Genomic DNA, 144179 nt, shown 5'->3' on the forward strand with positions numbered 1-144179 from the left:
TTTAGTGAGATATTCAAAGTGCTCTGATAAAAGAAGTACAATGTTATGGGAATCCACAGAAAGAACATCTAATTCTAATTTTGAAATTAAAAGAATCTTTGCAAATTTCCTAGAAATAGTGAATTTTCTTCAGGAGGTATCAATGGCCTGAAAAAACGAAGCTGAGGCTGCAAAATTGGACACTAAATATCCTCTATATGTATACAACCAATAAAATATTATTTATTGCCTTCTGTAAATAATACATTATTACTTCAGGTGATTTTTATAGACAATTTTTTAAAGGTGCTGAAGATGTAGTTTTTATTTTAGCTTAAGATCTAGTTGTATAGAAATATCTAAGCACATAGAATGTGTGAGATGCAGAGGATAGTGACAAAGAGGAGGAGTATGATCATGATGTCAGTTTTTTTTTTTTAATGGGCCCTTTTATTTTATTTTATTTATTTATTTTCTTTAACATCTTTATTGGAATATAATTGCTTTACAGTGGTGTGTTAGTTTCTGCTTTATAACAAAGTGAATCAGTTATACATATGTTCCCATATCTCTTCCCTCTTGCATCTCCCTGCCTCCCACCCTCCCTATCCCACCCCTCTAGGTGGTCACAAAGCACAGAGCTGATCTCCCTGTGCTATGTGGTTGCTTCCCACTAGCTATCTATTTTACGTTTGGTAGTTTATATATGTCCATGCCACTCTCTCACTTTGTCACATCTTACCCTTCCCCATCCCCATATCCTCAAGTCCATTCTCTAGTAGGTCTGTGTCTTTATTCCCGTCTTGCCACTAGGTTCTTCATGACCCTTTTTTTTTTTTCCTTATATTCCATACATATGTGTTAGCATACTGTATTTGTTTTTCTCTTTCTGACTTACCTCACTCTGTATGACACATTCTAACTCCATCCACCTCACTACAAATAACTCAATTTCGTTTCTTTTTATGGCTGAGTAATATTCCATTGTATATATGTACCACATCTTCTTTATCCATTCATCTGATGATGGACACTTAGGTTGCTTCCATGTCCTGGCTATTGTAAATAGAGCTGCAATGAACATTTTGGTACATGGATGTCAGTTTTTAAAATGATATTGTTCAAGCATAAGTGATTATAAAATGCTTTCACACACATTTAAAACATTTATGTTAGATACTAATATGAACTTTTATTTTAGCTTTAACTTTAAAATACTTTTAAATTAAAATTTGCATTATATATCAATTTACTTTGCTTCACTCAAATATCAGGCAGAGAAAATATTTTGATCAAAATTTGACAATTGATAGATAACATGACTTGTTCAAGATCATATGACTGGTAGGTTGATGCTTCTACATGTAAACTCAGATCTTCTGACTTAAAGGCTATTTTCATTCTCATAAAATGAAAATATAATGGTAAAATTCAGGAGTACATAAATAACTAGAAGGTTCATGTGCAATAAGATCTAGCAGGTTCATATGGAATAAGTAAATATTAACACTGGTCTTAGAAAAGAGGAAGATACTATCAAGTTAGGGTAGGAAATGTTTTATCTATTTTGTGTTCATTTACAAGGGTGCTCATAATTAATGTACTTTATGTAAAGGAGCTGCTAACTCATAAAACATTAGATTAGAAGTAGTCCTTATACATCTTCAAGTACAGTTGTACCCAATTCAGGAATGATTTGCAACTGCCTGCTTATTCCTAACTCATTTGTAAAGTGAAGACTCTGAAAAACTAATGTGTCCACTATGAGCCTAAAATGTGTCATTCTATATAATAACAAATTTATTATCTTATACCATTGTCAAAAATATTATTAGTTTGATCATTTTTGCTTAAATTGACATTTTCTTTCCTTTACTCTCCTTATGAAAAAAGTTAATTTTCAATGTAATAGTAAATGAACAGAACTTTTCACCAAGAGACACAGTCTAGCCCAAAAGAGTTTTGTGGAATTAAGTGTGTCCATTTAAAGAAAAATTGAAATAAAAGTATAACCTTGATTCCAAGGCGTAGCCAAAGGCTAAGAAAAGAAAAGTTCAGTGAATGACTCTTATTAATGTAGCTTTAAAATGGATGAATAATATGTTACAACCTCTCTGACATATGGCGAGTTTTGCAGCAAGTTTGGCATAATGATTTCACTTAATAAACACCTGATTAGCATTGTTTAACAGGTTTGGAGTGCATGAAAACAGTCAAATAGCAACATTCTGTCTAGTTAATTTCTCATTAGCAGACTCACAGTCACTGCATTTGACAGATTGTATAACAGTCTTGACACAAGGTGACCTCTTGCTTGGACCTGTTCATCACCTTCAGTCTGTCATAAATGAAGTCAGTATAAATGTCAGAGTGAATGTGACATCACAAGAGACTTCATCTGATGCCTGGAAGGTTATTATTTTCCCAATATTATTATTATAGACACAGTGAAACTACACAAACAAAATGAGAGTGATAAACCAGAAGAAATTTCATGTATATGAGAGCTCTTGATTAATATATTATTGTAATAAGGCATGTGACCCATAAATAAATTTCAGCAATGTTATTATTTCAATTTCCTGACAGCAAGTATTCTTTTTCTCAAGAATGTGTAAGCTACAACCCAAATGGGCAATCTGTATAGGTTTTGAAGGATTAATAGTGAAGCTTAACTAATTTATTAGCAATGTTCTCTTTATTTAATATATCCATATCAATGTCCTTCCTTCATGGTTCATTTTTTTAAAAATGAAAGAAAACCAAATATTAAGATAAAGCTGAAGAATTAAATTGAATTAAAAATTGTAAATATGAGGAAAGCTTTGAGGAACATATTTTGTGAGAAAAATCTTTGATCATTTTACCATTGAACATTTGTAAATTAAATATTTCAAGGAGAAAAATCTCCAAATTCCTTGGAAATATTCATTTACCAGTTTCATCAGCCTTGATAGATTATCTCTACCAAAGAGCCCCTTTTGAATCACAAAATCAATTATACAATTGTACAACATTTATATTCTTCTCTATGACAAGGGGAAATTGAACCAGTTTCAATTTATCTGAACGAAGCCTTGATTAATGCAGTATGTTATTACAAACAAAACAAAATAGATATAATGTATTGTTGCTTTTTGCCATTCCTTTGTAAATTTTTCACAAAGACTTTTTTAAATATTATTTCTAAAACTTATGACCTAAAACAAATAAACAAATACAATTTTGAAATCAGCAGGTAGATATTACGAAGGAAAAATAATAATCATTTGAAAAAGACCAACTTTTGTGCATGGAAAGTATTAAAAGAAAACTGTTATCCATTGAATTGGAAGTTTTTTTAGTATCAAGAAAAATAATTAAAAATACATCTTAATTTTATTGTAAGAAATACCTTTAAGGTATGGGTATAAATAAGACAAATTTTAAAGTATTCTAAAGAGATTATTTTTAATTACATTTACATAAAGTACCTTCTCTAGCCTTTCTTATTTAAGTTTTACAATTTTAAATAATATTTTAAATGGTTATAACAGTTATAATTAATTAACCATAATAATTAGATAGTTATTGGACTATCTCTCATGTTCCCCTTTTAATATGTATGCATTGTTTAAACCAATATGTTTTCAGACTTTCCTGCATCTATTAAATAACAAATGGGATTCTAAACTCAGCTCTATGTTACTCTAAAGGTCATGGGTAAAGCACATCTGGTCATTGACACTATGCTTGTGCAACTCCATGATGCACTGCTTTCACATGTCCTTCATAGCTCATTCTATGTTATACATTTTTTCTCTTTGTTCAATGTATTTTTTTCTTTCAATAGTAGTCTTTCTATAATTGCTTCCTTGCTGGGTTTAAACATCTATGATAAATGTAAAATTATTTTCTTAGTTTTATATGTTTTTATCTCATTTATAATTTATAAAGATCTTCCATTGAAGCAACATCTTTCATTGTCATCATTAATTAGGTATAGTCCATTTTCCTTTTGCCCCCAAACTAATTGCAAGTGATTCAATATACTGGTGCACAATTTTCTTAATAATCTATGATATATCACAACAGGGGCAGCCAATCTATAAATGCTTATTTTTTTCAAGGACAATATTCCTTTATCTGCCTTTATCAAATGTCATTCTCTAACATTTTTCATTATTTTCTAATTGTCCAAATGTACTTTATTCATTTTTATTGTCAAATGTTTACCTGACGCAAGGAGTTGTAAGGATACGAGGCAATTTAGATTCATCAATAATTTTATGCACCAGTTTCATTAATTATTTTTGTGTCATTTTAGTAATTATTTCCTAAAGATGAAGAGAAATTTATAAATAAAAATCTTTTTCAACTAATCTTTTAAATATTTCTCCAAATCCTTGTGAAATTGAATAAAAATAAGCAAATTGCCCTTATCTATTCCTCATAAGAAATGAACATATTAAAAATAGGACTTCATGAATCCTCATTGCTCCAATGGTAGCTAGAAGTTTAAGGGAAAAGGTAGAAAGCAAATTGTCTTACTTGTACTAAACAAATTTTCTTAGTTATAATCTGCTCTTTTCTTATTTTTCAACATCACAGTCATTGCCATTTAGCTTCATTTACTTTGGAACTTGGGTGGGAATATTTAAGAAATAAACCCAAACATTTGTGGTAAAATGGCTCTTTACTTTCCCTTATTCTGTAGGACAAACTTGAGAGGCTACAGCCAGACATAGAGAAAACATCTAGTCCTGTTCTCTATCTTTATATATGCTCAGAGATTACTATTTTTATTTCACAATTTTAAAGGTATTCACTCCCTGCTCCAGAATGATAATAAAATATCAATCTTGCTTTAGACTGTAGGTTTGTTCCTTATTTATTCCACTCATCATTTGACTCTGGTGCACTTGGTGTACCTGATCGATGCCTCTCATGCTGATCAAATCAGGGTAGAATTAATCAAACATCTCAGCACATGCTTAGTCTCCCTCTCCACTCTCTGTCTACCTTCCCTCCCTTATTTTATCTTTCTCTCACTCCTTCCTCTCTCCTCTCTTCTCTCTCTCCTTGCTTTTGTTTTATTTCTTATAAAATCAGGAACCACAATGTGTAATTATTTGATTCTGCTCTTGGCTCAGTGATAGGGTCTGAGTATAAACTAAAATACATATGGTTGCTTTTTTCACTAAACAAAATTCTATTTAAAATGCACACTTTGCTGTATTAGCTTATTTGTAGTGGTATTATCTAGCTAAAATAGAGCCATAAAACATTTAAATGTGGTCTGTATCTCCTAAACTGATGGATTAAATACCTATCATTGGATTTCTATTTGCTAAGAACTTGTGTAGGACTTCAGTAGTTGTTTCAGGAAAGTTCTACAAAACATTTGTAAAATTTGGATGAGTCAAGTGTTTTAAAAATGCTAAGTTGTTCAAAACTTTTTGGCAGAGAGATATGTGGAAATGTCTTTGAAAAGAGTTGAACCATTTCTGAATCTTATAATTGTCAGTACAGACAGAGTCATTTATGGCAGGATATGTATAATACATCGTGAATATTATGAAATATTACTTATTTCTAATTCATTACAAAAATACTTTCTAAACTTGCACGTGTGATGGATGGCAAGAAACCAGGTATTCACATCTAATTATAAGGGTTTTTCTTTGTGCTAAAATGGACTCTATTTATCTATCAGTGCAATCAATTCATGCATTTTTCTTTGTGTCTGTTGCCGTACTACCTAAGCACTTAGCAAAGATATTAAATTAGCCAAAAAGTGTGGAGTGGGATGTTTTCCTTGTCTTCACTACATTTATCTAAGCCAACGTAAAGCCAAGCAGACTGTGACTAATATTGGAAGCCTTATTCTTATCGCAGACAGAGATGTTTTCATTCTTGTTATTATTAATTGGTTGAATGCCAACAATATATTCAGCACAGGACATATTGCACAATATCTTCTTTCTCCTGCAACCTAGAAAGGGATCAACTGTTTTCATCTACTAACATTGGTGCCAGAGTGATGAATGCCTCTTCATAACCCCCAGTTTCCTCTCCTTCCTCCTTTCCTTTATATACTTCCCTCACCAGCTTTATTTAAAAAAAGAGACCCATTAACCATTATTTCTTAACTTTAGAAAAGGATTTTAGAAAGAAAAGCATAGCTATTGCCTTATAATTGTCAAATGTTGAGCTATAAAAAGGCAAATATATTTATTTATATTTATTTCTCTGAGAATCACAATGAATATATGCTTACAGTTTCTACTGATAATTATGAAAGACATTAATGTAGAAATATATGCTTAACTCATAATATATATAATATAAAATTACATATTACAGACATAAATTATGTTTGTGATACCCCCATACATACCATGTGATCCTCAGAGACAGATTTTCATACAGTCCCATTCCTCAAAAAAGTTATTTTCCTTTTGTACATCCCGCCTATCTGACTCTAAGTGCATCCTCTTAGAAAAAACAAGGGCTAATTCAATTTATCTTGTTTAGTTTTATGGTTCTTTTCTGAAAAGACTCATGGTTTTTTGTTTGCTTGTTTGTTTTTAAAGCTATTAACTCCTTGAGAACTGAACTTATTACATCTAAAATCAAAGCAATATCAGATTTGTTAGATGCAGGGAAAATAAACATATTAAATTATTTTTTGCTAATTCTTTACATACACAAATATTATTTTAAACAGTTTTATGTTGTTATAAATGGCTCTCATGCTTAGTAAATTGAAATATACTTCCATTTTGCATATTGCATTTAGCCAAGTGGGAATTTAGACCGGACAGACCACAGGGAGCTGGTGGCTGCCAAACCTAGGAAATGGGAACCCATGAGTAGTAACAGACATGCAAACTTTACATTAGATAGAAAACTCAGGCCAAGGTAAGCCATGTTAATAGCTGTGGTGCAACCAATCATTACACAGAAGTTATCCTTTGTGATTGTTCTGCAATGATATTCTCAAAGTTTTAGCTCTAATCATATTCTGGTAGAGGGACCTGAAAGAGGCCTCATAAAGGAATAAATGTGTTCATTAGCATATATTATTTTATTGAGCAAAGCAAAATTTCTAATTTTAATACGTTGTAGAGGTTTGAAGATAAAGGATGAACAAAGAGTGAAAACATTCAAAAAGTTTCTATAATATTAATAAAGAGATCTATACAAATAACTATGATATACAGCAGAAAGTATAAAGTGATATAAAATTACAAATTGCCATCAAAGTTCAGGAGGACGTAACTAGCTTAGCTGGCATAATCATGGAACTAATCTATTCAAACTGGACTGAAAATAAGAAATGCATTTTAGCAAGCAATAATATTTGTAACTTCTTATAAATGCAATAAAATAGATTCCTAGGTGGAATTTCCATGAAATTGCAAAAGGTATTATATAACAACAAAAAATGAGAAATAACAAACTAATAGAAAAAAATTTAATTTAAAATTTGGGGAAGAAAATCTACTCAGTGTGTTATAGAGGTTAAAAAAATGAAATTCAAATCTAAAGGAAATCAAATTGTACATCTTTCCATACATCACATTTCCTATTTATTTCAGCATTTCCCCCAAATTCTGAATTACAGGTATATCTAAAGACAAAAATATTTGGCACTTTTAGACTGCTTCAGTACTTGTATCAGTTTTTCTTTATAACTTCTTTCTTAATTGAAGTAGAAGGTTAATCATGAGATAAAGGCATTATACTTGAGCCCTATTATTTTTATTAAAAAAAATTTTATCTATCATATTTTTATAGTATTTTTCAACAGAGGAAAAACAAGGAACATGGGTATGAGATTAATGCTGAGTGCTTAAAAATTCTGGTTCATGAGTCTTTATTGTTTATAAACATTAGAAGTTCCTCTTGCTCATGGAACATCCTGGGCAGATATAGAAGTCAGAAGAGAGGCTCTTTTCCACAAAACTATACAGAAACCCAGGATAAGAGATATTCTTTCAACTCTAACTGTGACTTCTAAAACCTAATGCTGATCTACCAGTGGTCAGGCTATCAGACAGAAAAAAATACTATAGGAGAGTATGTCAGGGAGGTTTATGGGCCAGGCCAAGAAGTGGTACACATCATTTTTGTGCATATTCTTTAAGGTAGAAGTCAGTCATATGTCTATACCTAATTGCAGGTGTGGCTGAGGAATAAGTCTAGTTGGGTGCCCAAGCTGAAGAGGGGAATGCCGATTTTCATTCCCTTTTTAGCCATTTCTTTCTTGTAATATGTTGAAGAAAGCACAAAGTATAAACAATGCATAGTACCATTCGGGCTCTTTCCAACACATTCCTCTAGAGCCACAGACATGGCAAGCACTTGTCTTTCTTTCAAATTGTTGATAGCATCAATTTTGGCAAATATTTTGCAAGAGTATAGCAAACCACTCAAGCTTTCCACTCTACTATATCTGTTTCCTTGTTATCTGCTGCCTGACTTTCAAGGCATAACACACGTCAACATTCATAAATTTGCATTGTTTTTATAGCAATATCCTATTTAAGGTGGAACATTCTGTATTAGTAAAGATAGTGCTAGCTATTCTTACAAATAATAGGTCAGATATAAATAGCTCAAACATAATGAGTTTATTTCTTGCTGTTATAATTGTTCTGAATGAGCAGAAAAGATAACAGGGCAGGGAAGTTCTTCATGTCATCAATCAGGAATTTAGGAAGGTAAATGTTATGCCATCTTCAACATTTGTCTTTCACTTTTACCTTGGCCATCTTCATTGCAGCCAACTGAAAAGGGAACAGAGCACGGGTAAGTACATAGGGAAATATTTGGTGGCCCAGCCCAGAAATTGGCATATTTTCTCACATTCTATTAGCTAGATCTCAGCCACATTGCCAATGAGTCTGCACAGTGTAGTGTAACTGTGTCCCCTGGCAGAATTTGAGATAATTTTCAGAGATAACCACATATTTGGTGAATTCAGTGAAACTAAGTTGCTAATCTAGCTACTAACAACTTATAATAAATCTGTGAATTATAAAACAAATAAATAAGAGCAAAATATTTACATTCTAGTGACCATATTGAGTATTCTTATACTCAGTAGTTTATAGAACTACACAAAAATTATTAATCTTATTTCAAAAATATTGTATAAAAGTGGTAGTAAGCTCAGCCACCTCCATCAGCACATTATAAAACATCAATAAACAGTGATTCAGTGGTGGTTTGCAGTAACTTCTAAACCTACAGCTTAGGGTTTATTACTCACTGAAATAATTACAACTGACTGAAATAATGTGTATTGGCTTTCTGTTCAAGTATCATAATCAACTTTTGAACATATCCATATTTGCTTAGGAAGAAATCTCTTCCCCCTCAAACTCCTTAGGTGGTGTAAGCTAATAATAAATATACATTATTTTTTAGTATAATGTCCTTTTATTACAGTGAGAACATTGCCTACAATTTAAACTTAGTTGAATAGATTGCAATTTCAATTTAGATGTTAGAGGAAAACCTTCATTATAGCAATGAACTCCCATTCTGTTGGTATAAAGGATGTTCCTGACAAATTATACATTTTGATCCAAAAAAATAATTCTGAAAAATTCTAGTCTGGCAGAAAGGACAATTCAGTTGCAGTTGATCTAAAATGGGTATTTTAAAGTGCCATTTTTCTGCTTAACAAAATCAATAGTCTTTATTATATACAATAAGCATAACCTGGTGCCATTTCCCAGATCAATAAAATCTCCTCTTCCTTTTTGATATTCAAGTGCCTTGGAGACAATGTAGCCATTTGAATATTAATTCTGCTGGTGAATCCTAAGTGTATTAACTCTTAAGTCAACCACATATGTCTTAATTTTACACAATTTTACTTTCCGTGGAAGTTATGTAGAAAAAGTGTTACCTTATAAAAGTGAAATATTTACCACATTCACTCTATTCAAACAAAGATTTGTTTTCTCTGAGGCCATCATAGAGGTTCTACCTGTTGGTAATCAGAAGTGGTATACCTACTTACCTGATTTTGACATGATAATCAACTGCCTCCTCATTTAGACTGACTAAATAAAATGCATCCTGGATACAATAGATTTTCCTCTTAAAGATCATTTCTTAGTTACAACTTATATGTCACTGTCTCAAAGTAGGGTACACTGTGGACAGTAAAACATAAACTCAAGACATTCAGTAATACATAAATTCAAGCTAAATTTAGGCCAGAGAGAAATTCCATCTTTTGGGTTTTTTTTCTTTTTTCTTTTTCTTATTTACTTAGCTCATTAGTTTATTTATATTATCTGGATTTTTGAAAGTAGAAAGTATCTTAGAGGAACTAGTTAAATACATTCTGTTAAAATATTAATATATACTTCACCACTTACATGCAGTCTCAATTATAGAAAAATTGATTATTACAGCATTTATATGTTCTTGCATTCTTGTATGCTGGAATACTTCTTTATTAGTGGTATAGTGAGATTCCATATTATTTATTCACCCATTTTGAAATGTATCAGATGAGTACATATGTAACATTTAAAATTAAGTGTGTCATTTGAGAGGTCTATTGAATTGTATAGAATGAATCTAGTAAATTCAATGTGTAGTTGAAAAAAGTGAGGTCCAGAGAGATTAGGTGAAATATTTAAGATCACACAGTTACTTTAGAAGAGAATGGACTAGAAAACAATTCCTCTACATCTCAAGCAGATGCTCTTTTTAAGCCATCAGGTCTATTTTTAATGAAAATACATTAATCCTGTAGAAAATAACCCTGCTCTAGAAATGTATTGTTGAGCTTTCCTGCCCAAGTTTGGACAGGAAACAGTGATAATTTTTGAAGTACTCAGCGTTTCAGGCCAGCGAGAGGAAGCCCTCCACTAGGCTTCCCCACTTAGGGGCACAGTTCAAAGGAGGATGCTGCCAGTTCTCTGCCGGGTAGACCTAAAAAAAATGGAACAGGCAAGAATGGAACTGAATGTATCTGCCTGTGCCCTCCAAATTCACCAACCAGGTAACTCATGAATATATATTGACTGCAAGCTGTATTCTTTCTTCTCTGGAGAACTGGGAGTTGGCTGTCCCTGTCTATTTTTTTCTTCATTTTTCATTCACTTCTTCCTCTTTTACTCTTACTTCCTCTTTCTCTTGCCTTTCTTCTCTCTGTGTATCAGTGATGACAAGAGAGCTGTTCTTATGAAGACTTGCAAAATAAGTAAGCAACCCTAGATTTCTTAATGTTAATTTCAACTATGATTGACACTGCTTTAGCAAGGACTGCTGTCTAGCTAATCAGTATTTATCAGTGATCTAACTAATAGGTAGTTAGGATGCCATAGCATTGGAAAATCAAGATTTAAACTATATCATTAAAAAACATAAAAAGAAATTGACAACACTAGAAGGGAAAGAGAAAACTTATTGAATACCTTTAAATGGCTTAACATTAACTTTGTTATGTGAAAATAAGGGTCATTTTTAAGTTGCATAATGCATTTAGGTGTGTCACAAAAATGTCTTAATGGCAAATGTGAGTATCAAATAAATGTTAATTGAATATAGGTGATCATTGCCATGAAATAAGGGATAGTATTGATATCTGCTTAGCAGTAAGATTTGGATAACCTAAATTGTACTAGATTTTGTATTATTGTAATAAGTTAGATTATGAACAATGGATGTCTCTAGTAAAAATAAATATTCTATATTTGGTATTACAATTCTGTTTATTTACCATTTTAAAAACTCACCAGAGCAAAGGTTGTCAAGCATATGATCAGAAAGTTCCCTTCAATATTACTCCCTGGACAGAAGCCACTAGGATTTCACCTAACCATATATTATCACCCTCTTAATCATGTTAAGAAGAGTAAGAAAAATCAACACTGAACTTCCCCATAGCTATTCCATTATCCTCCAATTGTGGAAATCTAAGAAATAAAAGTAACTCTTTCTTCTATAAACTCTAATAAATCCTCCTCTAGAGAATCAGTAGAAGAGAACATAGTAAAATAAATTGTTTAGAGCATTGCAAAAATTTGAATCTTCTTAATATTGTTATACGTTATAAATATATTAATATTAAGTGATGTATACATATGACCTCATTTAATCTATGGCATATTTGGAGGCAGAGTTATCATCTACATTTACAGAGAAGAATCTGAGAATCATAGAGCTTAAATTAGTTTCCCAATGTCATGAAACTAATCAGTGTTGGAGCCAGGAATAAAATCCAGATTTATTGGATTCCAAAGCTGGAATTTTTAGCTGTTTTCTACTGAAAAATCCTCTATAACCTAAAACTAAAGTGGCTTTGGTTAATGTTTATTGGGCAGATATGGAAGTGGAAAAGTAAAGCTAATTTTCATAACCATGTTTATGATCTGATGGGAAACAAGACAAAGCACCCAGCAGTACATAACTTGAAACAACTACTCATATCGGTCTGATGTGTAAATCTCCTTCCTACCCCCACTCAACCCTCCTGCAGGTAAAACGACATTTCTTTTAAATTATAATCTATAAAGTTTCATAAGAAATTAGAGTGAAGACAATATATTTGTTTTTAACTTTATTAATTTCAGTGTCTACATTTATTCATTATTAAAGCTAAATATCATTTGGTGTTAATTTATAATAGTAGTAAGCTATACTAATTCATCTGCATTGAAATTAATATCATTGGTATTTTGTTTTTTGGTTTTGGGGTTTATTTTGTTCTTGCTTTGGGTTTGATAAATTAAAATTCTTCTCCTTTTATCCTCTCCACAACCACTCTATTTATTTTGGCAATCAGAAGACCTACTCAAGTTTGCAACATTGTTTTGTCAAGCTAACAGGTGTTGAGGTGATTGTGAAAAGATAAGAAAGAAGCATACCAATATAAGTTTAATAAACAGATATGTTTAACCTTGTGTACATTGACTTGCCAGCAATATATATACTATACTGTTAAAAATGACATAGCAATTTGCTAATGTTTGCTCTTGAGCAGTGGGGAGATGGAAAAGGAACCAACATGTGTTCCTCCTCGGATCTAGGAAATATAAGTATGTGATTTTGTTTAACTCTTGCAATAATTCTATAGAAATAATTGTTCACTTTCTTCAGATGTGGAAACTGAATTAATAGTTGTTACCTAAATGGCAAAGGTAGAAAGCATTGGACAAGAATTTGAGTGGAATAAGTCTAAGACATTCAGGCTTTTTCACTATACAACATCAATTCTACCCTTGCTCCCCATCTTCCCCTCCTCCCCAACCTCCATAATTGGGTGTCCCCTGAAATCTGTGTATCTTATTGGTAAAAAATGTGTCCTTTGGGATTAGACAGACTTGAGGGTGAATTATACATATCCACTTACTAACTGGGTGAATTTTGGAGACATTACTTAATCATTCTTAGTCTCAGTTTCCAAATCAGTAAAATGATGGCAATAATAACTGCAAATGAGGATCATTATGTGTCTCAAGGATTATAAATATAAATCACTTGGCAGAGTTTTCTCTACATTTTTTTTTTTTTTTTTTTGGGCTGTGTTGGGTCTTCGTTTCTGTGCAAGGACTTCCTCTAGTTGCGGCAAGCGGGGGCCACTCTTCATCGCGGTGCGCGGGCCTCTCACTATCGCGGCCTCTCTTGTTGCGGAGCACAGGCTCCAGACGCGCAGGCTCAGTAGTTGTGGCTCACTGGCCTAGTTGCTCTGCGGCATGTGGGATCTTCCCAGACCAGGGCTCGAACCCGTGTCCCCTGCATTGGCAGGCAGATTCTCAACCACTGCGCCACCAGGGAAGCCCTCTACATGGTTTTTATTTAGCAGATTTTGTTGAATACACACTGGCTATCCTTTTAAGTTGATTCTCATTTTCTTCATCTATGTCATATACTCCAGGCAGTTGCTTCTGTTACCACCAGCACTGATGTTACAATGCTGCTAAATCCATTCTTGACACAACTGCCTTTTTCATGAAGAGTCTGTTACTCATAATTGGAACAGTCTGGCCACTCCTCACCCACCCCTCCATGATGTCATTTTCTAGAACAAATAGCTACAGAAAGACGGGCTCAGCTTTACCACCGTCTTCAAATCTAGCTCTAGTACTCTTGTTTAGAGAAATCTAAATGCAGTAGAAGATAAGAAAAAGAAGACACGTTAGTGAAGTAGCAGTGACCAAAAAGATAGGTGGCAGGCAGGAGGAAACTATGATTTTCAAGTTATTTTGTTGTTTTATCCAAACCAATCTTAAAAGAAAGCTATTGGCAGTAGTCTATCATTTTTTATTCTTAATTGTCATTTCTCCAAACTGCTATTATATTTTAGTATATTGACTACAATGAAAATCTTTAGCAAGATATTTGATAAATGTATCACGTTCATAGTTTCTAGAAGTTATCATCAAGAGCCTAATTTTCAATGGCTCAGACCTCTGTATATTATTTTCAGTAATTCATATATTATCATATATTGCCAAACTGCAAATCAGATTTGAGGGAATCAAGACTATTTTAGAAATGTTGTACTTTCTATATAGTTTAATCTGCTTTTTTTCCTAGATCAATCAGAAGTAACTACTTTCTGTTTTACATTATGTGATTCATTTTTTTGTTTGTTTTATTTTTACGGCAGGTTTTTGATAGGGACAGGTTCTTAATTGTATATCATATAGTTTAAGCTTCTGTCTCCCTTTTTCTAGAAGCTCTGATGATATTCATTTCATATGTGATTATATTTTTAAGTCAGGAGTCTTAGAAACTTACAGCAAAACCAAACATTTTGTATTTGCACTTTAGTTGAAGATGATATGACTACGCAGTAATCATATCACTTGACTTTTTCAGTTTTTGGTTTTTTGTTCTTTTATTATTAATGAATTCAGAGGCATGTTCTGTCTAGATTTTGATTTCTGAGACCTAAGAGGCATACAATCAATGGAGATATTTTTCTTCTATCTAACAAAATGCATTTTATTAAGGTTATAAAATAGATGCTTATACTTTGATGCTATAGATGTGGAACAGGAAGCGAGATACCAATATAAAGCACATATTTTGAGGAACATAATCCTGAAAGAATTTTTAGATTATTTGACTAATTTTCACAATTTGTCTTTTTAATTATCTGGTTTCTTTTCGGTTTTTATTTGTTTGTTTGTTTCGGTTGATTGTCTATGTTTACTCTTTCTGGAATCCTAACACACAGGATTCTTTTTTTTTTTTTTTCCTCTTTATTTTCAACATCTTTATTGGAGTATAATTGCTTTACAATGGTGTGTTAGTTTCTGCTTTATAACAAAGTGAATCAGCTATACATATACATATATCCCCACATCTCCTCCCTCTTGCGTCCCCCTCCTACCCTCCCTACCCCACCCCTCTAGGTTGTCACAAAGCACCAAACTGATCTCCCTGTGCTATGTGGCAGCTTCCCACTAGCTATCTATTTTACATTTGGTAGTATATATCAGTCCATGCCACTCTCTCACTTCATCCCAGCTTACCCTTCCCCCTCCCTGTGTCCTCAAGTCCATTCTCTATGTCACACAGGATTCTTTTAAGTATCTTTGCAGGCACTTGACATAACTTAAGTCAATTACACCTAATGATTTAGTTTTACTAAAGAGAGGCCTAAGCCTTAAATATTTTAATAATAATGAGACAAAAGTGCTCAACATTGCCAATCTCCCTTGTTTCCCTAGCACATGGATTTCCCACATTGTGAGATGATAGTTCAGCATTCTCCTCTCTTTTCACATCTCAAACACCTTGTTCCCTCATTCAATAGGGTCTTTGAATCTGAAAATTATGTTTTCATAAAAACAGATACAAGTAAGTGAGCACTAACTCAAATTTACATGATCAAATTCATGATATTTTTACTCATATTTGCCTTCCCTTCTCTTCAGACTAAAATGTGTAGTGACACTAAATCGTACTCTCACTTTTATCCAAGGATTTGTGATGGTAATTTCTTCCTTTTTCCTCCTCAGATATTCCTTCTCCTCCTTCTTTATCATCATCGTCCTCATTGTCATCATCAACTTCATAGCTACTGATTATTTACTATAAGCCAGGTAATGCACATGCACATGCACACATTTTACTCAATTCTCACAACAAATCATGATTTTTATTTTCTCCATTTTAATAGTAAAGAAACTGAGTTATGCCTTTCCTTCACTAGGCTTTTTTTCTTTTTTTCACCCATCTTCATTTAAACGTACCTTAAAATAAATCATCCTTAACAAAAGAAAAACTCCCTCAATCCATGTTTTCCTCTATTTCCTCTGCTTTGTAGCACAATTTACCTCATAAGAGATAACTTTAAAGGATATCCCTTAAAGACATTGCTTTTTCTCATCTCAATTTGAATATAAACTAAAAGTCTTACCTTAGAGATAAAGCCCAACCAACAAAATCAGCATGTTAAACATGAAAATCAAGTCTGGCACTTACCAAATGTTCCATGCAAGTTAGAAGAGCGATTACTGTTATCATCACTGCTGTTTGAGCCCTGCTTGCCTCTTACCTCATCTTCTTTCTCCTGTTCTCTTCGGGCCACGCTGGTCTTCCCTCTGTGCCTCTCCCATACCCAGCTCCTTGCTCTCAGAACATCTATATCCCAGGGCCCTGTGCCTGGGTTGCCAGTCAGCAATTTTTACCTGGGTTTGTCTTTGACCACTTTCAGCCTTGGCTTAATGGTAACCTCCACATAAGCCTTTTCTGCCTACCCTTGACATCCATCCTCTACCTTCTTATAAGGTTTGATTTTCACAGTAGCACTTCCTACTACTGAAGTTATCTCACTTACTGATTATTTTATGTGTCAGCTGCCTCTCCCTCTGATTATGAATTCCATGAAAGCAGAGACTCTACAAAATGGGTGTGGGATTGGACAAGACTGAGGCAGTCCCTGTTCCCATAATAATCATAAGGAATTAAAAAGTTATAATTAACACATTTTATTTATCATTTTTTTCATTTCCTCTTTCAAAGAGTTCCCTCTAGCAAGTACCTTCATGATCTCCCTTTGAATTTATCTAAGAACTCTTTCTAATATTGAGGCAATATTGATTTCTCTTGATGGTGAGGTTGTGGATTATGAGCTATTTGATGGCATCCTCTCATATTTATATTGAAAAGAAAGTACTTGAATTTATTTCAAACTCTAGGATCCAGAAATTTTTATTTAAGAAGTCTAATGGAATATTTCACACTTAAGTAAATAATTATCTACTATATAGAAAGTCTTCCTTTTTATTATATGTGATATAATTCAGAAGAAAGTATTATGTTTGAAATAATATATAAAAAAAAATACAATGCCCTTTTGGTATTACATGTTATACTCAAATATATTTTTTTCAAATGCAAGAAACAATGACACCAAGATAATTTATCTTCAAATTTTACCTTAATCCTCTATTGCAACATTCACCACAGGCCACCTTTTGTTTTCAGAAATGTGATGTTCATATTCTACTAAAGATTTTCCCTAAATAACTTTTATGTATTAAGCTGATGCATGTGACTATCTACATTGGTTACAGTATAAAATTAGTAAATGATAAGATTAACAAAACAAAAAAACCCTGTAAACTAATATTTAAACATGGAATTACTACAATTGCACTCTCTGTAAATTATATTAACATTAATATATATTAATATTATTACTTTGAAATATAAATTATAACACAATATTTATTTTTTCATTAATTTCAAACAGAAACTTAAAATGCAACTGGGGTTTAATAGATTTTAATGCATTACTTGTTAGAGCAGGGACTTTGGGATTCTTTTCTAACTATTTCACTTGAATTTAGAAAAGGAATTACTATCAACATAATAATCCTAATCCAATCAAAATGCCTATTGAGAAATAATTGTTCTTACCCTATTTTCTAAAAAGAATGATAAAACTTTATATACATACTGTTCTATATACCCTTTTGTTATCCCCATAGAGAAAACAAAGTCTTTTATTTTTATTTCCTTTGAATCTTCCATTGAACCTTTCAAAGTATTGTGTTGTAACATGCTAAAATTTCTTACAAAATTTTACTGGTGTTATAGAACTGAACGTTTCATAAATATGCAGTATGCAACATTATCTTGTAACTACTTATATAAGAGATGAATAGCAGCTATTGTATAAAATCAAATTTTGCAGCCACCATTTTTATTGTCAAAGTGGGGAACAAGATTTTCCTATAATGCTGTTCTACATTCTAACCTTGAAGATGCTATTAAGCATAAAAACCAAGACACTGATGAGGCCTTGCAAAAGGAAGTAATGCTTTCCCCTTCAAGCCAACCAGCATAGCTATTTTTAACTGTTTGCCAAGGTACAACTGTTCCACAGCAGAAGTAAAGTTCTTAGCTATAATCACAAGAATGGGCTCTGCAAATAGCCTGTTAATCAATGGATATAACTTTCTTTAGAGGACAGTCATAATCATGTATTGGGGGTTCCTTTGGAAACCATTCAGTGTATGAATCTTCTACCAACAGTCTAAGCAAATTGCATTTTTCATGGGCTTCATAATCTCTAAATTGATATCTATATTATAAGGTCACTGTAATTGTCCAACTGTTGGGACATTAATTTATAAAATTCCTTAGGTTAATTGATTTTAAACAAACAACCATAAAACAAGTGATTGCATTTCTATAATATCACAGACAGTAATATTAATTCAAATCTAGGTCATAAAAGTATCTGAATGATTCAAGAAAAAAATTACTATATAATGTTTCTTGCCTTGGATTATCTCAATAATTGCTAGTATATGAACTTGCCCTTATAGGAGGGGGACAAGGACTAAAAAGTTGTTTTATCCTCTCAAATGGAAATAAATCAACGTTATTTTAGTAAATGTTATTTTAATTTTAGCCTCAATATGAATGGTTTTGGCATTATATTAAAATTAAATTTAAGTTTTAAGCTAGAAACTTTTTCTGAAAGTCTATGGCCATCCATCTTGAACTCCAAGCATGTAGGAAGACATAGGTAGAAGTATATTAAATCTGACAAATGACCTCCCATGTGCAAAGGAGGAAATAAAGATTCATTCTCCGTGTTTGTGAGATCATTTTGATGAAGGAAAGGCTAATTGAGGATGACATACATTCTAAATTTAATTCAAATCAGCATTTTTACATGAAGACTCATCACATTTCCAATGGTACATGCTACCATAAAACAGCTTAGTAAAGACATTTTGAATTTGATTCTTGCAATCTTTTAAAATGCTTCATCAGAACTGACATTTTTAGGGGTAATGAGTTTCCAATCTGAGTATTAGTTCAAACTGGATACCTGTGGTATTTTACACCTTTTATTTAAAAAGAAGCATTTTTCTTTAGCATAATTAAGTCTTATGTTGCTGAGAAAATTGCAACTAATATGAGATTATGCCGAGGAAATATGTGGGGAAAGTGCCAACACAGGGTTTCTCACAGTAAAAGCAAATCACCTTGAAATGATTAAAATGTTAAATTACGAATGACTCATCCTCTGGTATTCAAAAATTATCATATTCCAAGACCAAGTAACACTACTATTGTTTTTAAAATGAAAAGGTGATTGCTAACTCTTTCTTCTTGAAATGATCCAAAATTAGCATTAATATTATCCTATTAACACACAGTTAACAGCTCAACTCTGTAAAAAGACCACCTCATCTTCTATCTAATAGGTAGTTTTGTTAATTCTGCAAATTTTGCATAATGGATGCCATTTGTTAAAAGTCAGGGTCATTTATATTTTATACTAAGATAAAATTGTATCTTGACTATATTTACACAATGACAATTCAAAACATAGAGGGCAGATTTACTAAGAGGTTAGATGGAAACAATATTCTGGAGTTCCTACCTTTAAGACTTTATATTATATGCCAGTCATTCTAATTAAATTTAGAAACAAACATTAGTATGCAAGTCAGTGGTTGTAAACATGTCACATACAAAGATTATCAGCATGTCCTGTTTATGGTACTATATTCCCAGCTACAGCATGGCCATTTGGCTTTCTTCTAAGTATAAAACAAAGCAGAATGTCTACATATCTAAATTTGGACTTGAGAAAATAGTACTTTCTTCATAGGATAATTTATTTGTAAAAAATCATATGTCAACTACATTTTCAAGGATGAGACTTTGGAAAGATTTTACCTTACCTAAGGAATGAACAGTGGGCCTCTTCCTATTCTGTGTATCTGAAATATCTCAGGTATTTCAATGGTCAAGTATAATATAAAGTTAAGCATATGCCTCACCTTAGTTTCCAAAGTTATATTTACCTTTCAAAACAACTGAGTGTATAACTCATTGCTTATTTCCTAAAGAAATCCCTGGGCAATTGTACTATATATTTCTAAAGATTAATTTGGAGACTATTATGATCATCACCTATGATCATTTACATTGATGGAACACATACAATTAAATCATTTGCTTGTTTAAAGGCTCAAAAATTCAAGAACTATGACTATGAATCTGGAGTATTTTTCTGTAGGCTCACTGTACTTCATATGTAGGTATAACAATCTGCCCATAAAAGTACTAGAAATTTTCAGATAAAGTTTTAATTAAATTTATTGAAAACATTCTCATTGAGTTTTTTTCAGGCATGTTGTCACTTGAAGAAATTGGGAGACATGAAACATGGAGTCTCTTTCATGAGAGAAAATTCTTAGACTGGAATTCTATAGCACTTGATATATTTTCAAGATATTCTTATTTATTATGGAGTTTTGAATGATACCACACAAATATGGGCAATAGCTGTATGTAAACATGTAAGTCCTTTATTCTGTAGATAAGAATTTATCAAATTACTAGATCTATTTATTTTGCATTTGGGTGAAAGGAAAGATTTTGAGGACAGCATCACTTTTAGCATCTTCTTTGTTAGCAGCAGTATTGAAGATAGTAATGATAATAATAAATACTGAACACTGAATGTTCTAGATCCTTCCCAAAAAATATTACAGAAAATTTACAAAACACATTCATGAGCTTATTATTCAGTCTATATATAAGGAAACTGAGGCACAGAAATGCTGCATAACTTGACAAGGGTCACACATACATTCAATGACAGAGCGGTGGTTTGCTTCCAGTTATTCTGGTTTCAGGGCCCATACACTCAAATGGTAAAAATAAAGCAAGGAAATGAAGAAATGTTCTAACAACATGAGAAAATACAAACAACACAGAAATGATATGGTATTTTTTTTTTGTAAACATCTTTATTGAAGTATAATTGCCTTACAATGTTGTGATAGTTTCTGCCGTACAACAAAGTGAATCAGCCACATGTATACATATATGCCCATATCACCTCCTTCTTGAGTCTCCCTCCCACTCTCTCTATCCCACCCCTCCAGGTGGTAAAAAAACACCAAGCTGATCTCCCTGTGCCATGCAGCTGCTTCCCACTAGCTATCTATTTAACATTTGGTAGTGTATATATGTCAATGTTACTCTCTCACTTCGCCCCAGCTTACCCTTCCCCCACCCCGTGTCCTCAAGTCCATTCTCTACCTCTGCATCATTACTCCTGTCCTGCCCCTAGGCTCATCAGAATCAATTTTTTTTTTTTTTTAGATTCCATATATATGTGTTAGCATAAGGAATTTGTTTTTCTTTTTCTGACTTACTTCACTCTGTATGACAGACTCTAGGTCCATCCACCTCATTACACGTAACTCAGTTTCATTTCTTTTTATGGCTGAGTATTATTCCATTGTAAATATCGGCCACATCTTCTTTATCCATTCATCCGTCAATGGACACTTAGGTTGTTTCCATGTCCTGGCTATTGTAAATAGTGTGGCAATGAACACTGTGGTACATGACTCTTTTTGAATTATGGTTTTCTCAGGGTATATGCCCAGTAGTGGGGTTGCTAGGTCATATGGTAGTTCTAGTTTTAGTTTTTTAAGGAACCTCCATACTGTTCTCCATAGCGACTGTGTCAATTTACATTCCCACCAGCAGTGCAAGAGGGTTCCCTTTTCTTCACACCTTCTCCAGCGTTTATTGTTTGTAGATTTTTTGATGATGCCCATTCTGAACTGTGTGAGGTGATACCTCATTGTAGTTTTGATTTGCATTTCTCTAATAATTAGTGATGTTGAGCATCCTTTCATGTGTTTGCTGGCAATCTGTATATCTTCTTTGGAGAAGTGTCTATTTAGGTCTTCTGCCCATTTTTGGATTGGGTTGTTTGCTTTTTGATATTGAGCTGCATGAGCTGCTTTTATATTTCAGAGATTTATCCTTTAGCAGATTCTATATTTGCAAATATTTTCTCCCATTCTGACGGTGGTCTTTTCATCTTCTTTCTGGTTTCTTTTGCTGTGCAAAAGCTTTTAAGTTTCGTTAGGTCTAATTTGTTTATTTTTGTTTTTATTTCCATTTCTCTAGGAGGTGGGTCAAAAAGGATCTTGCTGTGATTTATGTCATAGAGTGTTCTCCCTATGTTTTCTTTGAAGAGTTTTATAGTGTCTGGTCTTACATTTAGATCTTTAATTCATTTCAAGTTTGTTTTTGTGTATGGTGTTAGGAGTGTTCTAATTTCATTCTTTTACATGGATCTGTCCAGTTTTCCCAGCACCACTTACTGAAGAGGCTCTCTTTTCTCCATTGTATACTCTTGCCTCCTTTATCAAACATAAGGTGACCATATGTGTGTGGGTTTATCTCTGTGCTTTCTATCCTGTTCCATTGATCTATATTTCTGTTCTTGTGGCAGTACCATACTGTCTTGATTACTGTAGCTTTGCAGTATAGTCTGAAGTCAAGGAGCCTGATTCCTCCAGCTCTGTTTATCTTTCTCAAGATTGTTTTGGCTATTCGGGGCCTTTTGTGTTTCCATACAAATTGTGAAATTTTTTTTCTAGTTCTGTGATAAATGCAATTGGTAGTTTCACAGGGATTGCATTGAATCTGTAGATTGTTTTGGGTAGTATAGTCATTTTCACAATTTTGATTCTTCCAATACAAGAACATGGTATATCTTTCCATCTGTTTGTATCATCTTTAATTTCTTTCATCAGTGTCTTACAGTTTTCTGCATACAGATCTTTTTCTCCTTAGGTAGGTTTATTCCTAGGTATTTTATTCTTTTTGTTGCAATGGTAAAAGGGATTGTTTCCTTAATTTCTCTTTCAGATATTTCATCATTAGTGTATAGGAATACAAGAGATTTCTGTGCATTAATTTTGTAAACTGCTGCTTTACCCAATTCATTGATTAGCTCTAGAAGTTTTCTGGTAGGATGTTTAGGATTCTCTATGTATAGTATCATGTCATCCGCAAAAAGTGACAGTTTTACTTTTTCTTTCTGATTTGGATTCTTTTCATTTCTTTTTTACTTTGATTGCTGTGGCTAAAAGTTCCAAAACTATGTTGAGTAATAGCGGTGAGAGTGGGCAACCTTGTCTTGTTCCTGATCTTAGTGGAAATGCTTTCAGGTTTTCACCATTGAGAACAATGTTGGCTGTGGGTTTGTCATATATGGCTTTTATTATGTTGAGGTCGGTTCCCTCTATGACTACTTTCTGGAGAGTTTTTATTATAAATGGGTGTTGAATTTTGTCCAAAGCTTTTTCTGCATCTATTGAAATGATCATATGGTTTTTATCCTTCAATTTGTTAGTATGGTGCATCACATTGATTGATTTGCGTATCTTGAAGAATCCTTGCATTTCTGAGATAAACCCCACTTGATCATGGTGTATGATCCTTTTAATGTGCTGTTGGATTTTATTTGCTAGTATTTTGTTGAGGATTTTTGCATCTATGTTCATCTGTAATATTGGCCTGTAGTTTTCTTTTTTTGATATCTCTGTCTGGTTTTGGTATCAGGCTGATGCTGGTCTTGTAGAATGAGTTTGGGAGTGTTCCTCCCTCTGCTATATTTTGGAAGAGTTTGAGAAGGATAGGTGTTAGCTCTTCTCTAAATGTTTGATAGAATTCACCTGCGAAGCCATCTGGTCCTGGGCTTTTGTTTGTTGAAAGATTTTCAATCACAGTTTCAATTTCAGTGCTTGTGAAAGAAATATTTCTATTTCTTCCTGGTTCAGTCTCAGAAGGTTGTGCTTTTCTAATTATTTGTCCATTTCTTCCAGGTTGTCCATTTTATTGGCATACAGTTGCTTGTAGTAATCTCTCATGATCCTTTGTATTTCTGCAGTGTCAGTTGTTACTTCTCCTTTTTCATTTCTAATTCTATTGATTTGGGTCATCTTTTTTTTCTTGATGAGTCTGGCTAATGGTTTATCAATTTTGTATATCTTCTTAAAGAACCAGCTTTTAGTTTTATTGATCTTTGCTATTGTTTCCTCCATTTCTTTTTCAATTATTTCTGATCTGATTTTCATGATTTCTTTCCTTCTGCTAACTTTGGATTTTTTTTTGTTCTTCTTTCTCTAATTGCTTTAGGTATATGGTTAGGTTGCTTATCTGAGAGGTTTCTTGTTTCTTGAGGTAGGATTGTATTGCTATAAACTTCCCTCTTTGAACTGCTTTTGCTGCATCCCATAGATTTTGGGTCGTCGTGTTTACATTGTCATTTGTTTCTAGGTATTTTTTGATTTCCTCTTTGATTTCTTCAGTGATCTCTTGGTTATTTAGTAACGTATAGTTTAACCTCCATGTGTTTGGTTTTTTTCCAGATTTTTTTCATGTATTGATATCTAGTCTCATAGCTTTGTGGTCAGAAATGATACTTGATATGATTTCAATTTTCTTAAATTTACCAAGGCTTGATTTGTGACCCAAGATATGATCTATCCTGGAGAATGTCCATGAGCAGTTGAGAAGAAAGTTTATTCTGTTGGTTTTGGATGGAATGTCCTATAAGTATTAATTAAGTTTGTCTTGTCTAATGTGACATTTAAACCTTGTGTTTCCTTATTCATTTGGGATGATCTGTCCATTGGTGGAAGTGAGGTGTTAAAGTCCCCTACTAGTATTGTGTTACTGTCATTTTCCCCTTAATGGCTCTTAGCACTTGGCTTATGTACTGAGGTGCTCCTAGGTTGGATACATAAATTTTTACAATTGTTATATCTTCTTCTTCAACTGATAACTTGATCATTATGTAGCGTCCTTCTTTGTCTCTGGTAATAGTCTTTATTTTAAAGTCTATTTTGTCTGATATGAAAATTGCTAATCCAGCTTTCTTTTGATTTCCATTTGCATGGAATATTATTTTCAATCCCCTCACTTTCAGTCTGCATGTTTCCCTAGGTCTGAAGTGGGTCTCTTATAGACAACATATATACGAGTCTTGTTTTTGCATCCCTTCAGCCAATCTATCTTTTGGTTGGTGCATTTAATCCATTTACATTTAAAATAATTATCAATATATATGTTCCTATTACCGTTTTCTTAATTGTTTTGCTTTTGGTATTGTAGGTCTTTTCCTTTTCTTGTGTTTCCTGCCTAGAGCAGTTCCTTTAGCATTTGTTGTAAAGCTGGTTTGGTGGTGCTTAATTCTCTTAGCTTTTGCTTGTCTGTAAATGTTTTAATTTCTCTGTCAAGTCTGAATGAGATCCTTGTTTGGTAGAGTAATCCTGGTTGTAGGTTTCCCCCTTTCATTGCTTTAAATATATCCTGCCACTCCCTTCTGGCTTGCCGAGCTTCTGCCAAGTGGTCAGCTTTTAAGCTTATGGAGATTCCCTTGTATGTTATTTGTTGCTTTTTCCTTGCTGCTTTTAACATTTTTCTTTGTATTTATTTCTTGATAGTTTGATTAATATGTGTCTTGGCGTGTTTCCTCTTGGATTTTTCTTGTATGGGACTCCCTGCACTTCTTGGACTTTACTGACTCTTTCCTTTCAGATATTAAGGAAGTTTTCAACTATAATCTCTTCAAATATTTTCTCAGACCCTTTCTTTTTCTCTTCTTCTGTGACCCTTGTAATTCGAATGTTGGTGGATTTTATGTTGTCCCAGAAGTCTCTGAGACTGTCCTCAATTCTTTTCATTCTTTTTTCTTTATTCTGCTCTGTGGTAGTTATTTCCACTATTTTATTTTCCAGGTCACTTATCCGTTCTTCTGCCTCAGTTATTCTGCTATTGATTACTTCTAGAGAAGTTTTATTTCATTTATTATGTTGTTCATCATTGTTTCTTTGCTCTTTAGTTCTTCTAGGTCCTTGTTAAACCTTTCTTGTATTTTTTGCATTCTATTTCCAAGATTTTGGATCATCTTTACTATCATTACTCTGAAAATCTTTTTCAGGTGGACTGCCAATATCCTCTTCGTTTGTTTCGTCTGGTGGGTTTTTACCTTGCTCCTTCATCTTCTGCATATTTCTTTGTCTTCTCATTTTGTTTAACTACTGCATTTGGGATCTCCTTTTGCAGGCTGCATTTTCATAGTTCCTGCTGTTTTTGGTGTCTGCCCCCAGTGGGTAAGGTTAGTTCAGTGGCTTTTGTAGGCTTTTTGGTAGAGGTGATTAGTGTCTTTGTTTTGGTGGGTGGGGCTGGATATTGTCTTTCTCGTGGACTGCTTCACATCCGGTGGTGTGTTTTGGGGTGTCTGTGAATTTAGTATGTTTTTAGTTATCCTCTCTGCTATTGGGTGGGGTTGCATTCCTGTCTTGCTAGTTGTTTGGCATGGGACATCTAGCACTGGAGCTTGCTGGCCGTTGGGTGGAACTGGGTCTTAGCTCTGAGATGGAGATCTCTGGGAGAGCTCTGGCTGATTGGTTTTACATGGGGCTGGGAGGTCTCTGGTGGTCCAATGTCCTGAACTCGGCTCTCCTACCTCAGAGGCTCAGGCCTGACACCAGACCGGAGCACCAAACCCTGTCAGTCACATAGCTCAGAATAAAAGGGCAAAAAAAAAGAAAGAAAATAATAGTATAAAAAATAAATTTATTAAAATAAAAAAAGTAATAATAATTTTTTTTAAAAGCCACGAAGCAAGAAACAAATTCACCAATGATAACAAGCACTAAAAACTATACTAAGATAAACATAAAAATCAGAAACAAGTCAGTCACAGACAGCAAACCCCAAGTCTACAGTTGCTCCAAAACTCCACTGCCTCAATTTTGGGATGATTCATTGTCTATTCAGGTGTTCCACAGATGCAGGGTATATCAAGTTGACTGTGGGGATTTAATCCACTGGTCTTGAGGCTTCACAGAGAAATTTCCCTTTCTCTTTTTTGTTTGCACAGCTCCTGGGGTTCAGCTTTGCTTTTGGCCCCACCTCTCTGTGTAGGTCACCCTCAGGCATCTTTTCCCCACCCAGACAGGAGGGGGGTTAAAGCAGCTGCTGATTAGAGGGCTCTGGCTCACTCAGGCCGGGGCGAGGGAGGGGTACCATAGTTATAATTGGAATGTGAGATGAGCCTGTGGCAGCAGAGGCCAGCATGACGTTGCAACAGTCTTAGGCATGCCGTGTGTTCTCCCTGGGAAGTTGTCACTGGATCACAGGACCCTGGCAGTGGTGGACTGCACAGGCTCCCGGGTGGTGTGGATAGTGACCTGTGCTTGCATATAGGATTTTTGGGGGCTGCAGCAGCAGCGTTAGTGTTTCATGCCCGTCTCTGGTGTCTGAGGTGATAGCTGCAGCTCGCACCCATCTCTGGAGCTCATTTAAGCAGTGCTCTTTCTTCTGTGGGAAGACAGGGAAGGAATCCCCTCTCCTTGTGCACCCTGAAACAATGGTCCCTTGCTTCTTAGGCAGGTCCAGATTTTTTTCCCAGGCTCCCTCCTGGCTAGCTGTGGCACACTAACCCCCTTTAGGCTGTGTTCACACAGCCAACCCCCGTCCTCTCCCTGGGATCTGACCTCTGAAGCCCAAGCCTCAGCTCCCAGCTCCCACCTGTCTTGGTGGATGAGCAGACAGGCCTCTCAGGCTAGTGAGTGCTGGTTGGCACTGATCCTCTGTGTGGGAATCTCTCTGCTTTGCCCTCTGCACCCATGTTGCTGCGCTCTCCTCCATGGCTCCAAAGCTTCCCTGCCGCCCACTCCCCGTTCCCGCCAGTGAAGGGCCTTCCTAGTGTGTGGAAACTTTTCCTCCTTCACAGCTCTGTCCCAGAGGTGTAGATCCCATCCCTATTCTTTTGCCTCTGTTTTTTCTTTTTTCGTTTGCCTTACCCAGGTACGTGGCTATTTTCTTACATTTTGGGAAGTCTGAGGTCCTCTGCCAGTGTTCAGCAGGTGTTCTATAGGAGTTTTTTCATGTGTAGATGTATTTTTGACGTACTTGTGGGGAGGAAGGTGATCTCCATGTCTTACTTCTCCGCCATCTTGATGCTTACCCACACTGTACGTTTTTTTAGAAAAAATTGGCACATTTATTGTTTATTCATTAGTTAATTCGTTAAAACACATTTTTTATAACTAGTATGTTCCTAGAACGGGAAAACTAACTCAAGATCTAGACATTAAAGATAACATAAGCAAGTAAAGGGAAAAAAGAACCTTCTAAGTAAATATTGGCAGTGTTGAACAATATAACTCTTAAAGAAACACAGTGATTTGCATCTTAACCAAAATGAAGATGAATCAGGGAAGGTGACATTTGATTTGAGTTATAAATTGGTGGGAGTAGAGTGAGTGTGAGAGTATAAATATTCTAGTCAGAAAAACAGAGGCTTAAGAGTCTACACTGTGATCTGGAAACTGCACATATTTCAGTATGGCTAGAGATAACATTAAGGTTTAGAGGAATGAAGTTTTAAAGTTAGGCAAAAAGTAAGATTTCAAAAGGCCTGGTTTAGAATGTTAAGAAGCAGCACTAGTTTTAGCAAAGTAATGTGTATCCAATCTAGTGTTCTAGAAATATGATTCTGGCAGCATGAAGTAAAGTAGATAGTTGAAGAATACTGCTGGAAGAAGCAAATCAACCAGGAGTCTGATTAGGATAGCCTAATTTATGAGGGGTTTGAAGGTACAATAAGCAACAAGACAATGACATTGGATTGGAAATACATATGAGCATTGGCTTTGTAGGATAAGATGACTGATTAGACTTGAGTTTAATCAGTTAAATAAATTTAAGATATGTTTCAGGTTTCTGGTTTGGGCAACTTCAGGGGAAATGGGAAATAAGTGTGCAATTAGGTGAGACCTATATCCAGAAAGGTGAGTCAGTTTGAGGAAATCTGTGAGTTATGATTTGTCTATCTACTCAGATGAAAATGTCAAAAATGCAACTGGATATACACACCTGGAATCCATAAGGATTCTGGGTTAAGGGTGGGCTGGATTTAGTAGTAAGACAAATCCATCCTTGAATGCCCACTAGGTGCCATTTTAGGTTCTAAGAAAATCCATACAAGGATTTTACTATATTCATATACTATAATGTGATATATATTTTATTAATGAGAAAATTGATACTTAGAGATATGAAAAAAACTTTTAGGAAGTAGTAGTACTGGAATTTATACCATAAGATAATGCCAAACTTGAGTGCCTTTCATTATACCACTGTCCCCTCATCTATATGTTGTCATTCGTATACAGGAAACTCTTGAACCTACTGGAATGAATGAGATCATCAATGGAGAGAGTTAAGGGAGGAGAGGGTCACAGACAAATCACTGAACATTTATAATTTTTAGGAAGCCAGAGGAAGAGCATCCAGGGAAGGAGAACTTAAGAAACAGAGGAAAGAGAAAACAGCGGTACAAAAACACAAGTAGAATAGAATTTTTTTAAAGAGGAAAAGATCAACAGAATCAAGTAATGAAAAGAGGTTAGAAAAATATGCTTTTTTCATTTAGAAAGCATTTATCTACTACCTTACACTGATATTTCCTAGGCATTAAAAATCCACACTTTAGGCATCATTTGTGACTATAAATCCTGAGAGGATAAATAAAAACTATAGGCGATGCAGACATTTTTAGGTGCTTGTGTTTGTATGAGTATGAGGAAAGGTGTGCATCAGGTCTGAGATAAAGCTATTCAGCTTGGATTCCTTTTGTGGGGCTGGGGTGTGAGGAGAAGATAATGATGAAATTTTGAATCTAGTATGAGATTTTTCTGGAGGAGAGATGGGAATTTTTCACAGAAGTTGCCACGAGATTATTGGAATAGTTGGCTGTGAGACATAGGGACTTCAAGGTGTTATCTGTCTAGCTCTCTGACTTGATATAAATTACAGTCATCAATTATTAAATTTTCAAGCAAACATTTACTCAAGGCTGATCTTTGAAATTTTAAGAAGCTACTTTTACTTTCCCATCTCTTGTTTCCTAAGAAATCAAGTAGTTTCAGCAAGCCCCGCCCAACCCTTGTTATGCAACATTCAGAGCACCCTCTATTTTATTCCATAACACATAATTAAATTTTACACATATATTTCTCAATACTTATTTTATATAATAGAGTGAAAACTTCATGAGGTCAGGGTTCCCAGTAGTTTTTTTTTAATTGAATAAGGTAAGGAATTAATGAGAGATAATCCACAGATTTTTCTGAAATATATAATTTATATATATATACATATATGTATATATAATATATGTTTATAATTAATGACATAGAAATGTATTGGAGACCTAGAATTTTTTTTTTATTGAGGTATAATTGCTTTACAATGTAGTGTTAGTTTATGCTGTACAACGAAGTGAATCAGCTATATGTATACATATATCCCATCTCATGGATCTTCCCCCCAACGTCCCACCCATCAAGGTCACCACAGAGCACTAAGCTGAGCTCCCTGCGTTATACAGCAGGTTCCCACTACCTATCTGTTTTCCACATGGTAGTGTATATATATCAGTCCCTATCTCCCAATAAATCCCATCCCCCCTTCCCCCACCCCCCATGTCCACACGTCCTTTCTCTATGCAGGAATAGAGATGCAGACGTAGAGACCCAGAAATTTTTAAGTTTGGTCTCTTTCCTGTTTTAGAGTAAATAGAGTTGTAAAATGCCTTCAAGAGTGATAAATTTTGATGATCTCTGAATCTCACCCCTGCAGGAGCAGTGCCATGTGTTACTGGGTTAATTAATTAAACGTCTCAGGTTTATACTTGCATGTAAGCTATATTATGCATTTTTCTATTCAACACATTTAAATCTAAGAGGAGGATATATAAGTGCACTTTGCAAACCAGATATTCTAAGGTAAACCTCAATTATGGGAAGAAACCACTTATTTTATCAGTGCAAAATACACATTACTTGGTATTAAAAATATGGATGTTGCCTCCACATTCTATTCTACCCCTGCACCGTCAACATGTTTTCACTCGGGCTGAACAAATTAACTGCAAACAAATATTGCTTTTACTAGGTTTTCACTGAGCAACAAGAGTGTTTTTAAAATTACCCATGAATAGCTCAGGCACTCAGATATCTGTTTCTGGTGCCTGAAGATGCATGCTTTAAGAATCTTTAGTCATTACTATCAAGCCAGAAAACACTAAGGGTAAAAGGCCCAGTGTAATATATATCTTAAGATGTTCTACTTATAACGATTGCATTGCTCTTTTAAGGCTTCATTTATTCTTGACAGAAACAATTATGTGAAGTAATTATATCTAAAGTCAGGCAGTGTACAGCGTTCAATTTGGAAGGTAAAGAGCATTGTTTGACTGTTGTTACCAGGCACATTCCTGATAGGGAACAAATGCTTACATCAATAGGTATCATGCACTTCATAATTTACTCTTTTATTCACATATGCTGATATCATAATAAGTGCCAGGTTAACCATCTTAAACACAGAGACAAAATTACTCGTATAACATCAGTGGGAGAAAGCAATATAGAAGCAGCTCATCAGTATTTCCTTTGCATGGCTTGTTATTTTATAGGGCTCTTTTTCCTTGCATGACCAAATGTTGCATAATTGACTGGACAGAATTATTTCACAAGACATCCAAAGATTGAAAGGCCAACATCCTTAGTGAATAAACTGGATGATACATAGAATTTAAAACAGTTAATTTGACCAGATACTGTAAATTGAGTTACTCCTTCTTATGAGTATTTTCTCAGAAACAAATTATCCTTTTTTTAAAAATATATATAATTGGACACAAATTATCTACATTAATACATACTTCCTTTGTAGTTTGAAAGAGTTCATAAATTCTCCCAAGTTTTCTAAATTGCAACTAGCCAAACTGACATATTGACCCCTTGAATACATCTGGATAACTCTGCATTCAATGTAAATTTATTAAACGATTTATGGTAAGGGAGAAAATATGAATATTGAAGCATCACCCTGAATCTATAAGTTGTGTTTCTTTTCCTTCTGTTTTATTTACACTATTAATCTGTTAAAGCATTAAGTAATTTATTTTTATTTCAAGGGGAAACCCATTTTACTTTAAAATATTGAAAGGTATGTATATATTTCAAGGTGCCCCATATTTATCTAAAGCATTATTCTGTTAGAAAAAAACATTTCTGCATAATTATGATCTCAAGACTAACAGGCATTTCCAGGCATTGTCTTAAATATACCACTTTATCTTGGCAAAAAAGATAATTGTTTTATTTCCATCAGATACATTAAAAATAACTATGTGCCACATATATCTTATTCCATAAAAGTATAATCATACGTAATAAGGCCACTTACCAAGAGAACTGGCTAAAATAGCCAGGTTGAAATGATTGTATCCTTGAGTATGCATTTCATCTTTACTCTAAGAGAAAGTTAAGAAATGTTTGTGTGTTTACTTTCTTTTCACTCCCTCCACCATGTTTGAAGAGTGATAGTGGAAATGAATTGATTCCTATAAAATCTGATATTTTTGCATATACAACTCAGTTTCCCTTAGTTTGAGAGTTGCTGAAATATTTTCTTCTGTATCTATCTTGTTGTATCCCTTTTTTGAAAAAAATAGAGGGTTCATTTTGTGATTTTATATCTACATCACCAATCCTTCTTCAAGAATATTGGCTTAAATGATATTTAATAGTAGGTCAGTTATTGTTCTGATGATTCCAAGTAAATAAACACAATTTCAGAGAAGAAATTGATGGGTTTTATGTAATTTGACGTCAGGTATTCTATAGGAACTCATAAAACTTGATCCATTGTTTCAAATATCATTAAGACTCTATTTTTTCTTTTCCGATGTTCTTGTATATGCCCTTCAATTTTTGTCTCTCGACAAGCCCACTTCCTCTGTTTTTCCACACTACATTAAATAAATCTGGTTTCTTGTAGCTTCAAAATTTATAATTCAGCTAGAGAGACTGTTGTATGTCACAATTTTGTCTGTACACTTCCCGGTAGGAACTAGCTAAGCCTGGGTCATGTGCACACCACTATACTCTTAATATATCAGTGGATGGTATCTGGGTGAAGAACGTTAGTTCCAGATGGGTAGATGGATGAAAATTCTACACAATTAAAGTAATAATTAAGCACTATAGTTAATGGAATCATAGACTCATTGCCTATATATATGCATATATATATATTTATATTTATATATATATATTCACCTACATATATATGAATGACTTATGTGTGAGACACAGCCAACTACTGTGGCAACAACAGCCCTGCAAGCAGCAAGCATCACAGTTATGGAACATAAGCATAACCTGTTCAGTCATGTCCATTCTCAAGTCTCTGCCATGTGTTCTACCATGGACAAAAAATGGAAATGCACAATAATTGAATATCTATCACATTAAATGCCAGACCCTAGAAAATACTGAATTCTTTCCATTACCTTATACCAGTGGGTTTTTCATTTTTCTCCTAATCTAACTATCGATAGATAAATTGTCTGTGACTTTCAAACTAACAAATACCTATTTCAGAATCTGAGGACAAAAGATGAAATATCATAACAAATGATGCTCCCATAGCTCTTATCATTTAGGAAATTAGAAGCTCTGTGCCAGGAATGGGAAGAGGATCAAATATATATTTCTTATTATAAATCACAATATCACACATAAAAACTGACAAAGATTCAACAAAATTAGAAAAGCACAGAAAATTAAATGTAAAGTTCTTAAGTAAAATAATAAGAAATAAAATTCAGCAATACCGTAATAAATAATATGCCACAACTTTATTCCAGAATAGATTCCAGAGTAGACTCTGGAAGTTTATGAATGATGCAAAGTTGCCAAATACATGTTCATTTTTAAAAATTATAATACTAATAACTACAAAAAGTGACAAATTTCAAAATATATGCTTAATTCAAAAACACTCAGGAAAATAGGAATAATTGGGATTTTTCTTGACATAATATAAAATAAAATGTCATTAACATTTACCATGGTAAAACTCAGAACATGTTCTGAATAGCAGATTATTATCAGATTTATTATTTGCAAATATATCTAGAATTATATCAAAAGAAGTCATGTGTTATATAATTGACTTTTTCTTTCACTAAGCACAATTGTTTTGAGATTCATCCATTATGTAGCATGTATCATTAGTTCATTCCATTTTCTTGTCAAGTAATATTTCATTGTGTGGATAGATCACAATTTGTTCATTTTCACCTATTGGTGGACTTTTGGGTTGTTTTCAGTTTTTGTCTGTATTTAGCTTCTTAACATGGTAAATTACATTGATGGGTTTTTATACAGATTTTTTTAAAAGTTCAGACAAAATGAGTATACACTGTGTGACACCATTTTTATGAAACTCTGGAAAATGCAAATTAATTTACAGTACCGAAAGTAGTTCAAGGGTTATAAAGAACTGTTGGTGGGAAGAGGATGGAGGAAGGATTATTAAGGGACACAAAGAAATTTTTGGGAACAATGGGTATGTTCATTATCTTTATCCTGGCAATGGTTCCACAGATGTGTACCTTTGTCAAAATGTAAAATTGTACAGTTTCAATACATGCAGTTTATTGTACAAGCTTATCTCTCAATAATGTTATTTGAAAAGAAAAGATAAAAGCTATTTTTCAACCCAGGATTGACGATGTCATCTGAAATTCTTCTAAAACACATTTACATTGATGAGAATGTCTAGGATCATCCTCATTTTATGTCTTCCCCATCAATAAGTACACCAAGTCCTTGGTGACATCTGCCAAAATCTCTGAGTTCTGTAATCTGTCAGAGCTAATGCCTGAGTCCTCTGAATCCTGAAGGTAACAGTTAAATTATAGTCCATGGTTTGGCAATAAATTGATTTTAACTTAATTCATTTTAAGAGGAAGGCAATTTTATCTCATTGATTTTCAAATCTTTTTGCACTCACCTGTTTATTAAATATCGCTTTGTCTCCCTTTGGTTCATTTTTTTCTGCAGTTAATATTAATTGTTGATAACAAAGATTTGATGTATATCATGTTTTCTATTCAGGAGGATAGAATTTTTAATGCAGATTTTCACTTAATAAATATTATCTCCAATGTGTAAACGCTGAACGTTCATTTTACAGATAAAGAAAAGTATTGATAGCTACTGTTTTTTTAAAAATCATAGTAACTGTAAAACTGGGATTCATGATAAACTATATGGATTTGGAAACATCTGTGTTCTATCACACCTCCTTCTGCATAAGAAACCTATCATCAGTATTCTTCAGTAGTGCCAAGATGGTTTTTTATATATATATATATATATATATATATATATATATATGTATATATTTATATGTATATATATATATATGTTTAATTATATACATAATTAAACCAATGATCATTTCTCAGTTATATCATAGCTGTCTAAAAATTTACACCATTTTAAATAATTTTTGTGATATAAATGCGTTTTCAGTCAATCCAGTGAAAAAGTAGGAGCTTTTCTTGTTGAAAAAGTTTGAATATATGTAGTTAAATGAAATAAACTATGTATAAAATGATTATAAAATACAAAGGAGGGGAGGTGACTGATATAGTAAAGAGAGGTCGAGGTCACAGGCAGAGCTAATATCTAGAAATCCCTGGCATCTGGCTGATATTCTACACAAGTCCTGCTGTCATTCAGAGTGAAGTCAGGGACCAATGGATGGATAACCTTTCTACACCTGCTCTTACATTTATTTGATTTTATTATCCACTCGACTCTTTCCTTCTACTCATGACCATACAGGAACCTAGTCATCAACCAGATTTCTTTAATCTCAAAAACGCTATATTCAGACATTTCAGTACTTAACCATATCCTATTATCCTTCTAGCTTTTTCATTTAACTACTCTTTGACCTCAATAAGATCTTGATTCCATCTTCAGCTTATATTCAAATCTTCTCTAAATGTCAACAATTTGTTCCATTGCTTTTTCAGCCTTACTTTCTCACATCTCCTCAACTTTGAAGAGATCCAAATTTCTGCCTTGTGTTGGCCTATACTCAGGGGTTGAAGCCTTGCTAGAGAAAATTGAAGATCCCCACACATCAGCATCTTCTCCAGTGCATGCTCGACCATCCCACAGAACCAACTATTATAGTCTTTAGTCTGCTCTCTCTCTCATCTGCTACAGCTGTTTCAGACACTTTCTCTATTTCTTAGATTCCTCTGCCTTACCTTCCCACCTTACTCTTGCTCTCAGTGGATGGTTTCAACACCCACAGCACTGAAAAAATACGACATACAGAGAAGCACACCTTAAAAATCCTAGAACTAATTCCACAGATTCAGTCATCTGCATTTGCATTCTGCCTTCCCTCATTTATTTCCAGATGAAGTAGAAAAATCTGTGCTCTCCTCAGCCTGATCTTGTTATCTGTACTCCAGCTGCTTTAGAACATGGATCTATTGTCTCTCTCTCTCCCCCATGCCTTCAACCTCTCCTTTTCTTCTGACAAAGTTTTAATACCCGTATTACTTAAGACACTTTTCTTCATTACAGACAGATCCCTTCCTATTCTATCCTCATTCTGCATATACTTATCGTCACTTTTTTTTTTTTTTTTACTTTAGCCTACTATAATATCTCTTCTGTTCCCACTACTCCACAGAAACTCTTTTCACCTAGATTCTCACTGAGGACCACGTCTTAACCAAATTTTAATATTTCAGTCCTGATCATACTTGAGCTCTAACAACACTAAACATTGTTCACCTGTTTCTCTTTTTGAAATTCTCTTTCTTTCACATCCAAGACATTAGACTTGTCTAAATTTTTCCTGCTACTCTAGCTGCCTCTTCTTGGTCACCCTTTTGCAGAGTTCTCTGCCTCTTCTTTCATACTTGTTGGTGTTCCTCTGGATTATAACCTCTCCTTCTGTCTACACAATCTCCCAGATGGATGTCATCCAAGCCCTTGTATCTATTACCATCTATAAGCTGACAACTAACCTCTAACTCAGAGGACTTACCTCTCTCCTGAACCACATATATAGCTATTGAACTGCTCCATAATCACAAAACTAAAATTATTATCTTAATTAACGATTCACCATTCCCCTCACTGTCATTTTCAATAATAATAAAAGATAAAGGATAATATCACCATATACCCTGTTACCCCAGCCTGAAACCAATTCAGTTATGAATTTTCCTATTCCCTCACCCTCATATTCATTTTTCAAGTGCTATCAATTGCATGTTCTGATTTTTCTCTTAAATCCATCTGATTCTCTATCCCTCCTCATTCCCTGGATTCATATTCCCAATACCTCTCAGTCTGCCCCAGCCCTAGACTGTTACACAGAATTACTATCTCATCTTGCCCGTCTCATTCTTTCTCAGGTTCAGTTCTTTAGTGGTAAGAGCACTAAATATGGAATCAGAGTAGTCTTGGGATTGAATCGTGCCTACCCTCAAAGCTTGTGTGATCCTGAAGAAATAGGTTCAACTATTTTTTTTTTTTTTTAAATCTGTAAATGTGAATAGTTATATTCACTTTGCCATGGAGTTATTGGAAGGTTATATGATATACATGCTTTTTCAAAATACCCAAATTCTGAATCTTGAAATATAATCAATAACTGTTATTTCTTAGAAACATTATTGTTATATCAAAACAGAAATTTCTTTATGCTATCCCCCTGCTTACACTTGATCCCTGGTTTCCATTATCCTTACGTAAAAATCCCAACTCTTTATCATACCTAATAATGTCCTGAATTAACGCTCTAGACTCACACCTGAGCCCTGGCCCATTCATGCTATTTGTGTAGGCACCACAGTGCACTTCTCTCCATCTGAAATGGGACAGGAGAAACTGTTCTAGGCAGCAATAATGACCAAAGCCCAGCAGGTAGGAAAAAGCATAACAATATAAAGAACCAGAAAGGAGGCTGGTGTGGCTCAAGTGGACTGAGTGAGTGAGCAGAACAGTAAAGACTCTGATTGATAGGAAGGCTCCAAATCACTGCAGACTTTTTAGGCCTGAGGATCTCAACCTTACCACTATAGTCATGTTGGACCAGATAATGATTTGTTGTGAGTTATGGCCATGTGTATTTTAGGATGTTTAGCAGCATCCCTGGGCTCTACCCATTGGCTAGATAGTGGCACTCTTCCAGTTGTGACAGTCAAAAATGTCTCCAGGTCTTGCTAAATATTCCCTGGGGGCAAAATTACCCAGTTGAGAATGACTGTTACAGATTACAGAGTATACAGTTTTTAATGTAGGAGGGGAAAAATAAGACTGTGAAAGATTCTAAGGAGTAGCGTAATATGTTCTGATTTACATTTGATAAAGATCACTTTGATTATGAGGTTGGAGAAGCTGTTCACATAAACATTGGACCCCTCCAGATTGGTAATAAGATTTGATGATTTACTATGAAATATGTATCATATCCTCAATTAATAAGGATACCAACTGGAAAAAAAAAAGTACAACATGAGAGTTGTGAGTTAAGTTTTATTTGGGGCAAAATGAGGACTATAGCCCGGGAGACAGCATTTCAGATAGCTCTGAGAAACTGCTCCAGAGAGGTGGGGGGAAGGTCAATGTTATACATGACTTTAGTGAAGGGGGGACGTGCAGTCAAGCACACATTTTGGCAGAGGCTTGCTGCTAGTCATGAGGAGCAGATGTCACCGTTAATGATTTTAGTGCTTTTCTAGATATGAAGAGATGCAAGAATTGGACTCATAAAATTTTCTCTTGAAAATAGATAGCTATCTAAAGGCCTGTTCTGCCAGTTTTTCCCAGAGCACAGAGTTCCTCATTCCTGATCTCCACCCTGAAGTCCTTTCAGGAGGTGTCGAAAGTTAGCAGCTTCAGCGGCTCATGATTTAATCCTTGTAGAGGTAGGTGGCAAGTGCCAATTTTTAGTTGGCAAGGAAGATATCAAGAATGTTGCTCTGAAATTAATAGACAACAGCATGAAGATAAAGGGAAGAACACTGTGGAAGGCTGCAGGATGCTCACAGGAAAAGAGAAGAGGGTTTTTAGCAGAGGGAAGAGGAGAAACAGCAGTGGGGAGGTTGGAGAATATCATCCCTGCTCCCTACAGTGATACCGAGGGAAGGAAAAGCCTGCACTAGAGAAGGCTAATAAGGAAACCTTGTCTAAGGGAACGAGCTGGTGTCTAAACCCAGAGTTATGATGTGAAGGTTGCTGTTTGCATTTTTGTTTACAATAAAATGGAATTGCTGTGAGTACAGCGAAAAAACAGGGAGTTCAAAAGTTGGACAAATGTCAGTAGTTTAGAGTGATACAAACACAGATCTGATCATGCTGTTCTTCAAAAAGAACCCTTCTCTGGCTTCTATTATCCTTAAGAAAAGCTGTAACTCCCTCACAGGGTCTGGAAGGCCTGCATATGCTTCAGCCTCCTTACTTCTCCAGCTTCTGGTCATTTCATGGGGGCCCTAGAACCACTGCACTTTTTCCAATTTCCCCAGGGATTCCTTCCCGCCCTCCCTTCCTTCCTTCCTTCCTTCCTTTCTTCCTACATTCCTTCCTTCCTTCTTTCCTTCCTTCTTTTTTCTTTCTTTCTTTCTTTCTTTCTTTCTTTCTTTCTTTCTTTCTTTCTTTCTTTCTTTCTTTCTCATTCTCTTTGTTTCCAATCATCATCCACTTCTTACTGAATATGTAGCAGAGAAGGGGTAAACATCAGAGGAAGAAAGTCAACAGGAATAAAGAGGAAAGGAAATTGATAAAAAGAGAAGAGTGAAAATATATGCAAGTTATAAAATTTTTTTTTCTTTTATTTTTCTTAGTCTTGTTACCATCTTTGGTTTTGGTTTACATTCATATCTAGTCTTTATGCATTGATTACAAAATATGTATTAAACACTTAGTAGGCTCTAGTATGGTCCTGGTATGTGTCAGTACTTGGGATAGAACAGCAAAATAAATAAATTAGAGAGAGAAAATCCTTGTGGAGCTTTCATTTTAGTTGGGGGGAGGATATTAAAGAGTAAATTATGTTAAATGATAAAAAGGCAAAAAAGGAAGGACAGTGAGTTGGTGAATACCACGTTTTTCAAATGTCAAAAGTTTCAATATCAAGTGATACTTGAGAATGGGGACATGGGCCTTCTACCCTCAAGACACCAGTGTCCCAGCCTTGTGGAGAAAAAACGTTGTGTGGGATATTGAGGAGGTGGCTATCATAAAAATGGATTATCTTATAAAGATCAAAGAGCCAGAACCTGTAAGAAAGCAGGTGATAGGAAAAGAAAGAGCATGACTTTAAAAATGAAACTCATATAAAGATTTTTCAGAGTCAACAGAAGCTCAAATTTTATTTATTTGAGTTGTTTGTTTATTTAATTGAGTTGTTGTTATCCTTGTTGCTGTAATTTTAAGTTTGACTCCACCACTAAGCCAAATTCCTATTAGCTTAAATCTTGATCTCTTTACCTAACTATTGCATTCCCAGTGCCCAGCAGAGTACTTGGAACTAAGCAGTTTCTTCACTAAAATTCATTACTGAACAGCAGTTCTTAAGGTTATAGGAAGGTCTACGATTAATTTAAATGATTTATTTTTTACAAAACTACCAATGATATAGTACTTATTATAATTTAGACAGTTTACATACAATACAGTAAGTCGCTTACATATGAACCTTCAAGGTGCAGACTTTCAAAGGTGGGAATGTGCTACTGTCCAGACAGCACCGGCTAGTTTTTTCAAGAGAGTAGATAGAATTGAATCTAGCAAGGAACCAGAACCTGTGCCATCAATGTCAGGAGTGAGCGAAATTGCAGCTTGCCCTCCATCTCCTATTGCTGATGATCCTTCAGCTCTACCATCTTCCACCTCCTCTCCCTCCTCCAGTCAGTAACTCTTCTTGCCTGTTCACGCAACGTCAGCCCCTGTATGCTAGCTGTTGTACTGTATTACTGTACTTTTCAAGGTACTATACTGTAAGATTAAAAATGTTTTCTTTATTTTTTGTGTATTTTTAATGTATTATTTGTGTGAAAAGTATTATAAACCTATTATAGTACAGTGTTTCATAGCCAATTGTGTTAGTTGGGTACCTAGGCTAACTTTGTTGGACTTACAAACAAATTGGACTTACCAAAGCTCTCTAGGAATGGAACTCATTCATATGTAGGGGACTTACTGTAATCACAAAAATTGAGGAGAATGTATTACAACCCCTTTTATATGGATGATACACTGAAGTTATAAAAATTAAGCAGATTGCTTATGGTTATGTATCTAGAATATCAGAAGGGCCAAAATTTAACCAAGGTTTCATGGGTCTAATATCTATGAGCATAACTATATATCCCAGTTCCCCTCAACAGAAATGGAGATGGTGAAATTTAATATTATATGACACATACTGTTTCCATATATTTTCTCTCAAGAGCTCTCTACTCTGCTTAGAATCTTTAAAGTTCATTGGGACACATAAGAATTAAAGCTAAAAGTATAACCAAAAAGTACTGGTTATAGTAAGACAGGAATACAGCACCACACATCAAAAAAAAAAAAGAAAAATGAAATGACCAAAAAATATGTTACAGACGAAGTAGCAAGGTAAAAACCTACAAGACCAAATAAATGAAGACAAAATAGGCAGCCTGCCTGAAAAAGAATTCAGTGTAATGATAGTAAAGGTGATCCCAAATCTCAGAAACAGAATGGAGAAAATATAAGAAACGTTTAACAAAGATCTAGAAGAACTGAAGCACAAACAAACAGTGATGAAAAACACAGTTACTGAAATAAAAAATACTAAAGAAGGAATCAATAGCAGAATAACTGAGGCAGAAGAATGGATAAGTTAGCTGGAAGATAAAATTGTGGAAATAATTTCCAGGCAGCAGAACAAAGAAAAAAGAATGAAAAGAAATGAGAAGAGTCTCTGAGACTTCTGGGAAAACATTAAACACACAGGCATTTGAATTATAGGAGTCCAGGAAGAAGAAGAAAAAAAAGAAAGAATCTGAGAAAATATGTGAAGAGATTATGGTCAAAAACTTCCCTAATATGGGAAAGGAAATAGTCAATCAAGTCCAGGAAGCTCAGAGAGTACCATACAGGAAAAAACCCAAAGAGAAACAGGTTGAGACACATAGGAATGGAACTATCAAAAATTAAATACAAAGAAAAATATTAAAACCAGCAAGGGAAAAGCAACAAATAACATACAAGGGAATCCCCATAAGGTTAACAGCTGATCTTTCAGCAGAAACTCTGCAAGCCAGAAGGGACTGGCAGGACATATTCAAAGTGATGAAAGGGAAAAAACTACAACCAAGATTACTCTACCCAGCAAGGATCTCATTCAGATTTGACAGAGAAATTAAAAACTTTACAGAGAAGCAAAAGCCAAGAGAATTCAGCACCACCAAACCAGCTTTACAACAAATGTTAAAGGAACTTCTCTAGGCAGGAAACACAAGAGAAGGAAAAGACCTACAATAACAAAGCCCCCAAAATTAAGAAAATGGTAATAGGAACATACCTATCGATAATTACCTTAGATGTAAATGGATTAAATGCTCCAACCACAAGACATATACTGGATGAATAGACACAAAAACAAGACTGGTGTATATGCTGTCTACAAGAGACACACTTCACCCTTAGAGACACATACAGACTGAAAGTGAGGGGATGGAAAAAGATATTACATGCAAATAGAAAACAAAAGAAACCAGGAGTAGCAATTCTCATATCAGACAAAATAGACTTTAAAATAAATACTATTACAAGAGACAAAGAAGGACACTACGTAATGATCAAGGGATCAATCCAAGGAGAAGATATAACAATTGTAAATATTTATGCACCCAACAAAGGAGAACCTCAATACATAAGGCAAATACTAACAGCCATAAAAGGGGAAATCAACAGTAACACAATCATATTAGGGGACTTTAACACCCCACTTTCACCAATGGACAGATCCACAATGAAAATAAATAAGGAAACACAAGCTTTAAATGACATATTAAATAAGATGGACTTAACTGATATTTATAAGACATTGAATCCAAAAACAACAGAATACATTTTCTTCTCAAGTGCTCATGGAACATTCTCCAGGACAGACCATATTTTGGGTCACAAATCAAGCCTTGGTAAATTTAAGAAAATTGAAATCGTATCAAGTGTCTTTCCTGACCACAACACTATGAGACTAGGTATCATTTACAGGAAAAAAACTGTAAAAAATACAGACACATGAAGGCTAAACAATACACTACTAAATAACCAAGAGATAACTGAAGAAATCAAAGAGGTAATCAGAAAATACCAAGAAACAAATGACAATGAAAACACGATGACCCAAAACCTATGGGATGCAGCAAGAGCAGTTCTAAGAGGGAAGTTTATAGCAATACAATCCTACCTCAAGAAACAAGAAACATCTCAAATAAACAACCTAACATTACACCTAAAGCAACTAGAGAAAGAAGAGCAAAAAAACCCAAAGTTAGCAGAAGGAAAGAAATCATAAATATCAGATCAGAAATAAATGAAAAAAGAAATGAAGGAAACAATAGTGAAGATCAATAAAAGTAAAAGCTGGTTCTTTGAGAAGGTAAACAAAATTGATAAACCTTTAGCCAGACTCATCAAGAAAAAAAGGGAGAAGACTCAAATCAATAGAATTAGAAATGAAAAAGAAGTAACAACTGACACTGCAGAAATACAGAGGAGCATGAGAGATTACTAAAAGCAACTATATGCCAATAAAATGACAACCTGGAATAAACACACAAATTCTTAGAAAAGCACAACCTTCTGAGACTAAACCAGGAAGAAAGAGATATAAAAAAGACCAATCAAAAGCATTAAAACTGAAACTGTGATTTAAAATTTTCCAAGAAATGAAAGGCCAGGACCAGGTGGCTTAGGCAAATTCTACCAAACATTTAGAGACAAGCTAACACCTATCCTTCTCAAATTCTTCTAAAATATAGCAGAGGGAGGAACACTCCCAAACTCATTCTATGACGCCACCATCACACTGACAGCAAAACCAGAAAAAGATGCCAGAAAAAAAGAAAACTACAGGCCAATATCTCTGATGAACATAGATGCAAAAATCCTCAGCAAAATACTAGTAAACAGAATCCAACAGCACATTAAAAGGATCATACACCATGATCAAGTGAGGTTTATCCCAGGAATGCAAGGTTTCTTCAGTATATGTAAATCAATGAATGGATACTCCATATTAACATACTGAAGAATAAAACCAATATGATCATCTCAATAGTTACAGAAGAAACTTTCAACAAAATTCAACACCAATTTATGATAAAAACTCTCCAGAAAGTAGTCATAGAGGGAACCTACCTCAACATAATAAAGACCATATATGACAAAGCCACAGCCAACATCATTCTCAATGGTGAAAAACTGAAACCATTTCCTCTAAGATCAGGAACAAGACAAGGTTGCCCACGCTTACCGCTATTATTCAACATAATTTTGGAGGTTTTAGCCAAAGCAATCAGAGAAGAAAAAGAAATAAAAGGAATCCAAATCAGAAAAGTACAATATCACTGTTTGCAGATGACATGATGCTATACATAGAGAATCCTAAAGATCCTACCAGAAAACTACTAGAGCTAATCAATGAGTTGGGTAAAGTATCAGGATACAAAATTAATGCACAGAGATCTCTTGCATTCCTATACACTAACGATGAAAAATCTGAAAGAGAAATTAAGGAAACACTCCCATTTACCATTGCAACAAAAAGAATAAAATATGTAGGAATAAACCTACCTAAGGAGAAAAAGACCTGTATGCAGAAAACTATAAGACACTGATGAAAGAAATGAAAGATGATACAAACAGATGGAAAGATATACCATGTTCTTGGGTTGGAAGAATGAACCTTGTGAAAATGACTCTATTACCCAAAGCAATCTACAGATTCAATGCAATCCCTATGAAACTACCAATTGCATTTTTCACAGAAGTAGAACAAAAAATTTTACAATTTGTATGGAAACACAAAAGACCCCGAATAGCCACAGCAATCTTGAGAAAGAAAAACGGAGCTGGAGGAATCAGGTTCCCAGACTTCAGACTATACTACAAAGCTACAGTAATCAAGACAGTATGGTACTGGCACAAAAACGGGAATATAGATCAATGGAAAAGGATAGAAAGCCCAGAGATAAACCCATGCAACTATGGTCACCTTATGCTTGATAAAGGAGACAAGAGTATACAATGGAGAAGAAACAGCCTCTTCAGTAAGTGCTGCTGAGAAAACTGGACAGCTCCATGTAAAAGAATGAAATTAGAACACTCCCTAACACCATACACAAAAACAAACTCAAAATGAACCAAAGACCTAAATGTAAGGCCAGATACTATAAAACTCTTCAAAGAAAACATAGGTAGAACACGCTATGACATAAATCACAGCAAGATCCTTTTTGACCCACCCCCTAGAGAAATGGAAATAAAAACAAAAATAAACTCATGGGACCTAATGAAACTTAAAAGCTTTTGCACAGCAAAGGAAACCAGGAACAAAATGAAAAGACCACCGTCAGAATGGGAGAAAATATTTGCAAACGAAGAATCTGCCAAAGATTAATCTCCAAAATATACAAGCAACTCATTCAGCTCAATATCAAAAAAAACAAATAACCCAATCCAAAAATGGGCAGAAAACCTAAATAGACATTTCTCCAAAGAAGATATACAGATTGTCAGCATACACAGGAAATGATGCTCAACGTCACTAATCATTAGAGAAATGCAAATCAGAACTACAATGTGGTATCACCTCACACTAGTCAGAATGGACATCATTAGAAAATCTACAAACAATAAATACTGAAGAGGGTGTGGAGAAAAGGGAACCCTCTTGCATTGTTGGTTGGAATGTGAATTGTTACAGCCTGTATGGAGAACAGTATGGAGCTTCCTTAAACAACTAAAAATAGAGCTACCATATGACCCAGCAATCCCACTACTGGGCATATATCCTGAGAAAACCATAATTCAGAAAGAGTCATGTACCACAATGTTCATTGCAGCATTATTTACAATAGCCAGGACATGGAAACAACCTAAGTGTCCATCGCCAGATGAATGGATATAGAAGATGGGGCACATATATACAATGGAATAATACTCAGCCATAAAAAGAAATGAAATTGAGTTATTTGTAGTGAGGTAGATGGACCTAGAGTCTGTCATACAGTGTGAAGTAAGGCAGAAAGAGAAAAAAAATTCCGTATGCTAACACATATATATGGAATCAAAAATAAAAGGTTCTGATGAACCTAGGGGCAGGACAGGAATAAAGACACACATGTAGATAATGGACTTGAGGACACCAGGATGAGGAAGCGTAAGCTGTGATGAAGTGAGAGAGTAACATTGACATATATACACTACCAAACGTAAAATAGATAGCTAGTCAGAAGCAGCTGCATAGCACAGGGAGATCAACTCGGTGCTTTGCAACCACCTACAAGGGTGGGATAGGGAAGGTGAGAGGGAGATGTAAGAGGGAGCGTGTATGTTGATATATGTATGCTTATAGCTGATTCACTTTGTTATACAGTAGAAACTAACACAATATTGCCATGCAATTATACTCCAATAAAGATGTTAAAAAACAAAAAGAAAAACAAAAAAACAGGTCTTTCCCAGTGGTCCAGTGATTAAAATTCATGCTTCCACTGGAGGGGGGGTGGTCAGGATTGATATCTGGCTGGGGAAGATCCTGAATGCCCCGTGGTGTGACCAAAGAAAAAAAGAAAAAAAACAAAACCAACCAAAACCCAAGAAACAAAAACCTGATGTTGCACACACACTACTTTCCTTACAGGGAAGTACAGGTTTCACAAACTCTTGGAGATGAAAAAAAGAATGATGCTGCAAAATGGTTAACTTGATGAAACAAAGATTTTACATGAGCATGTTTAAAAAACTGTGACTGGGCTTCCCTGGTGGCAAGTGGTTAAGAATCCACCTGCCAATGCAGGGGACATGGGTTTGAGCCCTGTTCCGGGAAGATCCCACGTGCCGCGGAGCAACTAACCCCGTGCGCCACAACTACAGAGCCTGTGAGCCACAGCAACTGAGCCCACCTGCCACAACTACTGAAGCCTGTGCACCTAGAGCCCGTGCTCTGCAAAAAGAGTAGCCACCGCAATGAGAAGCCTGTGCACCGCAACTAAGAGTAGCCCCTGCTCGCCACAACTAGAGAAAGCCCACGCACAGCAATGAAGACCCAACACAGCCAAAAAAATTTTTTTTTAATTCAAAAAAACAAAACAAAAAACTGATTATGGGGAATTCCCTGGCAGTCCAGTGGTTAAGATTCCACACTATCCCTGCTGAGGGTGCGGGTTCAATTCTTGGTGTGGGAACTAAATTCTGCAAGCCATGTGGTGTGGCATTGCACGGCCAAAATACCCCCCAAAATCAAAAATACCCTGTGATTATGATCCAGCCAGTCCACTTCTGGGTATGCACCAAAAGAATTGAAAGCAGGGACTCAAACAGGTATTTGTACACCTCTGTTTATAGCAGCATTATCCACGACAGCCAAGAGGTGGAAACAACCCAAATGTCCACGGACAAATGGAGAGAGAAACAAAATGTGGTCCATAGGTAAAATGGAATATTATTCAGCCTTAAAAGGAAGGAACTACTGACAACATACTACAGCATGGTTGAACCCTGAAGACACTATGCTAAGTGAAATAAGCCAGACACAAAAGAACAAATCATATGCTTCGACTTGTATGAGGTACCCAGAATAGGCACATTTATAGATGCAGAAGGTTAAATAGTGGTTACCAGAGGCTGTGGGAAGAGGATGATGGAAAGTTATTGTTTAACGGGTACAGAGTTTCAGTTTGGGATGATGAAAGATTCTGGAGATGGACCGTGGTGAGGGTTACACAACACTGTGGGTGTACTCAGTGCCCCTGAATTGTACATTAAAAATGTTTAAAATGGCAAATTTTATGTTAGTGAATATTTTCCCACAATAAATTTTTTCTTAATAAAAAAAAAGTACTGGTTAGTATAAGTGTACTTGAATATGACTTTGAGAATACTTAATAAAATCATCAGTCTTTTTAGACCTCATTTATTAACAGAATTGTATGCACACACACAATGTGTTTTCTTTCTTCTACTTGCTAGTTTTTTCCAATTCTATTGGGAATTAATATTGATAACCTATCATAATTTTCACCTGAAGAGTCATCTTTTTTATTGTTCTTGATTTTATTGCCTCTGGACTTAACATTTCCTCTCTGAATGTCTGCTCCATTTTTTTTATTAAGTATTGATGTCATTCTTTCAAGTTATTTGAGATCAGTCTTTCTAACTTTTAAAAATAATCAATATAGTATTTGTTTCCCTCCAATGTTCTTTGTCTCCCCAGATCCCAAGATTTTTAAAAAATATTTTTAAGTGATTTAGTAAGAGGTTAGCTAATACTTTTAAAAACCTAGTACATCATCCATCCATCATTTATATTTGCTACGCATGACACCCTTCATGCAAACATCTCAGAATGCTTTCCTGTTATTACTATATAACAGAAATACAATTAAATGTGAAGTGGCAATCAATAAGTCTAGACCTGATTTAAAGTTAGCCAACTTTTTGTATCAATAAATATGAAAGGGGAAAGATAACAAAAAGTAAAAGCAAAGGTAAGCACATGACTATCATCCAAATCCAGAGAAGCCCAAGATTTGGATCCAGCAAAAAGTTTGCTTTGTGTGTCTTTTTTTCCCTTCAACCATAGTTGGAAAAACCATGTGAGAGAAGTGATTATTTTCTTTCTTGCAGGATCCATTAGGAAAAATGAAAGTTGTGTTATTCCATTGTTTTAATCAGACTACTGAAAATCTGAAACACCTAAATTAATGTAGCTTCCACGTCTTCTATCTTATCCAAAGACTTAAAGGGCTTGCCTCTGTTGGATAGGGAAAGATAATCCCTAGACATTCTTTTAGGAATGGATTGGAAGTTTTCGGTGACCCTTCTGTGCACATTCATACAATTATATTATTCTCAAAGATCTTACAGATGAAAGGTTTCAGAGAAGCATGTAGGCATCTCAAAGACAGTCACCACCTTCATGCTAGTGAACTTTTATCCAAATGATTTATAAGGTAGAAAATGTATAACTCTAGAATAGGCAGACTGTTTTGTTTTTGTTTTTCCTCTTTTTCTCCCTTCAAATTGATTAATCATTCTTTCTTACCTGTCAATAGTGAACAGGTCCAACATAAAGCATTACTTGCTAAAAGATCCATAAAACATATTTAACTTTTCATATGTTTTTCTTTCTTGAAAACTAATAGTGCTGACTTAATTTGATCCCCTAAAGTATACTTTTAAAATAGGATTCATTATTTGTAGTAACACAGGCATCAACAAGGACAACAACTTTAAAGCAATTTGTTTTTGACCATAAATGCAAGTGGATTAGGGGACTGAAAAATTGGACTTTGACATGGTATCCAGCTTAGGGCACCACAAATATTGAATATCTTATTATTTAATCTAACAGTAGTCAATGATAACACAACAAGATACACTGACAAGAAAGAATGACATAAGTTCTTTACTATTTGTTCTAAAATCCTCTCTTCTCAAGTCTCTCTGTTCTCTTAATCCCTCATATTTCTTTTTCTTTATAGATCCTTATTGTGAATTCATCTTTGTCCTTAGAGATGTTGATCCTATTGCTATACTGTTTCTCAGTTCCCAAATTTGGCCAGTTTTCCCTCTAATATGATCTCATGACACTTACCACAAGTGTGAAATTAATCAATATATGTTTTATTTAGAATTACATTTCCATCATAGGGAGGAGAAAGACCACATCTGTTTTACTCACCTCTGCAAATCCAGGGCCTAGAACAATCACCTGTATATAATAGTTCCTCAATAAACATTGGTGGCATGGATAGCATTCAGTTTAGCCATCTGAAATACTCTCCAGATTCTTCTCATGAATAGACCACAGAAAATAGAATTTACTGGGGTTTTGTTCAACGTTCTGGTCCAGTTATTTCTCCTGTTGTAATTAGGCCCTGATTGGGACTTCTCTGGTGGTGCAGTGGTTAAGAATCCACCTGCCAATGCAGGGGACACGGGTTCAATCCCTGGTCTGGGAAGATCCTACATGCTGCAGAGCAGCTAAGCCCGTGCACCACAACTACTGAGCCTGCACTCTAGAGCCCACGAGCCACAACTACTGAGCCCACGTGCAACAACTACTGAAGCCTGCGTGCCTAGAGCCCATGCTCTGCAACAAGAGAAGCCACCACAATAAGAAGCTCACGCACCTCAAAGAAGAGTAGCCCCCGCTCACAACAACTAGAGAAAAGCCCATGCACAACAACGAAGACCCAACGCAGCCTAAATAAAATAAATACATTTTTTTAAAAAGAAATAAGGCCCCGATTGTTTTGTTTTGGTTAGTTAAATCAGATGCTTTTCCAGCTCTTTCTTTATGTAAAAAATATATCAGGCCAATAATTTGAAGTTGTAGAGAAAGTTAGAAAATGAGGGGTTGTTGCTATTATCTCCATCTCGAGTAGAACACCTCTTTTCTTCAATGTGTGTAGAGAAGTTGTAGACTAGAGAAGAATATACAACATTACCGTAGGAGAGATCACTGATGAAAATGAGATTTGGGCTGATATTCCAACCATCTGGACATTGATAACAGACTTTAAGAGTGGGGAAATGTATCAACTATCTAACTCACAAAGATGTTTTCCCTTGAAAGCACACTGAGATTTTAAAGTATTTAGTTGTGTACATATTGTATTTAAAAATCATTGTTTCAGTTGGAAGTATAATTATACATTTCTCTTTTGTACACACTCTATACATCCTGCTTTATTCTTCTACCCTTTCATATTAATTTTCTGTCATTTTCTCACTACCAAATTTTATTCTCATTTCTAATTACTTTTCCTTCTCTTTCCTTTAAATGTTATTTCTGCATGTGAAACTTTCATATAGAGATATCCTAATTAAATGAACCTAATGTCAATAATATTCATAGGGTATAAAACAAAACTAGCTTCAAAATTTACAGGTGAAAATTTATTGTTTTCATATTATAATCATGGTTTAGGCATTATTTAATTATAGCAAAAGAGAACAACAAAAGGGAATTGAATGAATTGCCAATGAAAAATAAATGATCTTTTCTCTTGAATGATATTGGCTTAGTAATTTGATAATATGATAAAGAATATGAGTTATTAGATCTAGTTCCTATGGCACTATGACTTATTTTCTTTTTGGGGGGTATATTTTTCCCATTTTAAAATGACACAATTGGCTGATAATATTACTTAAGTCACATCCACAAGTAAAGGTCTATGAGCTTTCTATTTGCTCTCCTTTTTTATTATGACACAATCTGTTTTTATCATTATTTGTTTCAGGTCATTTGGATAATATTTTGTCTGCATAATTTCAAAGATATATAACTTGCATTTCAGAAATAAAAATATGGTTTACACATATAATATGGTAATGCCATTAAACATTATGGATTTCATCTTACCACCATTTTATTTCCAGAACTCAATTACTTGGTGTCAGATTTTGCTTTATTACTTGATTATATGCTTTCTATCACAAAGCTGGACTAATTATCTTTGAAATAGTACTATTGAAAGGATAAAACCATAATCAAAGCCTATTTTATCTTTTATTCAAAAATGGTGTATTACTTATTATTCAGAAAAAACTATATATATATTTTTATTAGTAATTCCCTTATTCCATTTTTCTATGTCTCTGAAATTCATAACAATGGCAATAAGGAATCACTGAAGTTGAAAGCTAACTAAAGGGTAAGAGTATATGTACATTATGTTTTGAATTAATTTTATATAATAGGGCATTGTAACATTTGTATAAAAGTTCAAAGAGAAATGTGAGCTATGACTTCATTGAGAATTTATTTTTAAGACTCTTAGATAGTTCAGAAGAGAATTCACACATGGAATTCAAAGGGCAGAACAAGATCTATTAAGTAATTCAGTCCATTCTATAAAGCTGAAGAGAAAGGGTATGAAGATGTAATCACTCATTTTCTGAAAGCTGAGATGTAAGAATGAACTTAAGGATGGCTAAGATATTAGTGGCAGATAGAAAGATTCAATGGCTGCTTTAAGTTGACAGCTATTGTCTGGCTTCTGCTATGAACCAAGTTTACTTAACAACATTATGCTTACTCGGAGAAATCATAGCCAACATCATTGAAACTGAAAACTACAATGCAATTTATTTTTTGCATTAAGGTAATAACACACAAAGAACTCTGTGATATATTATTTTTCTGTCATTAACTTCCATCTATAAGTTGATTTAGGCTGATGATGAACTCCATTATATCATCATTTTTTCAACATTACAAAAGGGACAAGACAAAGAGAAGATGATACTTAAGCTAATGGATACCCAAGGCTTGGTTTTATTTCAGCATACGAAGGCATACCATCCTGTGAACATGGTTTCATTTTAAAAGTAGTTAATCATCCAAGAAATAAAGTTTCATAGATAGGAGACAAAAATGGGAAAATATCCTAGATCATGGTCTCTAAAATGCAGAAATTAATTACATATTTATGAAATTCTTCTGAAAGAGAAAATTTGAAAACAGTGATTTATATTTCCCCAACTGTTCATATTGTAAGTAAGTATGATATACCTTGAGGAGTATGACCTTGTCTTACATGTAAATTTATTAGCTGTTCTTTGATTATTATTAAACTATGGAAATATGATGAGCTATTAAAGAAGATTCTAATTTTCTTAAAAGGATTATTGGTTAATATTCATTTTTATATCCCATTATGTGCCCCCTCTGTGTGTGTATATATGTATAAATCAAAAAGTGTTTATAAATTGAATGAATGAAAAAACACATGAGTTAAAACCTTGATAATGTGCTAAATTATAATTTGGAAGATTAATGAACAACTTCAATGGTCAGCCTGTATTTATACTTCTCTGGGAACTTTTAAATGGCATGTATTTGATGAATATTTCTTTAGATTTGGTATATATTAATAAATGTTAATATACATTAATTTCACAAATATATATCTTTGAGAACAGGAATTAATATTATACTCTATTGGCCTGTTAAAGTAACTAACCTTATTTGGTTGAATTTAAAACCTTCTCTCAAAATGAATTTCATTCATTTTGTATTTTACAGTAAAACTTATGATCTGATTCTATAACTTTCAATTTTCCCACACAAATAATTTTTACCATGCTTATCTTACTTAAGCTTACTTAAACTCAATTTGTTTAACCATATTCAGACATTAAGGAACAATCATAGAATTTATCTACAGCCAAAATAAGAAACCGAGACTCACATAACATGATTTTCAAAAGTTTTGCTACATATCAATTTGGGTCAAGTGAAGCTGGTTAAAAAATATTTCTAATATCCTATAGTCTAAATTTTTCATCAATATATTCTGAAGCCATTTGGAAAATATAAATTAAGTTTGATTCCTACCCAGAACCATGAAAAAATAAATTTCAGATATATTAAAGTTTATAACTTTAAAATATAAGAGAAATTATAAAGACTATTTTCATAATCTTGGATCATTAAAGGCTTTTCTTAGCATGATACTATATAGAAAAAAATTTTTCTAATGATAAAACATAAATTTATAAAAACTTAGCAAAATTTGGAATACATAGAACCCTTACCCATGAATTTTTCTGATCATTTTTCATCTAGAAAAATCATCACACAACATGACAAATACATTTCTGTAAGAATATTAAATGCAGTATTATTTGTAATAACAAAATCCTAAAAATGACTTAAGTTGCCATTAGAGATTTAAAAATTTAAAAAATAGCCCTGTATATATTTTGGGTGAAATAACAGCAGATTTTTGTTTGTCATGATTTGTACATGAAATTATGTCCACTTTCAAAGACCTTAGTGGCAAGTTGGCCAGGCAGGATGCGGGAAAACAATATGATTGAACATTTAAATACTCAATTTGTTTTTCTATAAACAATAAACATAATTTAATTCTAAAACTCTGTACATTATTTTCATTCAATTAACTTACTGATAATATATCCTAACCATTAAAGTAAAAATATGATGACACAACTATATTTAAAAATATATTTTAAAGAATTTGAAAAAAATAGATACATGTATATGTATAACTGAATCACTTTGCTGTACATCTGAAACTAACACAACATTGTTAATCAACTATACTCCAATATAAAATAAAAAATTAAAGATATACATATATTTAAAAAGTGTAGCTTTTCCTCAGAAAGTTAGACACAGAATTCTCATATAACTCAGCAATTCCACTTCTAGATATGTATCAAAAATAATTGAAATCTGGGAATTAAATGGATGCTTGTACACCAATATTTAGAGCAGCCAATCCCATTACTCAAAAGGTACAAACAGCCTAAATGCCCAGCAACAGGCTAATAGATAAACAAAATGCTGTATATAGATATAAGAAATATTATTCAACTTTTAAAATGGAATAAAATTCTGATACATGCTACAACATGGATGACCTTTGAAACTGTTATGCTAAATGAAAAAGACCAGACACAAAAGTTAAAAATTATATGATTCTACTTATAAGACACACATAGAATATGCAAATTCATAGAGACAGAAAGTAAAACAATAGTTCCCAGGGACTGAGGGACAGAGATAACGTGTAGTTATCATTCAATGGGCAGAGAGTTTCAGTTAGGAATGATGAAAAAGTTTTGGAGATGGATGATGATGGTTACACAACACAATGAATGCACTTAATCCCTCTGAACTGTATACTTAAAAATGGTTAAAATGGTAATTGCATGTTATGTGTATTTTATACAATAAAAACTTTAAAAATATGTTATTTTACTTTTAATATTTCATTTTTAATACAAAAGTGATTGTTAAAATTACACACAATTTGAAGTTTAAAAGACATTATAGTATTTTTAGTTAAAATTATTTTAGCTCAGGTTCATTTACAGAATTATGCTAAATATATGTATGTATGTATATGTGTATATATATATACACATATACATATATTTTTTTCTTTACAAATGCTAGCTTGATTTATTATCAGTTGACTGAATGACTCTGGCAATTTTTTACCTGAGGCAACTGTATGGACTGTACAACTTTAACATTTGTTTAGCCTATAATAAACGGTGTGCAAATCAATCTTCTTGATATGGTATTATGAACAGTAATGCTCTTTTTTTTTTAAACATCTTTATTGGACTATAATTGCTTTACAATGTTGTGTTAGTTACTGCTGTATAACAAAGTGAATCAACTATACGTATACATATATCCCCATATATCCCCTCCCTCTTGTGGCTCCCTCCAAACTTCCCTATCCCACCGCTCTAGGTGGTCCCAAAGCACCGAGCTGATCTCCCTGTGCTATCTTCCCACTAATTATCTATTTTACATTTGGTAGTGTATATATGTCCCACTAGTTATCTATTTTATATTTGGCAGTGTATATATGTCCAGGCCACTCTCTCACTTCGTCCCAGCTTACCCTTCCCCCTCCTCTTGTCCTCAAGTCCATTCTCTACGTCTGTGTCTTTTTTCCTGTCCTGCCCCTAGGTTCATCAAAATCATTTTTTTCTTTTTTAAGATTCCATATATATGTTAGCATACGGTACTTGCTTTTCTCTTTCTGACTTACTTCACTCTGTATGACAGACTCTAGATCCATCAACCTCACTACAAATAACTCAATTTCATTTCTTTTTATGGCTGAGCAATATTCCATTATACATATGTGCCACATCTTCTTTATCTATTCATCTGTCGATGGACACTTAGATTGTTTCCATGTCCTGGTTATTGTAAATAGTGCTGCAATGAACATTGTGGTACATGACTCTTTGAATTATGGTTTCCTCGGTATATGCCCAGTAGTGGGATTGTTGTGTCATATGGTAGTTCTATTTTTAGATTTTTAAGGAACCTTCATACAGTTCTCATAGTGGCTATATCAGTTTACATTCCCAACAACAGTGAAAAAGGGTTCCCTTTTCTCCACACGTTCTCCAACGTTTATTGTTTGTAGATTTTTGATGATGCCCATTCTGACTGGTGTGAAGTGATACCTCATTGTAGTGTTGATTTGCATTTCTCTAATGATTAGTGATGTTGATCATCCTTTCATGAGTTTGTTGGCAATCTGTATATCTTCTTTGGAGAAATGTCTATCTAGGTTTTCTGCCCATATTTGGATTGGGTTGTTTGTTTTTTTGTTATTGATCTGCATGAGCTGCTTGTATATTTTGGAGATTAATCCTTTGTCAGTTGTTTCATTTACAAATATTTTCTCCCATTCTCAGGGTGGCCTTTTGGTCTTGTTTATGGTTCCCTTTGCTGTGCAAGACTTTTAAGTTTCGCTAGGTCCCATTTTTTTATTTTTGTTTTTATTTCCATTTCTCTAGGAGGTGGGTCAAAAAGGATCTTGCTGTGATTTATGTCATAGAGTGTTCTGCCTATGTTTTCCTTGAAGAGTTTTATAGTGTCTGGCCTTACATTTAGGTCTCTAATCAATTTTGAATTTGTTTTTGTTTATGGTGTTAGGGAGTGTTCTAATTTCATTCTTTTACATGGAGCTGTCCAGTTTTCCCAGCATCACTTATTGAAGAGGCTCTCTTTTCTCCATTGTATACTCTTGCCTCCTTTATCAAAGTTAAAGTGACCATATGTGCATGGGTTTATCTCTGGGCTTTCTATCCTGTTCCATTGATCTGTATTTCTGTTTTTGTGGCAGTACCATACTGTCTTGATTACTGTAGCTTTGTAGTATAGTCTGAAGTCAGGGAGCCTGATTCCTCCAGCTCTGTTTTTCTTTCTCAAGGTTGCTTTGGCTATTCGGGGCCTTTTGTGTTTCCATACAAATTGTGAAATTTTTTGTTCTATTTCTATGAAAAATGCAATTGGTAGTTTAATACAGATTGCATTGAATCTGTAGATTGCTTTGGGTAGTACAGTCATTTTCACAAATTTGATTCTTTCAACCCAAGAACATGGTATATCTCTCCATCTGTTTGTATCATCTTTCATTTCTTTCATCAGTGTCTTATAGTTTTCTGCATAACGGTCTTTTGTGTCCTTAGGTAGGTTTATTCCTAAGTATCTTATTCTTTTTTTTTGCAATGGTAAAAGGGGTTGTTTCCTTAATTTCTCTTTCAGATTTTTCATCATTATTGTATAGGAATGTAAGAGATATCTGTGCATTAATTTGGTATCCTGCTACTCTACCAAATTCATTGATTAACTCTAGTAGTTATCTCATAGAATCTTTAGGATTCTCTATGTATTGTATCATGTCATCTGCAAACAGTGACAGTTTAATTTCTTTTCCGACTTGGATTCCTTTATTTCTTTTTCTTCTCTGAATGCTATGGCTAAAAGTTCTAAAACTATGTTGAATAATACTGGTAAGAGTGAGCAACCTTGTCTTGTTTCTGATCTTAGAGGAAATGGTTTCAGTTTTTCACCATTGAGAATGATGTTGGCTGTTGGTTTGTCATATATGGCCTTTACTATGTTGAGGTAGGTTCCCTCTATGCCTACTTTCTAGAGAGTTTTTATCATAAATGGGTGTTGAATTTTGTTGAAAGCTTTTTCTAAATCTATTGAGATGATCATATGGTTTTATCCTTCCATTTGTTACTATGGTGTATCACATTTATTGATTTGCGTATATTGAAGAATCCATGCATTCCTGGGATAAACCCCACTTGATCATGGTGTATGATCCTTTTAATGTTCTTTTGGATTCTGTTTGTTAGTATTTTGTTGAGGAATTTTGCATCTATGTTTATCAGTGATATTGCCCTGTCGTTTTCTGTTTTTGTGACATCTTTGTCTGGTTTTGGTTTCAGGGTGATGGTGGCCTCATAGAATGAGTTTGGGTGTGTTCCTCCCTCTGATGTATTTTGGAAGAGTTTGAGAAGGACGGGTGTTAGCTCGTCTCTAAATGTTTGATAGAATTCACCTGTGAAGCCATCTGGTGTTGGGCTTTTGTTTGTTGGAAGATTTTTTATCACAGTTTTAATTTTGGTGTTTGTGATTGGTCTGTTTGTATTTTCTATTTCTTCCTGGTTCAGTCTCGGAAGGTTGTGCTTTTCTAAGAATTTGTCCACTTCTTCCAGGCTGTCCATTTTATTGGTATAAAGTTGCTTGTAGTAATCTCTCATCATCCTTTGTTTTTCTGCAGTGTCAGTTGTTACTTCTCCTTTTTCATTTTTAATTTTGCTCATTTGAGTCTTCTCCCTTTTTTCTGTTTCTTTTTTAACACCTTTATTGGAGTATAATTGTTTTATAATGGTGTATTAATTTCCGCTTTATAACAAAGTGAATCAGCTATACATATACATGTATCCCCATACCTCCTCCCTCTTGCATCTCCCTCCCACCTTCCCTATGCCACCCCTCTGGGTAATTACAAAGCACCGAGCTGATCTCCCTGTGCAATGCGGCTGCTTCCCACTAACTATCGATTTTACATTTTGTAGTGTATGTATGCAGTGTATGTATGTCCATGTCACTCTCTCACTTCTTCCCAACTTACCCTTCCCCCTCCCCGTGTTTTTTCTTGATAAGTCTGGCTAATGGTTTATCAATTTTGTTAATCTTCTCAAAGAACCAGCTTTTAATTTTATTGATCTTTGCTATTGTTTCCTTTGTTTCTTTCTCATTTATTTCTGATCTGATTTTTATGATTTCTTTCCTTCTGCTAACTTGGTTTTTTTTTTTTTTCTTCTTTCTCTAATTGCTCTAGGTATAATGTTAGGTTGTTTATTTGAGACGTTTCTTGTTTCTTGAGGTAGCATTTTGTTGCTATAAACATCCCTCTTAGAACTTCTTTTGCTGCACCCCATAGGTTTTGGGCTGTCGTGTTTCATTGTCATTTGTTTCTAGGTATTTTTTAATTTCCTCTTTGATTTCTTCAGTGTTCTCTTCGTGATTAAGTAGTGTATTGTTTAGCCCCTATGTGTTTGTATTTTTTACAGATTTTTTACTGTAATTGATATCTCTTCTCATAGTGTTGTGGTAGGAAATGATACTTGATACGATTTCAATTTTCTTAAATTTACCAAGGCTTGATTTGTGACCCAAGATATGATCTATCCTGCAGAATCTTCCATGAACACTTGAGAAGAAAGTGTATTCTGTTGTTTTTGGATGGAATGTCCTATAAACATCAATTAAGTCCATCTTGTTATGTATCATTTAAAGTTTGTGTTTCCTTATTTATTTTCATTTGGGATGATCTGTCTATTGGTGAAAGTCAGGTGTTAAAGCCCCCTACTATTATTTTGTTGCTGTCGATTTCCCCATTTATGGCTGTTAGCATTTTCCTTATGTATTGAGGTGCTCCTATGTTGGGTGCCTAAATATTTACAATTGTTATGTTTCTTTTTGGATTGATCCCTTGACCTTTATGTAGTGTTCTTCTTTGTCCCTTGTAAGAGTATTTATTTTAAAGTCTATTTTGCCTGATATGAGAATTGCTACTCCAGCTTTCTTTTGATTTCCATTTGCATGGAATATCTTTTTCCATCCCTTCACTTTCAGTCTGTATGTGTCCCTAGGTCTGAAGTGGGTGTCTTGTACACAGCATATATACAGGTCTTGTTTTTGTACCCATTCAGTCAGTCTATGTGTTTTGGTTAGAGCATTTAATCCATTTACATTTAAGGTAATTATCAATATGTATGTTCCTATTACCATTTTCTTAATTGTTTTGGGTTTGTTATTGTAGGTCTTTTCCTTCTCTTGTGTTTCCTGCCTAGAGAAGTTCCTTTGGCATTTTTTGTGGAGATGTTTTGGTGGTGCTGAATAATCTTATCTTTTGCTTGTCTGTAAAGTTTTTAATTTCTCTGTCATATCTGAATGAGACCCTTGCTGGGTAGAGTAATCTTGGTTGTAGTTTTTTCACTTTCATCACTTTAAATATGTCCTGTCATTCCCTTCTGGCTTGCAGAGTTTCTGCTGAAAGATCAGCTGTTAACCTTATGTGGATTCCCTTCTTTGTTATATGTTGCTTTTCCCTTGCTGCTTTTAATATTTTTTCTTTGTATTCAATTTTTGATAGTTTGATTAATATGTGTCTTAGCGTTTTTCTCCTTGGATTTATCCTGTATGGGACTCTCTGTGCTTCCTGTACTTCATTGACCCTTTCCTTTCCCATATTAAGGAAGTTTTCAAATATAATCTCTTGAAATATTTTCTTAGCCCCTTTCTTTTTCTCTTCTTCTTCTGGGACCCCTATACATCCAAGGTTGGTATGTTTAAAGTTTCCCAAAGGTCTCTGAGACTGTCCTCAATTCTTTTAATTTTTTTTTTCATTATTCTGCTTTGTGGTATTTATTTCCACTATTTTATCTTCCAGGTCACTTATCCATTCTTCTGCTTCAGTTATTCTGCTATTGATTCCTTCTAGATAATTTTAGTTTCATTTATTGTGTTGTTCATCATTGTTTGTTTGCTCTTTAGTTCTTCTAGGTCCTTGGTAAATGTTTCTTGTGTTTTCTCCATTCTATTTCCAAAATTTTGGATCATCTTTACTATCATTACTCAATTCTTTTTCAAGTAGACTGTCTATTTACTCTTCATTTGTTTGATCTGGTGGGTTTTTACCTTGCTCCTTCATCTGCTGTGTATTTCTCTGTCTTTTCTTTTTGCTTAACTTACTCTATTTGGGATCTTCTTTTCTCAGTCTGCAGGTTCATAGTTCCTGTTGTTTTTGGTGTCTGCCAACAGTGTATAAGGTTTGTTCAATGGGTTGTGTAGGCTTCCTGGTGGAGGGGAATGGTGCCTGTGTTCTGGTGGATGAGGCTGGATCTTGTCTTCCTGGTATGCAGTACCACCTATGGTGGTGTGTTTTGGGGTGTCTATGAACTTATTATGATTTTAGTCAGCCTCTCTGTTAATGGGTGGGGTTTTATTCCTGTCTTGCTAGTTTTTGGCATGGAGTGTCCAGCACAGGAGATTGCTGGTTGTTCAGTGGAGCTGGGTCTTAGCATTGAAACAGAGATCTTAGGGAGAGCTCTTGGTGATTGATAATACTTGGGGCCGGGAGGCCTCTGGTGGTCAATGTCTTGAACTCAGCTCTCCCTCCTGAGGCTCAGGCCTAATACCTGGCCAGAGCACCAAGACTCTGTCAGCCACATGGCTCAGAAGAAAAGCAAGAAAAAAAAAAAAGAAATAAAATAAAATAAAGTTATTAATATAAAAAATAAATAAATATTATTAAAATTAAAAAAGTAATAAAAAGAAAGAGTGCAACAAAACCAATAAACAAGTCCACCAATTATATCAAGCACTAAAAACTAAACAAAGATAAAGATAAAAATCAGAAACTAGTCCATCGCATACAGCATACCCCAAGTCTACAGTTGCTCCCAAAGTCCACTCCCTCAATTTTGGGATGATTCATTGTCTATTCAGGGATTCCATAGATGCAGGGTACATCAAGTTGAATGCAGAGATTTAATCCGCTGCTCTTGTGGTTGCATGGGTAAATTTCCCTTTCTCTTCTTTGTTCACACAGCTCTTGGGGTTCAGCTTTGGGATTGGCCCCGCCTCTGCATGTAGTTCACCCTCTGACGTCTATTCTTCACCCAGACAGGAGGAGGTTAAAGCAGCGGCTGATTAGGGAGCTCTGGCTCATCAGTCCCGGGGGGAGGGAGGGGTACATAATGCAGGGCTAGCCTGTGGCGGCAGACGCTGACGTGATGTTGCAACAGACTGAGGCGTGCCGTGTGTTCTCCTTAGGAAGTTGTTCCTTCATCACAGGATCCTGGCAGTGGCAGGCTGCACAGGCTCCCAGCAGGGGCGGTGTGGGTAGTGACCTGTGGTTGCACACAGGATTCTTGGTGGCTGCAGCAGCAACGTTAGCATTTCATGCCCGTCTCTGGTGTCTTTGCTGATAGCCACAGCTCACGCCCATTTCTGAAGCTTGTTTAGGCGGTGCTCTGAATCTCCTCTCCTCGAGCACCCTAAAACAATGGTCTCTTGACTCTTAGGCAGTTCCAGACTTTTTCCTGGACTCCTTCCTGGCTGGCTGTGGTGCACTAACCCCCTTCAGGCTGTGTTCATGCAGCCAACCCCAGTCCTCTCCCTGTGATATGAACTCTGAAACTCAGCTCCCAGCCGCCACCTTCCCTGGCAGGTGAGAAGACAAGCGTCTCAGGCTGGTGAGTGCTAGTAGGCACAGAACCTCTGTTCGGGAATCTCTCCACTTGGCCATCTGCACCCCTGTGGCTGTGCTGTCCTCCATGGCTCCAAAGTTCCCCCCTGCTGATCCCCTGTCCCTGCCAGTGAAGGGGCGTCCTAGTGTGTGGAAACTTTTCCTCTTTAACAGCTGCCTCCCAGGGGTGCAGATCCCATCCCTATTCTTTTGACTCTGTTTTTTCTTTTTTCTTTTTCCCTACCCTGGTATGTGGGGAGCTTCTTGCCTTTTGGGAAGTCTGAGGTCTTCTGCCAGTGTTCAGTAGGTGTTCTGTAGGAGTTGTTCCACATGTAGATGTATTTCTGATGTATTTGTGTGAAGGAAGGTGATCTCCACATCTTGTTCCTCCACAATCTTGAAGGTCCCCCCAGTGCTCTTTTTTTTAAATGAATTTTCTTGCCAATTTGGCCAGAATTCAAGGGAAAATTAGTTCTAAGTTACCCATCTGGGGAAACAAAAAAATGACAACAAAAACTATAGTCTAAAATAATCTTAACTCATGTGGGGATATAATTTTTTATTACGCTACTTTGTTAATTATTTACTAAATATAAACTTTCTAGGTTTTGAATTATCTATTTTTTTCAATGCAAGAATCTTTCTTCTTCCATTCTATTTCACATTATGAATGTATAACATGTTGGAAATTAAAACTGAGGAATTATGTGCTACCTTTTTTTTCCTTTAGTTAAGTGCTTACTATACGTCCTTAAAATTTGGCTTTTGTTAGAAATATATGTGTGTGTATTTGTATTAAAATACTTTATATATTAAAATAAGCATAATTTATTGATCTCTTTTGAGATATTTATACTCTTAATATTTAAAACATTATGCATAGATAATTGCCTTAACTATATAATTGCTGTTTGCAACAATGAATAAATTATCTTACAACAACTTACTAACAAAAGTTGAGAAGGGAGGACATTATTATAGTCTACTTAGGTGTGCTGTTAGATGAGCTGAAGCCAAAAGTGTATATACCAGCACATATGTATGGTAGTTAATCCTGAGAGTGATTTCTGAGAACATCCTGCTAACAACCCCTTAAAAATAATTCTTCATACTACTATCACAGACCTGGATGAAAACACAGAATACATATTTACCTAAATCTATCCTGATGAAGATTGCAGGCTAAATCATAGAAATATACATCCTCATAAGGGTAAAAAACAAAAACATGTAATTGCTACATTAAAAGTTACAAAGTTTGCAAAATCTTGTTTATTCTGCCATAGAATAATATTCACATTCTTGTTCTCACAAAATTAGGAAATAAAAAAACTACCTCTTACAATTCCAAAGTATCATAATTGGCCAATTGTGAGCAAGTAGAACAGATCATAGGTACCCACAAAGAAGCCATAGGAAGATGAGGCCTGAGACATTGAGGGCTACTGTAATTCCCATTCAGGAGGAGAGAGAGTACACTTAAGTAAAAATTGCTGAGCATAGTATGCAAATGAGGCAAAGCAGCAACATTGGACCTAAAGTATAGAGATATTCAGATAATGAAGAAGGTGCGTCCACTGAAGTCAGATCTTAGAATCTTATTTTCCAAATTGTAAACAATAAGCAGCAAATTGCATAAGAGTGGGCACTTGAAGAGTTAAATTGGGAAGATTACAGGGGCCCAACCCAAAGGTATGTAGAAATGTTTACCTAAAAGTACAGAAAAACCAATCTCATTTCAAGATGGGCACCTAAAAATACTATGACAAAACTTCATGCAAGGATATGTTAAGGAAATACATGTAAATGAACTGAGTCCTAAATCAATAAATACATGAGAGAAAAATATAAATATAAAGCAGATGAGTTCAAAATAAGCTAAAAGAAATTAAGAAAATTATTGAAGCTACAAGAGAATTTTGATCAATCAAAAAGACAAAAGCTCAAAAAATAAGATGGATAAACAAAGATAGGATATGTAAAAGACAGATTAATAACAAAATGAAAGTAAAATGATTTCACAAGGATTAAACTAGATAGAATACAAAACTGAATAGACATTATGGCAAATATAAAGGAAACAAAACAGAGAACAAGAATAAAAAAATCAACAGATTAATAAATGAAGAAATTAAGAGGAACAATTTGAAAGAAAAAGCATAGAATTCATGTAAAGAAGGAAAATGTAAAGCAACTAAGAAGAAAAAAAATTAAAATGTGTGTGTGTGTGTCTGTGTATGTTAGTATATTTTTCTGGAAGGAGAGGAGGAGAGGGAGGAGAAGGGGGGGGGGGATAGACCATTCATATTGATAGGGCATACTGTGTACAGGAAAATTGTCCTAGAACAGAACTTAAACTGCTTAGATTTTATATATCAACTAAGGCAAACATCTACATCTCTTATAAAGAAAGAAAATCCTATAGCAACACTTCATTTCAAAACATAATGGAGTAACATATTTAAAGTAGTCAAGAAATGGAAATAGGAGCTAAGATTTTTATTTCAGCCAAACTGACTTTAAGTATAAAGGCCAGAGACCAATAGTTAGTAAGTTATGAACATGTCAAAACTAAGGATTTTTCTCTTGAGTGCTTCTTGAGCAATCCCCTAGGAATGAACTTCAGACAACCAAGAAAAAACCTAGAGCAAACTTCAACAAAATATCTGGAAGGATTGTTGAATTGTATGTAAACTAAATTACAGGGATAAAAGTAGCAGAATTTTGGAATTTTTAAACACACATTTTTTATTTGTCAATTATACTTCAATAAAGCTGAAGAAAGACTGCCGATTGTCTCATAGGAATTAGCTTGGGAGTAAAATATTACTTTAAAATAAATGAAGAAAAAGAGAAAGTGAATGGGGAATAAATTGATAACAGATTTAATTATTGTACATAGTGTGGATATATGAAATATTAAAAGCACTATCTATAATGCTAATTAGTAGAATTATAATTTTGAAAAAAAATACTATATATACAAATAGATACAATGACAACCAAAAAGAGGGACAGTTGACTGAAGCCAACAAATTGGTCTTATTAATGAATATAAATGGTCTTTTCTTACCAATAAAGAAAAAATATTTATAGGTTGCTAACAAAGCAAAATCCAACTCCATCTTATACTGCATATTACATAATAAGACATACATAAAATGAAAAATAATCACAAAATCCGTAAGAGTAAAGAAATAAAAGAATGTGCAAGGATATTCAGGAAATGAAAATTAAAATAAAATAGGGTAATGATCTTGACATAGGATAAAATGGAACTCTCTCAAAAAATAAATAAGACAAGAAAGATACTTTATAGTGGTAAAAGCTACAATTCACGATGAAAACATACAAATACATTTCATGTAACAGAAAGTACCAGATAGGCAAGGAGAAATACACAAACACAATAATTATATGAGGTGTTAACTCACCTCTCTCAGAACAAAATGGATTGAGTTGTCAACATATTAATAAGGATGTAAAAGACCCAACAGCATAATCAATATGGTAGATATCAATAGTGATACTTATCTAACTCTGAACCCAAGCTCTATTAAACATGACTTTTCAATTGCACATAGAATATTCACAAAAACTGAAAGTATATTAAGTAAAAGAGAAACTATAATCCCCTAGATATAAATTTTACAACCAGCACTATTTAATCACAATGTAATAAAAATTAAAATTCATTTCTAAAACTACTGATTAACAATCTTAACAACAAAAAAAAATCACCTTTGAATTGGAAATTTAAAATATACTAGTAAACAACTATTGTTACAAAAATGAAATTTGAAAATATCTAGAAAAAAGTAATAAAAACGCCATATGTGGGAGAATCTATGGGACATTGCTAAATCAATGCTTAGAAATTATTCACAGTAATCTATACTTCTACAATTCAAAAGGAGAAAAAATGGTTAAACAAAAAACAATTTATAAAAGATCAGTAGAGGAAAATAAAAGAAAGAAGAAATTATAAATTAATAAAAAATCAAAACTAATGATTTGAAAACAATGCTAACTAAAACAGTTATAAAACACTTTTGGAAAACTATTGAATAAAGAGTCAAAATCCTAGCCAACTTCATGGAAAACTTCAAGGGAGAATGTGAAAACAGCAAAACAAAAATTTTAAATAACAAAGGAAAAATTGTCATCAAAAGATAAACATTTTAAGAATGACAATATTAAACAACTTTATGCATATAAATTTGAAAGCCTTGAAAACGTCCAAGAAAATATATTTTACCATAATATTACCTCAATAATGTTAAATGTCTCAACAGAAAACTTCCAGAGAAGAACTGGAAATACATAAAAGATTACCAGGCAGAAACAAAAACAAAAGCAGAAAAACCATAAGACAGGAAGTTTCCCAGGGTATTTTAATGATCTATAATAGATCAAGTAATTCCACTGCTACTTAAACTATTCCAGAGTATAAAAAAATAAGGAAAATTTACACATTTTATGAAACAACAATAGCAATGATAACAAATCCTGAAAATTATGACACAGCAAAAGAAAACTTGAGATATATATTCTAAAGGAAAAGCAAATTTAGTGAGAAGAATGACACTGTTTTACTTTTTGTTTCCCTCTCTCCCTTCCTTCCTTCCTTCCTTCCTTCTTTCCTTCCTTCCTTCCTTTCTTCTTCCTTTTCTTCCTTTCTCCTCTCTTTTCTTTTATTCAATCTGGTTAACTGTTTACCTATTAATGAACATTGAGATTCTTTTCATTTATTGGATTTTACAGTCATTCTAGCAATGAAGATCATTGCATATGTCTTTGGGCACATGTTCAACTTCTTGTGAGAAATATACACCAAGAAATAATGAATCAATAAATTATGTGTATTTTAGATTCCATATATATGTGTTAGCATACTGTATTTGTTTTTCTCATTCTGACTTACTTCACTCTGTATGACAGACTCTAACTCCATCCACCTCACTAAAAATAACTCAAAAGAAAAAAAAAAAAAAAGTCATGAAGAACCTAGTGGCAAGACGGGAATAAAGACACAGAACTACTAGAGAATGGACTTGAGGATATGGAGAGGGGGAAGGGTAAGATGTGACAAAGTGAGAGAGTGGCATGGACATATATATACTACCAAACGTAAAATAGATAGCTAGTGGGAAGCAACCGCATAGCACAGGGAGATCAGCTCTGTGCTTTGTGACCACCTAGAGGGGTGGGATAGGGAGGGTGGGAGGGAGGGAGATGCAAGAAGGAAGAGATATGGGAACATATGTATATGTATAACTGATTCACCTTGTTATAAAGCAGAAACTAACACACCAAATAAAAAAATAAATAAATAAATTATGTGCATTTTAAAACTTGATGGAAACTGAAGATTTGATCTTTAAAGAAACTGCAAAAAATATTTTACAACCACTAAGATGTGTTAATGACAATATGTGTCCATTTTTTCCACACTCTTTTCAATACTGTTATGTCTCCATTTTCTTTCACTTTGTGAATTAGTCAGGTAAAAGATGCATTTTTTAATGCATTGATGCATACATCTCTAATTTCTAGAAATAATGAGCATCATCTCATGTATTTATTGGGTCAAGTCTCAGCATGTTCTACTAAGAAAAGGAAGAATGTTCATGGAGGAGCTACAGAAATCTGGATAATGTGTACTGGCAGGAACTCAGAGAGTATGCTTTCAAATAGATCTTGAGATTGCTAGTCTGGAGGGCCAAAATTTAAACCTGGATAAAGGACAGTTTTTTGATATGAGAGCATGCTCCCATGGCTCAGGATTTAACGCCCTGTCAAGGGCACCTGGAGCTAGTCCTAATATATTCTTGGGTTTCCTCCTGAAAGTTTGGGAAAAATTGTTGGCCCACATTAAATGAAATGGAGATGTCATGTCTCCCTTGGTACAGGGTTGAGGAAGGGACCAAAAAGCAGTGTTAAGTATGCATGCTAGAATGAATCTATTAAGACCCAGGAAAATAGCAGATGTCTGTTTCCTTTGGTTGATCACAGGGCTTACTCCCCTCACTAAAGTGTTAAGAAATGTACTAGTGAGAGGACTCTAGCATTATCGTTGAGCTCAGTAGTAGTTGTGCTCTATAGGATGAGGCTGAGAGCAGAGTATACTGTCTTGGAACTGGGTTTCCTACTGTTAACATAGAATTCTGGAATAGCAAAGGCTGGGTGGCAGCACACTATCTTCAGAGTGAATTGGGTATAATTATCATAACGGCCTTAATGAGCAAGGGCAAGGATGGAAAGGAGGGAGGTTGACTTGTAAGAATCTATAATGATGGCTAATAGTAAATGGAGTTCTTAAGGTTAAGATAGATGCCTAGGTTAAGATAGTTAGCTGGAAAGGACTTTATATTTATAATAAAAGATGTGAAGAGTGAGTAGGCAAATGACATGACTTCTGATCTTCAAGTACCAAAACTCAACCTCTCTTGTTTTGGGTCCTATTATTCCCATTGTTACTAATGAACCCAGTTCTACGTCAGCATCTCTTCTTGTCAACCATAGCCTAGAGTAGGAAGCCTTTACTGAGCTTCCTAGTGATATTATTGCCCTTCTCATCAATATGTTGCTTTTGCTTCAGTAAGCAGTATGCCCTCTAAGCACTCTCATGGAACAAAGGCATTTCATGAGTTTCGCAGCCTTACATGAAATCCACTTTAACATAATCACTTCTCTCAGCCTTTTAATACCTTCTTCCACCATATTACAAAGTACAATGTCAACCTAGATGTCCTCATCCTATTACTTAGCCCCATTCTTCCTAAGCAGGACCTGATCTTGGCATAACCAATCTGCCTAGATTGAGATTTTAACTTTCTTTGGAGTTCTTCTACATCAATGATTAAGTCTCGGGCTTGGCCCTCAGCTTCCTCTTCCCTTGACTGAAGACAATGAGCATCTTTTTATTTACTACTAATGAGGCTCTCTGGCTATCATACTTGGCTTTTAATTGCCAATTAATCACTTACAGCCTTTCTTAAAGTCTTTTTCCAAAGCATCAATGGCCAACACTATCCTATCCCATTGTCCTTATAATTACAATTCTTCCTCTGTTTAATGAAGACCTGATACATTGCCCTCATTAGCACAGTTCTTTACTCTGCTATACTACTCTACTTCACCATCAGTGAAGGTTCTACGGTACATTTTGAAATTGTTCTAGGGGATATCCATCTCCCTCCTATAATAAAGAATGAAGTCCTCATTAACAGGTGGCTGGGAGCCAATCAGTTGCAATATCCCATCTCAGCATCTTCTCTCTCAGACTACTTTTGTCTCCAAACTTAGAGAATGCCTGTTCTGGAAAGGAGGCCCTGGGTGGACATTGATATGCAGGAAATTTTAAAGAAAGAGTAATATTATCATCCTTTAGATTTTTCCTGACTTGAGGGTAAGGGAATGAGTCTTCAATGTCTGTATTTTCTACTATTGGATACAGTTGCCACAAAGAAGGGATTAACATTGAGAGAAGCACCTATCTTTATCCAAGGACAAATTCTCCAGATGGCTGACAGCTGAGGATTTCCAGCTGACAAATGTCCAAGCAACTGGAGGAATAAGTCGTGTGTTCTTGAAGGGGACTCTTAGCTTTGAATACTGTGCATTATCAAGATGTTTATTATTGTAGCTAGCTAAAAAATAATCATACTGATGGACTCTGGGAGTCACTGTAGAATATATCTTTGAGAGTTATCCCACTTGAGGTGCAAGAAAGCTGTGTATTTATAGAGCAAATCCCATTAGTCATTGTATGAGGGCTGTTCTGGGGAAAGCCAAGAAGAGGAGTGGTGCTGATGATTCTCTGGCCGTTCACAGAGTGAAATCCAGATGCCAGAGAACACTTACAGGCATGGAAGTCTACTGTGTATTGTATAAATCTATAGATTTGTAGTAAGGTATTGAAATTGGCAACTTGTACAAATTATGTATAGGGAATAGAAGAAAAGCCATTAAAATTTATGATGGTATGTAGATTTTACCTTACATAATATTGCAAAACAAGAAATAACATTTCTCTTTCTCCTTAGGGAATGATATCCTCTTGAGAATGGACGGAAAATGAATTTATATAGTAACATAAACATATCAAAACCACATTCTAACTATACATATATTCCAACTATATAAATATATATATAAGTATATACATATGTATATGCTAATATATTCCAATCTAACATTGGAAAAAATCTAAAATTGATTATATACATAGTTATTTACTTATTATTTATTTGATTCTTGGTCATGATTGTCCATGAGAATATAAAGTATTCTAGCTGTGATTTTGTGTCAATAAAGGAGGAGCTGTGAGACCTTCAAGATGGCAGAGGAGTAAGACGTGGAGATCACCTTCCTCCCCACAAATACATCAGAAATACAACTACATGTGGAACAACTCCTACAGAACTCGTACTGAATGCTGGCAGAAGACCTCAGACTTCCCAAAAGGCAAAAAACTCTGCACATACCTGGGTAGGGCAAAAGAAAAAAGAAAAATCAGAGACAAAAGAGTAGGGATTAAAAAAAAAAAAAGAGTAAGATTGGGGCCTGCACCTCTGGGAGAGAGCTGTAAAGGAGGACGTTTCCACACAAGAGGAAGCTCCTTCAATGGTGAAGACTGGGGGTGTCAGGGGGGAAGCTTCAGAGCCACGGAGGAGAGCACAGCAACAGGGGTGCAGAGGGCAAAGCAGAGAGATTCCTGCACAGAGGATTGGTGCCGAGCAGCACTCACCAGCCCGAGAAGCTTCTCTGCTCACCCACAAGGGCGGCTGGGGACTGGGAGCTGAGGATCAGGCTTAGGAGGTCAGATCCCAAGGACAGGACTGGGGTTGGCTGCATGAACATAGCCTGAAGGGGGCTAGTGCACCACAGCTAGCCGGGAGGGAGTCTGGGAAAAAGTCGACCTGCCTAAGAGGCAAGAGACCATTGTTTTGGGGTGTGTGAGGACAGGGCATTCAGAGCACCATCTAAACAAGATCCAGAGATGGGCCACAGCTTTCAGTGCAGACCCGAGACGGGCATGAAATGTTAAGGCTGCTACAGCAGCCGCCAGGAAGCCTGTGTACAAGCACAGGTCATTATCCACACTTCCTCTCTCAGGAGCCTGTGCAGACCACCATTGCCAGGGTCCCAAGATCCAGGGGCAACTTCCACAGGAGAACACATGGCATGCCTCAGGCTGTTGCAACGTCACAAAGGCCTCTGCTGCTGCAGGCTCACCCCTCATTCTGTACCCCTCACTCCCCTCACTGGAGTGAGTCAGAGCCCCCTAATCAGCTGCTACTTTAACCATGTCCTGTCTGGACAGGGAACAGATGCCCTCAGGGGACCTACACACAGAGGCGGGGCCAAATCCAAAGCTGAACCTCAGGAGCTGTGTGAACAAAGAAGAGAAAAGGAAGTCTCTCCCAGCAGACTCAGGCACAGCAGATTAAATATCCACAATAAACTTGATGTATCCTGTGTCTCTGGAATACCTAAATAGACAATGAATCATCCCAAAATTGAGGTGGTGGACTTTGGGAGCAACTGTAGACTTGGGGTTTGCTTTCTGCCTCTAATTTGTTTCTGGTTTTATTTTTATCTTAATTTAGTATTTAGAGTTTATTATCATTGGTAGATTTGTTTATTGATTTGGTTGCTCTCTTCCTTTTTTTTTTAATATATATATAGATATATGTATATTTTTCCATTTCTCATTTTGTGAGTGTGTATGTGTATGCTTCTTTGTGTGATTTTGTCTGTATAGCTTTGCTTTTATCATTTGTCCCAGGTTTCTCTATGTCATTTTTTTCTTCTTTTCTTTTTTAATTTAAATTTAATTTTTTTTTATTTTTGTAAATGTTTTTAATCTTTTATTTTGATAACGTTATTTTATTTTATTATTTTTTTTCTTTCTTTCTTTGTTTTTTTTTTTCTCCCTTTGCATCTGAGCTGTGTGGGTGACAGGGTCTTGGTGCTCCGTCTGGGTTTCAGGCCTGTGCCTCTGAGGTGAGAGAGCCAAGTTAAGGACATTGGTCCACCAGAGACCTCCTGGCTCTACATAATACCAAACGGCAAAAGCTCTCCCAGATATCTCCTTCTTAATGCTAAGACTCAGCTCCACTCAACGACAAGCAAGCTACAGTGCTGGACACCCTATGCCAAACCTAGCAAGACAGGAGCACAAACCCACCCATTAGCAAAGAGGCTGCTAAAATAATAATAAGGTCACAGACACACCAAAACACACCACTGGACGCAGTCCTGCCTACCAGAAACACAAGATCCAGCCTTATCCACCAGAACACAGGCACCAGTCCCCTCCATCAGGAAGTCTACACAACACACTGAACCAACCTTAGCCACTGGAGGCAGACACCAAAAACAACGGTAACTATGAACTTGCAGCCTGTGAAAAGGAGACCCCAAAAACAGTAAGTTAAGCAAAATGAAAAGACAGAGAAATGCACAGCAGATGAAGGGGTAAGGTAAAAACCCACCAGACCAAACAAAAGAAGAGGAATTAGGCAGTCTACCTGAAAATGAATTCAGAATAATGATAGTAAAGGTGATCCAAAATCTTGGAAATAGAATGGAGAAAATACAAGAAACATTTAACAAGGAATTAGAAGAGCTAAAGAGCAAACAAACAAAGATGAACAACCAAATAAATGAAATTTAAAATTCTCTAGAAGGAATCAATAGCAGAATAACTGAGGCAGAAGAACCGATAAGTGACCTGGAAGATCAAATAGTGGAAATAACTACCGCAGAGCAGATTATAGATAAAAGAATAAAAAGAATTGATGACAGTCTCAGAGATTTCTGGGACAACATTAAACACACAACATTCAAATTATAGGGGTCCCAGAAAAAGAAGAGAAAAAGAAAGGGACTGAGAAAATATTTGAAGAGATTATAGTTGAAAACTTTCCTAATATGGGTAAGGAAATCGTCAGTCAAGTCCAGGAAGCACAGAGAGTCCCATACAGGATAAATTTAAGGAGAAACATGCCAAGACACATATAAATCAAACTATCAAAAATTAAACACAAAGAAAAAATATTAAAAGCAGCAAGGGAAAAGCAACAAACAACATACAAGCGAATTCCCATAAAGTTAACAGCTGATCTTTCAGCAGAAACTCTACAAGGCAGAAGGGAGTGCAAGACATAAAGTGATGAAAGGGAAAAACCTACAACCAAGATTACTCTACCAAGCAAGGATCTCACTCAGATATGCCAGAGAAATTAATACCTTTACAGACAAGCAAAAGCTAAGATTATTCAGCTCCATCAAACCAGCTTTACGAAAAATGCTAAAGGATCTTCTCCAGGCAGGAAACACAAGAGAAGGAAAACACCTACAATAACAAACCCAAAATAATTAAGAAAATGTTAATAGGAACATAACTATTGATAATTACTTTAAATGTAAATGGATTAAATGCTCCAAATAAAAGATGTAAACTGGCTGAATGGATAAAAAACAAGACCTGTATATATGCTGTCTACAAGAGACCCACTTCTGACCTAGGGACACATACAGACTGAAAGTGAGAGGATGGAAAAAAGATATTCCATGCAAATGGAAATCAAAAGAAAGCTGGAGTAGCAATTCTTATATCAGAAAAAATAGACTTTAAAATAAACACTATTACAAGAGACAAAAAGGACACTACATAATGATAAAGGGATCCATACAAGAACATGATATAACAAAGGTAAAAAATTATGTACCCAACATAGGAGCACCTCAATACATAAGGAAAATACTAACAGCCATAAAAGGGGAAATCAACAGCAAACAATCATAGTAGGGACTTTAATACCCAACTTTTAACAATGGACACATCATCCAAAATGTAAAGAAGTAAGGAAACACAAGTTTTAAATGATACATTAAATAAAATGGGCTTAATTGATATTTATAGGACAGTTCATCCAAAAAAACCAGAATACAATTTCTTCTCAAGTGCTCATGGAACATTCTCCAGGATAGATCATATCTTGGGTCACAAAACAAGCACTGGTAAATTTAGGAAAATTGAAATTGTATCAAGTATCTTTTCCGACTACAACAATATGAGATTAGATATCAATACAGGAAAGAATCTGGAAAAAATACAAACACATGGAGGCTAAACAATACACTACTAAGTAACCAAGAGATCACTGAAGAAATCAAAGAGGAAATTTAAAAAATACCTAGAAACAAATGACAATGGAAACACGATGACCCAAAACCTACGGGATGCAGCAAAAGCAGTTCTAAGAAGGAAGTATATAGCAATACAATCCTACCTCAAGAAATAAGAAACATCTCAAATAACAAGCTAACTTTACACCTAAAGTAATTAGAGAAAGAAGAACAAAAAACCCCAAAGTTAGCAGAAGGAAAGAAATCATAAAGATTAGATCAGAAATAAATGAAAAAGAAATGAAGGAAATAATAGCAAAGATCAATAAAACTAAAAGCTGTTCTTTGAGAAGATAAAGAAAATTGATAAACCATTAGCCAGACTCATCAAGAAAAAAAAGGAAGAAGACACAAATCAATAGAATTAGAAATGAAAAAGGAGAAGTAACAACTGACACTGCAGAAATACAAAGTATCATGAGAGAGTACTACAAGCAACTCTATGCCATAAAATGGGCAACCTGGAAGAAATGGACAAATTCTTAGAAAAGCACAACCTTCTGAGACTGAACAAGCAGGAAATAGAAAATATGAACAGACCAATCACAAGCACTGAAATTGAAACTGTGATTAAAAATCTTCCAACAAACAAAAGCCCAGGACCAGATGGCTTCACAGGCAAATTCTATCAATCATTTAGAGAAGAGCCAACACCTATCCTTCTCAAACTCTTCCAAAATATAGCAGAGGGAGGAACACTCCCAAACTCATTCTACGAGGCCACCATCACCCTGTTACCAAAACCAGACAAAGATGTCACAAAGAAAGAAAACTACAGGCCAATATCACTGGTGAACATAGATGCAAAAATCCTCAACAAAATACTAGCAAACAGAATCCAACAGCACAGTAAAAGGATCATACACCATGATCAAGTGGGGTTTATTCCAGGAATGCAAGGATTCTTCAGTATACGCAAATCAATCAACGTGATACACTATATTAACAAATTGAAGGAGAAAAACCATATGATCATCTCAAGAGATGCAGAAAAAGCTTTTGACAAAATTCAACACCCATTTATGATAAAAGCCCTGCAGAAAGTAAACATAGAGAGAACCTACCTCAACATAATAAAGGCCATATATGACAACCCGACAGCCAACATCGTTCTCAATGGTGAAAAACTGAAACCATTTCCACTAAGATCAGGAACAAGACAAGGTTGCCCACTCTCACCACTATTATTCAACATAGTTTTGGAAGTTTTAGCCACAGCAATCAAAGTAAAAATGAAATAAAAAGAATCCAAATTGGAAAGAAAAAGTAAAACTGTCACTGAAGATGGCATGATAATATACATAGAGAATACTAAAGATGCTTCCAGGAAACTACTAGAGCTAAACAGTGAATTTGGTAAGGTAGCAGGACACAAAATTAATGCACAGAAATCGATTGCATTCCTATACATTAATGATGAAAAATCTGAAAGAGAAATTAAGGAGACACTCCCATTTACCATTGCAACAACAACAACAAAATACCTAGGAATAAATCTACCTAAGGAGACAAAAGACCTGTATGCAGAAAACGATAAGACACTGATGAAAGAAATTAAAGATGATACAAACAGATGGAGAGATATACCATATTCTTGGATTGGAAGAATTTCAACATTGTGAAAATTACTATACTACAGATAGCAGTCTACAGATTCAGTGCAATCCCTATCAAACTACCAATGGCATTTTTCACAGAACTAGAACAAAAAATTTCACAATTTGTATGGAACACAAAACACCCCGAACAGCTAAAGCAATCCTGATAAAGAAAAATGGAGCTGGAGGAATCAGGTTCCCAGGCTTCAGACTACATTTTAAGTTACAGTAATCAAGACAGTATGGTACTGGCACAAAAAGAGAAATATATATCAATGGAACAGAATAGAAAGCCCAGAGATAAACCCACGAACATATGGTCACCTTATCTTTGATAATGGGGGCAAGAATTTACAATAGAGAAAAGACAGTCTCTTCAATAAGTGGTGCTGGGAAAACTGGACAGCTCCATGTAAAAGAATGAAATTAGAACACTCCCTAACACCACACACAAAAATAAACTCAAAATGGATTAAAGACCTAAATGTAAGATCAGACACTATAAAACTCTTCAAGGAAAACATAGGCAGAACACTCTATGACATAAATCACCACAAGGTCTTTTATTGACCCACCTCCTAGAGAAATGGAAATAAAACAAAAATAAACAAATGGGACCAATGAAACTTAATAGATTTTGCACAGCAAAAGAAACCATAAACAAGATGAAAAGCCAACCCTCAGAATGGGAGAAAATATTTGCAAACAGAGCACCTGACAAGAGATTAATCTCCAAAATACACAAGCAGTTCATGCAGCTGAATATCAAAAAAACAAACAACCGAATCCAAAAATGTGCGGAACACCATTGTTAAGCAATTATATTCCAATAAAGATGTTAAAAAAAAAAAGGGTGGAAGACGTAAATAGACATTTCTCCAAAGAAGATATATAGATTGCCAACAAACACATGAAAGGATGCTCAACATCACTAATCATTAGAGAAATGCAAATGAAAACTACAATGAGGTATCACCTCACACCAGTCAGAATGGCCACCATCAAAAAATCTACAAGCAATAAATGATGGAGAGGGTCTGGAGAAAAGGGAACCCTCTTGCACTGTTGGTGGGTATGTAAATTGATACAGCCACTATGGAGCACAGTATGGAGTTTCCTTAGAAAAAGAAAAATAAAACTACAATTTGACCCAACAATCCCACTACTGGGCATATACCCTGAGAAAACCATAATTCAAAAAAGTCATGTACCACAATGTTCATTGCAGCACTATTTACAATAGTTAGGACATGGAAACAACCTAAGTGTCCATCGACAGATGAATGGATAAAGAAGATGTGGCACATTTAGACAATGGAATATTGCTCAGCCATACAAAGAAACGAAATTGAGTTATTTGTAGTGAGGTGGATGGACTTAGAGTCTGTCATACAGTGTGAAGTATGTCAGAAAGAGAAAAACAAATACCGTATGCTGACACATACATATGGAATAAAAAAAAAAAAAAAAAAAGGTTCTGAAAAACCTAGGGGCAGGACAGGAATAATGACGCAGATGTAGAGAATGGACTGAGGACACGGGCAGTGGGAAGGGTAAGCTGGGATGAAGTGAGAGAGTGCCATGTACATATATACACTACCAAATGTAAAATAGATAACTAGTGGGAAGCAGCTTCATAGCACAGGGAGATCAGCTCAGTGCTTTGTGACCACCTAGAGCGGTGGGATAGGGAGGCTGGGAGGGAGACACAAGAGGGAGGGGATATGGGGATATATGTTAATGTATAGCTGATTCACTTTGTTATAAAGCAGAAACTAACACACCATTGTAAAGCAATTATACTCCAATAAAGATGTTAAAAAAAAAAAAGAGGAACTATGCTTGATCCATGAAAATCAAAGGAACACATTTCAAGATATTCCTGAAGAAATTAATTGATATTCAGAAAAAATCAAGGATGATCCAAAATTTTCCCTTTGCAACTTATTTATGACATTTCCTCCATTGGGAATCCACTGCTTATCTCAAAATAGGTATTTGATAAGCACTGAATTATTATAGCAAACACAGTTCTTTTTCTAGATTACTGTTTTCATTTTTGTAGTCTTAGCATTATTATATTTTATTCTAATTTTAATGTAGTCTAAAATTTCCTTTTAGCAATCTCCATTATCCTCTATATTTTACATCTATTTGGGGAGAAATGATACATTACAATCTGTTGCTGTATCAACTTATGGGCCTAAAAGGAAAGATGAATTTCCTTTTGAAACAAAACTGTATTTTGTTACAGGGAGAAAAAATTGATAGATTGCAAAGTTGTAAAAGATAAGTATAACATAAATCAGGGATATTTTAGGCATAGATTTAAATTACTACATAATAAAGTGATAAGTATGTGAGATATTGATGGCATTAGCAGGGACATTGTTTTGTTTTGTAGGGTTGGTTTGCTTTTTTATTTTAGGCTTTGTTTTGTTTTGTAAGGTTGGTTTGCTTTTTTATTTTAGGCTTTGTTTTGTTTTGTGGGATTTGTGTGTGTGTGTTTTTTTAATGGATTTCAAAAGAAGCAGACATGCAGGTAGGAGGCTTAGAACTTCAAGTGGAAATGGTGAGGGATTCCATATGGAGAAGAAGGCTTGTATATTTTTAAGAACATGATGTGTGAGATTAGATTGAAAATTGTTTATTTGACTATTAAATCCTCTCTTTTACACATAAAAAGATTGGTAAATGTCTACTACACGTTAACTTTATGTACGTTGTCCTTCAACAAATGAAGGAAAAAGGAAGAGCATCCTGGCAATGGCCAGGGATAAAGGGAGCAGAGGCCTGTGGCAGAGCTGAGACATGGTTCTGAGATCAGCAGTCATGGGTAAGTGAGCTGCAGAGAGATGTGAGTCAGAAGTAAGCATTAAACCAACCCCACCGGTATCACAGCTGGCCACTGACACTGGTAGTGGCGGGATTGGTGGGGGAGGGTCATGACCCTCTTATGTATAGAATGAGTACTTGAGCAGTTTAATTTGACTAGTAAAGGGAAGAATGATGCCAGAAAGCAGGAGAAAATTTTGTGATATTCAAGTAACATACACTCTGATTCCATATCCATATGTGTAAGTTGTATAAAACATTTTGACACATTTTATTGATTTGGGCTTATTAGAGTTGTCTTTGTCAACAAACAAACAAAACAAGAAAACTCATATTGTTCATCATTGTCTCTTAGAGAATCCATCATCTTTGGAATAAAGCAGGTTATTTTTCTCCTGGGGCCGTTGAGTGAGGTGAGGTGCGTGGATATACATACCCACAAACACACATAATCATATATTCTAAGATAATGTATTTTTTTCCCCCACTGCTCATGTGAGTGTTCAACATACTCACAATTCAATAGACTCACTTATGCAAGGGGTTCAAAATATTTTGGTTTTCCTTTTTCGTCTCTGACCACATTTACTGATACCCCTTGTCTCCAGTAGATCAGTCATGTGCTGTACAGCTGGAACAGTTTGCAAGCATCAAAGGAAAACTGTCACTGCTTGTTATGTCAATCATGTGTGACAAATTTTATTGCTCTCCCAAATCTGAAATTCGTCTCTATTTAACAAGGAAACGCTTTTCTGTAAACTGGCTTCCCTTTTCCATTCCTGTTCACGGCCGCAATGATGTCCATCTCTGAGAGACAGGCAGATGCGCCCCTGCAGGGAATAATATCATCAACCTCTCACTTGGTAATATCTTCTTCAACTTCCTTAGCTAATTAATTCTTTCATTTACTATTTGTTTTCTTTTTCAAAATATGCATGACTTGTAAATTTGAGATAATCTTATTTTGTGGAGGAGTTCAAAGTTGGCCATATATCTTAATTATCCTCAACACTGAAGAAATTCTAAACAACTGCGGTTTTGTTTAATTCAGCTTCTTAGTCAAGGTATTCTATTATTCAGTGATCACCTTTCTCCCTGCCCAATCTATAATATATTCTCTTTTGAATAGAAGAGTCCTTTTCTTTCAAATGAATGGTTGAAATCTCTTACAGATATGATTTTCTCTTGGACTATTTGTATTATCTGAGTCAATTCTGGACTATTTGTATTACATGACTCAATTAAATTTATGTGAATCGCTTCTCTCCTGTGATTCAATTTCCCTATATAGCTGTAGTATCTGACAATGATTTTTTTTTTTTTTTGTAACTAAGATATAAGTGCCAAGTCTCACAATTATTATAGAAAAATGCCATTTAACTGATGACTGTCCAGTTGTCTTATGGCTACTTTGCATTCTTAACAAAAGGACTTTGGTTGGGCCCAGAGTCATTATAACTCCAGTGGTGAGTTTTGGTGTCAAAGTGAATAACATGTGGTATCAGGAACAACAAAGAACGATTGGACATGGTTGGATTGGCAGTGCTGCCACTTGACACTTTTTACTTTCAGTTTATAAAAAATAGTCTAAATTTTAAAACTTCTTTCTAATTTCCAATATTCTATACATTTTTTCTTTGATGTCATTAGTGTGATTTTCTTATCTTTCCATTTCAATTATATTCATTATTCTATCAATAAATAAGCTATCATTGTATGCTTCTTCTGTAGAAAGCACTTTAAAAAAAAGCATATCCATTAAGGCAAGGGGCAATATATGAATACTTTATGACTTATTTGTGTTTATTGTATAACATAGGAAAAATAATATTAAGCAAAGAAGTTCAATTATTTAAGTAGAAGTAAATTTAGTGTTAGTAGGGGTCAAAGAATGATGAAAAAGCTTGGTTGAAGAGGGAAGGCAGCAATTATGCTGCCAGACAGTACTGATCAAGTTAATTATTTGAATTCTATCTTAACAAAAATTTTATCCAAATAATCATTAAAATTCAAACGTTGAGGGCTTCCCTGGTGGCGCAGTGGTTGAGAGTCTGCCTGCCAATGCAGGGGACACGGGTTCGAGCCCTGGTCTGGGAAGATCCCACATGCCGCGGAGCGACTAAGCCCATGAGCCACAATTGCTGAGCCTGCGCGTCTGGAGCCTGTGCTCCGCAACGGGAGAGGCCGCGATAGTGAGAGGCCCGCGCACCGTGATGAAGAGTGGCCCCCACTTGCCCGCAACTAGAGAAAGTCCTCGCACAGAAACGAAGACCCAACACAGCCATAAATAAATAAATAAATAAATAAATAAATAAATAATTTAAAAAAAAAAAAAAAACAGCAAAAGAAAAAAAAAAAAAATTCAAACGTTGAAATGAAAAGTTGAAGTTTACATTTGAATTTTAATTTCTGTTTGAAGATAATCTTGTAGATGGTATCTGCAATGTGGAGAAAATATGTAATGAAGCTATCATGTAAAAGATAACTACTATATGGCATAAACCAATAAAAGAGAAAACAGAAAAAGAATGCAGTAAACCAGTAAAATCAAGTTACTGAAAAAATCAACAAAATTGACAAATTTTAATTTGACTGATGAAGAAATATAGAAGACACAAATTATCAATATATCAAGTTAAAGAAAATACATCACTACCAACCTGATGGAAATTAAAAACGATTAAAAGATTATTATGAACCTACTAATGCAAACAATTTTGATAAATGGCAAAATTCTTAGAAAGATACAAAACTTGACTCAAGAAATAAAAAAATGGGAATAAACCTATAAACAATACAGATATTGAATAAAAACTCCAGGCTCATTGATTTCACTGGTGAATTCTGTCAAATATTTAAGAAAGAAAAAATAACAGTGCTTTAAAAATATATTGAGACACTGTTTACCAATTTATTTTATGTTTCCAGTATTACCCTGATACCAAAGCCAGGAAAAAATATCACAATAAAAACTATACCAAAACATAAAAAACAGAGCAATATCCCTTATGAACACAAACACAAAAATACTTAACAAAATATTAGCAGATTTTAATAAAAATTATCAAGTATCTTAGGAATGCAAGTTTGTTTTAACATTCAAAATTAATAAAGTAAACCACATTGAGAGAATATAGGGAGAAAAAACACCTGACCACCCCAATAGACACAAAAAGTTTCAGTAAAATTAAATATCCATTTATGATAAAAACTCTCAATAAACTAGGAAGGGAAAGGAACTTCGTCATTCTGACAGATGATACTTATGGAAAAATTACACCTAAGTCATACTTGATCATGCAAATGAATGATTTCCTTCTAAAGTTGGGAACAAGGTAGTGACATCTGCCTTCTTCAAATGTGTCAGGATACAAGATTAATATACAAAAATTAATTTATCTATCTACCTATGAAAATAAGAAGACAAAACAAGCCACAGATTGGAAGGAAACAATAGAAAATCATGTATCTGACGAGGATTTGCATACAGAATATAGTTCTATCATTATGCTAATATGTCAGTGTTTTGAATACTGTAGTTTTATAATCAGCTTTGAAATAGAATAATGTAAGTTTTATAACTTTATTCATCTTTTAAAAGCTAATATTAGCTATTCTTGTTCCTGTGCACTTCCATACCAATTTTGGGATCATATTGAAAAGTTCTACATAAATCCTGCTGGGACTTTGATAGATATTACATTGAGTCCCATAGATCAATTTGAGAGACAGCTGTCATCTTAGTAATACAGAGTTTTCCAGCCCATGAACATGGTATGTCTTTCCATTTCTTTAGATTTTCTTTACCTTCTCTCAACAATGTTTTGTTGTTTCCAGGATACATATCTTACACTTCTTTTGTTACATTTATTCCCAATTATTTTATTTTTTGATGCTATTGTAAAATGAATGCTTCCTTGATTTTATGTTTAAATTATTAGTTGATAACATATAGATATTCTGTCTATACATAAGTGAGTAGCTAGTAAGCACATGGGAAATGTTCAACATTATTAGTCACTAGGGAAATTCAAATTATAACCACAGTGAGATACCATTACACATCTAATAAAATGGCTGTAATCGAGAGCTGATGGTACCAGATGCTGGCAAAGATGTGGAGAAACAGGTGAGGATGTAAAGTAGTACAACCACCTTGGACAACAGTTTGGCCTTTTCTGAAAAAGTTAAAAATATTGTATAGCAACATACAATCCAAGAATTCCTCCCTTCAAAAGAAAAGAAAATATTTGGCCATGAAATCTTGAATATGAATGAGTATGGCATCATTATTTATAATAGTCAAAACCAGAAAACAATCTAAATGTCCATCAACTGGTAAATGGATAAACAAAATGTGGTATATAATCAGAAATGCTAAAACATGAAAGAATCTCAAAGATATTTTAAGTAAAATAGCCAGACACAAAAACTACAAAATGAATAATCCCATTTATACAAAATTTCTAGGGAGGGCAAATTTCCAGAAAATGAAAGTAGATTATTTGTCTAGGACAGGGAATGGGCAGGATGATTGACTGTAAAAGACAGAGTGAACTCTCTGGTGTGATGGAAATGATCTATAACTAGATTGTGGTGATGGCTGTGTAATTATAAATTCACTAGACATCATCAAAATATCCACTTAAAATGGAAGAATGTTATGGTTTGTACAAGCTGCTAAAACATATTTCTTTTAACAATTTAAATATGATTTCTAATGTTTCTTTGAAGATAGTCATAATATATGCTTTGAAATCTTTTCTAACTTCCATCATTCTGCTGGCTAAGCTAACACAGAAGGTGGAGGATCCTACCTAACCAAAGAGATGCAAACTAACAAGTCTCCCTGGGGCAGATTTTCCAGGTATAGACTACTCTCTCCCGACTGTGCTGTCCACACATGCATACTTTTGGGTTCAGTTAAGGAACTGGGCAGAGTTTATACTTAGGGTTTTGATCCCATTTCCAGGGTTTTTTCAGCAGCTCTGCTCATTCAGAACCCTGTCCTCACCACCTAAATCTAGGAAATTGTGGGTTTCTCTGAAAGATCTGATGGAAGTGAAAACACCTTCAGGTACAAAAAGCCACAAACTCACAATTTTTATGTGTCATACATAGTCTCATTCCTTCAAGAGGAAATACTCCACCACCTGCTTAAACACTTTCCGCTACTTTCAAGTAGTTTTATTTTTTGTTTTGTAAACATTTTGTATTCCTGGGGGATCACTCTTTATTTTCTTCTAAATTGATCAAGCTTGTTCGAGACCTACTACTTTGAAGCAATTAAATTGTTTTCTATTTTATACCATGGAAGCTCAAAGCACCCAAATATGACTACGGACTGGAGTGGAAATGTTTTGCTCATAAATGTATGATAAAAACATAGTGAGAAATATGATATTTCTAGTACAAGTGCTGGTAGGAACTGGAGAGGGAGACATTTTAAAGTCTTCACTCATTGGTAATAAGAAAGTCTGGAATATTTTAATTTTTCTATCTATCTATTTTCTGTTCTCATTAGAAAAAATGGAAATTTTGTGCTTTAATTACAAAAAGTAAAAAAATTTGAGTTAACTTAAGCAAAACTGAATTTATTGGAAAGAAATAAGGAACACACGGGATGGATAGAAAGGCCGGTTAAAGCAGGCCTCAATATGAGAAGGATCCAGAGAGCCTCCAGAGAGTTCAGATGGAGAGAGTAAGGAACAGCTCAGTCAAGGTGCAGGCATTGGGTGAATGAATCGCCGCTGCTTTGTCTTTCCCTTTGTTGTTCACTCAAGGTTTGAGTGCTAAGGACCCAACTGGCCAAGCTCAGGTCACATGCCCACCTTGACTTCACTGGGAGTTGATAGGGCAAACTGTAACTAGATTGTTTTCAATACTCGAAGAAGGACATTTGCATTTAATTTTTCCCAGTCAACACAGAAGTTAGAAGAGGGCCCCCAAAGAAGGTTGTGATTCTGTAAGGCAGTAGATACTCAGTCCATAAATTTGTCGTTTTCTCTGTTTACCATTATAAGGAACTTATAAGCTCTATCTTGTTCAACTTCCTGATATGTAGGGCAGTGTCTGACACATGGTAAGTAAATATTTATTAACTGACTAACATGCTATCCTATTTAAAAGAAGTTCCTAAAATTGAATGAGAAAAGTTTTATTCACAAATCCTAAAACTGATAGAATAATTTATGATATTCTTGCTTACAATTTTATTTTGGTATGATTAAACAAGCTAAATAATGAGTAAATTCTGTCATTACAGAGTTTCTTCATTTAATTTTTAATGTTTAAAAAATCGAGAAGAAAAATAACATTAGAAATTGACTGCAAAAGCAGAAGATGAGCTCAGGCACGTCTGTAACAGATGGTAAAAACAAACTCATCATTGTTATAATTTTATCATTTCTCATCAAATTCATTATTGATTCTAACACTTGTATCTGTACATGTTTCCCAAGATGGAAGAAAAAAATGCTTCATATATTACTCAAAGGAAGAGAGAAATGCCTTTGATGAACTTTACATGTAAAAGATGGAATTTGATTACTTATAGTTACAGACAATTGCTATTTACATAATATGTCTGGAGACAAACAGTGAATCAAATCCTGCAACAAGCTCTAGGAAAGACAGGAGAAGCACGGTGAAAGCAATAGGTGGAACTAGACAAATTTACCCTTTCCAGGAAACAAGTAGAAGTATCTAGAAAAAGGCTCTACTGTTCTAATGGTATTTTACTTGGCTGAGAGCATCAGTAGAAAGTTTGCATCTTGCTTTATTAAAATCTTCTCTTGCTAATAGAAAAAAGGAACCTTGAAACATTCTAAAAGCAAGAGGATTTGTAATATATTAACCTCTTAAGGAAGCCGGTAACCTATTAATTTTTGAAGACCTGTGCCAAGAATTACCATATGCATATCGATGGCATTTAAAATTAGTCAATTTCCTCTCTGAGTTTTGTTATAACCTAATTTATTTTGTGCTTACACATCTTCCATGTTATTCTTTGCTAACATGAATAAGAAATTCACATGTTAGTCATGTGAGCTATAACTCACCTAAAATGAGTTTCCCCATTCTAGACTGCCAGGGTGAAATCCTCAATAACAGCCATCCAACCCCATGTGAATCATGTAAATGACACACTGACACATCATTATGGAACAAACTTTATGACAGTGCTCGGATCCTTTGCAAATAGGTAGTTTCTCTTATGAATTCAAAAGCGTCCCAATTTCTGAGAATGTTGATATTATTCATTAAAGCAGAAGTGGAGAAAGAAAATAAAAGAACAAATATCAAAAAAATAATAATAATTTTGGTCCTTTTGAGACACTGGGTAAAATAGTTTTTAGGAGGATCCAGGGATGAGAAGAAGAAACTGATAAAGGACATATAAGGTATAAAAGGATTTAAGGAGAATTTCTTCCTTTTATTTAAAAAAAATTTTTGACCTCTTTAAAAATTTTATAGAAATATTAGAATCAATAGATTTCCTTTTCTGCTCATCTGAGTTTCATCTCACAGATTTTGTTCCCTTTAGAAAGACAAACCTGATGGGAAATCTTATAAGCAGACAGGTAAGAAACATGCTTCAATATACCCAATCAAAGCAAGGTGAAAGGGCTTCCCTGGTGGCGCAGTGGTTGAGAGTCTGCCTACTAATGCAGGTGACACAGGTTCGAGCCCTGGTCTGGGAGGATCCCACATGCTGCGGAGCGACTAGGCCCGTGAGCCACAATTGCTGAGCCTGCACATCTGGAGCCTGTGCTCCGCAACAAGAGAGGCCACAATAGTGAGAGGCCTGTGCACCGCGATGAAGAGTGGCCCCCACTTGCCGCAACTAGAGAAAGCCCTTGCACAGAAACAAAGACCCAACACAGCCATAAATAAATAAATAAAATTATTTTTTAAAAAAAAAGCAAGGTGAAAGGAGCCGATTGGTAAAAGATATATACAATTTTATATTAGAAATACTTTAATTATTTTAGAGTTTATTCATTTATTGTTTGTTTGCTAAAGCCAAGTAGAAAACAGCAATACTAGATGTTTAATATGTTTCAAACACAAACATTTGATAAGATATCAAGTGAAAAATATATATTTATAGAACAGGAAACAGAAAATCTTCTTTACTTTTCCAATATAAACCGCCAGCCAATGCTGACCCCAGGGCTGCCTCAAGGCTTGGGAGCTGTTCTCTGGATGTGGTGTGTGATTTCAGGGACTTGCCTGGCCTCTGGTAGCAGGATCCCTGTTGCAGAAGCTGAGTAATAAAGACAAGAAGGGCTAGGAGGGCTGTGACAAGGTTGCCAGGGCTGCAGCCTGAAGCAGCAGGGCAGGCTTTGTCCTCCCGGGGTCTACATCCTGGGCAGCATATGTAGAAAGGGCCTGACCTGGCTGGGAGTAGTCTAGATGGTCCCCTGGGGGTGGCTTGTGGGCTGAGTTGGGGAGGTGGCGGCTTGTAGCCAGGCATAGCAGGTACAGTCAAGAAAAGAAAAGTGGCGCACTAGGGGAGTTAGTGATGAGAGGCAAGGCCAGCAGGGTCGGACCCATCTGGGGCAGGTAGGGATGTGTGGGGAGCGGGGAACAGCTGGCCAGGCAGGAAGGTGGTGTCTGGTCAGCCTTTCAAATGGTGAAGGCCATGGACTATGAAGAGGAGGCCATGCAGGGGAGAGACTGACACATGGTGCTGCCTCCCTTCCCAAGCAAGCAGCCCAAAGACATCTCCTGGAAGTCCATTGGCAGCCCCATTGTGGTGGAGGCCACAGGGGTGTACCTGTCATTAGAGGAAACTACAGTAAGTGGGGGAGAGGTGCCCAGGGTTGCCCGGGGTGTGTGGCACTCAAAGCACCTCATGGCACCTGTGCACCTTCCCTAGGCCTGCATCCAGGCAGGTGCCCTGCGTGTGGTCATCTGTGCACCCTCTCCAGACACACCCATGTTTGTCATGGGGGTGAACGAAAAGGACTATAAGCTCAGCTCCATGCAAACTGTCAGGTAATGGGCAGCAACATTCAGAAGTGTGTGTCTGGAGGACAAGCCAGCCTGCGGTGGGGAGGAATTCAACTCACCTCCCCACTCCCACTCCCACTCGACCCCTGGTGCTCTTTCCACATTAGTCCACTTCTCCTTCCCAAAGTCTTCACAGCCATCTTGTTAATGTTACCCTAAAACCATCTGTTAGAAATGCACGACTTCTGGAGAACATGCTTTAAAAAATAATTTTTACAGAAACACCCACAATTCACAAATAATAAGCATCCTGAAAATACAAATATATAATAACACTTTCCATTTGTAAAGATATTGGTACATTACTTTCTTTTTCATGACTCATTGTCTCATTTGCTGTCTTACAACAATGTAAGTTAAGCAGAGCAACATTAACCCCAATTGCAGAAGAAGAAACAGTGATTCCAGAAACAGAATTAACTTGATTTATATAACATAATTACATAGGGCAGAATCTGATATAGAACTCCCACTTCCTGATTCCTGGTCCAGGACATTTTATTCAGTATAATATTGCTTGAGTGGAGGTTGTTTAAGTAATAAAGGAGCAAGAAGGCTAAACTCATTTATATTTTATTTCTTACAGTATGGAAAGCACACACAGATAAAAATATAGATCCACATATGGTGGCCTGCAGCACCCTTGAACTTGGGGATTAATATGAAAATGCACCACTAAATATAACAGAATCTTATGGTAGAAATACTACTTTTTATAGTTGAGGCAAGTAATGAACACTAAAGAAATCTGAGAGTTAATGGTATTAATTAAAATAATTATAGAAATAAAACAGAAACAGTTAGGTCCTAATTGGGTTTTAATGCTTTGCCAAATTTAAAATTCATAATGAAAAATAATCTTTGAGTTCCATTTAAGAGCCTTGCAGTTTACCAGGTGTTAAAGAAGGTAAAAAATAAATGATCTCTGCCCTGCAGGATATTTTATTCTTGCTTAATTCCTCAAAATCCATGTAAGAAATTACAAATTATCTATTAGTCTTTTAAGCTATTATTATTATAGTTTGGTAATATAAATCTTGAGAGTAGTATTTCATTTGTTCCATAAATTATGGATAAACAATAAACCAATTTTTCCTGCAGTGCATTCAACAGAACTTTTTCTCCCACACAATGAACAATCTGATAGATGTTATTAAAAAAACTGAAATTAATTGTCAAATAATTTTGTATAAGCTTAAACAAAATAAATGTGTTAATATAAAGTTAAACAGGTATTATAACTTTAGAACTTATCCAAGCTCTTAACAGTCTAATCCTTATGGATCTCCAAGCAGGCAACATAAAATGCAATATTTTTCTAATCACAAGGAATTGTCATTGTCCAGGAAGTGGAATGTTACCTGAAAGTTTGCTTTGGCAAAACTTTTGTAATCTTACACCAGATCCTTAAATCTTTGTAACTTTAGACAAGTTACTTAACTTTTCTGATTTTCATTAGTAGCAGTCGGCAAAATTTTACAATTTTGAGATGACCTTATAATCTGTTACACTAAAAGTAATTGCAGAGGGCTTCCCTGGTGGCACAGTGGTTGAGAATCTGCCTGCTAATGTAGGGGACATGGGTTCGAGCCCTGGTCTGGGAAGATCCCACATGCCGCGGAGCAACTAGGCCCGTGAGCCACAACTACTGAGCCTGCGCGTCTGGAGCCTGTGCTCTGCAACAAGAGAGGCCACGATAGTGAGAGGCCCGCGCACCGCGATGAAGAGTGGCCCCGGCTTGCCGCAACTAGAGAAAGCCCTCACACAGAAACGAAGACCCAACATAGCAAAAATAAATAAATAAATTAATTAATTAAAAAAAACAAAAAACAACTGATAGCTGTTGCATGTTGGAAAGATCTTTAATATAAATAAACACAGATTTAAAAAAAAAATTGCAGAAATGTTAGGAATGGCTTTGAATCTTTTAAAGATTGTCTTTATTCCTTTGGCTGCCCTCTGGGTTATTGGATAACTACAGGATTCCTTGAGGTTTCTTATGATAATTGAATGTAACAAATTAGATACATATGAAAATATATACAAATTTTACTTTGTGACAAGGTGGGTTTATTTTACAGCAAGATTTACTTTTTAATATGAAACTCAGAAGTTGAAGGATATACCATGATCATTTGTTTTAAGAATAGCTTACACATTTTTCATTAGAGAAATTGATCTCTTGGCAAGTTATGTACTGCCTTGGTGACTCTATAAGGGTGACAGAATATTTCCTCTCCTGGTTACCACAGGCATAGATCCAAATATAATTTGGACACAATTTAAAGTGACACATAAATACTTAAAGTTAAAAATAAATGAAATCAAAATTCCCATTCAAAATATTAAATATAAATATTTTAATATATGTTAAATATAAATATAATGAAAATATAATATAATAAAGTATAATACTATACTACATAAACTATATATTAGAATTGATACTATAATAAATATAATAGGTAGAATAACATCAAAAATGATAATGCATGGAAACATTTTTCTGGTAAAAATGTCCTTGACCCTTTCCATCTCTCAGTTACATTTCAGCCAAAGATTTTTTTTTTTTTTTAATTCAGATGTACTCAGGTTGCTTCTCTTCCCTTGTTAATAGTCTTCACGTATCTTAATATAAAAATCAAAATATTTTACGTCCTTTACAAGGTTTCATATGATCTGGTTTCTGTCTCTTTCTGCAGAATATTTGTTAGTCAGTCTCTCTTTCTCTCTTGGCTGACCACTCACATTGACCTTATTGTGCCATTCCTATGTCTTGTTTTAAAGATTGCACAAAGTTGTTTATCTCTCCTCACTTTGCCAGATTACCTCTTACTTGCCCAATAAATTATATCGGAGATATCACTTCCTCAGGGAAACTTTTCTAATTTCCAGACTTAGTCATATGTCCCCTGATTTGTGCTCTCATGATTTTCTTTAAAGTTCTTATCAAAATTACTTAAGTAATTATTCAATCAATATGTGCTTACAGCTGTAATCTCCATGAAAGCAGATGTCAGGACTAATTTGCTCTTCACTTTGTGTCTCACATCTATACCAGGGCTGTTTCTGATTTTTTTTTTTTTTTTCTGATAGTTTTTGAATGGAAGAATCCTCAATAAATATGTGATATGTCTGCCTTAAACTAAGGAATCCTATATTTACAATTTTACAGAGACATTCTCAATAATGTAATGGAATAATACATTTGTAAAGGAATTACAAAAACACATTTAGCAAATATTAACTAAATATCTAATTTTAACGTTTAATATTATTACTTCCTGAACCTCTTGGAGCAAACATCTATATTTCAAAGACGAGTGCAATAAGAAGATTAAATAACTCACTATCATATGCACAAACATGAATATTTAAATTTTCTTTTAACTTTTTAATCTTGGTGTCTTCTTTTAATGAACTTTACATGTCTGATAAAGCTGGGTTTAAATAACAACTCTTTCACTTACTAAAAAGTGGCAGGAGTGATGCTGTGTCAATTCCAAATCTAGGATTGAAAAGGCAACATACCTTTAGAGATCCAAGGAGCCTAACAAACCTGAAGCAGAAAGATCATGTAACTAAAGACATACCAAAGCACATGGCAAATTGCTAGCAACACATTGATGAAGAGACAGATTTCAAAAGAGCCAGAACAAAAGGAAATGCCACACACAGAGAAACAAAAAAAAAAATTACAGCAAATGTTTTATCAGAAATTATACATAAATGTCCAAGGACAGTCTTTGCAGTACTGAAAAACAAAACAAAGCATAACCTTGTCATTGTAAAATTAAATACCTCAGAGATATTGTACATTCAGTTCTAGACCAACATAATAAAGCAAATATCACAATTAAGTTAATCACACAGTTTTTTGGGTTTTCCAGTGCATGTAAAAGTTACGTTTACACTACACTGTACTCTATAAAGTGTGCAATAGCATTATGTCTAAAAATGTATATACCTTAATTAAAAATTCTTTGTTGCTAAAAAATGTTAACCATCATCTGAGCCTTCAGCTAGTCTTAGTAGTAACTTCAAAGATCACTGATCACATATCACCATAACAAATATAATAACAATGAAAAAAGTTTGAAGCACTGTGAGGATTAACAAAATGTGACACAGATACATGAAGTGAGCAAATGTTATTGGAAAAATGGCGGTGATAGACTTGCTTGATGCAGGGTTGGCACAAACATTCAATTTGTGAAAAATGCAGTATCTGCAAAGTGCAATAAAGGGAAGTGTAATAAAATGAGGTATGCCTGTATTCACTGGAAATATCTTACAGAAATGAAGATTACATAAAAATCATTCTAAACCAGCAAGAGGTGAGAGCATTAATTACTAGCAAACCTGCATTATAAGAAATTAAAAGTAAGTTCTTCAGACAGAAGGAAAATGATGGTAAATAGAAATTTGAATGTATGTAAAATAATAAAGTGTCAAAAATGGTAAATATGTGAGAAACATAAAATACAATTCCTTATTTTTAACTCTCTTTTACAGATAATTGGCTACTTAAAGTAAAGTTAGTAAAAATGTACTGTAACGTTAATCACATATGTAGAAGGGACATATGTGACAGAAAAGCACAAGGATAGTGAGAAGGGAAAACTGAGAGTGTACTTTTTAATATTTTTAGACAATGCTGATTTATTATTTGAAGGTAGACTGGGATAAATTAAAGATATGTTTCACAAACCATATAATAACCACTTAAAAAAATAAAACAAGATGTATAACTAAAAAGGTGATTTGAAACATAAAACCATAAAAAAATGATCAATTAATCAACAGGAATGCAGAAAAAGAAGACAAAGTAAACAAAAATAGATACAACATCAGCAACAAAAAAGGCAAGAATGCGTACTGAAACCCAACCGTGAGATTGGTTCAAGATGGCAGGGTGGAAGGACGTGCTCTCACTCCCCCTTGCAAGAGCACCAGAATCACAACCAACTGCTGAACGATTATCGACAGGAAGACACTGAAACTCACCAAAAAAGATACCCCACACCCAAAGACAAAGGAGAAGCTGCAATGAGATGGTAGGAGGGGCACAATCACAATAAAATCAAATCCCATAACTGCTGGGTGGGTGACTCACAAACTGTAGAACACTTATACCACAGAAGTCCACCCACTAGAGTGAAGGTTCTGAGCCCCAGGTCAGGCTCCCAATCTGGGGGTCCAGCAATGGGAGGAGGAATTCCAGGAGAATCAGACTTTGAAGGCTAGGGGGATTTGATTGCAGGACTCCAACAGGGCAGGGGGAAACAGAGACTCCACTCTTGAAGGGCACACACAAAGTAGTATGCGTATAAGGACCCAAGGGGATGGAGCAGTGACCCCATAAGAGACTGAACCAGACCTACCTCCTAGTGTTGTAGGGTCTCCTGCAGAGGCAGGGGATGGCTGTGGCTTACCACGGGGACAAAAACACTGGCAGCAGAAGTTCTGGGAAGTACTCCTTGGTGGGAGCCCTCCCAGAGTCCACCATTAGCCCCACCAAAGCGCTGGGTAGCCTCCAGTGCTGGTTCACCTCAGGCCAAACAACAACAGGAAGGGAATGCAGCCCCACCCATCAGCAGACAAGCGGATTAAGTTTTAACAAGCTCTGCTCACCAGAAAAATGCCCAGGTCTACCCACCACCAGTCCCTCCTATCAGGAAGCTTGCACAAGCCTCTTAGATAGCCTCATCCACCAGAGGGCAGACAGCAGAAGCAAGAAGAACTACAATCCTGCAGCCTGTGGAACAAAAACCACATTCACAGAAAGATAGACAAGATGAAAAGGTAGAGGACTATGTACAGATGAAGGAACAAGATAAAACCCCAGAAAAACAACTAAATGAAGTGGAGATAGGCAACCTTCCAGAAAAAGAATTCAGAATAATGATAGTGAAGATGATCCAGGACCTCGGAAAAAGAATGGAGGCAAAGATCGAGAAGATGCAAGAAATGTTTAACAAAGACCTAGAAGAATTAAAGAACAAACAAACAGAGATGAACAATACAATAACTGAAATGAAAAATTCACTAGATGGAACCAATAGCAGAATAACTGAGGCAGAAGAACGGATAAGTGACCTGGAAGACAGACTGGTGGAATTCACTGCCATGGAACAGAACCATGAAAAAAGAATGAAAAGAAATGAAGACAGCCTAAGAGACCTCTGGGACAACATTAAATGCAACAACATGCACATTATAAGGGTTCCAGAAGAAGAGAGAGAGAAAGGACCTGAGAAAATATTTGAAGATATTATAGTTGAAAAGTTCCCTAACATGGGATAGAAAATAACCACCCAAGTCCAGGAAGTGCAGAGTCCGAGGCAGGATAAACCCAAGGAGAAACACACCGAGACACATAGTAATCAAATTGACAAAAATTAAAGACAAAGAAAAATTATTGAAAGCAACAAGGGAAAAATGACACATAACATACAAGGGAACTCCCATAAGGTTAACAGCATATTTCTCAGCAGAAACTTTACAGGCCAGAAGGGAGTGGCACAATATATTTAAAGTGATGAAAGGGAAAAACCTACAACCAAGATTACCCGTCAAGGATTTCATTCAGATTTGATGGAGAAATCAAAAGCTTTACACACAAGCAAAAGCTAAGAGAATTCAGCACCACCAAACCAGCTCTACAACAAATGCTAAAGGAACTTCTCTAAGTGGGAAACACAAGAGAAGAAAAGAACCTACAACAAAACCCACCGATAACAGTTAAGAAAGTGGTAATAGCAACATACATATCGATAATTACCTTAAAAGTGAATGGATTAAATGCTCCAACCAAAAGACACAGGCTCACTGAATGGATACAAAAACAAAACCCAGATATATGCTATCTACATGAGACCCACTTCAGACCTTGGGACACATACAGACTGAAAGTGAGGGGATGGAAAAAGATATTCCCTACAAATGGAAATCAAAAGAAAGCTGGAGTAGCAATACTCATATCAGGTAAAGTAGACTTTAAAATAAAGAATGTTACAAGAGACAAGGCAAGACACTACATAATAATCAGGGGATCAATCCAAGAAGAAGATATAACAATTATAAATATATATGCACCCAACATAGGAGCACCTCAATACATAAGGCAAATGCTAACAGCTATAAAGGAGGAAACTGACAGTAACACAAAAATAGTGGGGGACTTTAACACCTCACTTACACCAATGGACAGGTCATCCACACAGATAATTAATAAGGAAACACAAGTTTGCAATTACACAATAGACCAGATAGATTCAATTGATATTTATAGGACATACCATCCAAAAACAGCATATTAAACTGTCTTCTCAAGTGCACATGGAACATTCTCCAGGATAAATCACATCTTGTGTCACAAATCAAGCCTTGGTAAATTTAAGAAATTGAAATCATATCAAGCATCTTTTCTGAACACAACACTATGAGATTAGAAATCAATTACAGGGAAAAAAACGTAAAAACCACAAACACATGGAGGCTAAACAATGCATTGCTAATTAACCAAGCGGTCACTGAAGAAGTCAAAGAGGAAATCAAAAAATACCTCAAGACAAATTACAGCTAAAACATGATGATGCAAAACCTATGGGATGCAGCAAAACAGTTCTAAGATGGAAGTTTATTGCAATACAATCCTTCCTCAAGAAACAAGACAAACCTCATATAAACAATCTAAATTTACACCTAAAGGAACTAGAGAAAGAAGAACAAACAAAACCAAAGTTAGTAGAAGGAAAGAAATCATAAAGATAAGAGCAGAAATAAATGCAATAGAAACAAAGAAAACTATAGCAAAGATCAATAAAACTAAAAGCTGGTTCTTTGAGAAGATAAACAAAATTGATAAACCTTTGGTCAGACTCATCAAGAAAAAGAGGGAGAGGACTCAAATCAAAAAAATTAGAAATGAAAATGTAGAAGTTACAACGGACACCACAGAAATACAAAGCATCATAAGAGACTACTACAAGCAAATCCATGCCAATAAAATGGACAACCTGGAATAAATGGACAAATTCTTAGTAAGGTATAACCTTCCAAGACTGAACCAGGAAGAAATAGAAAATAAGAACAGACCAATCATAAGAAATGAAATTGAAACTGTGATTTAAAACTTTCCAAAAAACAAAAGCTCAAGACAGGTGGTTTCACAGGTGAATTCTATCAAACATTTAGAGAAGAGCTAACACCCATCCTTCTCAAACTCTTCCAAAAAATTGCAGAGGAAGGAACACTCCCAAACTCATTCTATGAGGCCACCATCACCCTGATACCAAAACCAGACAAAAATACTACAAAAAAGGAAAATTACAGACCAATATCACTGATGAATATAGATGCAAAAATCCTCAAAAAAATACTAGCAAACAGAATCTAACAACACATTAAAAGGATCATACTGCATGACCAAGTGGGATTTATCCCAGGGTTGCAAGGATTCTTCAATATATGCAAATCAATCAATGTGATACACCATATTAACAAACTGAAGAATAGAAACCATATGATCATCTCAATAGATGCAGAAAAACTTTTGACAAATTCAACACCCATTTATGATAAAAACTCTCCAGAACGTGGGCATAAAGGGAACCTACCTCAAAATAATAAAGGGCATATATGACAAACCCACAGCAAATATCGTTCTCAATGGTGAAAAAGTGAAAGCATTTCCTCTAAGATCAGAAACAAAGATGTCCACTCTCACCACTATTATTCAACAGAGTTTTGGAAATCCTAGCCATGACAATTAAGAGAAGAAAAAGAAATAAAAGGAATCCAGATTGGAAAAGAAGTAAAACTGTCACTGTTTGTAGATGACATGATACTATACATAGAGAATCCTAAAGATGCCACCAGAAAACTACTAGAGCTAATCAATGAATGTGGTAAAGTAGCAGGTTACAAACTTAATACACAGAAATCTCTTGCATTCCTATACAATAACAATGAAAGATCAGAAAGAGAAAGTAAGGAAACAATCTTATTCACCATTGCATCAAAAAGAATAAAATACCTAGGAATAAACCTACTTAAGGATGTAAAAGACCTGTATTCAGAAAACTATAAGATGCTGATGAATGAAATCAAAGATGACATAAACAGATGGAGAGATATATCATGTCTTTGGCTAGGAATATTGTGAAAATTACTATACTACCCAAAGCAATCTACAGATTCAATGCAATCCCTACCAAATTATCAATGACATTTCTTACAGAACTAGAACAAAAAATGTTAAAATTTGTATGGAGACACAAAAGACCCCGAATATCCAAAGCAGTCTTGAGGGAAAAAAATGGAGCTGGAAGAATCAGACTCCCTGACTTCAGACTATACTACAAAGCTACAGTAATCAAGACAACATGGCACTGGCACAAAAACAGAAATTTAGATCAATGGAACAGGATAGAAAACCCAGAGATAAACCCACACATATATGGTCAACTAATCTACGACAAAGGAGGCAAGGATATACAATGGAGAAAAGACATTCTTCAATAAGTGGTGCTGGGACAACTGGCAGGTGCATGTAAAAGAATGAAATTAGAACACTCCCTAACACCATACACAAAAACAAACTCAAAATGGATTAAAGACTAAAATATAAGACCAGACACTATAAAACTCTTAGAGGAAAACATAGGAAGAACACTCTTTGACATAAATCACAGAAAGATCTTTTTTGACCTACCTCCTAGAGTAATGGAAATAAAAACCAAAATAAACAGGACATAATGAAACTTAAAAGATTTTGCACAGCAAAGGAAACTACAAGCAAGACGAAAAGACAACCCTCAGAGTGGGAGAAAATATTTGCAAATGAAACAATGGAGGAAGGATTAATCTCCAAAATATACAAATAGCTCATGCAGCTCAATGTTAAAAAAAAAAAACAACAACCCAATCAAAAAATGGGCAGAAGACCTAAATAGACATTCCTCCAAAGAAGACATACAGATGGCCAAGAAGCACATGAAAAGCTGCTCAACATCACTAATTATTAGAGAAAAGCAAATCAAAACTGCAGTGAGGTATCACCTCCCACTGGTTAGAATGGGCATCATCAAAAAATCTACAAACAATAAATGCTGGAGAAGGTGTGGAGAAAAGAGAACCCTCTTGCACTGTTGGTGGGAATGTAAATTGATATAGCCACTATGGAGAACAGTAGGGAGGTTCCTTAAAAAACTAAAAATAGAATCACTACATGACCCAGCAATCCCACTACTGGGCATATACCCAGAGAAAACTGTAATTCCAAAAGACACATGCACCCCCATGTTCATTGCAGCACTATTTACAATAACCAGGTCATGGAAGCTACCTAAATGCCCATCGACAGATGAATGGATAAAGAAGATGTGGTACATGTGTACAATGAAATATTTCTCAGCCATAAAAGGAACTAAATTGGGTAATTTTTAGAGAGTTGGATGGATCTAGAGACTGTCATACAGAGTAAAGTAAGTCAGAAAGAGAAAAACAGGTATCATATATTAATGCATATGTGTGGAATCTAGAAAACTGGTACAGATGACCTGCTTTGCAAGGCCGAAATAGAAACACAGATGTAGAGAACAAACATGTGGACACCTAGGGGGGAAAGTGGCGGGGGGGGAGGGGTTGTGGTGGGATGAATTGGGAGATTGGGATTGACATATATACACTAATATGTATAAAATAGATAACTAATAAGAACTTGCTGTATAAAAATTAAATAATTAAAATTAATTAAAAAAAAACACAACAACCATATAAGCAATTCCAGAAAATGTAAATGGTCTAAATGCTGTAATTATAAGGCAATAAATATAAGATTGGATTGATACATAAGAACTAACTATATGCAGTTTATGAGAAACCCACTTTAAATATAAAGATATACATTAAAAGTAAAAATGATGAAAAACTAACTACCATAAAAATAATACCTCAAAAAATTTTTGAATGGTGATATTAATATCAGGCAAAGTGGACTTCAGTGAATAAGTATTATCTGGGATAAAGTGGGTTATTTCATAATGATAAGAGCACCAATTCTTCAAGAGACATAACAGTTCTAAATATGTACTCACCTAATAACAGCATTTCAGTGTAAAGTGATAGAGAATGAGAGAAATTTGTAGATATTAAGTGTTTATATTAAAAGTATTATAATTTAATGGTCATAACATCCCCTTTAAGAAACTAAAACAAAAAGAAAGTTGCATTAAACACAATATAAACAGAATGAAGTAAATAAAAATATGAATATACATAAAATAGAAAATAAACAATAGAGAAAAATCTATGAAATCAAAGCCAGTTCTTTAAAAGAATCAATAAAACTGATAAACCTATAGATATAAGAAAGGATATACACAAAAAATCAGATACGGAAGTGGGGGGATACCAGTAAGTATCTTACTGATATTAAAAACAATAATAAGGGAATATTATGATATTATACCAATACACTTGACATGTTTAAATGCCTTGAAAGACATAAACTATCAAAGCTAACTCAGAAATAAATAGATAACCTAAATAGCACTACATTTATATGATATTATGCCTTCAAATTTTTCCACAATATATGCTTCTAATGATATAGTCCTATGCACTCACAGTGTATTGGAAATAAACTTCTTTGCAGAAGAAAGTTTTCCACATAAATCCCTACTCCCAGATACATCTATTTTGTTTGTTTGAACTAAAATTTATACTTGAGAAATAAAACTGCATTTAATATATTCTTTTTACATATCAATTTATTTTCTATCCTAACATTTTCTATAGTGCAGATTTAAAATAGCATTATTAGTATGATAAAATATTTCTCAAATTAGAAAAAGTAATGTGATCTCAAATTTTCAAACCATAAATTTGTTTTTCAAATAATGTCCTTAAGTTTTATATTTTAAATTGTACAGGTCTAATTAGTACATAAGGTAGATGGTCATTTGGCAGTACATCAAAGTTATAATTTAAATAAAGACTCTGTTTGAAAATCCTAGTTTGATCCTTTTATGTTTTCTGTGGTGTATGCTTCTTCAGATCAGAAGATCAGAATATGTGGAGAAGTAGAATGATAAATAAGGACATATGGTATATATCTGTCCATTTTTAATGAAGTCCAAGAGTTTAATAATTGTCTTTAAATGGTTCAATTAATCCCAAACTTAGCAGTATGTTTTAGTATTCAATTTTTTGTCCTTTCATAATTATGAATTTATTTTAGTAGATGGTCTCTTCAATTAAGTTCCATTAAAACTGCTTTACACATTCTGGGAGATGATGAAATATATTGTTTAATCTCAAAACAATAAAGTCTGATATCTTGGGTTCATAGACTGCAAGCGAGTTGCTAGCTGTCAGACCCTGTTATTTTTTTAATGCCATTTAATAATAACTCCTGGGATTATGCAGATGATGAAATAAAAAATGTATGTTAAAGATTTAGCAAAGGGCATTTTGAAAATATTGTTTTATTATCATTATTGTTTCTAGCATTATTCCATCAACATAATGATGTGAGTTGTTTTTCAGGTAATTGTTATAAATATATGCTGTGTCATTTATAGAGACAAAATGCTTTCATTCCATTCAATATACTGCAGAATTTTCATCTTGTTACACAGCTGTCCTAAGTTGGGGTGAAATCTTTGGCTTGTCAAGAGATCAAGTAGTCCCTAAGCAGAAGTGACTAATGAAGATGCTGGGTTGCTTTCCCAATCTTCCATATATCCAGCCTGTAAGGAGACGACTTGACCAAATGGCCTGAGGTAGTTTATCACTTACACAGAGAGTATAAGCAAGATCAGCATGGTGTCACCGAGGATGACACTGAACCAGAGGGACCAGAGAGTTGGTACCATGAGACAGTGGTTTGCTCTGCCACCAAGAAGCTAATTCTAGACTATAGTGAAGTGGTTTTATAAGGGAAATATAAATTCCCATGCCTTAAGGTGCTTCATGGCAGTATCCTGTAAGAGGCAGTCTCACACGATATATAGAGGTAGATGTAAAATGGTCCTTGTGATAGCTTCTCACAAGACTGCCTATCTTGACAGGTTCCTGGGAGAATCAGAGGGCATCCACCAAGTCTTGGATAAGATTGCTGTTGAGCTTTGCCTATATGGCCTATATGGAGCCATCCAAGGTCACCACTGTGCCATGGCAAACTACTTACCTACATGTCCATGAAAAAACCTTTTACCTTTTTGTATGAAATTGACAAGATATTTAGAATATTATTTTTGGTTGAAATCTTGTCTGTGTTTCAGGTTATTTTTATCTCTACTGCCATTACCACCACCACAATCACTGTCATCATCACCATCATCATCATCACCATCATCATCATTAGAAAAGCCTCCATAGCATTTGCTACCTTCCAGGCACACCCGTCGACTCCATTTAATCATCACCAGAGCCCTAGTGATGAGCAACATAGAGTAAGTTATGAAGTCTGAATGCCAATCGGGGTCTTTCTTTTCAGAAGAATATTTTTATCAGACTCCTCAACTTTTATGAAGTATTAGCCCTATCTCCAGATGAGCTGACTTCAAAGCATATAGCTCTGTTATTAACCAGCCACATACAGTAGCTGATGAGGGCATAGATCATTTTTATTTATCTCTGTGGTTTAGAAAAACACAGTATATAGAGGTCAGCCTGATGGACATTCAGTCCAGCCTTTAAATCGATTTGTGCCATACAGTTGTTTTTCTCCACCTTGTTCAAGACCAGCAGAAACCTTGCAACATAGACTTCATTATTTTGCTTCTTTTAATATTGCTTTTGATGACTTGAACTCAGCCTCTATATTATTGACTATTTTGAAAGCCCTTATTAAAAGAGCTCTGTGAAACTCTTTGCTATAATTGCAAATACTGTGAGAATTACAGTATAACATCCCTTATAAAACCACTTCACTGTACTCTAGAATTGGCTTCTTGAGAATTACAGTATAACATCCCTTATAAAACCACTTCACTGTACTCTAGAATTGGCTTCTTGAGACTATCTTTAAGTACAGATCTTCCTTCAGTTAAGGTAGGGTTACAGCCCAATACACCCATAATCAGTTGAAAATATTGTGAGTTGAAAATGCATTTAATACACCTAACCCGCCTAATATCATAGCTTAGCCTAGCCTACCTTAAACATGCTCAGAACATTAGCCCACAGTGGAAAAAAAATCATCTAACACAAATCCTATTTTAAAAGGGGCTGTTGAGTATCTCATGTAACTTATTGAACAACCTACTGAAAGTGAAAAACAGAAAGGTTGCATGGGTACAGAATGGCTGTAAGTGTATTGGGTATTGGTTGTTTACCCTCACAATCGCGTGGCTGACGGGGGCGCTGTGACTTGTGGCCACTGCCCAGCATCAGGAGAGAGTATCATACTACATATCACCAGTCTGGGAAAAGATCAAAATTCAAAATGCAGAGCATGGTTTCTACTGAACGTGTATAGCTTTCCCACCATTTGTAAAGTCAAAAAAAATCATAAGTTGAACCATTGTAAGTCAGGGGCTGTCTGTATGTTATTTTGTCATCTTTATAAAAATACACACGAGAAATTTCTGCCTTTCACTGCAGATAATTTGTCCTTTTTTTGAGTAACTAGTTTGTTTCTCCTTCTGGTAATTGTGAATAATTTAATTCAGGCTTTCCAAACACCCTTTGAGGAAAGTCTTTTCTGAATATTGTTAATAGGTGTTTTAGGGTAAAAAAACAAAAACACAAAAATCCTTTTCACTAAGAAGTCTGTTAACTTAACCAAGAAGTAAAGTTAATATAGGTCAGTTTTTTTCCAGGTTTTTCAAATATTTACTATGTGAAATTTGAGCCTCCTAGAGAAGAGTATAATGTTTATTGAAAATAAAATTTTACCTGATTAAGGAATTCTCTCTTTTTCTCAGCATATCAACTAATATTGGTGAAACTGATTTCATTGATTATATTTCTCTTGAACCTAACTGCAAGAAAGTAGATAGCCTAAGTTATGGCCCCATATTAAGAAATGACTACATATGAATCCTGGCTTTGTATTTTTGTTGTTTCTTTGCTCAGAATTTCTCAAATATTTTCAACTTAATTTTCTTTATTTTATGTTATGTACTTAAATACTTTTGATATAGTTTTCAAATAAAAATTAAAAAATTGATAATACAATAATTGTATTGTTCTAAACAAGTTTTAATTATAGAACTACTCTTATTTCTCATCAGCTCTAGCCTTTGAGAATTCATGGCCATGTAGTAATAGCATATATAGCTTTTTTTAAAAGTGCAGTTTAATTGTTTGTAATACTGTGGAATTTGGTTTAATTTTTAGATTTTTCATAAAATGTGCCATTGAACCAAGTGGAGAAAAAGTATATCTCTCTAAATTATTTTTTGTATTACAATAAGATTCTGAAACAAGCATGCATTATTAGGCCAATTGAATCCTCTTAAACATTTTCAACTCATACAAGTTCACAAAATCAGCCTCAGGCACTAAAAAAACTTAAAAGCCAGTCTAATAGTGTTTCTTACAAATATTCTTTGAATTTTATGACTTGCCTCCCACATGAGGCGTAGTAGTTTCAATGTTCTAATTAGTACTTGTGTATATTGTTATTACTTTGTCTCTTTAATCACATTATTAAGACTGTTATGGAGATTCCTTATAGAATCACACTTTATAATAGTGTTTCTAATTTGAATATGTCCTTTTTTATGTTGTCTGATTCTGAAACATCATAAACTCTTTTTATGGGTCCTTTGATAGTAGTCACTTTCCTGCTTTATGCTTGATTAGAACATACAGTACTAAGTAATAAAGAAATTTCCTGAAGCTTTAGAGTTTTAGCATCAGGGGAAACAAAATTGAACTTCCTTTCCTTTGTGTTTTTATGCCGGGACAAAAAAAAAAAAGGTATTTTTAAACCAGTACCATTCATTGAATGCTTTATTGGGATGTACACAAGGGATTCTGCTGAGTTGATATTTGACAGTGTTGTTTTTCAAATTTAAACCTAAATTTCTGAACCCTGATAGCCTTAGGATCTCCTCTGTAAATGTTAATCCTTAGTAAGCCAGCATATATTGTTTTAAAAAGAAATCCTTTATGTGTTGATAGTCAAATAACACAATAGGGAGAGGGAAAGCATGGTACCTTGCTAAAGATGCCTGAATGGGACTCCAGCATCATGACTAGAGTGGTCTCTGCCTTTATTTCTATCATTTCCCTTGAAGAGGGTAATAGTTTGAACAACTGAAAATGAAAAAAGTTTTGTAAAAAATGTATTAGCTACTTTGACCCATATGAATTCCTTTCCCGATCGAGAGAGTTTTAGTCTCAGTTTTAAACTTTCAAATACATAACCAATCACTTGGAACAGGCCTCATACACAATGCCATAGACCTAATAGATGCAGGAACATCTTTAAAGGCTAAGGTGCATTTCGTCTTAGTTTAATTTTGACTCTCCAGACATAATTATAAAAATCTCTTCTTTGCCAATTGCTTCTTTCCTTTCTCTACTTTAACCTTCCAAATCCCTTATATTAAAATAATTCTAGGCACAGCAATTTGCCTCCCATTAACCAGACACACATCTGAAAATTCCATCATCCATCACCACTATAATCAGAATAGACATGCAGATTGATTTTTCTGACCATAGACCCTTCTAGAATAGAACTTATTTCTGTTTTCTCTCTGCTTCCTTGTATTGCTTTGTAATGGAGCTTGACATAGGGTTGCCAGATTTAGCAGATAAAAATATAGGACACAATTAAAATTGCATTTCAGATAAACAACAAAAAATATTTTAGTTATGTCCCATGAAATATTTGGGGCACACTTATATTAAAATATATATTGGTTGTATATCTGAAATGCAAACTTAACTGGGCATCTAGTAAACCTTAGCTTGGCACAGAGAGAGCACAAAATAACTCTTAGCTACTTCTGTTCTCAAGGTGAAAAGGTATGAAAGTGGGTATAAATCTGCTGTAGGGTGCTTTCTAGTTTGCCATGATAGTTGGATTATTCTTGCCTCTTTGTTTCCACTTCCCTAATGTGATTTAGAATATAGTCCAAAGTCGCTTTAGTCTTCAAACTTAAATCTTAATATAGGACTTTTGACATCTAAGTCAATAACTTTCATTACATCTACTTATAGATCAGAGAATGATAGCCCTGGACCATATCGAAAATATTTCTGAATCTCACCCAGAGACATGCTGAACTATAGGATAGTGGACTGTGAAGTTATACAAGTGGTTGAAGAATGAGAGGGGCAAGGGCCACCAGAGAGCACACAGCTGGAGAGGAGGGAAGACACAGATAATCACCAGGGATCAACTTGGAAAAACAAGCCAACTAGTTAGCGTCAGTGAGAGCACAGAAACCACCTAGAGCTGTGGTTTCTAAGTGTGGTTTTATGTCCATTTACACAGGTGACCAAGTCTGTGAAAAAAGCAGATTGGTGGTACAGTGGAGAAGTTAAGATGACAAATCACACATCCATGGCCCAACCCTAAGAGATTCAGTTTTAGTATCTCTAGTAGGACAGGTATAATTTTTAGAAGCTCCAAAAGAAATTCAGTTGTGTAATTGTGGTTGAAATCTCTGGAAATATCTACTTTTGTTTAGTATATTTTAATAGTATATTCTTTTCCCCAGTGTGTCATTTTTATTTAAGAATCCTTATTTAATGACTATATTATATATTCCATAGACATAGAATTTTAATTTATATGTACATACACACTATATATACACACACACATATATATATACATATATATAATAAAGTTTTGTTATTTACAACTTTATTTTCCTCAATCTGTAGTTTCACGAAGAATTTATTTGTGCCAGTATCTTTTTCCAAGTATTCTCCTTAGATAAGATGCATAAATGAAATATGCTTTGAGTTCTTGCATATAGCCTGGTAGGTTTATTCACAATGACAGGTAAATATTATCCTGATTGTTAACTGACTGGTTATACAGTTTTAGATTTCTGACCCTTTCTCTCATTAGTTAGTAGATGCCACTCTATTCTCATTTAGCTCCCAGAGTCAGAGAGAAAGCACAAAATTTTAATGCAAATTTCTTTGTTAGCAAGTTTTTCTTTCTGCCTAAGGGGCTGTGGGAAAATCCCTTTATAGTTAGATTGCAGAATTGTGAAATATTACTTTCTAACAAGGTTTTAAATGTTCTTTGTTGAATCGGGAGTAAGTATCACTGTGGAAGTGGTCTATTAGGTAATATTTATATACCCAAACCATCAAAGAAAATTCTATTTGATCTATAATATACTGTAGAGTTTATAATAAATGTTCAATGAGAAGACTGACTTTCTTCCTAGAAGGCCAGCTGGCCATTGAGAATAGTCCACACATGGTTACACCTAACTTGGTGAATTTACCATTGTCCATAATCTGAGTCTTGAGGCTGAGAAAATTGTTTCTGTTACTGACCCAAAGTTAACCATGTCCCAGACACTGCTTCAGTTTGGGAAGTTCATAAAGCATGAAGTATATAAAACAGAATATAAAAGTATTAATTTATAATGAGTGGTAGAATGAATGGGAACACAAGATGCTGAAATGAGTTTAGCTATTATATTCTGCTCCCTGTAGCCAGACCACACTTAAAGCTACGTTATCTAACAGTGATAGAATGAGCACTCATTCATTTAGGAATTAAAAATGTTATTTACTGAAGGTCTCCCACGTGCCAGCTACTGTACCAGGTATTGGAGATACAGCATTAAATGAGATAGACATAATTCTTGACATCAGTAAGCTCATATTCTAGTTGGAAAGACAGATATTTTATGAACAACAAATAAACAGATGCATGTCATATGACTGGGACAAAGAGGCTTATGGTTTTCAGAGAGCATAGAATGTGGGGACATAATGTAGTTCAGAGTTGAAAGGAAGTATGTTCTGAGAAGATGATGTACAAGCTAGGATCTGAACATGGTTAATTAGGTGAAGAGTTTAGAGCAAACACATTCAAGATAGAAGACTGCTTGTGTGCTGACCCCAAGGTAGGGAAGAACTTGATTTCAAATCACTGAATGAAGACCCCTATGCCTGGAAGGTAGAAAACAAGGGAGATAGTGTTGACAGATGAGATAGAAATACAGAAAAAGGTGTAAATCATGCAGGTACTTCTAGGCAATATAGATGTTATTCTCAGGGCAATAGAAAGCTATCGAGCAGACTTTAGCTAAAGACTTGCATTTAAAAACAAAAACAAAAACATTTAATGCTGGATGGCGAGTGAACAGGGCAGGGGCAAAAATGCAGTAAAAGAGAAAGTGAGTTAAGAGATATATAGGCTCCAGGCTGAGCAGCTGCAACTGGTCTCCTGTTGACCAGCAGGGGCACTGGGCCCGGATTAGTTGAAAGCACAAGCAAGATGATTGGCCAGAGACAACCCAGAAAAGCAACTTCCCCCATATAATCCGACCCTATTGTGTACAACTCACTCCAAGTTCGCCTGTGTGCTCTTTGACATGTACTTTGCCTCTGATAAGTGCTGTCTCTATTTCACAATCTTGGTCTCCCTGCTGAATTCTTTCTTCAAAGAAGACAAGGACCAAGGTCCTTCTTCCAGCCATTCCACCTCCAGAATCAAAGGAAGACTGTATAAGTTGAAGTAGAGTTCTATCAAGAGAGATGAATAGAAATGAAAACCCTTTAGATATGTTTGGAGATATAGAAATCACAGAATTTGGTAATAGGTTGGATATGAGAACTAAATAAAAAATAAAGAAAATGCAGAAGTTAGTAGTAATTAGTTTGAGCAAGTGGATATACCTTTGGTGAAGGGCAAATGAGAAGTTTGAATCCTATAGCTATTGGTTTTTCTCACCAGAATGTGAAGGTAGGTAAGAGTTGGGGTGCAGAATAGGTACTTGGTTTGAAAGTGAAAAAGCAGAGAATGAAATAGTTGATGTAGTGAGTGGGGGAGGAAACTTACAAGAGAATTTCATTACATTTCAGGAAAATATTGAATGCCCATTTGAGGATGGTAATCAAGAACATATAATAATTCCACAATTTACTATTTTCAGACTTTCTTCACCAGGCAAAGAAGAGGATCTTTTAGCTTAATCTGAGATGAGTATTACAGGCAGATAGATGTGTGCTAAGTAGAGAGAAACAAGGGATTTGAAGCAATAGGTAAAGGGAATGATTAAGATAAATATCTGCATTAGTTATAATGCCATTTTAGCTGCTGTAAATAATGGAACGAATCTCAATGACTTAATTAAGATAGAATATGTCACAAAAGAGTCTAACACAGTCAGTCAAGAGTTGATATAACTATTCTGTAGTGGTAGGGACTGATATATGCTGTTTCTTTGCTATGCCAACCTCAATATCAATTTCTGTGTCATGTTCTGGCCTTCTAGACAGAAGTAAGGGGAGAAAATATGGAAAACCTGTCACTTTCAGTCAGAACTTGACCTCAGTGCTCCTGTACATATTGCACTGGACACACCGTATTTATACGGCCGCATCTAGCTGCAAGAGAGCCTAGAATCTATAATCTTTTTTCTGATTGTTTGTATATTTAAGTATTACTATTACTAGAAAGAAGGAGTATTACTATTACCAGCAGTTTCTGCCCCAAGTACTCTGGAGTTTATGTTCTGAAAACGGGAGAAAGAAGAAGAGGTTATGTAGTTAACAGCTCTCTCATGTATTCCTCTCACTTTTCCTTAACGAAAAGTATTCAGCAAAACAACGTGGATTTCAAGTGTAAAGATTGTCAGTAAAGGGTTAGCTCAGTGGGCTTGGGATACTCAACCATGCACATTCCAAAGAAAGGAATTACTATTTAGAAAAAAAATGTTTATTTTGAAACCAAAGAGAGTTTGGCAAATTCAAAGTAAATGTCAACATTGATATGTTGTGATGAGTTTTTTAAATCAGAGCTTTGTTTAGTTTTTTCCTGGAATATGTATTTATGTACCTTGCTTGACCTTATTAGTGTTTATACTTTATTTAACAATGAAACCATGGATTAGTCTATAATAGAACTAAATTGTTACAGAATGATCTAGACTCAAAGGTTAATGAAAATATAATTAGTATTGCTTGTGTTACATGGAGATTAAAGGAATTGTAAATCCTATTAATCCTTCTTTGTTCAGAAATTATTGACCAGATAGACAATAATCTCTTAGCTTTATTTGTCAATTTAGAGGAAGTGTTTGAATACTGTCTTGAGCTAAAAATTCTTCTTTATTATTTTAGAAATTTAAAGAAACAAAAATAATTTTTTAATGAAAAAAACAGATACACAGAGAAAACTTTATAAAATTATATGTATAAATCTATATGTAAACATAAATTTATGTACACACATATATATGACATAAAAAGCAAAATATTTGGACATATAATATTTGGATCCAAAACTAAAAAGTTCTGTCAAAAATATGAATTTATGAACATAATAATAAATCAGAATACCTTAGTTTTTCATACACACAATAATAAGAGTTTAGTTATATTATCTGTATTAAGACTATTCAGCTTTGAAGCTTTCTTCAGCCTACTCTAGTCAAGTAAACAGAAAATAATATGGAGGTGACATGTTGTCATGAAATTAATAAAAACTTGGGGTGAAGGTCTTGGGTTTGTATTCTAGGGCTTTTCACTACCAGCTGTATAAATTTGGTTGTGTTTTAAAACCTCAATACATTTTAAATTTCTCATTTGTAAAATTGCATTGATAACAACACCATATATTCTTGTTGTAGGGACTGATTTATCATTGTATCAGACCCTCAATGAATACTAGTTGAATCTGAATCTGTTGAATAGGAACTGTCTTATATTTCCTGAATGCCCACTTCATCTTTAGAGTGAAGCCCTGGTTTTACTACTTTTGATGCTTCTCAGCATGTATCATGATATGCTTCTCAATGTTATGTTAACTTGTTGGATTCTGTGCTTTAAATCTCATTCAGCTATTCATAAATTCACATATGATATAAAATGATTAACTCTCTTCAGATCCATTTCTATCACATACCCCTGAAAGTAACATTTACTTAACTTCATCTGTCATTAGAAACTTTGTCCTCTTATTTAATTGAGACATAGCATAACATTTAGTAGTTGAATTTGTAAGTAGAAATGAGCCCACATCTTATACTTTTAAAGACATTTAGCCATGCTGTAGATTATGATAATATTTATTTAACTTATGATGAAGGATGAAACTAAAAACATAGGTGAACACTAATGTAGTCTATAATTTTATTGTGCCATATCATAGACTTTTATTAGCTCTAACTGAGGGATGAATTAATCAGGAATATTTCACGTGCAAATAACAGAAATCCAACTTAGTCTTGCTTAAGCTGAAGAAGAAATTATTATGGTCATTAACTGACAAGTTCACAAAAATATCATTACTAATAAGTGACAAATATTAGAGAGAGTTCTAATTGGTCTAATCACTGTGTCTAAAAAAAATGGGTTGCTTGATTGGCCAGACTAGGTTATGTGCTATTCCTTTTGTGGCTCTATTTACTGAACAGAATATATAAAGAATGGGAGAAAAAGTGTACTCCCAATTGAATGCAGGATGAAAAATAAATGGTTTCTTTTTATGAGGAAATCACTTGTCCTGAAATATTTCATTGACATTGAATAAGTAACCATGACATCATATTGGAAATATTATTCTTTGGAAATAGAGGAATAAGCTCCCATATTATTACTGTATTATTTTTCTATTGCTGCCTCAACAAATTACAACACATGTAGTGTTTTAAACAACATAAAGGTATTTTCTGACAGTTTTTTAGTACAGAAGTCTGAAATGGTGTGGCTGGTTTCTCAGTGCAGGTCCTCATCAGACTAAAATCAAAATTTTGGCCAGGGTTGTAGTTCTCCCCTGACATTCAGGGTATTCTTCCAAGCTCACAGTTTTATGCCAAATGTGTTTATTTTCTTCTCACACTTTCAATGTGTTTCCTTCTATTATACCCTCCTGTCAACCCACCGTTCAGAACGCATTCTAATGCAAATATAATCATATATCTTTGCTTCAAAGTAACAATTTGATGCCAATGGCCTTTAAGATAAAACTTACATTCCTTGGCTCAGTATACAAGATCATTAATAATCCAACTTTTGTTTATTTCTCCAGCATTGCATCCTGCTAATCTCTCCAATGATACCCTTTGCTCAGGTATCTGCTTTTGTCACTGCTTGCTTGTGCTGAAAGGCTCTCTTACTATTCACTGTTTGTCCATGGATTCTGGGACTGAATATAATTCCTCCCCTTCATATGAGTGATTTCGACATGGCCTTGAAAACTTACGTCAAAACATCATTTCGCCAGGACACTTTCTGGATTCCCCAGTTGAATTTATAGACCTATCATCTATGCTCCTATTAAAGAGTTAAAGAATTACTTATTATCATAGATGTATTCACTCAATTACTATTAAAGATACATCTATCAGTCTCTCTTGTTGCCCCCTAGGTTACCATTACATATGATACTTGTTTTCTCTAGTACTTAGTCCATAGTATGTATGTAATAAATATTGATTGAATTAATGTAAAAAAAGTGAATTTATGCATCAGCATGCCCATTCCCTATAGACAAAAGCTTGCAGAGTCAAATTAAATGCTTTTGGTAAGAAAGGTGTGACAGGATGAATAATGTTGTCAATCCCCACCCCACCCCCCAAAAGGTAGCTACATTCTAATCACCAAAATCTTAAATGGCAAAAGGAACTTTGCAGATGTGATTAAGTTATGGATCTTGAGGTGAAGAGATTCTCCTGGATTATCCATTTGGGCTTAATGTACTCAGAAGAGTCTTATAAGAGGAAATGGAGTCAGCCTCTAGAAGGTGGAAAAGGCATGAACTTCTAGGTTCATTCATTAGAAGTGAACTTAGAACTTCTAGGTTCATTCATCAGAAAAATATCAGTTCATTGAATTCTGAACACTTGGTTGAAGATCACAGTTACATGCAACCAATTTAGTTGTTTTGAGCCAATCAAATTAAGTTAGAGCCTAAGAATGTAATATCCAAATCATACGCCAAGTCGTATACTCAGTTCTGTACTTGATAATTAAGCCTCTACCTTTACTATCTTAATTTCCACTGTCCTTAAAAGTGAAGCAACAATTTACCTGCCCCCTTTCTCCTCTTCCCTTATGTGCCACACTGGGGCTGCTTCCTATGTTCCAGCCGTTCTCCTGGGTGATTTACATACACTCTACCATGTAATCCTCACGAAACTCTAGTCAGATACATATTGTTCCACACTTTTCTAGATGAGAAAACCGGGCTCTACTGAGGTAAAGTAACTTATTCAAGACCCTGAAGTTAGTTCCTGGTGAAGGTAGGATTCTTATTTCTTTCTATGTAATTCTAGAAGCATGATCTGGACTATACAATACTGTGGCTGAGATTTCTCAAAATTCTCCCAGTCCTCTGAGCACTCTGTTGGTAAAGGCAGTGTCCTGTACACAGTCTTTTGATTCCCACTCAGTCGCAAAAGAATGGGCCCTGGGCCTGAAACATTTTCTTACCAAGAGGTAAAGAGTCCACACAGCCAGCGCCAGGCTGATCACCTTGTGTGGAAATAATTTTCCTTGTTCAAGCTCAATGAGTCCTCTTTTGTCTTTGGTTAAGGTATGTGCATAATATGTCACCCGACCAACCCCACTGTCATGTCTGTTTTCTGTGGGAAGGGGACAGATTCCTTCCACTGTAGCCCAAGAGAGGTACATATAGACCAATTGCCCTGTGGTGGCTGCAGGGAGCAACCCACTGGTCATGGGTTGCCAACTACTGAAACTGCTTTTTCTCTGTCTGTTCTCTGCATCAATAAAGTGTTGTTCCACTGAGTGCTTGACTGAAATGTTTTCCTTGGCAACTTTGATACCAAGATGCAGTGGGAAGAAGGGTTTGGAGTCTTCCCCCAGGATTGGTGACCAGTGCACAGTACTCTGCTTGACACACTCTTAGTTTAAGACAGAGGACATCTGAGGAGGCTTAATACAGTGGTTTGGGATTTAACGTTGCTACCGCATTTCAACTGTCTCCTGAAGGACACAGTTCTAAGACTTCCTTGGTTGACTAAGCTCGTGCTCTTTTCCCTGGAGCTTTAATCCCAATCAGAGTAACCTTTAGCAACAGATCCCCTCTAGGCCCTACCTATTCCCAAATTTCGACCTTTCCTTCTCCCTTTAATCACTGTCATCCTGCTTTCTGGGGACCAAATGCCCATATACAGGCTATCTGAAAGTCGGATTATTCCCTGACTGAAAAGTACAAGTCATTTTTTTCATCTCTTCTCAGTTACTTGTTAAGTTACCTTATTGCCTCACAATAGATCTACTGACTCTTGACCTATATTATCTGCCTCTTTGCTCTTTGGATTCAATTTTTTGCCATAAGACTGAGTTTCTTGTAGTTTTTAGTTGGCAAGACCCTCTGCAGGAGCCTGACAGACCTTCTTATCTCTCTACTTTATTAGCAAAGGTACAAAATTATCCAGTGTGTTCGGCAAGGCTGGCCATTTGAAAGGTGTGACATACTTGTGAAAAGGTCTATCAGTCTCTGAAATCAAAAGCAGTACTCATTTATGGAATGGGTCAGAAAAAAGGTTTTGTTTGTTTGTTCATCTTAGCAGCAAGTATGAAACTTCTTCACAAGGTGAGGCCTATCTTAGTTGAATCTTCTTTGCAAAGATTAACTGGGGTAGAATATCAGATCTTAAGAGGGCCTAGAATTTCTGTGCATAAATCAAGGAAAGATTTATTTTGCTGCCTCAGAGAAAAGGGAGAGAGATGGAAAAATAGGACTTGGAGACACAAGATAGTGGAATGCTGCAAATGACATAGACTCCTTCCTCATAACATCAAAATCTTCAATAAATTCCAAAACTTATTAGATATTTAGTGGGAGAGGACATTTTTTAGACATGACTGAAAGTGTTGATCTCTGAATTTAGGTCAGTGTGGAAAAGAAATGGAATGAGGATATAGAACAAGTAACTAGTTGACTGTGAGGAGACAGCTGTCATGAAATCACTGTGTCTGGACTCTCAAAAATTGTGAATTTGGAGATTGTCAAGTTTTTGCAATTTCCACATGGCCAGGGAACCCAAGCTGACTCTGAATTACATGTAAAGGAGTAGGTCATTTTCAAATAGCAGCCACATTTAGGAAGGACCATGATGCCCCTGAAAAACAGTGTCTATAACACATGTTGTTCAACTATTTACAAGTGTATAGATAATAAAATAGATCCTATAGTGCTAAGAAGAGATTTATGCATGCATGCCACCACACAAAAACAGGCAAGTAAAATGTCTTTTCGTTTATACAAAAGGCAAGTATTTATGTCATCAGGCATGATTTCAGAAAGGATGGGGAAATTTTCAGAAAAACAAAACAACACCTCCTTATAAATAGAACACATGGAATTCTTCACTAACCCTTGTGTAATGTTTACTATGTATCAGTCACTTTTTAAACCACTTCTAAACTATTAACTCATTGAATCTAGCAGTAATTTGAATTAAGCGTAATCTTACAGATAAGGAAAATAAGGCACAAAGAGATGAAAATCTTGTTCAAGTCTCACAGCTGGTAACTGACAGGATTTAAAGGCAGGATTTAAACCCAGGCCATCTGACTCAGAGTCACAGTTTAAACACTGTGTATAGGCTTTGGAGAAGTAAATGAAGAGTTATTGGTCATGTATACCGACGGCAGTTTTGAAAGGATGTGGCATAGTAATAAGTATGTGTATGAGTTATTGCTGATTTAAAGGATGGGCTTGCCCTGGAAAATAAAAGCAAAAGGGATGAAAGCAACTTAAAATTTTTACTCTTCTGTGTCTCTCTTTGTATATTTGCTGATCTCTGGCTCTGTTCAGAGAGAAGATCACCGAAGAAACAAGAACATAAATATTTTTATTTCAATGGGCATTGCTAGAAACAACTCCAAACTACACTATACTATTAAAAGATTAGGTAAGAAAGGAAGACCTAGGATCATGAAGAACAAACTAGTTGCACAGAAGCACTCTTAGGAGCAGGAGTTATTGATGGCAATCTTACTGAAAAAAAATAGAATCACAATATAATAAGCTTATTTTTAAATAGCCCATGCTGTTTCTTTAAGTGTTCTGAATTTATATACTACATTAAAACGTTTTATCATAATCAGCAATTCTGCTTTCTCTCTGATTCACTTGGGCAGTAAACATTTTCTCCTTTATTTAGAGCATGTTTAAGTTACTCTCTGATAACCTTTCCTAATTGGAGAAGTTATTTTAACAGTTGTTAGTAAAATAAACTCAACTATTCATGTATAGTAACCAGTGAAACTAATTGACAATCTTTCTTTCACAGTTGGTTTCAAACATCCCTGTAATGAATCCTTTGGATAATTAAATGAATAAATCTTTAGTGAAATAAAAGTAACTGCATTTATAAGACAAATATTAGGTAATTCAGTACAGATATATGTAGGAAGAGGCAGGGGGAGAATAACTTAACAAACTGTTGAAAATTAAAAAAATCTAGAAAAATAATTAAAAACAACAAATATATAAATAGAAATAAATATGAGTGTTCCAGTTTATTCCTTCTTGTAGTATGCTTAAAATTCTAAATTAATGTTTAGCTATAAAGTAAAAATATATTATCAAATGGTCGAAATTCATGAAAACAAAAGTTGGAAATATGAAAGATGAAATATTTAATGAATATGAAATGATAAAATGTTTAAAATTTTGATGTGAGAGCCAGATTTTATACATACACACACACAAATAGTTTTTACTGTATATAAGATAAACTAAGTATTTTTCTTACACTAATTTAATAACATTTGATAATAATAATTCATATATAGTTGTCCTTCAGTATCTGAGGGGGATTAGCTCTAGGACCCCCCATGGATACCATAATCCACAGATGCTCAAGTCTTATATAAAATGGCATAGTACAGTTGGACCTCAGTATTCATAGGTTGCACATCCATGGATTCAAATTCCATCTGTGGTTGGCTGAATCCAAGGATGCAGAGCCCTGTGGCTAGGGAGTGTCAACCATACTTGTTACTAAATAAGAAGATATTTAAACAACAACAACAGTGAAAAGCAATTGAGCATCATAACTGATACCTTTATCAGGATAGACTATTATAGTTCTACACAATAGCAACACTGATTGCAACTTGTAGAACATAGTACCAGCAATAACCTTACATGGTAAGACTCAACTAGACAAGTAGACCACATGGGTAATTTCCACTCACCAAGGATAAATGCCCATCCAATTGTTTTTTCACTTAAGAAAACTGTAGTCCCTTTATATCCATTCCCTGTTTCTAATCACTCAGATACTATTTTATTAATCACCAAAATGACTCTATTAGAACTATGTCAAGGTCCTAACTTGATGATTCTAATATTTCAAAGTGTGTAAAAATTAGACTTCTTTCTCACTTGACAAAATTGATGATAAAATTTTGAAATTAACTTTCTTCCATTTACCTGTACCTTTTTTTTCATTTTACTGACAAATTTGATGTCTTGTTAGATGAATTAATAAATTTCCTCTTTTGTTTGCACTAATTAGATTTGTTTCTGACATTTCAACAATATTCCTTACTACTCTGTAGATCTTTCCTTTTCTTCTATGCTTTGAGTTATCATAGACCCTGCTTAATCTTACCTTCAACTTACTTACAACTTAGATTCATTCAAACGCTCGTAAGTTACCCATTATATTGTGTTCTCTATTTGTGCATCTTCTTAGCTCCTAATGCATGATATTAACTGTGGCTTTCTTTAAAATTTAAATTCTTTGGCAAAAGGGGCATTATTTGTCCAATTTAGACATCATCTTCCTGCTTGACCAAATCCCTCATGATAAGTCGACTCATGGACCCATGGATAAATGGTATAGAGGCGAACGTTAGGGCTGATTAGTTCTTTAACAAGGATTCCTGAAATCTGTGCAGTTTATAAGGCAGCTAAGAGCAGAGCAGTTTCTCATGGACAGTGTGGATTCCATGATTGGCTTGTCAAGCACAAGCCATTTATAGGAACTATGCATGAGGTTCTGACTTTTCCACTCACTCTTGAATCTATTGCAATCTGACATTCACTCCCAACACTCAGCTTCTCTTTTGGAGGTCACCAAACATTGCCCATTGACAGATTTTCTCACTCTTGCCCATCTTCTCCTTTCCTTATCTTTATACAACATTGATCTCATGGTTGAGAATTTCCTTCAAAGATTTTTCTCAGTATTTCTTGGTAAATGTTAAAGAACAGAAAATTAATATAAGATAATAAAATTTGTATTTTAAGATAACTAAGGCAGGAAATAGTCATAGTTGAACAAAGAACCATGGCAGCTTTCATACCTGTAGGCAGGTGTTGTATAGTCTAGACATGAGCTGAAAAAGATAGACCTTGTCATGTGGAAAGTTTCTAGGAAAGAGAAGAATCTAGTCAAGGCTTAGTGATACTTTACACTGGTAGGATGAATGTAACAGGGAAATGCCTCAATGCGAAACAATTTGCTTGTCTCACAATTGTCCTCTTCACATCATGCCCCGATTTTATCAAGAGAGCAGATAACAAGGAAAGAGTAATCACATAGTCACACATATTCTGACAGTGTTTAGAATATGGGTCCCTGCTGTAGAATATGGGCCCCTGCTGAAATTTCATATAAATGGGAATCAGTAAATTGAAAAAAAAAATCTAAATTGAAAGCCCAGGTCAAATACTGACGTGATCAAAAAGGTAGTGGCACCAGCAGTACAACAGATTGAGGTTGAAGTAGTCATAGTTGTACTCTAGTTAATTAAAGCCATAGCTCAACTCTAGTTCAACTTGAACTTAAGACCTTAGGAACCTGAATGATCAGTTTCTCATCCTAATGCCAAAAGGAGGAAACTGCTTGGACTCAATGTAGGAAACACAAAACATTCTCTACTGTGTTTTGAATATACTAATACATTCTGAGATATGAAAGAAGAAAAATGTAACTGATTAATAAGAAAATTCAGTCAATAGAAGCAGACACACAGATAAATTATTTATTGAGCAGATATACTAGTCTGCTCAAGCTGCTATAACAAAATACCATGGCCTGGTGACTTAAACAATTGAGATTAATTTTCTCACAGTTCTGGAGCCTGGAAAACCAAGATCAAGTTCCTAGCCAATTAAGTTTCTGGTGAAGTCTCTCCTCTTGGCTTGCAGACAGCCACCTTCTTGCTATGATCCTCACATTGCTTTTCCTCAGCACATTCATGTGGAGAGAGAAGGAGCTCTCTGGTATCCCTTTTTATAAGGACACTAATCCTATTGGATCAGTCCCCCTTCTTAAGATCTCAGTTAACCTTAATTACTTTCTTAGAGGTTCCATCTCCAAATACAGCCACTCTGGAGATTTAGGGCTTCAACATATGAATTTGAGGGAGGTGACACAAACATCCATTTCATAACAGCAAGCAAGCAAATATTTCAAAACAACTATAATTATGTTAAATAACTACATACTTAAAGGGTGAAGAAGATATGGTCAATAAGAAAGAAATTGAAATAGTAAGAGAAAAAATTGAATAAAATACATTTCCTGAAATCATGAATTCTTTGGTGAGAATTAATATCATATTGGGCCTGCAAAGGAAAGGGTCATAGAATTTGAATGTAGCTCAGTAGAAGTTATTCAAAACAAAGCAAAGAGAGATGCATAAATGAACTGTGAGATAGTATCAACAGTAATTGAAATCTCAGAGGAGAGGAGAGAAATACAGGAGTAGGAAAAATATTTGATGAAAAACTGGAAAAATTTTTCTAAATTTGATTTAAAACAGCACCCAATAGTTTCAAGAAGTTAAAACAACAAAAACAACTATAAGCGGAACAGCAGCAGCAACAATAACAGCATCATAAAAGATGAATACAGAGAAAACACATCAAGCCATATTTCAGTCAACTTTCTGAAAACAAAAGTTAATAAATTTTGAAAGCCAGCAGGCAGAAAAGAGAAATATCAGAGAACAAAAATAATATTGAAGACTGACTTCTCATCAGAAACAATGCAAGTCAGATGACAATGGGAATGATATCTATTAGAATCAATAGAATGATAAAGCAGAATAAAAGTGAATAAGACTATGCCGAAGCAAATCAGAGTTAAATAACTGAAAAATCAAAGATAAAAAATACATTTTTGAAAGTAGAAACAATAATACCAACACATCATTCATAGATAGATAAAATTCAAATATGGTGGACACCTCATATGAAGCTATATAGATGCTAAAAGAGTATGGAGATTGGAAGAAAATTTATAAATTGCTTAAAGAAAATATAATTCCAGTCTAAAATTCTATATCCAGTTTAAAATATATTCAGATAAAAGAAAACAAATGTAATTCATTGCGAGCAGACTGGTACTATAAGTAAAGCATAGTCTTTATCTTGAAAATAAATGAAAGCAAATGGAAATCTGGATTTTTAGGAGGAAACAAAAAGCATTAGGAATGGTAAATATGTAGGTAAATATCAACAGCTATTTTCTTCCTAATTTCATTAAGATGCATATGGGAGTTTCAAGGAAAAATATAGCTTTTATTTGTGTAGTTTATAATTTAAATAGATATGAGAGTTATAGCATAGAGGATGACTAGGGGAGTATATAAACACGAATTGTCTCTGTATTTATGTAAATTATTATAATATAAAATCTAAATAACTGAAAAGTTAATGAACGGTACATATTTTAATCCTTAGAACAAACACTAAACCAAATAATACAAAGTGTATAATTTAAAACAATATAAAAATTAAAATATTACAGAATATATTTAGTAAACTAAAACATATTAGGAAAAGACAGATAAAAAATAAAGTAGACAAAAAGAAAATATGTATTATAATGGTGGACCTATATTTTACCGTTACATTAAATGATTATGGACAAAAGAGTCCAATTAAAAGACAGAGACTAACAGAATGTGTTATAAAGAATTGGTATGGTTTAACTATGTGCTTTCTACTAGAGACATATATTAAGTAAAAAGCTACAATAATGAAGATTAAATTGATATTAAAAGATATTCCATGTTTACAGTAATAAACATGTTAATAAGGGCAACATATATGTCAAGACAAAGATTACTAACAGAGAAAAAGGACACTTCATCATGATAAGTCAATTAATCAAAAAGACATAGCAATCATATACATACATGTGACTAATTATAGAACTTCAATATGCCTGCAAAAAATTGACAGAATTAAAGGAAAACATAGACAATGCCATAATGATTGTTAGACATTATAAACCCATCTGTCAGTAATTGATAGAACAAACTGAAAAAGTCACTAAACACGTAGATGATCGAAAACCACTGTCAACCACATGGACCTACATTACAGCCAACCATTTAAGAATAATCCTGATTTTTACATGCACATGTTTGACCAAATGCTGGGACGTAAAGCAAATCTGGATATATTTAAAGGATGCATATCATTCAGATTATGGTAAGAGAAGAATATTAATTTAGAAATAAATATCAAAAAAATATCTAGGAAGATTCCAAAAAGCATTTTAAATTTAAAGACCCAGATTAAAAGTAAAAAGGTTGGAACCAAGATATACCATGCAAAATCTAATCATAAGAAAGCTAATGGAGTTACACTTATATCAATCAAAGTTTGAGAAAAAGAACAGTACCAGAAATAATGGAACATTTAATAAAAATGAAAGGATTAATTAATTAAGGAGACATAACAATCATAAATGTGTGTGCAACTACTATTTTACGTTCCAAGTGCATGAAGCAAGAATTGATAGAACTTAAACAGAAGTAGATGAAGCCACAGTTCAATTGCAGATTGTAATATTCTTTCGGTATTTAATACAAGTAATCAAAAAACCAGAAAGGATATAGAATATTTGAAGAACACTATCAAAGAACTAAAAGTAATTGACATTATAGATCAATATACTCAACAATGACTAAATAAATATATTTTTAAAGAATGAAAAATAGACCAAATGCTGAATTATAAATGTCTTAAAATTTTCTGAGAAATCACACAGATAAGGTTTCTTGATCATAATGGAATTAAATTATACATCTATAATAAAAAACATATATGGAAAATCCCTACATTCTTGGATATTAACTGTACACTTCTAAATAATCCTTGAATCAAGAAAGAAACTATAGACAAAAAAGGAAGTATGCTAACTGGATAATAATGAAACCACCACATAACCAAATTTGTGGGAATCAGCTATAGCAATTATTAAATCTACATCCTTATATTGTGAAAAGAAAGATTTAAAATCAGTGATCTAAGTATGTAACTTAAGAAACTAAAATAAGGAGAATAAATTGAACACAATGTAAAGAGAATGAAGGAAATAATAAAAGTAAGATTGAAAATCGGTAACATAGAAAATAGACAAATAATTTAAAAATTAAGTCATATATTGATACTTGAAATCGGTAGTAAAATTGATAAACCACAGAAAGTTTAATTAAAGAAAAATAATGATTCAAATTACAAATATTAATAGTAACTGAGGGTATATTATTGCAGACCATATAGACATTGAAACTGTAATCAAAGAATTCTATCACAACTTGCACCAATAAATTAGCAGTGTAGATGGAGAGAATTAATTACATTGAGAAATATTTTTGAGATAAAATAGACAATATTTATTTATTGTCAGTCCATATGGCCTTCTGGTTTTGGAAAATAAATAAAGCAGATGAAGAAATCAGGTCAAGGATTACAGATTTAATTCCATAACACAAAATGTCCCTTTCATCTTCCTTTCTTCTTCGCACTTTAGAGATTAATTTGCCTCACAAACAATAACTGGTTCTATTCAGAGGAGTTTTGTTCAGAAAAGCCCTATAGTCTATTGGATAAGCATCTGGTTTCTTTCATTATACTAATATTTATGGTATTCTTGTTGCGATATTTTATTTATCCTTTCATTTAAAAATTATCTAATTGTTTAAAATACTTACTGGAATTGTCAAAGGCAGCCTTTGGTAACCTATTAGGCAATCAGAAAGTTTAATCTTACTGAATATTATTGTCTTATCCAGTGAATTTTGAATTGTGGGCCCCTCTTCAATCTAATTGCTGGTGATAGTAACCAGTAGATTTAAAAAAATTTGTATAGTACCTGAGATAAGATCTACTCCTTCCAGTGCTTTCTTTTCCTGAGTCAAAAAATGAAAATGAGATTTACAAGTACAGTTTCTCCCTCATCTGAACATCCCATTAGGCATATAGAGGACCAACATAGTGAATTACTGCTATGGATATATATCAATACAAAGATGTTTCTGAATAGTCAAGAAAACAGAAGGGTTATAATGTGTATAAAGAGGTACACAACAGGGGGCCCAAGACTAAAGTTCTAATTACCTTAGATATTATCTTGTATCAATAAAAAGAAAGCACTTTCCCCATGACCATGACCTCCATGCCAGATCTAGTTTCTCCTCTTCAACTCTGAGGCATTTCTTATACACAAATTACCTTCCTAATCTTTAAGTGTGGTACTTCAGACTTTTCCTATGGAAGACATTTTCCTCCCTCCTTCCTTAAGAAATAAACTAGATTTTAAAAAGGTGCTCAATATCACAATATTTACCTACATTTGAACAAAAATGAAGGAGTCTTCCAAGTTGATGTCCCTCTCCACATGCAAAATAGTCTAGTTTCTTCATTTGATCAATAATTCATTGAAGGCTCTTCCTTGCAAAAAAAAAAAAAGAAAAAGAAAATAAAGAAAAGAAATCAGCTCAGAAAAACTTATGTCAAATAAAACAATGAAAAAGTAAGAAGAGTGCTGGATAATGGTGTAGCTCCCACTACTGAAGCATGCCTAAAACAAAACAGTACTGGGAAAGATAGGAATAATAGAAATTCTTGGATTTGGGATTTGAAAACTATAGCTTAAGAGCATTTTATCTATATTTCACTCAACAGATGGGTCAAGTCCAACCACAATTCATCCTTTTGAGACTCACTCAGGAGTTACATTCCCCAAAGAGGGCTGGTTCAATGAATCATATCTTACCTGTTGTTCGGGTGGGACATCTAACCAGAAAAAAAGAATAGAGAAGACAGCCCTTAAGATGGAGTCACAACATCTTGCATCTATGTTTAAACAAAACGAAACAGAATCCAATCTCATACCTATCAAAGAATATTTATTTCACTGGCACAATTTTGATGTTTCTCTTCAGGAAAATAGACTACCTTCCCCTCTCGACATAAATTGGACTGAGAAGGACTTGGTTTTTCCTTCATGTATTCATATATCCTCTCTCTCATACACACACACACACACACACACACATACTCAAAACACAAACTATTTTTATCTTAAAAAAATACTAGCTGATTATAGTTTTACTTTATCTTATGCATGTAGACAGTTATATAGCAAGTATTCCCTGTCCCCTTTATTTATTGTCTTCATTTACTATTGTGGCAACCATGAAGTGCAGATCTCCTGGTGCAGGGAACAGAGATGAATGATGGCCACAACTGTGTCCCTTCTGCATCCACCATCATGTTAATTGAGCAACCACACTCTAACCATGAAAACAAAAGTCATACAGTAAAAGTGGTAGAGCAGAAAGAGAGTCTGGCTTCTTTACCTCACCCTTGCACAGATGTAGCCTGCCTAGTTCCAGACTTCTTGTTACATGGGGAAGAATTCAGGTTAGAAAAGATTTCTTATAATTTTACTCAACACCAAGTGCTAATACATGGTAGTGAATGGGACCAACTTCTAATGAAATTCTTGTAATCCACATTTTCCTGTGAGATAAGATGGTATAATTCAATCGGCATGTAATTTAACTTTCAAAAAACAAATTAAATATAGAATCAACCAACATTGACCCAAAGTGGGGAAGAAATAAACTAAACGCTAAATTAAAAATCTAAGTCAACAGACTCTCTGTTCAGAGAAACAACGAGTGATCCTTTAAAAACAGTTGTCAGATCATGTAGTTCCTCTTCTTAAAACCCTCTAATGGCTTCACATCTCACTCTCTGGAAAAGCCAAAATCTTTATTGTGGCTTAAGGGACCTAAGAGTACATGATGTACTTATTCCATTACCCCTCTGACTTCATAACTCCTTTCCAATTCAGGACTATCCCTTTCACTTGTGGGACCCAGAGCAAGAGTAAAAGTGGAAGCCAAGGTACAAATAAGACTGAATATTTAATAGATGTAAATCAAGCTGAGAATACATTTTAGTTTCCTAACAATAAATATAACTTCATTATAACTTTTGTGTGCATATATGTGTAAAGCTACGTTGTTTGTATATATATATATATTATATATATATATATAATATATATATATGTAACTGAAATATATCAAGATATCAAAAATGATTGATTATTGTCTATGTGTGAATGTTTACTCATGGGCTGGGTTGGTAATATTTAGATGAGTAATCAAATAAAGAGGCACATAATTCTTACATTCCTATATATTTATTCCATAATTGTTTACTTGCTTCTTTTTCAGCAAAAATACTAAATATGTTATTTTAATCAAGATGTTCACATAATTTTTGTGTTCTATTGACAGAAATGCCAAATTTGATAAACTGACAAGTTCAATTTTTTCTCTGCTGAAGAAGTAGCAATGGGAATTGTCAAGAACATTTCTTAAAGTGATATTTACATTGAGGAATAAGCCATGAGTTTTACAAATTATGATCCAACACTGTACTTAGGTAGATTAAGATTAATTATTACTGATTCAAACTTTTAAAATATTTCAGTATTATATGAATGTGGTATCTTTTTTTTTAAATTTTTAAATTTATTATTTATTTATTATTTTTATTTTTGGCTGTGTTGGGTCTTCATTTCTGTGTGAGGGCTTTCTCCAGTTGTGGCGAGTGGGGGCCACTCTTCATCGCGGTGCGCGGGCCTCTCACTATCGCGGCCTCTCCTGTTGCGGAGCACAGGCTCCAGAAGCTCAGGCTCAGTAGTTGTGGCTCACGGGCCCAGTTGCTCTGCGGCATGTGGGATCTTCCCAGACTAGGGCTCAAACCCGTGTCCCCTGCATTGGCAGGCAGATTCTCAACCACTGCGCCACCAGGGAAGCCCATGAAAGTGGTATCTTTTTATCATGTCTTTAAAACTACTTTAAAGCAAAATATAGATCCATAAAGAAAATCTTAATTGTGTACTTATTTCAAAGTATTAATGCTGGGATATTAAAAACAAAACCAAAAATAATAACATATTGCTAAATTTGTTCAAATCTCTCACCAGTGGAGGTGATAACTTGAATTACAATGGCCAGTGCTGGAATCTACAGAAATTACTTTCAAGAATATTAGTACATGTTTCCCTTATAGTCAGGCACATATTTTTGCTTCTTTATTTTTATTTTATTAATTTTTTATTGGAATGATATTTTGGTTACATATTTCATATACTGTTTCTTTGCTTAGAAAAAGCAATTATCTCAAAAAAATGTTAATTCTTTTAAAAGTGCAATAGTAGGCCTAGGTCTGTTGGGTGCTTTATAAAATTTTTTCACATTTTTAATAGGAAACAACTGTTTATAGCCATATAAATACAGATAATGCGGAGTCAATTTTAATTTTATTTATTTTTTTATTTTTTTAATTTTTATTTATTTATTTATTTTTTTTATTTTTACAAGAGATAAATAGACTGACACCAAGCATTGTACATGGATGACCACAACAAAAGCAACAATGATTGCAATTACCAAACATGAAACACACTCATACTATGTCATAATATTGACATTCAGTCCAGTAATCCTCCACTGCAACAGCTCCTTTACTTTGCAGTGAAAATTGATTTGTATATTCTCTGCCTCTGAGTCCTTGTGGGATTTTTTTTTTTTTAATTCAGACAGAAAGTCACAAAAATTATACTCATCCTCATCAGTTCACTCAGTCCCATGTAATTAATTTTTTTTTTCATCTTGATCTTTTGTTAGCACTTTTATGAGTTCATCAGTTTTTCATTAGAGTTCTGAAAATGCTTATTCATTCAGTTCAGCAGTACAGTCAGTTACCAGAAACCTGTACTTGTCAGAGTCTTTTCCATGAATTTCTTGAAGATGAAACCCTTTTATAGGAACATATTTGCAAAATCATCAGAGTACACCCAGAACTGTCTGTAAATGACAAAAGACTTAAAAATGACCACGGTTAAAGATTTGATGGAAGTTCATAATAATGCAGTTGACAAGAAAATTAGTTATTTCTGAGATATACATTTTAAAGTAATAACTAGGATTATTACTTATAACATTATACCAGAACATATAAGATTTTTAGAAATTTTAATTTTATTTATGAAAAAAACACAATTTGCTGTTCATCTCAAGATCTTTCCTTGTTTTGCTTACAATTTCTACTGCATTATACCTCTTGTGTAAATGTAAATCAAACCTAATTGTCTTAACAGTGTTTAGTTAATATTCTTATTGTATATCTGGGAATGGTTTTCAAGTCAAATGTTATGTATGTTACATGTCTTACATTTTATATCACATTTTTTTCCTTTTTTCATTTAAAAGTATAAAATTAACAATATCCCAAGGACCCTAAGAGCTTGAACCACCCATTGGGAACTAGGAATTCCCTCTACAAAGATTGTTCAATATGACCATATCCATGCAAGGGTCTTTTTATATTTTCTTGCATATCAATTATTCTTTTCTGTTCTTTTTCTCAGTTACTTGAAATGTGTTAAGTGTACTGGCAAGGCATGTAATTGCATGTATGACTTTTTCTAAGGCCTAATTCTTTCTTTTTCTTTCTTCTTTCCCTTCTTGCTTTATCCCTCCCTTTCTCCTTCCTTCCCACTCACTTTTTCTTTCCTTCCTTCCTTCCTAATTCCTCCCTCCCTCCATCTTCCCCTTCCTTCTTACCTTCTTCCCTAATTCATTTTCATGGGTACTATATCAATAGGGGGTTCAAATCAGCACCCTGAAATTTTCATCATCCTGGAATAGTATTTTCTACATAAATCTGGTTTTTACTTAATACAACCAGTGAGCTTTTAGGCCCTTTGTTTCACTATATAAATGTGGAAGAGAAAATACATAGCAGTTAAAGTTATTATTTTATTCTCCATTTCTTCCAATAAAAATTATCTATTTCCATATACTTCATGTATATTCACAATGATTGGTATTATGGCTGGAGGCCATTGTTCAATAAATTCTATATTGCCCTTGATTTGTGCACATAAATATATCCTAGATCAGACTATAGGTTTTTACAGAAATATGGATTATAACATGAGAGTCAAGTCAAAGTAAACTATCCACTAATTGAGGCATTCAAAGTAGTTGTGTCATTTAGTTTCTCCAAATTAACTAAGCAGAATTCATAAATCAACAGTAGTCTAATTCTTCTTTTCCCAAGAATAGCTCCAGTGTTTCTTCCCAACATTGCTCATTAGTGAGTCCCTGATCCAAGAGGTGTTTCAAAGAATAGTAAATATTCTCGTGCTCTGAGGTACTTTAATGGAAAGATTAAAATAATGTTTCACTTTTTCCCAGAAAAGAGGAGAGGTGTTTAGATTGAGGCTCTTTTTTAACTGAAATTGGTTTAAAAATTAGTTGATGTTTGTTTGACAAACTACCAAAAAGTGTATTGGGATGAAATTTCTCTATCCTCATACTATACTTCAGTGACCCTAATAACCAATCTCAAGGAGAAATAGAAATGGCAGAAACACAAAAGGCATGTACATATGCAATACTCTGGTTGTTGATGAGTTTATTCTTTAGCTGGTTCCACCCTCCATGAATGCATCCAACTTAAGCTGTCAGGTAAGTCTGAATGATCAATATAAATAATCATTTTAATGGTTAATTACATTAAACATTAGAGGTAGATACAAAATTTTAATTGCTGAACATACTTTATATTATTAAGATGATTTAAATCTGTATATTCAACAAATTTTACCTTTTAATTAATGAAGCAAATGAATCTAAATAAAACACATAAGACATGTTTACATATGTATTTAATTCCCTTGGTAACCCTTTATCAAAGATCAAAGTTATATCAGATAATAGTTAACTGTTCCAATTTTTTTTTTTTTTTTTTTTTTTTAAAGATTTATTTATTGATTGATTGATTGATTGCTATGTTGGATCTTCGTTTCTGTGCTAGGGCTTTCTGTAGTTGCGGCAAGCGGGGGCCACTCTTCATCGCGGTGCGCGGGCCTCTCACTCTCGTGGCCTCTCTTGTTGAGGCGCACAGGCTCCAGACGCGCAGGCTCAGCAGTTTTGGCTCACGGGCCTAGTTGCTCCGCGGCATGTGGGATCTTCCCAGACCAGGGCGCGAACCCGTGTCCCCTGCATTAGCAGGCAGACTCTCAACCACTGCGCCACCAGGGAAGCCCTGTTCCAATTTTTAAACTGAAAGTTGTATTGAGATAACTATAGATTCACATGCAGTTGTAAGGAATAAGACAGAGAGATCCCTGTACACTTTATCCATTTTTTCCCCAGTAGTAACATTTTGTAAAACTATGGTATAACACCACAACAAGGATATTAACAGTGTTACAATACACCCATCTTTTTTAGATTTCCCCAATTTTCCTTGAATTCATTAATGTTTGTATTTGTATTAAGTTCTATACAATTGTATAACCTGTGTATGTTCCTGTCTCCACCACCAGTCAAGAAACTAAGTAGTTCACATTTCCCTTATAACCACCTCAATTATGCCCTCCCTGACTCTCCCTTTTTAACCTCTGAGAACAACTACCTAACCATGATAAAAATTCTCAACACATTAAAAATAAAGGGGAATTATCTCAACTTAATAAAATACATCTAAAATAAACATAACTAATATCATACTTTATGGTGAAAGGCTGAATCATTTCTCCCTAAGATTAGAGGCAAGTCCAGGATGTCTGCTCTCACTACTCTTATTCAACTTAGTGTAGAAGTGCTAGTCACTGCAGTGTCAAGAAAAAGAAATAAAATACATTCAGATTAAAAGGAATAAATAAAACTATATTTCATTGTCTACATAGAAAATCCCAAGGAATCTTCAAAAATATTCTACAACTAAGTGAATTAGCAACATTGCAGCATATAAGATCATCACGCACAAAAATAAATCATATTTCTATATACTAACAATGTGGAAAATAAAATTTTAAATGTAATACCATTTAGATTCACTATAAAGAAAATTAAGTACATAAGTGTACATTTAACAAAATATGTACAAGATTTGTGTGTTGAAAATTACAAAATGGTGATAACAGATATTAAAGACTACTTAAATAAATGGAGATACTGTGCTCATGGGTTGGAAATCTAACGTAGAAAATACATCAGTTTTCTCCAAATGATCTATAGTTTTAAAGGAGTTCCTACAAAATGCCAGCAAGATTTTATATACACATAGACAAAGCTTATTTCATATTTATATAGAACAACTCTAATTTTAACAACTGAGGAATCTTATACAGTATTGCAACTGATCTAAGAACTAGCTAAAATATTAAGACCTCAAATGAGATCTACAAATACCAATTTCTCGATGTCTTCTTATAATATAACATAGACACTATTTTGCCTGGTATAGTTATCAAATTCTGCTGTTTATAATATAAAATGGTCACATTTTACCTCTTACAGTTATCACATTTTACTGTTTATAGCACAACATGGGGATAATTTTATCTGGTATAGTTATCTCAGTAAGTAATCAACAAAAATCACTTGTGTGAGAATTTTATGGGATGTTCAGTTTTATGCTATGAATTTGGGTAGCATGTGGAAAACTTTACTAAGAATTACAAAGACATAAATGGGCCAGTGGAAAAAAATTATGTTATCTATTCACATCCTGTTAAAATTTTAAAAATAAAGTATTCTAAGTACATTTAAAAAAATCATAGTAAAAAGGCTGTTGTACTTTAAAAAAACTGTATTTTGTATGTGTTTTAGAAAAAAAAGAAACATGGAATCTATAAAAAATTTTAAATGACCTGGAATGGAGTCCATATTTCATACATGTCATGAAGTTAATGTAATAAAAATTACCAGCACTTGGAATACAACACAGGAATATTACAAATATTAAATTAGTCAGTATTTAGAAAATATTTAGAATAATGCATTGCACATATAAGTACTAATTTTGTTGATAAAATAAATGTAGTAAATCAGTGAAGTCAGTTGAAATATGTTCACATCTTGACTGAACCACTTATTTAGTTGTGTGAACTTGGAAAAGTTACTTGAACTCTTTCAACCTCATTTTATCATCTATAAAATGAGAATAACAATATCTAACCAATTCTGTAGGGAACAAATGATATAATGTTTTAAATACTTAGTCCAGTGCCAGGTGCATTATAAATGCTTGATAACCTTTAAATATTAAGATAATATACATTGTGGGATGACCACAATATATATGTGTTGTGTATGTAATCATTTATGTATTTATTCATTCATTCATTTCTTTATTTAGTGTTAGGTTCTTTAGTCATACCTCTGGATTTAGTTAATGTGTCCATGGATGGGATCAAACAGAATCTAAGCAATGACTTTGTATAATTTGTGAGCATCTTGGAGACGCGTGACTACAAAATGGGAGAAGGTAGCTACAAAGCTTTCTCAAGAATGATTTAGTGGGAAGAACATTGGACTAAGACTCATGAAACGTGAGTTCTTAATCTCAGTTTAACTGTGTAAGTGTTTTCTCTTTCATAAGTCACTTCTTCAACTCTTAATCTCAGTTTCAGCATCTGAAAAATGCATGGCATTTGATACCAGTTTTATCTCTTCACAGGGTTGTGGAGATGATCAAATGAGATACCTGTGATCAAATGCATACCTGTGAATTTCAGATGTCATAAAGCACAGTACTATGAAGGTGAGTCATGCTGAGTAGTTATATAAACAAACCTAATAGCCAACCTATCAAATGTTTAAACAACCTCTTTGATAGGAATTGCAGTTAGGTGTGCTTCTGGTGACCGGATGAGACATAAACAGCATTAAGAGTATTGAGCACAAAGTATTAAAACATTTTTTTGGTTTTAAAAATCAGAAAGATCAGAAACAGTGTATCTGCTAAAGCATGATGGTAAAACGGTGTTATGGACCAAGCATAGTAATTTATAAGGGAAAAAAGTCACTAAACTGAAAAGTTGAGGTCCCTCTTGTGGTGATATGTAAAAGGTCATCCGGCTTAACCAATGTAGTCATTCGCAGTACAGATGCCAAAACACTTGTTTTTTTCCAAGTGTGATCAAAAAATCCAGGTGTTGTTTTTGAGAAGAAAGAGAGAGAGTAGATAGTTACATATATATGTTTGTGCCTGTATTTTTTTCTTTCTCTATGCAAATGATTACATACACATTTTTTTTCTGTAAAATGTTTACTATAAAATAAAAGAATCTGAGAATACTTCAACTGATTACAAGGCAGTTATTGAGAGTGTTGATGGAAAAGAATTATATATTTGACAGGTTACTACAACTTCCTTACTCCCAATCCCACTCATATTCAGAAGATGACTTTTAAAAATAAGGACAGAGGGTATGATAAAATTCCCAGTGAGTAATCCAATATTAACCTTCAGCTGTGTTCATTTATGTGGCACTGACTGAATGAAGGTCATTCCACTACCTATCACAACATATTTTTGTTTGTGTGATTAAAAAATGTTGATTAATTTCAGTTTTTAGAAGAAAAATGCTGCTTAAGCTTTTATTTAATATGCTTAGTTTCAAGAATATAGAAATTTCTGAAATACAGAAATACCTTAACTGTAGCCATATACATTTTATTGAAAATAATAAAATTTACATTATTCAATTCTATTTTAAATAAACTCTTTGAATTTTCTAACAGGAATTTATTTTAATCTGAAAATGGACTCTAAAGGGCAAAGCCATCATTACATTAAACTGGAATTTACAATAAAATAGACTTCTCAAATTTCAAAGATGTGCCTTAAAACTCTATCGGTAGAAAAAAAAGAATACTAAGAAAATTCAATGGTTATATGCATTCGAGTGAATTAAAAATTACTTTCCTGTTCAGAGATCACTTCAAATTGCCCAAACATGAGTGATGTAAATTCTAACTTAGAAAGTTAACTGAGCTACCACACAAAGCATTAAAATCTCATTAAATGTTTAAATGAGATTTTATGTGTATTTTAAAATCATTGCTTCTTAGTTAAATTATATAAAATCCATAATTTCTGCTATTAAGATAAAAATAACAATTATAAAATGGAAAAAAAAGCAAAATCAAAAGAAAGGAGGTAAAAATGCACTCATACTCCCACTTTCAAGTCATTAGCATGTTAACATCTTTGAGAAATGGTTACTTCCATACACTGATGATAAGAAGGTAAATTCTACCCTTTGGAAATTCAATGTGTATAACCATCCAGCTCTGATTTTTAAAAAAAAATAACATACAATAATTTATGGATATAATTACATAAAATTATATAATCAACATATTAGATCCCAAACGTTAACATTACTGTTTTGGTTTGAGACAAGTGATTTACCTCTTTTGAGTATTTTGAAAGATTTCAACCAACATCTACACAATATTTAGATTTTTGTTTATGTGAGGAGTACAACCCACTATAGCTCAAAATTGACTTACTTCTGACATCGTATTTATTTCTTAGACTTGGGTGACATCATATCCTGCATAAATTAATGAATACTATGATCTCATTAATTGTCACAAAGGGTATGGGCAAGCAAAAATATGACAAACTCAGAATGAGCATGCAAAACAGCAAAACATCCAAATTTGCATACTTAGCCCTCTGCTTAGTTCTCTAAATACTTTGCTTCAGAGAAAATTGCCAGAAATCACTTTGAAAGAGTTTATATATGTCAGTTATGGCTGGTAAGAATCAAAAGCATGGAAAAGGGGCTTACATAGGCTATGCTGATTCCCAGTAAACTTTGCATTAAGTAGGGGAGAGGTAGTTTAAGCTGAGCTCCCTTTTACATGTTATTCTCCTAGAAATTCTGAAGCTATCAGCTTTCTTATCTTTTTGTTTTCAATCCGTTCAGTGTGTAGTTTTGATATAAGGGTGAAGATTGGGGCTTCCCTGGTGGTGCAGAAGTTAAGAATCTGCCGCCAATGCAGGGGACACAGGTTTGAGCTCTGGTCCAGGAAGATCCCACATGCCACGGAACAACTAAGCCTGTGCACCACAACTACTGAGCTGGCGCTCTACAGCCCATGAGCCACAACTACTGAAGCCAGCGTGCCTAGACCCCATGCTCCACAACAAAAGAAGCCACCGCAATGAGAAGCTCATGCACCTCAAAGAAGAGTAGCCCCCACTCGCCGTAACTGGAGAAAGCCTGGGCGCAGCAACAAAGACCCAATGCAGCCAAAAATAAATAAATAAATAAATAAATAAATAAATAAATAAATAAATAAATAAATACTTTTAAAATTAAAAAAAAGGGCGAAGATTGATTGAACCTCTAGTCCATATTTATTTTATTTTCTAAGAGACACAGGGGCAACCTTGAAGATTTATATACCACTAACTCCTTAAGCTTAAATTCATTCATTTATACATTCATTCACAGTCAGTTTTGGAAACCTACTATTCTATTACCACGTTATAAATGGCCTAGTTATTTTGACAAACACTTTGACAAATTTCATTGTTGATTCATTTTAATTGGAAAATAAAAACCTGCCATTTCTAAAGCTTCCAAAAATTACCCCTTTTGATTGTATGAGGTAGCTTGTAACTTTTTTTTTTTTTCTCCCAGATTTATTCCATTTTGCTCAAGTCATGAGAGACAACTTTACTTTGGCATTTTTATGAGGCCTCTCCTAAATGTGTTAACATCTTTGTCCCTCACATTTTTTATTGGAATAAAGACTTAGGTTTTGGAAAACTTTAAATGTCTAACAACATCTAACAGAGATTTCACCCAGCATTTCTGAGCACAGATAAATGAGCATTCTAGAGGCAAATTTACTGATTAAAGTTATCCTTTTCTAGAATAAGAGTTTCACAGCACAAATGAATGAACTCATTTAATCAAATAGTTGAAACTGAGCCTTCTTTTTGTAACTATATTTTCCTTACATGTTAAAATAAAATGTAGAAAAATAAAATATAAAGCAAAATTTAGCCAACATATTATTTCATATTGAGGATATGTCTAATAAAACATGGCCTATATGGCAAGCTCTGCCTACTGCAGCTCTGTTAGGATCATGTCATATCATAGATCATTCCTCCTTATTTCTAGGACTTCCAGAAAACAGCAAAGTCAATTTCCAAATGATTGAATGTGAGGGTTTAATAAGTTACCTCCGTCCATTTGCAGCATTCCCACTAATGGGGCAATAGAGACAAGGGGGTGATATTCTGTCATAAATAGGAAGTCAGTTCATGCTATAAGAATAAATGATAGAAGCAACAACTAAACACTTAAGTGAAATGAAGACACTTTGGTCTAATTTCTATTTTTTTTACAATTGGCCTAATATATAAAATCTTTTTGATAGATATAAGAGTCTCTTACTTATGTTGATAACTTGGCTGGAGTTCTTAAGCTTCAGATAAAGGTGCCACTCAAGGGCAGGGAGCAAGGAGAGCTGGTTGGTTAGATGTTTCCCCTGCCATGTTCTCCATATCTGTATTGAATCTAAAAGAACCCAAGCTTTTAATTATGCTCTCTTTTAGTGGGGAGGATAACACTTTAAGTGGGCATAATAAGACTTTCTTTCACCATTATATTCACTTAGTGACTATTTAAGTCTGTTATTGTTTCAATTTTCCGTGAGTCTCATGCACTTCTGCTCATCTTTGACTGCTCTTTATTACAGACTATCTTTTAAAAAATATTTGTTTAGTAAACATCCTTGGATTATAGAGATATTGTCTCCCTCCAGAGCAAAAGCCAGGCATGCTTACAATCCAGTGTAATAAACATAACTCCTCTCTTTGGCCCAAAGAGCACACATGCCTATGGCCCATTCTAAAGATTCCAGTTTCCTAAACTCAAATTTCTATACTGTGATGCAACCCACTGTGTGTGCAGACATTCATTTGGTCCATATGTGTTGCTGCTGTGGAACTTGGGAGCAAGTGTAATTGACACCAATAAGCTGATCTCATGCTACTTTCTCTGAACCACGAATCTCCTCTAATCCAGAGATTTGTGCCCTATGCCAGTATCTAAGAAACTGTGTCAGGCTAACTTGTAAGTAAGGTAATCTAAGTAGGTAGCTTGAAAGTCAGGTAACATATCAAATCCTTCACAGTTCTTGATGAATATGGCCCAGAAATCCAGGTAGATACCAAAATCAAAAGATAAATGAGATAACATAACTGCCTTTGAGAAGCTTGACCTATAAATTAATACAGTCCAAGTTATACTGTAAGTGAGTTGTGTATGGAAGTTATGAGGTCACAGAAGGAGGTTTTATTTCTGCTGGCTTCCCAGAGGGGATGATATGTAATGGGTAGGCTCCATATTTCATATAAGATATTCATTCTTGTACTAAGATGTATTATCACTCTCCTTTTAAAAAATATTCTTCTCTTGTGAATTTATTTATCAATAATGGATTTTACATTTTTCCAAATACCTGGTCAGGATTTATGGAAATAAAATGTTCTAAGACAATTATGATAATTATATAATTACATAATAACATATAATACAACATAAAATAATTTAATTAGATTTATCCTAATATTGATACATTCTTACTTTTATAAAATAAACACCATTTGTTCATGGTTTACTATACTTTTACTATGTGTGTTCTCTTTGTGAATATTTTACTAAGAATTTCTACATAAATATTCATAATGGGAATTGGAGGTTGTAGCTTTCTTTTTTTTTTCGTTTAAAATTGCAAGGTTTTAGTATTGATTATTTTTGCTTAATAAGAATTTGGAAAGTTATTACTTTTCCTTTTCATATGATTTGTAGGTAAGATAAATGTCATTGAATTTATCTGATTTTTAAATTTTTGATAGAATTCTCCAGCAAAAACATCTGTTCTTAATGTTTTTGGAAGGCAGGTGGTGGGGAGAAAGAAAAGTGTTGATCTTCAAACTTCTCTAATTCTTTTTTGGAAATTTGTTTGATTAAGTTTGCTAACTCCTCTGAAGTCACCTTTGACAAATTATATTTTTCTAAGAATCTACATTTCATACAGATTTGTAATATTTACTTGCATAAAGTTTAACAAAATACATACCTAATAAGTCTTGAAAAAAAATTTTTATATCTATGGATAGTTTCCCTTAAGCATTTCTCTTTGTGTATTTGTGACAACCCTTTCAAACTTTTCTTTCCTTAATTAGGTTAGCTATTGGCTTACCTGTTTTATTCTTATTTTTTAAAAAGAGTCTTTAGAATTTAATAATTCTGGTATTTTGTCCAATACATCATATGTTTTCCCTATAAAGTAGCTTATTTTGTGTTCCCTTTGGTTTGTATTCTTCTAAATGGCTGACTTGGATTATTATTAGATTTATTTTAATTAATATTTCATATTAATATAAGCATGAAAACTGAGTTATGGTATGAAAACAGTCAGGAATACAACAGAATATAGCTCTCACTCTCAAAAATGTTACCTAAAATATTAAATTTTAAAAAGACTATATATAAGAGAGTGAGATTAGAGAAAAGATATTTATTTTGTACTATCAAGATATATGAAACAGATTATTTTCTGTAAATTTAAATTACTCATTAGGTTTAGTCTTAGTCGTGCCATTAAATGTATTCATTTTTTACTGTCAGTCCTTCTGCTGTAGTTTTCACAATCACATTTCCATTTTTGACGTTTGTTCTCTAGTAGATTTCCAATAATGGCTCATAGCAATAATAGTCCCTACAGTCTTGCATGTTTGAACCTGTTTATTGCTATTAAATTTGAATACAAGGAACAAAACTGTGGTTACATTTCCTTTCCTTGAGAATTCTGTATATGTTAATTTGAGCCACAGGATAAAATTTTTGCTCCTAGAAGAGGCAATATTTTTGTCTTCACAATTGAATTCCAAAAATATTACTAAGATCTGAAATAATATTTGTCATTCTTATTTAATTTACTCTAGCATACAGTGTGACCATCCATATTTTAGAATACATTTTTTGTTTATAATTTTTGGTAAATATTTTGAATTATACCCTTAAGTTTTACTTTTGTCCATTTGTTTTAAATTTTCCTTTATTTCAATTGTCTTTCTGCAGTTTCTCAAAGTTGTGGTTTATTTCCTTGTGTTACCATTTTCTATCTCATTTATTTTTGTTATTTTTGTTTGCACATTTTGTCATTTATATATTCTAGATCTCTTACCAAGTTTACCACAATCTATATATTTGTTTATTTTTCATTTTTTTTTTGATGGATGCTTTTCGTGCTTTAATATGTATTACCATGCATTAGTTTTCTTCCACTACATCACTATTAATTCTTTGAGCCTTGTATTTCTGCTTTGTGATATTGATAGGAATAATTTCATTTTTGAGGGTTTTTTTGTTTGTTTGTTTTATTTTGGTAATGCATGATTTAAATTTGGTCATAAATTTCATTCACTCTGAGTAATTTTTCTTTCTTTATAATTATTATTTTTTTATCCTGGTTTCTTCCTTCACCCCTCATCCCTCACTTTTTTTATGTAGTATCTTATTATCTTGGGATAGGTACTGTATTATCTCCTTTTTTTAAAATTTTTATTACTCACCATTGAAAGATGTAGATTTCTTCAGCTATTTGCAGTAGTGTATATTTGGTTTCGATTGCTGGTGGTAGTAAGGTTCTCCTCTAAATTGGACTCTCCTCTAAATTAGCTGAGACTTTTCTTATGAAAGAAGATTTTGTATGTGTTCCTATAGTATTTGTTCTTCCCTAGCCATTGGAGATAGAGAATATGTTTTCTTCTTATTTAGACATTTTCATTTCCTCCATTGCAACAGACAGAATGCTTCCTGCACATCTAGCTTGTCAGTAATATTCTTTGCTCTGCCCCGAGTGATAATTTTACTTTGGAATCCCCAAGGAACGATCCATCTCATTACTCATGCTCTTCTGTAGTCCCCTCCTCTGGAATCTGGGCTAATCCTGCTTTGACCAGTGGAATGAGGCAGCAATAATGATGTGACAATTCCAGGTTCAAACACTATGAAGCCCTGGCAGTTTTCACCTTTGAGTTCTTGGGATCTAATTCCCATGTCAGAGATCTTGCTACCCTGATGCCATCATCCTATGAGGGAGGCTAAAGAGCCATGTGAAGAGGCACAGTGGAAGAAAGGCCATGACACCATCAATTGCCAGGCATGAGAATGAGACCATCTTGGACTTCCCAACCATCTCAGCATCCGACACCACCTAATATATAAGAGAAGTTAATTCACCCCACATAATCATGAAAAATAATTAGGTATTATTTATTGAGCCACTATTATTTTTTATAATTTATTTTATGTTTTTTTGGCTGCATTGGGTCTTCATTGCTGTGTGCAGCCTTTCTCTTGTTGCAGTAAGCAGGGGCTACTCTTTGTTTCAGTGCATGGTCTTCTCATTGCCATGGCTTCTCTTATTGTGGAGCATGGGATCTAGGCACAAGGGTTTCCGTAGTTGCAGTGCGTGGGCTCAGTAGTTGTGCCTCACGGGTTCTAGAGTGCAGGCTCAGTAGTTGTGGTGCATAGGCTTAGTTGTTCCACAGCATATGAGATCTTCCCGGACCAGAGATCTAACCTGTGTCCCCTGTATCAGCAAGTGGATTCTTAACCACTGCACCACCAGGGAAGTCCTGAGCCACTATATTTTAGAGTGGATGTTTAGAGCACATTGTAATAGAGAACCAGAATGATCAATTAGTTGAAGGACACTACAATTATTCCTGCTATTATAACCAATAAATATAGCTTTTAGACCTCAATATTGAGATTTACTTTTGAGAATAGTAATTTTTATGTCCCATAGTTGCAACTGTTAGCTTCTTTCATTGCTTATTGCTCTTTCGGTGGTATTTTCATGCCATTTCTCCCTGCATGGCATCTTCCTATTCCTATTGCACCTCTGCTGATTTTAGCAGCCATTACATCTACTTTAGAGCCCAGGGGTTTTAAAGAAAAATGGAAGTTAGTCATGCTTTTACATACTGCTTTCTTGTTGCTTTTAGATGTTTTTTCAAGAGAGGGATGAAGTTTTGCTTTTATGATACCATTTTTAAACTGGAAATGAAGGTCTGTCAACAGACAGGGTTCTTAGGATTAAGATTCATTAAGCATTCTAGATTTTATCTTAGTGGACATTGTTGTTTTTTGTTGGTGCTGTTCGTCCTGTTTTTATTCTGTGCTCACCTTTTAATTTACTTATTTTTTAAAACATACAGCAATTTATTCCAAACTCATTAGCTTCACTTCAAAACCAATTTGAGATTTTGTATATAATGGCAATTTGAGATTTTGTCCCATTGAGATACTAGAAATATCCCTGAGTCAGTGGGCAACTTTGTTCATATCCGTTCCTCAATAATATAACTTTCTCCTTCATTATCCCTAAAATTATATTTCATTTTATGCAGTAACATAAGGAGGGTCATTACCAAATTTGTATTTTAGTTAACAAATCATTCTGGCATGTTTTTTCCCTCAGACTTGTCTGCTCCAAGTTAAGATTGAATCTCAGAAATGTTCTTTTACTTATTTCTATCTCAATCAAAAAGAAGAGCTGGGAGTCTTGAGAACAAATATTCCAGATGCCATCATAGAAATTTTTAGATGAAGCCATGGAGAGGATATTAACCAGCATTAGATAACAATGTAAGAAGATGAAGGGAGACATGGCTAGAGCCCAGTGTTAAAGGAGAAATTAGAGGAAAATGCTAAGATACTACTTCATCTCTACCAATTACCAAAACATGGGATAAAATACTTATTAAAGTTTTAATTCCTCCCATTATTATTATTACAGCAGGCTAATGAATTATAGTAGATGTATGTCTGACATATGTACCCTTTAGAAATCTTCTTAGTTCCTTTGTCTTGTCATCAGTGTTGTGAATAATAATGAATAGTACAATAGAACCATGGTAAACAGTATGTTCAAAGTTCATTCAACACTAAATGTTTGGTAGAGAGTTTTGAGAATCTTTGGGTGAAAAGATAATTAAAATAATGCACTCATCAAAGTGCTTTATTTGGTGTTCATAAAAACTCTGTTGAATGGGCAGGACAGCACCAGCATTCAAAACTAAGGTACCAGAAACTCAGAAAATAAGGTAGAAGAAATCACATGTTTAATAAATTGAGGAGTTCCTTATCCCTACACTGTCTTGTATATAATCCAGCTTTAGCATATATTCATAAAATTTATCAGAGAATAATATACAAATATTCACAGTCTATAATTTTTTGACACAGAGCCTTAGAGGTAGATACATTTAGAGACAGCAAATATACAAATGAAATAAAGTAAATTACAAAGGTAAAAGATAAATATACATACATGTAACCATTCTGGACAAATAACACCTTTTTTTTTTTTTTTTTTTTTTTTTACTGGATCAAAGGACATTTTTATTTTATTTTATTTTTTATTAATTTTTATTGGAGTATAGTTGATTTATAGTGTACTGTTAATTTCTGCTGCACAAAAAAGTGGATTAGTTATACATATATACATACACACTCTTTTTTAGACTCTTTTCTCATATAGGTCATTACAGATTATTGAGTAGAGTTCCCTGTGCTATACTGCTAACAGTAGGTCCTCATTTGTTATCTTTTTTATATATAGTAGTGTGTATACGTCAATCCCAATCTCCCAATTTATCCCTTTCCTCCTTCCTCCTTGGTAACTGTAAGTTTGTTTTCTACATCTGTGACTCTATTTCTGTTTTGTAAATAAGTTCATTTGTACCATTTTTTTAGATTTCACATATAAGCGATATCATATGATGTTTGTCTTTCTCTGTCTGACTTACTTCACTCAGTATGGCAATCTCTAGTTTCAACCATGTTACTGCAAATGGCATTATTTTGTTCTTTTTTATGGCTGAGTAATATTCCATTGAATATATGTACTATATCTTCTTTATCCATTCATAAGTCAATGGGCATTTAGGTTGCTTCCATGTCCTGGCTATTGTAAATAGTGCTGCAATGAACAGTGGAGTGCATGTACCTTTTTGAATTATGGTTTTCTCTGGATAAATGCCCAAGAGTGGGATTGCTGGATTATATGGTAGCTCTATTTGTAGATTTTTAAGGAACCTCCATACTGTTCTCCAAAGTGACTATACCAATTTACATTTCCACCAACAGTGTAGGAGAGTTCCTTTTCTCCACACCCTCTCCAGCATTTATTATTTGTAGATTTTTTGATGATGACATTGTAGTTTTGATTTGCATTTCTCTAATAATTATCTATGTTGAACATCTTTTCATGTGCCTCTTGGCCATCTGTATGTCTTCTTTGGAGGAATGTCTATTTAGATCTTCCACCCATTTTTTGATTGGGTTGTTTGTTTTTTTGATATTGAGCTGCATGAGCTGCTTGTATATTTTGGAGATTAATCCCTTGTCGGTCATATCATATGCAAATATTTTCTCCCATTCTGTGGTGGTCTTTTCCTTTTGTTTATGGTTTCCTTTGCTGTGCAAAAGCTTTTAAGTTTAATTAGGTCCCATTTGTTTATTTTTGTTTTTATTTTCATTACTCTAGGAGGTGGATCATAAAAGATCTTGCTGCAATTTATGTCAGAGAGTGTTCTGCCTATAACACCTGTGTTTTTAATATGTTATTTTGATTCATGCTTACAAGCTGTTCAATTTTATTGAAATATATGGTAAGATGTTCTATAAGTGGAAAACTATGATAGTCAGAAATCTAATACATCATTTTAATTACACAGGCTGTTCCTTATATAGCAAACCTCAGTGTACCCCAATTATATCTTGTTGCATGCCTGACTGAACACAGACTGCATAGAATTTACCAAAACAATCGCTTGACCTGTTTGGTACCATTCAGCAGACCACAAAAGATGAAATGCTTTCCTGTCTAAAGCCATGGATAAGGACTAGACACCTCTGAAAGAATACAGTTGTATTATATAATATTTCTGATTTCCTTCTTCCAGGACAATAAGTCGAGACTGAGAGAAATATACACTTACAGTAATTATAAGTAATTAAGTAGATAACCATGATATATTTTAAGATCTAGTAGAGGCACATTAAATACTATGCATAGAATGGAATTAAAGGTATTAAGACAGTAATACCAATAGAACTGAAGGAACTAGAGAAAGAGAGGTATTTCTACCAAACCTGAAATCATGTTTCCTGTAAGACACAATATCTGAAGTTACATAGAGAAAAAAATTGGGATACATACTTCTCTCACCTTAGCTTTATATTTTTAGAGACTGTTTTTAAAGAGTAAATCAAATTATATAGTCATTTTAAAAACAGAGATACATACAAATTCCCAAGGATGCTAAGAGACATAATGGAAGTGATGGAAAGATTACATGAAATATACACTCATAAGTCAATTCATTTGAGTCTGGAACATTTGAAGACAAAAACAGTTTTAATTTTATTGGTTTAAACATGATAGATTTCTTCATTTCCCTAGAGATATTTATGCTTGATTAAAAAAAGTCTTTTTAACAAATCCCAAAACCCTTTACCTCACCCCAGCTGTTAGGTGACTAGGGAACCAGCAATGCAGATATCTGTTTGTACACACTAGCATAATTGTATGGTAGCTTTATTTGTATGCATTACTATAATAGTACAGTCCTAATGTATTTTACTTGATAAATTTTTATGCAGATCTTACAGCACATTTTTTCGACCACATGTTGGAACATTTGTGCACAAAAAATTCCCATCTTTACGTTTGAAATTTATGGGAACACAATTAAAATGAGAGGAGTCCAAAGGTATCAAGATAATTACATTTTTCTAATCTTACTAAACAAGATAAATTACCTGCAGGCCCTCTTATAAAAGATGAAATCTTCATAATAAGTGAATTAATCAAGCAGCAGCTTGCTACTGCACTTGCATTTATAACAGAAATGATTCAAAGACTTATTTTATGGGGAAATTAATGGAAACAGGCTTTTCATTCTTCTGCACCAATTGAAAACCTCAGCAACCAGCTGCCCACTTGTCAAGAAAACAGAAAGAAGCTGGAAACAAAGATAAATAAAAACACCTTTTTCCTGGCACTTTTGAAGAGAAAAAGGAGCTCTCATTTACAGCAGCCATCTGTTTGTTATTTAATATGGGTGAATTACATGCTGTAATGAGTTTGTTTCTGCATCACTCAGTGCAATGGAACACAAGTTCACTCTCATAATGTGCAGCAGTTTTTAAAAGCTAATCATTTAATTGGACACAATCGTCAATGACAAATGGAGATGTAAAAACTCAGCCAGCTGTAGAGTGAATATGTAATCATTGTGAAATCATATTATTTTACACGCTTGAAGACTTCTTAATAGTATCTGATGTTGGTCATCACCACAGACTGAAGAATTGAAGAAACATGGTGAAAAACAGCCTTTCAAAATGGCTTTATATAATTGGTCTGTATTAATGCCGGTGTTAGAACCACCATTTGACTTCGGTACCTAAAGTCTCTCTAAACTGTTTATTACTATCCTAATTTCAGTTTTGAGTTTTATATATTTTTCAAATATTCCATGCTTTAGTAGGCAAGAGTCATTGTTTAGGAGCAGCTTTTTTTTTTTTTTTTAATCTGCTTTATTATAGACATCCACTGATTTTGTGCTTTTGCACATGACATCA

At 34.4% G+C, this 144179-nt stretch overlaps 2 long non-coding RNA genes across 2 annotated transcripts; both read left to right on the forward strand.

Annotated features, from left to right (window-relative positions):
* The first annotated feature begins 13499 nt into the window (after positions 1-13499).
* Positions 13500-78803, forward strand: LOC309647488. Its single transcript, XR_014256078.1, has 3 exons — positions 13500-42850; positions 42888-75907; positions 75962-78803. It is a non-coding gene; the product is annotated as an uncharacterized lncRNA (long non-coding RNA).
* Positions 78804-81539: 2736 nt separating this feature from the next.
* LOC309647581 lies at positions 81540-102952 on the forward strand. The gene is made up of 2 exons (XR_014256162.1): positions 81540-86796; positions 87106-102952. It is a non-coding gene; the product is annotated as an uncharacterized lncRNA (long non-coding RNA).
* The last annotated feature ends 41227 nt before the right edge of the window (positions 102953-144179 follow it).

This window comes from Balaenoptera physalus, assembly GCF_965194825.1.
Source record: "Balaenoptera physalus genome assembly, chromosome: 18".
In the NCBI taxonomy this organism is placed as follows: Eukaryota; Metazoa; Chordata; class Mammalia; order Artiodactyla; family Balaenopteridae; genus Balaenoptera; species Balaenoptera physalus.